Source organism: Lolium rigidum, chromosome 6 (assembly GCF_022539505.1).
Source record: "Lolium rigidum isolate FL_2022 chromosome 6, APGP_CSIRO_Lrig_0.1, whole genome shotgun sequence".
NCBI lineage: Eukaryota > Viridiplantae > Streptophyta > Magnoliopsida > Poales > Poaceae > Lolium > Lolium rigidum.
In genome coordinates, this window is record NC_061513.1 from 140025975 (window position 1) to 140170153 (window position 144179).

The following is a 144179-nucleotide window of genomic DNA, read 5'->3' on the forward strand; positions in this document are numbered from 1 at the left end:
ACAAGTCCTTCAGAAATGAGGGCTGTGCTTTAATCATGTACGAGTGGCAAAGTAAAATCTATTCCCATTTTCAACCGATCAGGATAACATTCAGCATTACTAGATGGTTAGCAGAAGCGGGGAAGGGCCACTCACCAGTGGTGAAATCAAAGTTCATGGAGGTCTTGTCCTGGTGCTCGGCGAGGCGGTCGTTGACGGGGATGGCGGAGCCGAAGGCGAAGAGCACCTGCTGCTGCTTGAGCGGCGAGGGGAAGTTGATCTTGAAGGCGAGGTAGATCTTGGCCTGCTTGACGACGACGGTGTGCTCGCCGTTGTTGGAGATGAGGAACCCCCTGTCGGCGACGACCAGCGAGGGCGTCTTGCCGTTGAGGGCGAACTGCTTGACGTGTGGTTGCCCCGTCTTGCCGACCCAGCCGACCATGGCGCTGGAGCCCACCATGAGGCCGTCCCTGGAGAAGCCCATGCCCACCCAGCCCGAGCTGTACATCGCCGACAGCACCACCCGCAGCACGTTGTTCCCGTCCTGCGCGTACTGGAAGAGAGAGACAGCAGATTCGGCTCGGTGAGAGGAAATTAAGAGCAAGCTCCTGCCCACCAAGATCACCACAGATCTAGACCACTGGCTCGCGGCCGCACTATCGAACTGACGGAGCACTGGCGGCACGTACGTACCCGGAGCACGAAGTTGTTCCAGACGGGGCTGCAGGCCATCCCCGAGTAGTTGCCGGCGAGCTCGGCCGGCAGCTCATCGTCGCAGCTGGCGGTCACAGCCGGCACGAGGAAGACCGACACGGCGGCGAGCACGACGACGAGCAGCACGCGCGCCATTGCAACCAACCCGGCGGCGCGAAAGATCTTCTTCTATGCAGCCTGTGTATTACCCCCGGAGCTAGAAATGGGCAAATGGCAAGCTGAATTTACTAGCTAGGCTCCTGCTGGAGAGCAATCATCAAGCGGAGCGTTGATTCTTTTCTGTCTCCCTCTTTGGATTGGTAGTGGTGGGGGTGGTTGGCAACTGCAACTGGACGTGTGTAGCATGTCGATGTGCTTAAGATATTCTTTGCTTTGCCGGTGAGCTGGGCTTGCAGTTGCAGGCAGCGAGCTTGAGCACTGTCACTCCCTGGATCTGGAGAAACAGCCAAACCACTGAAACCAGCACACGAGGGTCGCGAGGCAAGACGGCCATCCCATGTGTGCGCATGCGCCGCTACTTTGGCTTTTTCTAGGCCTCTGCTTTCCTCGATCTGTTCCCGTGAAAAGCATGACAATGTGTTGGGTTTCTCGTACGAGCTTCGCACAAAATTATCCTGTTGTTTCCCGTTTTGGTCTTGCAGAAACTGGATACCAGCGCAACCTGCAAACTGACTATTCTAGGGTACAAAACGTTCGTATCTAGGCCCAGACATGCAAAGCACATTCTGCCCCCCCAGCCGTCAATGCGCTGAAAGTCGTACCTGAACAAACAACATAATTATCGCAAGAAGAATAAGCAACATACTGAGCATTTTCTAGAGCATTTTGTGGCAGACGATGGCTTCGGACCAAGATCATGTAAGTTAATCCAGATTGGTACTTTGAAAAAATGGAGAATGATGCCTCCCCTGTTTTTTTTTCGCGCAAACTCCACCTATCTATTCATGAGAGGTGGAAATTCTCCCCATTTTTAAAGCCCCCTCACTTTCCCCTCGGGCCGCTCCTCAGGCGGGTCCAGGGGCGACCCTGCGCGCTGCCAGCAATCGGCTGATCCCGGCCCTCCTCGGCGCCACTGCCGCGGGCCTCGGCGATGGTGGTGGCGGGCCCAGTCGCCAAACGGTGATCTGGGGTCGGTGGTCGCCGGGGACGGCTGCACGAGCTGCTGGGCAGCGACGGGAGGCTCGTCCATGGCGAAGCGATCCAGGCGGAGTCCTGGTGTCGGGGTGCCGGTGGTGGTTGCCACCGGCGGCGCGCCGTGCCGGCGACGGAGGTGCAGGGGATGGGCCGGATTGGACAAAACCCTAGATCGGTGTTGTCCTTGTCCTCTCCGCGGTCTTCGTTGTTGACGGTGGAGGGTCGGCTGCTGGACTACAGGGTGCTGCTCAAGCGAGGGCTTCTTCGCCTAGTGTCAACGGCATTGCCTCGGCTGACCCAGGATGGTCGACGTCGTTGGGGTCCGATCTGAATAAAGGCGATGGTCCACAGATTCTTCTCACACCAAGTTTGAAGATCTGTCGGGTGCTTGTTCCCACCAGTCTGGATGGATTGTCGTGTTTCGAAAGGCCCTGCCGGTGAAATTCATTGTGCGAATAATGGCCGAAGATTGTTGGATTGGGTGGTTTCGGTCGTGCGCACCCATATTTTTATCTGACCGTTGGTTTCAGAGGGAGCGCTTCAAAACTCTGATGGCTGATAATATCATGGAGCTCGTTTTCTTTCCATGGTGCTGATACGTCTCAAACGTATCCATAATTTCTGATGTTCCATGCTTGTTTTATGACAATACTTACATGTTTTGCTCACACTTTATATCGTTTTTATGCATTTTCCGGAACTAACCTATTAACAAGATGCCGAAGTGCCGGTTCTCGTTTTCTCGTTGTTTTTGGTTCCGGAAAGGCTGTTCGGGCAATATTCTCGAATTCGACGAAACGAAGACCAAACATCATAATTCACCGAGACGGACCAGGACACCGAAGGGGAGACGGAGAGGAGGCCCAGGGGTCCCAGACCATACGGCCGCGCGGGCAGGCCCCTGGCCGCGCCGGCCTATGGGGAGGGCGCCCTGGTGCCCCTCCTGCGCCGCCTCTTCGCCTATAAGACCCCTTTCGACCTAAAAACACGATACGGATTGACGAAACTCCAGAAAAGCTCCAGGGGCGCCGCCGCCGCCATCGCGAAACTCCAATTCGGGGGACAGAAGTCTCTGTTCCGGCACCCTGCCGGGACGGGGAATTGCCCCCGGAGCCATCTCCATCGACGCCACCGCCATCTTCATCGCCATCGCTGTCTCCCATGATGAGGAGGGAGTAGTTCTCCCTCGAGGCTGAGGGCTGTACCGGTAGCTATGTGGTTAATCTCTCTCTCTGTACTCCAATACAATGATCTCATGAATTGCTTTGCATAATTGAGATCCATATGATGAGCTTTGTATCGCTACTAGTTTATGTGCTACTCATGTGATGTTATTAAAGTAGTCTGTTCCTCCTGCATGGTGTAAAGGTGCCAGTGTGTGCACCGTGCAGTTCTTGTCGTAGGCTATGATCATGATCTCTTGTAGGTTGTGGAGTTAATTATCATTATGATAGTATTGATGTGATCTATTCCTCCTTTCATAGCGTAATGTGGACAGTGTGTATGCTATGTTAGTTCTCGGTTTATTTTGCAATGATCTATTATGCTCTTAGGTTACTTAAATATGAATGCCGAATGTTGTGGCGCTTGTTAACTCCGGCATTGAGGTGCTCTTGTAGCCCTACACAACGACTGGTGTTTGTCATCCAACAAAAGAGTGTATGTAGCACAAATGAGAGAAGTTATTTATTTATCATGCGATCAATGTTGAGAGTGTCCACTAGTGAAAGTATGATCCCTAGGCCTTGTTTCCAATACTGCAAACACCGTTTATTTACTGTTCTGTTGCATGTTTACTCGCTGCCATATTTTATTCAGATTTCTATTACCACTCATATACATCCATACTACTTGTATTTCACTATCTCTTCGCCGAACTAGTGCACCTATACATCGACAAGTGTATTAGGTGTGTTGGGGACATAAGAGACTTCTTGTATCGTGATTGCGGGGTTGCTTGAGAGGGATATCTTTGACCTCTTCCTCCCCGAGTTCGATAAACCTTGGGTGATCCACTTAAGGGAAAACTTGTTCGTTGTTCTACAAACCTCTCGCTCTTGGAGGCCCAACACCGTCTACGGGAAAAGAAGCGTGAGTAGACATCAAGCTATTTTCCGGCGCCGTTGCTTGGGGAGGTAAGGTAAAAGGTATTCACATCCTCCGACTACTAAGTTATGTCTTAGCATTGTTGCCGGTGTGTGAGTGCTCGAAGCTATTTCCTTTAGATCCTGCAATTGCATCTTTTTGTTTCTTGTTTTTATTTTCACTAGTTAGGCATAATGGAAAACAACAAAACATTTAGTGAGCTTTTTAATCTTTTCCTGATTTAGAATTGTTTGATGCAAAAATTAAAAAACCTATGGAACCTTATTTGCATGCTAGTAGCAATGTTATTAGTACGAATGCAATTACTGCTAATGATATGGAAAAGTCTAAGCTTGGGGAAGCTAGTTTTTGTGATCTTTTTAGCTTCCCATCTTTAGGGGAGAAAATTTGCTCTGATAATACTTTATCTCCCATATGCGATAACTCTAATGATGCTTGTGATATCTTAAATCCACCTGCTGAAAGTATTCCGTATAAAATACCCATGAAAATTATTGAACGTGTTGTGGATAACTGCTATGAAGGGGATGGAACTGTCCATCCTGGAGATCGTTTACTCTCTTTGCATGAATTATGTGGGTTATTCAAGTGTGCAGGTATTTCAATGGATGAAGTTAGGAAGAAATTATTTGTTATGTCGCTATCTGGTAAAGCGGCGCATTGGTATAAACTGCTGAAGGACGGGCGTTCTCTTGATTGGAAGGATATTGTGCCTCTATTTTATTCTAGGTTCTATCCTCCAAGTGAAATTCACAAAGACCGAAACCGTATATATAATTTCTGGCCTCATGATGTAGAGAGTATTGCCCAAGCATGGGAGAGATGGAAGTCCTTAATGCTCAAATGCCCCAATCATGAGCTTCCTGGTAATGTTATCATTGATAATTTCTATGCAAGACTTTTTTTTCAGGATAAAACCTTGCTGGATACTGCTTGTTCTGGATCATTCACACGCAACAAAGAAGAGTTTAAATGGGACCTTCTTAATCGGATTCAGGAGAACGCTGAAGATTGGGAGAACGACAAAGGTAGAGAGTCAGGTATAAATTATGATTATGAATGCATTGAAACTTTTATGGATACTGATGAATTTCGAAATATGAGTGCTACTATGGTCTTGACTCTCAAGTTGTTGCAAATTTTTATAAAGCTTTTGCTTCTCACATTGAATTGCCTAGGAAGAATTTTGATAAGTATCATGAACCTTTTAAAGACGCTTGCATGAAGGATAAAACTGTTATTAATGATTGCAATGAACATGTTAAAACTTCTGAAAATGCTATTTCCTATAAGCATGTTAATTTATGTGGAATACATAGACCTTGTGGAATTAATCAAATAGAAGATGAATATTGTATCCATCACAGAAATGAAAAACTAGAAAGTGGTCTAGAGCTCTAGATGATCTTGGAGAAAAAGTGTGTGCCCTCTATCCTTTTATTTGTGAACTTTGCCATAGAGTTGGTCACTTTAATTTTCAATGCTCCTCCAATGATAATTCGAACCCCATGAGTGCTGCAAATTTGTATTGTGATGATGAGATTACTCCTAATCAGCATGATGAACTTACTTTATTTTTGAAGTGTGAAGAGTTATCAAGAAAAATTTCTTTGTTAGATATTAACGATCTTGATATTGATGATGTCCTGCATGGGTGTCTTTCTTATTGCATTAATAATTGCCATACAAATCCTCACATACAAAATATTTTAGAAGATGACACTTTGCCAAAATATGATAGGACCGCTATGTGTTTCAAACTTATTAATGAAAAGAAGGAATCCTCCAAGGTTTCTTCTATTGTTTCTGGAAATAAAGCAGGTTATGTGGAGAAGCCTCTCCCTCCTAAAGAAGGGAACGAGGAGAAGAAGAAGAAGAAGAAGAAGAATGGAACAAAGAAGTAGAAGAAGAAGAAGAAGGGGAATAAAAAGAAAGAGGTAACAACATATCCCCGCGTGTATGAGGTAACAATAGGTAACCATAAGTATGTTGCTCCTAATGATTATTATGATAATGAATTTGAGTACGATGATCTTCCTATGTCCTGTACCCATGCTAGTGATCATGATTTGGAAGAGCACACTACCTTTGATATTGGAAATCTCTTTGGTACTGATTATGAAAGTAATGATGATAGAATTATTCATGTCCCCTCAAACGATGATATTGAAAGCTCTAAGCTTGGGGATGTTGTGCTTGAAGATCCTATATTTGAGACCTCTACTGAAAATGATGATATTACATATTCTGGTTTAGATAATCGCTATAGATATGGATATGACATATGTTACAATTATCATTATGAAACTTGTCATAGTTATGATGGGCTTGCCAAAAACCATTCCCTTAGTATGCAACTTGTTTACCATGTTCAAATTCTTAATAATGATCCTGCTCCAATTACTATTAATGAGAAGAGTTTCTCTTGTGTCAAAAATAATGATACCTTTATGCATATGAACCATGATAAGAATGTTTTAAGTGATGGTTATATTGTGGATTTCATCAATGATGCTGCTGAAAGTTATTATGAGAGAGGGAAACACGGTTGTATGCATCTTAATAATATTCAGTTTCCCCTCTTTATGTTGAGAATCTTGAAGTTACTCGTGTCTTATCTTCTTATGCTTGTCACTTTGTTCTTCATGAATTTATTTGTGTACAAGATTCCTTTTCATAGGAAGTGGGGTAGGTTTAAATGTGCTTTGAATTTGCTTCTTGATGCTCTCTTTTGCTTCAACTCTTATTTCTTGCGAGCATCATTAAAATTACTGAGCCCATCTTAATGGCTATAAAGAAAAAACTTCTTGGGAGATAACCCATGTATTTATTTTACTACAACACTTTTGTTTTATATTTGAGTCTTGGAAGTTGTTTACTACTGTAGCAACCTCTCCTTATCATGTTTTTTGTGCCAAGTAAAGTCTCTATGGTAAGGTTGATACTAGATTTGGATTACTGCGCAGAAACAGATTTGCTGTCTGTCACGAATTTGCGCAGAAGTTTCTGTAGGTAACTCAGAAAAATCTGCAAATTTACGTGCGTGATCCTCAGATATGTACGCAACTTTCATTAGTTTTGAGTTTTTCCATCTGAGCAAGTTAAGTGCCCTGCAAAATTCGTCTTTACGGACTGTTATGTTTTTGACAGATTCTGCCTTTTATTTCGCATTGCCGCTTTTGCTATGTTGAATGAGTTTCTTTGTTCCATTAACTTTCAGAAGCTTTGTGCAATGTCCAGAAGTGTTAAAAATGATTGTGTCACCTCTGAACATGTGAATTTTGATTATGCACTAACCCTCTAATGAGTTTGCTCTAAGTTTCGTGTGAAGGAAGTTTTCAAGGATCAAGAGAGGAGGATGATATATGATCAAGAAGAGTGAAAAGCCTAAGCTTGGAGATGCCCCCGTGGTTCATCCCTGCATATTTCAAGAAGACTCAAGCGTCTAAGCTTGGGGATGCCCAAGGCATCCCCTTCTTCATCAACTTATCAGGTTTCTTCTACTGAAACTATATTTTTATTCGGTCACATCTTATGTACTTTACTTGGAGCGTCTGTGTGCTTTTATTTTCGTTTTGTTATTTGCATTCTTTGAATAAATTCATGCTTGTGTGGGAGAGAGACACGCTCCGATGTTGCATATGAACACATGTGTTCTTAGCTTTACTTTTAATGTTCATGGCGAAGGTTGAAAACTGCTTCGTTCATTGTCATATGGTTGGAAACGGGAAATGCTTCATGTGGTACATGGTATAATGTCTTGAATAATTTGATACTTGGCAATTGTTGTGCTCATATAGACCATGCTTAAGCTCTTGCATCATATATACTTTGCACTTATTAATGAAGAACTACATAGAGCTTGTTAAAATTTGGTTTGCATGATTGGTCTCTCTAAGTCTAGATATTTTCTGGTTAAGGTGTTTGAACAACAAGGAGACGATGTAAAGTCTTATAATGCTTACAATATGTTCATGTGTGAGTCTTGCTGCACCGTTTTATACTTGAGTTTGCTTCAAACAACCTTGCTAGCCTAGCCTTGTATTGAGAGGGATTCTTCTCGTGCATCCAAATCCTTGAGCCAAAAACTATGCCAATTGTGTCCACCATACCTACCTACCACATGGTATTTCTCCGCCATTCCAAAGTAAATTGCTTGAGTGCTATCTTTAAACAATTCAAAAGTTATTACCTCTTATTTATGTCAATGTTTTATAGCTCATGAGGAAGTATGTGGAGTTTATGTTTCAATCTTGTTGGCCAACTTTCACCAATGGACTAGTGGCTTCATCCGCTTATCCAATAATTTTGCAAAAAGAGCTGGCAATGGGGTTCCCGACCCGAATTAATTAACTTTCATAAATTTATAAATAGACACTCCTCCATGGTATGTGATTGTTGGTCGGCACCCGAGAATTCGGTTAGCCGTGGCTTGAGAAAGCAAAGGTGGGGAGGAGTGTCATCTAAATAAAACTAAAATAAAAAGGCACTCCTTCATGGTATGAGATTGTTGGCAGGCACCCGAGGATTCGATTAGCCATGGTTTGTGAAAGCAAGGTTGGAAGGAGTGCCACCCAAAAATAAAATTTCATGGGAGCCTATCACATCCCGAAATTTTCTAAATTTTGGAATGTAATTTTTAAATAAATTGAACGCTTGATTGTTTGAACTTGATTGAAAATTCACAAGAAATTAAAACTTTTTGAATGTTATTTAAAAGAAATTTCCAAAATAGTATTTTCAAAGACTTGTGGTTTCAACACAATTTTAAAACTAAACATATTTTAGCTTTCAAGATTTTCAAATCCTTAATGCATTTTTATTTAAGAAAACAAAACGCTAGAAAACTCTATTTGCAAAATGTTACCAAAGTTGTCAATTAAGCCAAGTGCATATAATTATTATTTTATTTTCACAAATATATTTTAAATAGGTTCCTTGTTGTCCTAAAACACTATTTTTATTTTTACAAATGATTACAAACTTGTTTGGTATGCGTATATTGAAACTATTCACACATAGCCATAATGGCATAATAGTAATAAAATAATATAAAATAATAATTTATAAAATTCAAATTCTTTTATTATCCTATGCTGAGAAAAATAATTTTACAAACTCGTAGGAATTTGTTTCACTCAAACCGAAATTATGAAACTCATTTTATAAAAAAAACAAGTAAAAAGAAAAAAAAGAAAAAAAAACAAAACGGGCCGGCCACCCGGCCGACCGGCCCAGCAGGCCAGGCCAAGCCCAGCCGGACCGACCGGCCAGCCACCGATCGGAGCTCACGTTCCTTCGTGTCTGCCACGAAACGATTTTCGTATTTGCCAAAGGAAAACGCTCTGTTTCGGGCGACCGATCACGCGCAGCGATCGGTCGTTCTGCTTCTCGCGTAAGCTAGCGCTTTCTTTGGTCTTCTGGCTGGCCACTCGCTAAGGCCCACGTAGCTAGCCCAGCACCAATGTGATCGGCAACCCGTATAGCTAGCACGTTTCTCTCACGTATACATGCACCGGGTAACTAGCTAGCTAGAACAAGAAGCATGTATGCATGCGCATGGTACGTGGGCCAAGCAGGTTTGGTACGGTAGTTTTTTTCGTAGTTTTCTTTTCTTAATTAATGTTGTAAATATATTGTTAATTTGTTGTAAATATTTTTTTTTGGAATTGATAACTGTTGTTTTTGTTAAAATTGTCCGCTGGCTATTGTTGTAAACACTTAAATTAGTTGTTATTTTTATTATATATTACTGATTTGTTATAAATATATTTTTAACACAGGAGTTGTTGTTTTCTGTTAAAATTGTTGATGGCTATTGTTGTAAACACCCAAATTAGTTATTGCTATTGTTGTTAATTAATATTGTAAATATATTATTGATTTATTGTAAATATATTTTTAGCATGGGAATTGTTGTTTTCTATTAAAATTGTTGCTGACCATTGTTGTAAACGCCCAAATTAATTATTGTTTTCGTTGTTAATTAATGTTGCAAATATATTATCGATTTGTTGTAAATATATTTTTGGCATAATAACTGTTGTGAACACCCAAATAAAAAATATAGATTTTGTAGTTAATTTATTGTTGTAAATTTTTTAGTGATTTGTTGTAATTTGTTGTCATTTTTTGTTGTAAACCAACCTGTAGCAAAATATTTGTTATTTAACCACATTTTATAACATTACTTTTTAAAATTTTGTTCTGAAGATTTTGTTGTAATTATATTTATATATTGTAAACTGAATAAGAGATTTTTTGTTGCAATATGTATGACTAGAATCTATCATATAGGGGCATTTTTATCGTAAATAGTGAGAAGGTCGGGTCTAAAGAGACATACCTTTTGGATCTAACTAGGGAAGGCAAGGAGTGCGGGTTGAGTTTCGAAAATCTAGGGGGCTAAACATAAAACATGCATTGCGGTTAATTGTGGGCGTTGGATTACGATCGGAGGGCGCGGAAGACAACCGATTTTTGGATCGTTTTTCAGGCGCCCGACGCCTAGCGTTACCCTTTGCCAAATCTATCTCCACTTAAACGTATTTTTCTTGAGCTACACAACTCAGAATTGAGATCCGTTTGTTTCCACGCGTTTGTAACTTCGAGGCCCACCTTTTCCACCGACCTATGGCCTATATAAACTCACCACCACGTCGTGGTTTCCTTTTCCCTTTGCTCCTCTCGAAACCCTAGGTCAACGAATCTTAACTCGTTGTTTTAACCACCCAAACTACCTCAAATCGCTTCGGCCTCTACACGAAAGTTGTAGATCTCATCGAGATCTTTCAATCCCGACCAATCTCATCTCTTTCATCCACCATACACGGAGAATTTTACTTCGCAAGCCGTCAGATCTGACAAAGGAAATCCTCAATAAGTTCGTGCTCGTTTCACGAAATCCAAATTCCTTTGGTGAGTATGTAGATTTGATCATGCTCTACAATTTTCATGTTGGAAGTTTTTCGATTTGAAGTACCAATTTTTCGCTCATCTACAGATCTATTTCGAGTCAATCGGAGCCAAATCGAGTTTCAAAACGATCTCGAATCGTGATGATTTCAACACGGAAGTTGTTCCTCTCGTCAAGATCTTTCAGTTGCCGCAAGTCTCACCCTTTTTCGTTTATCGAGTAGGGAGAAAATCATGTTGGAATATTCATATCTTATAAGGTATATCTCAGATCTTGTCAAACCCATTATTCCGTTGTGAAAAGTAATTTTTGCGTTAGATAGATCTATTAATTATATACAACTTTGATGTAGAAAGTTTTTCCATCTGAGTAAACTTTTCTGTCAATCTTTATGACATCATCATACATCAGCATAGTCAATTCAGTCTAGTCAAAGTCAAACTACAGTCAGCAGTACAGTCAGCGGTACAGTCAGCAGTACGGTCAGCGGTACAGTCAACAGTACAGTCAGCGGTACAGTCAGCATGTCCAGTCAGCGTCTCAGTCAAACTCGGTCAAACCCGTTTTAAATTTAATTTTTAAATGTCAGATTGCATGTCTAACTTGTAAAATCAATATAAAATCATCCACTGGGCCAAATTTTAAAAATTTTATATCTTTGGAAAGCTTATAACCTGTAGAATCCAATTATGCAAGAATACTGTATATGTTATGTATTAGTTTTCGAATCACAATTCAAATGGTTTAATTAATCCTTTATCACTGTAAAAATTATATCAAATGATCTATTGGTCTGAAATTAACAAATTTGTAGTCTTTGGAATCCTTAGAACATGTGGAACATCATGGAATCAGAAAATATCAAAGTTTTTATGTGCACAAACTTGGTGCATTCAAATTCACTCAAATCACTATTCTGATCATAACTTGAGTTCTAAAAATTATTTCGGAGTGAACCCAATTGCATAAGTCTTGTTTTACAGTATTCCATCCACTATCACCACCGTCCAAAATAATTGAATCACTTTGCAAATATTCAAATTCAAATATGAGAATTTGAGTATATATCCATTATTGTTTTCTATAATTCTTTCTCAACATGATTCTTTTGTGAAGGTGAAACTTATGATCGCATCCACACACCAATACCACTAGACACTCTATCTTGAATCAATATCGTGTCTATCCAAATTGTTTTTCATTCAATTCTTTAACTAATTTAAAACTATTCAACTTACAAATGAGTAATTTGAGTAATTTCATATATCATTAGTTCATATCCAAGCCTACGTGTAACTTATACTATCTTAGTAAGTGTTGTCACACTTTACTAAATAATGTTGAGCTGCGTCATTTGAGATTCGTGTGATTTCATCACATGGACCATTCCATTTATCCATTCTTGAATAGCAAACATTCATTGACCATAGGTTCTTATCAATCATTTCCTTTCCAAGTATTTGACTCATTCATTCAATATCTCCAATTCATATCTTGCAAGCCATACCTCATGCCATATCTTCTTTATCCAATGACTAAAACACAATGAATAATTACTTGTTGTTTGCTTGGTTTGATTTTATTGTTGTTGAATGGTGTGTTTATGTTGTGCTATATTCTATGTTATAGTTTGTACGGAGAGGCACGTATTTTGATTAAGAGAAGTGAACGCGCTTCGACTACCAAAAAGGCAAGTGACACTCAATTCCTACCTATTTTATTATGCATTAGTGATTTTCAAATTAGTATGCATGGTAGGATTTTGTTTTCGAAAGTTATGCTATGCTTAGAAAATCCTAGTAGTGTGTAGCTACTCCTGAACCTAATCATAAGAGACCTTGTTTTTGCTCTGCAACATCAAATGCCAAATGTTGTTTCATTATTTTGATTGTGATGGTTTGAAAAGTGAAAATTAACAACCCTTAATGAATCACCTGGGTGGATTGTTTGAGTGGTGGGCGGCTGCTCAGGGCTCCGATCCCTGGGGATGGACCAGTGGACGGGTGGGTGCCTGAGAGCGCGCAGATGAATAGTGGTTGCTCTAGACTGCACCTCTGGTTTTCACCAGGGGATCGTGCGGGGGTTTATTATCTGTAATGGTTTTAAGCCTGTGAGTTTCACTTGTGGTTGGCCACTCAGGATTAGAGAGATTATTATGTCGTCCTTGTTTTTAGATAGCTTTCAGTGCAACCACAATACATTATGGGCTCTGTCTTAGCTAAGTACTTAGTGGGAAACCTCGCCTAGGGTACCGCTAGCGGGTGGAGTTTCAGGGTACGGGCGGATCCGGTAGGTAGAGGGGCTGCTAAAGAAAGGCTTCGTAGTGACCTCGACCTGGCCTTAATGAAGATGAAGAATTTTGGCAAAAGGGCTTGGTTGTTAATTGTGGGTAAAGAGCACAACCTCTCGAGAGTTAAACCTAAGATCTTAGCCGTGTCCCCGGTTATGGACAATTTGAGCATCTAGGCAGGGAATGTACGGAGGAATCTCATCATCTTTTCTGAATGTGTATAAAATGTGAATCAACCTTGTAAAACTCATGGGAGATGTAACCATGTGATTATTCTAAGACCCATGGAGGATTTAGCCATGGTGTGATTTCAAAATGTTTTGTTTTAAATAAAATATAGGATAAAATTGGCTTTATGCAAATTTGCCTAAACTCCACTAGCCAAATATCATGTAGATAGTCATGCCCAAAACTGCCACCATATAAGTGTCATTTGCCAGTACATCATTGTACTGACCTCCATTCGTGGGGCTGCATATTCAAACGTGCGAGTTATTCGAAGATGGGTACTAGTAGGATCTCGAGTCTACATTCCAACATGTCTGCCTGTGGCGCATGAAGATGATGGAGGCTCATTGAAGTTTATTTCCGCTGTGTTTACTTTGAACAATTATTTTTGAGCTAGTCCAGGTGACTATGCAAGTTGTAAGACTTTATTTATTTCCTGTGGATCTACGTTGTAGTAAATTTGATACTATTGCTATGATTACTTCATTTGAAATGTGTGTGCTATCAGTGATCCCGGGAATAGCACTATACAGAGGTATCTTGCCTTTATTTAAAAGGTAGGGTGCTATAGAGCCGCTCTTTGAAAGTCTGTCTGGAAGGGGGTTAGAGTGCCCACTACCATTCGTTGACAACAACAAACACCGCTCAAAACTTTACTTTTTTATGCTCTCTTTATGTTTTCAAAATAAAAGCTCTAGCACAAATATAGCAATCAATGCTTCCCTCTCGCGAAGGGCCATTCTTTTACTTTATTGTTGAGTCGGTTTACCTACTTCTTGCTATCTTAGAAGCAAACACTTGTGTAAACTGTGTGCATTGATTCTTACATGTTTACCTATTGCACTTGTTATATTACTTTGTGTTGACAATTATCCATGAGATATACATGTTGAAGTTGAAAGCTTTTTACTAAGAATTTATTGCTTTATGAGTTAACTCTTATGCAAGTCTTATTGATGCTTGTCTTGAAAGTACTATTCATGAAAAGTCTTTGTTATATGATTCAGTTGTTTACTCATTGTCTTCATCATTGCTTCGAATCACTGCATTCATCTCATATGCTTTACAATAATGTTGATCAAGATTATGTTGGTAGCATGTCACTTCAGAAATTATATGTGTTATCGTTTACCTACTCGAGGGCGAGTAGGAACTAAGCTTGGGGATGATTGATACGTCTCAAACGTATCCATAATTTCTGATGTCCCATGCTTGTTTTATGACAATACTTACATGTTTTGTTCACACTTTATATCGTTTTTATGCATTTTCCGGAACTAACCTATTAACAAGATGCCGAAGTGCCAGTTCCTGTTTTCTGTTGTTTTTGGTTCCAGAAAGGCTCTTCGGGCAATATTCTCGGAATTCGACGAAACGAAGACCAAACATCATAATTTACCGAGACGGACCAGGACACCGAAGGGGAGATGGAGAGGAGGCCCAGGGGCCCCAGACCATACGGCCGCGCGGGCGAGGCCCCGGCCGCGCCGGCCTATGGGGAGGGCGCCCGGTGCCCCTCATGCGCCGCCTCTTCGCCTATAAGACCCCTTTCGACCTAAAAACACGATACGGATTGACGAAACTCCGGAAAAGCTCCGGGCGCCGCCGCCGCCATCGCGAAACTCCAATTCGGGGACGAAGTCTGCGTTCCGGCACCTCGCCGCACGGGGAATTGCCCCCGGAGCCATCTCCATCGACACCACCGCCATCTTCATCGCCATCGCTGTCTCCCATGATGAGGAGGGAGTAGTTCTCCCTCGAGGCTGAGGGTTGTACCGGTAGCTATGTGGTTAATCTCTCTCTGTACTCCAATACAATGATCTCATGAATTGCTTTGCATAATTGAGATCCATACGATGAGCTTTGTATCGCTACTAGTTTATGTGCTACTCATGTGATGTTATTAAAGTAGTCTATTCCTCATGCATGGTGTAAAGGTGCCAGTGTGTGCACCGTGTGGTTCTTGTCGTAGGCTATGATCATGATCTCTTGTAGGTTGTGGAGTTAATTATCATTATGATAGTATTGATGTGATCTATTCCTCCTTTCATAGCGTAATGTGGACAGTGTGTATGCTATGTTAGTTCTTGGTTTATTTTGCAATGATCTATTATGCTCTAAGGTTACTTAAATATGAATGCCGAATGTTGTGGCGCTTGTTAACTCCGGCATTGAGGTGCTCTTGTAGCCCTACACAACGACTGGTGTTTGTCATCCAACAAAAGAGTGTATGTAGCACAAATGAGAGAAGTTATTTATTTATCATGCGATCAATGTTGAGAGTGTCCACTAGTGAAAGTATGATCCCTAGGCCTTGTTTCCAATACTGCAAACACCGTTTATTTATTGTTCTGTTGCATGTTTACTCGCTGCCATATTTTATTCAGATTTCTATTACCACTCATATATATCCATACTACTTGTATTTCACTATCTCTTCGCCGAACTAGTGCACCTATACATCTGACAAGTGTATTAGGTGTGTTGGGGACACAAGAGACTTCTTGTATCGTGATTGCAGGGTTGCTTGAGAGGGATATCTTTGACCTCTTCCTCCCTGAGTTCGATAAACCTTGGGTGATCCACTTAAGGGAAAACTTGTTGCTGTTCTACAAACCTCTGCTCTTGGAGGCCCAACACTGTCTACAGGAAAAGAAGCGTGAGTAGACATCAGGTGCTGGCGGAGAAGGTCATGAAAGCTGAGACCGATGGAATAGCTATGGTGGTCGGATCTTGGTGGTGAGGTGGAATTGGCTTGGCGCTTCGTGACTTGAAACAACGACTTATATTTGGGGACGGCTGCATAGGAGAAGTTCAGAGTTTTATTTTTCAGGGTGAAAATCTAAGGTCTAGCCTTCATTGGTTGTGCCTGGCAATGTTCTTGTTGAAGGCATTGTTTTGAGAGTGAGGACTTTCTTCAGGGTGAAAACCTAAGATCTATGATCGGGCGACGATAGCGTTTGTGCACTATTTCCCTTTTGGGGTGTCGCTTATGGAGAAGCTGATCTTCTGGTGTTGTCTTGATAGTGTCAGTGTTGTTGTTTCAAGAAATGGAACTCTGTAGTGGGACTTTTTTTTAATTCTTCTCTTTTTTTTTGGCTATGTGCACCCTTTATGCCAGTAGGGTATGGCGTTGTTGCAGAGGCAGGGTGTAATTGGTATCTCCGCGATATTAATATATGTTCTTTATCGAAAAATTCTATTCATGAGAAATTCTAAAAATAATAAAAATTACAAACATAGCATTCGACCACTTAGCGACGACTACACGCATTCGAACATGCTGAATGCGCACCACCGTCCTCACCCTTCCTCATTGGAGCCGAACAAAGCTTGTCGTAGTAGAGCTTGTTGTAGTAGAGAGTCGTGATGCTAAGGCCCTAAAGGACCAACACATGAGAGCGACAACCATCGCCGATGAAGAAAATCTTAGATGGAAGGAACACTAATTAAATCAAGCGAGATCCATCATAGACAAACCTCCACAAGCCCCCGGCGATGGCAGAAGCACCGCTGAAGGGGGATTGACAGGGAGGACCTTATTCCATCTTCAGGGAGTCACCACGGCCACGCCTTTCTGAGTTGGACACAAAATCTAAATAGACTTTGAGAAACATCAAAACACGGAGCCCTCCCGCCAACAAGGACCAAGATCCACCCATCCTCTCTGGCCCTAAGGCCACAAGAGGCTAGGAAGATCGGCGGCACCGCTAACGGGAGGATGGAAGCTCTAATCACTTGTCTCGCCGGTCGTGTGAATGAAGGTGTACGTCATATCGTGCACAACACCAACTCGATGTTGCGAGTTGCAACATAATGATGCCCCATTTTATCTGAATCAATACGACGCACACAATCTTTATCTACTACATAATTTTTAAAAGTTTAAGTTCAGAACTCATGGTTCAGTTATGGTTACCACGTGAATCAATGAGCGAAACAAAGAGTACACAAAGTTTATATGCATCTTATAATCTGTAGGGTTGCCGCGAGCTATCCTTGCTGAAGATAGTCCGTACTACCGCCATCTACCGATTGCATCTAATATCCAAATGTTTCCACTGAACTACTTGCTAGTTCTCAACTAGATCCATTCGATTGCATTACGACTTGTGCATATATGAGCCGCAAGTTGAATTAAGCTGTAGGTGGGTTCCAACTGAGATTTTTCCGGTTACACATGGAGAAACTAAGAAAATGATCTGCGACGTTACATTTGCTTTATGATTCGTGCAGTTATAAGTTATTTGAAGTTTGATAACGGTCATCTGACTAATAACTAAATTAACTCCGAGTCGACCAACGGAGAATTAGACACACCCGAGGTACATGGGGTCGCCCCCTCTAGTGATCTTGTGTACGTATAGTATGTGCTGAATATTTTTAGGAGAATTGTGTTTCTCAAAAAAAAAAATTTAGGAGATTTGCACGTGCTAATTGAGCAGATAATTGCGTGTGTTGCTGCATTTTTACTCGGCCCATGGTGCCTATGTACACAACTACACATCGAAGCCGAGCCCAATTAAAACCATGCTGCAACTTCCGTTTTGTTTGGCCGAGCGGTCGTCCACGCCCTAGTCTCAGATCGATCTGCGGTTCTACCATGCCAGCATGCCGCCAGAAGAAACTCCCGAGCACCAGCTACTAGAATGCTCTCTTCGTTTAAAGCATTTTCTTTGTTTCATCCATTTTAGTTTATATCTAGTCTATTTTTACTATATATATTTCCTTACTTTAGTTTATATCTAGTCTACTTTGTAAATACCTAAAACATCTTACATTTGCAAACGAAGAGAGTAGACAACGTCGTGCTACTCTCTCCATTGATGAGATCATGCCAGCCAGTCCCCCTGATGCCGGCTGCTGCCCCCCCCCCACCCCCCACTGAGGACGTCCGTCACCCAATATATCTTATCAAACACTCCGATATAGAGGACGTTGTTGATGGTACACACATGTAACCGTAATTTTTTTCAGCATGTGTATACACAACTATCAAATCTAGTAAAAGTGCTACGAGCATCTCGAGCCTACAAAGCGTTCCCCAAAGGAAATTTGAAAGTTTAATCGCCTCCAGCCGCGCACTCTTAAGCACCTTTTGTCCAGCGTGGTCCAATATAGTGTCCGGCATCCCGAGCCATCCTCACTACACAGAGAATGTTGCGGGGCCGCCAGACGGAACCAAAACCAACGTGGGTTCCTACTTGCCAGCGACTGATACGTCTCCAACGCATCTATAATTTCTTATGTTCCATGCTAGTTTTATGACAATACCTACATGTTTTGTTCACACTTCATGATGTTTTAATGCATTTTCCGGCACTAACCTATTAACAAGATGCCGAAGCGCCGGTTCTCGTTTTCTGCTGTTTTTGGTTTCGAAATCCTACACAGGAAATATTCTCGGAATTGGACGAAACAAAAGCCCACGGTCTTATTTTTCCACGGAGCTTCCAGAAGACCGAAGAGGAGATGGAGAGGGGCCACGAGGCGCCCTAACCATAGGGCGGCGTGGCCATGGAGGGGCCCGCGCCACCCTATGGGGTGGGCCCCTCGAGCCTCCTCCGACTCTGCCCTTCCGCCTACTTAAACTCTCCGTCGCGAAAACCCTAGTACCGAGAGCCACGATACGGAAAAAGTTCCAGAGACGCCGCCACCGCCAATCCCATCTCGGTGGATTCGGGAGATCGCCTCCGGCACCTCGCCGGAGAGGGGAATCATCACCGGAGGGCTCTACATCACCATGCCCGCCTCCGGACTGATGCGTGAGTAGTTCATCCTTGGACTATGGGTCCATAGCAGTAGCTAGATGGTTGTCTTCTCCTCTTGTGCTATCATGTTTAGATCTTGTGAGCTGCCTAACATGATCAAGATCATCTATTTGTAATACTACATATTGTGTTTGGTGGGATCCGATGAATATGGAATACTATGTCAAGATGATATTGATCTATCATATATGTGTTGTTTATGTTCTTGCATGCTCTCCGTTGCTAGTAGAGGCTCTGCCAAGTTGATACTTGTAACTCCAAGAGGGAGTATTTATGCTCGATAGTGGGTTCATGCCTCCATTGAATCTAGGACATTGACGAAAAGTTCTAAGGTTGTGGATGTGTTGTTGCCACTAGGGATAAAACATCGATGCTTTGTCTAAGGATATTTGTGTTGATTACATTACGCACCATACTTAATGCAATTGTCTCGTTGTTTGCAACTTAATACCGGAAGGGGTGCGGATGCTAACCTCGAAGGTGGACTTTTTAGGCATAGATGCATGCTTGGATGGCGGTCTATGTTCTTTGTCGTAATGCCCCGATTAAATCTCATAGTGATCATCATGATATGTATATGAATCTTTATTTGTCAATTGCCCACCTGTAATTTGTTCACCCAACATGCTATTTATCTTATTGGAGAGACACCACTAGTGAACTGTGGACCCCAGTCCATTCTTTTACATCTGAAATACAATCTACTGCAATCTCTGTTCTCTGTTGTTCTTCGCAAACAAACATCATTCTCCACACCATATGTTTAATCCTTTGTTTTCAGCAAGCCGGTGAGATTGACAACCTCACTGTTACGTTGGGGCAAAGTATCTTGATTGTGTTGTGCAGGTTCCACGTTGGCGCCGGAATCCCTGGTGTTGCGCCGCACTACACTCCTTCACCAACAACCTTCACATGGCCTTCATCTCCTACTGTGGTTCGATAAATCTTGGTTTCATACTGAGGGAAACTTGCTTCTATACGCATCACACCTTCCACTTGGGGTTCCCAACGGACGTGTGCTTCACGCGTTATCAAGCTAAATTTCTGGCGCCGTTGCCGGGGAGATTGATACGTCTCCGACGTATCGATAATTTCTTATGTTCCATTCTACATTATTGATGATATCTACATGTTTTATACACATTATATGTCGTATTTACGCATTTTCTGGAACTAACCTATTAACAAGATGCCGAAGAGCCGATTCGTTGTTTTCATGCTGTTTTTGGTTTCGAAATCCTAGTAACGAAATATTCTCGGAATTGGACGAAATCAACGCCCAGGGTCCTATTTTTGCACGAAGCTTCCAGAAGACCGAAGGAGAGTCGAAGTGGGGCCACGAGGTGGGGACACACCAAGGCGGCGCGGCCCAAGCCCTGGCCGCGCCGCCCTAGTGTGTGGGCCCCCGTGACGCCTCTTGACCTACCCCTTCGCCTACTTAAAGCCTCCGTCGCGAAACCCCCGGTACCGAGAGCCACGATACGGAAAACCTTCCGGAGACGCCGCCGCCGCGAATCCCATCTCGGGGGATTCGGGAGATTGCCTCCGGCACCTCGCCGGAGAGGGGAATCATCTCCCGGAGGACTCTTCATCGCCATGATCGCCTCCGGAGTGATGAGTGAGTAGTTCACCCCTGGACTATGGGTCCATAGCGAGTAGCTAGATGGTCGTCTTCTCCTCATGTGCTTCATTGTTGGATCTTGTGAGCTGCCTAATATGATCAAGATCATCTATCCGTAATACTATATGTTGTGTTTGTCGGGATCCGATGGATAGAGAATACTATGTTATGGTGATTATCAATCTATTACCTATGTGTTGTTTATGATCTTGCATGCTCTCCGTTATTAGTAGAGGCCCTGGCCAAGTTTTTGCTCTTAACTACAAGAGGGAGTATTTATGCTCGATAGTGGGTTCATGCCTCCATTGATACCTGGGACAGTGACAGAAAGTTCTAAGGTTGTGGTTGTGCTGTTGCCACTAGGGATAAAACATTGATGCTATGTCTAAGGATGTAGTTGTTGATTACATTACGCACCATACTTAATGCAATTGTCTGTTGCTTGCAACTTAATACTGGAAGGGGTTCGGATGATAACCTCGAAGGTGGACTTTTTAGGCATAGATGCATGCTTGGATGGCGGTCTATGTACTTTGTCGTAATGCCCAATTAAATCTCACTATATTTATCATATCATGTATATGCATTGTTATGCCCTTTTCTATTTGTCAATTGCCCGACTGTAATTTGTTCACCCAACATGCTTTTATCTTATGGGAGAGACACCTCTAGTGAACTGTGGACCCCGGTCCTATTCTTTACATCGCATACAATCTATCGCAATACTTGTTTTACTGTTTTCTTCGCAAACAATCATCTTCCACACAATACGGTTAATCCTTTGTTACAGCAAGCCGGTGAGATTGACAACCTCACTGTTTCGTTGGGGCAAAGTACTTTGGTTGTGTTGTGCAGGTTCCACGTTGGCGCCGGAATCCCTGGTGTTGCGCCGCATCACATTTTGCCACCATCAACCTTCAACGTGCTTCTTGACTCCTACTGGTCCGATTAAACCTTGGTTTCTTATCGAGGAAACTTGCCACTGTGCGCATCATACCTTCCTCTTGGGGTTCCCAACGGACGTGTACATCTACGCGCATCAAGCCAAATTTCTAGCGCCGTTGCCGGGGAGATCAAGACACGCTGCAAGGGGAGTCTCCACTTCCCAATCTCTTTACTTTGTTTTTGTCTTGCTTTATTTTATTTACTACTTTGTTTGCTGCACCTAAACAAAACACAAAAAAATTAGTTGCTAGTTTTACTTTATTTATTGTCTTGCTCTCTATATCAAAAACAAAAAAAAATAGTCACTTGTCTTTGCTTAGTTTACTTTATAACTATTAAAATGAGTAATCCTGAAGTTGAAGTTCGTTCTTTTAAGCAACAAGGTGGAGAAAGTTTTAAAGATGCTTGGTACAGAATTAGTAATGCTCATCATAGGTGCATTAAGAAACACTCCACCACTATCCTTCTTAGGAACTTTTATGTTGGTTTATCTAGTTGGAATAGGTATGTTCTTGATACTCTTTCGGGAGGTAATTTCCTAGGTACTCCCGCTTTAGAAGCTAGTTGCATCATTGAGAGTCTAGTTGGAATACCACCTGTTAATGAAGTTAAAATTGAAATCTCTCGTGAGGATGTTATGAAAAAATTGGAAACCATAGAGAAAAAATTTCCAAGTTTTGAAACTAAATTGGAAATGTTATTGGATAAAACTGATGAACTTGATAAATCCCTAGGAGGAATTGATGAAAGAATTAGTGTCCTAGGAACTTGTGTTGTCCATGATAATCAAACCAATAGGATTGATGAACTTGAAAAAGCTATGGGAACCTTGGGTTCAACCTTTTCTTCTCTCAAGTATAATGAGAAAGCTTATGTGGGTAAAGAGCAAAAATTCATGTATGCCTCTAAAGTGCCTAAACAAAAGAATTATTATAGGCCTAAAATTGCTAAAACCCCTAGCACCACCATAGAAAATTTAGATAATGGAGCACCTAAAGTACCCTCTGCAACAAGTTGTGTTTGCATGAAAAATAATAATGTTAATGCTTCTACTCTTGATGTTACTTTATTTGCACTTTCTGCGCCTAGCTGAAAGGCGTTAAAGAAAAGTGCTTATGGGAGACAACCCATGTTTTTACTACAGTACTTTGTTTTATATTTGAGTCTTGGAAGTTGTTTAATACTGTAGCAACCTCTCCTTATCATGTTTTTGTGCCAAGTAAAGTTTCTATGTTAAAGTTGATGTTATATTTGGGATCGCTGCGCAGAAACAGCATTGCTGTCTGTCACGAATTCTGTCATAAGTCTCCATAAAAAAATCAAAAAAATCTGAAAAATTACGAGCGTGATCCTCAGATATGTACGCAACTTTCATTAGTTATGAGTTTTTCCATTTGAGCAAGTCTAGTGCACCTTTCAGGTTCGTCTTTACGGACTGTTCTGTTTTTGACAGATTCTGCCTTTTATTTCGCATTGCCGTATTTGCTATGTTGGATGAATTTTTTTGATCTATTAATGTCCAGTAGCTTTGTGCAATGTCCAGAAGTGTTAAGAATTATTGTGTCACCTCTGAATATGTGAATTATTAATTGTGCACTAACCCTCTAATGAGTTTGCTTGAAGTTTGGTGTGAAGGAAGTTTTCAAGGGTCAAGAGAGGAGTATGATATACTATGATCAAGAGGAGTGAAAGCTCTAAGCTTGGGGATGCCCCCGTGGTTCATCCCTGCATATTTTAAGAAGACTCAAGCGTCTAAGCTTGGGGATGCCCAAGGCATCCCCTTCTTCATCGACAACATCATCGAGTTCCTCCCCTGAAACTATATTTTTATTCAATCACATCTTGTGTTCTTTACTTGGAGCGTCGGTTTGTTTTTGTTTTTGTTTTTGTTTGAATAAAATGGATCCTAGCATTCACTTTGTGGGAGAGAGACACGCTCCGCTGTTGCATATGGACAAATATGTCCGTAGGCTTTACTCATAATATTCAAGGCGAAGGTTGAAACTTCTTCGTTAAATTGTTATATGGTTGGAATTGGGAAATGCTACATGTAGTAATTCTAAAATGTCTTGGATAATGTGATACTTTGCAATTGTTGTGCTCATGTTTAAGCTCTTGCATCATATACTTTGCACCCATTAATGAAGAAATACATAGAGCTTGCTAAAATTTGGTTTGCATATTTGGTCTCTCTAAGGTCTAGATAATTTCTAGTATTGAGTTTTGAACAACAAGGAAGACGGTGTAGAGTCTTATAATGTTTACAATATGTCTTTTATATGAGTTTTGCTGCACCGGTTCATCCTTGAGTTTGCTTCAAATAACCTTGCTAGCCTAAACCTTGTATCGAGAGGGAATACTTCTCATGCATCCAAAATCCTTGAGCCAACCACTATGCCATTTGTGTCCACCATACCTACCTACTACATGGTATTTCTCCGCCATTCCAAAGTAAATTGCTTGAGTGCTACCTTTAAAAATTCCATCATTCGCCTTTGCAATATATAGCTCATGGGACAAAATAGCCTTAAAAACTATCGTAGTATTGAATATGTACTTATGCACTTTATCTCTTATTAAGTTGCTTGTTGTGCGATAACCATGCTTCTGGGGACGCCATCAACTACTCTTTGTTGAATATCATGTGAGTTGCTATGCATGTCCGTCTTGTCTGAAGTAAGAGAGATCTACCACCTTAATGGTTGGAGCATGCATATTGTTAGAGAAGAACATTGGGCCGCTAACTAAAACCATGAATCATGGTGGAAGTTTCAGTTTGGACATATATCCTCAATCTCATATGAGAATAATAATTGTTGCTACATGCTTATGCATTAAAGAGGAGTCCATTATCTCGTTGTCCATGTTGTCCCGGTATGGATGTCTAAGTTGAGAATAATCAAAAGCGAGAAATCCAAAATGCGAGCTTTCTCCTTAGACCTTTGTACGGGCGGCATGGAGGTACCCCTTTGTGACACTTGGTTGAAACATGTGTATTGCGATGATCCGGTAGTCCAAGCTAAGTAGGACAAGGTGCGGGCACTATTAGTATACTATGCATGAGGCTTGCAACTTGTAAGATATAATTTACATAACTCATATGCTTTATTACTACCGTTGACAAAATTGTTTCATGTTTTCAAAATAAAAGCTCTAGCACAAATATAGCAATCGATGCTTTCCTCTTTGAAGGACCTTTCTTTTACTTTTATTGTTGAGTCAGTTCACCTATCTCTCTCCACCTTAAGAAGCAAACACTTGTGTGAACTGTGCATTGATTCCTACATACTTGCATATTGCACTTGTTATATTACTTTACATTGACACTATCCATGAGATATACATGTTATAAGTTGAAAGCAACCGCTGAAACTTAATCTTCCTTTGTGTTGCTTCAATACCTTTACTTTGATTTATTGCTTTATGAGTTAACTCTTATGCAAGACTTATTGATGCTTGTCTTGAAGTACTATTCATGAAAAGTCTTTGCTTTATGATTCATTTGTTTACTCATGTCATTACCATTGTTTTGATCGCTGCATTCATTACATATGTTTACAATAGTATGATCAAGATTATGATGGCATGTCACTCCAGAAATTATCCTTGTTATCGTTTGCACTGCTCGGGACGAAGCGGAACTAAGCTTGGGGATGCTGATACGTCTCCGACGTATCGATAATTTCTTATGTTCCATGCTACATTATTGATGATATCTACATGTTTTATACACATTATATGTCGTATTTACGCATTTTCTGGAACTAACCTATTAACAAGATGCCGAAGAGCCGATTCTTGTTTTCTGCTGTTTTTGGTTTCAGAAATCCTAGTAACGAAATATTCTCGGAATTGGACGAAATCAACGCCTAGGGTCCTATTTTTGCACGAAGCTTCCAGAAGACCGAAGGAGAGTCGAAGTGGGGCCACGAGGTGGGGACACACCAAGGCGGTGCGGCCCAAGCCCTGGCCGCGCCGCCCTAGTGTGTGGGCCCCCCGTGACGCCCTTTGACCTACCCTTTCGCCTACTTAAAGCCTCCGTCGCGAAACCCCCAGTACCGAGAGCCACGATACGGAAAACCTTCCAGAGACGCCGCCGCCGCGAATCCCATCTCGGGGGATTCAGGAGATTACCTCCGGCACCCTGCCGGAGAGGGGAATCATCTCCCGGAGGACTCTTCATCGCCATGATCGCCTCCGGAGTGATGAGTGAGTAGTTCACCCCTGGACTATGGGTCCATAGCAGTAGCTAGATGGTTGTCTTCTCCTCATGTGCTTCATTGTTGGATCTTGTGAGCTGCCTAACATGATCAAGATCATCTATCCGTAATACTATATGTTGTGTTTGTCGGGATCCGATGGATAGAGAATACTATGTTATGGTGATTATCAATCTATTACCTATGTGTTGTTTATGATCTTGCATGCTCTCCGTTATTAGTAGAGGCTCTGGCCAAGTTTTTGCTCTTAACTCCAAGAGGGAGTATTTATGCTCGATAGTGGGTTCATGCCTCCATTGATACTCAGGACGAGTGATGAGAAAGTTCTAAGGTTGTGGTTGTCGTTGTTGCCACTAGGGATAAAACATTGATGCTATGTCTAAGGATGTAGTTGTTGATTACATTACGCACCATACTTAATGCAATTGTCTCGTTGCTTGCAACTTAATACTGGAAGGGGTTCGGATGATAACTCTGAAGGTGGACTTTTTAGGCATAGATGCATGCTTGGATGGCGGTCTATGTACTTTGTCGTAATGCCCAATTAAATCTCACTATATTTATCATATCATGTATATGCATTGTTATGCCCTTTTCTATTTGTCAATTGCCCGACTGTAATTTGTTCACCCAACATGCTTTTATCTTATGGGAGAGACACCTCTAGTGAACTGTGGACCCCGGTCCTATTCTTTACATCGCATACAATCTACTGCAATACTTGTTTTACTGTTTTCTTCGCAAACAATCATCTTCCACACAATACGGTTAATCCTTTGTTACAGCAAGCCGGTGAGATTGACAACCTCACTGTTTCGTTGGGGCAAAGTACTTTGGTTGTGTTGTGTAGGTTCTACGTTGGCGCCGGAATCCCTGGTGTTGCGCCGCATCACATTTCGCCACCATCAACCTTCAACGTGCTTCTTGACTCCTATTGGTCCGATTAAACATTGGTTTCTTACTGAGGGAAACTTGCCACTGTGCGCATCATACCTTCCTCTTGGGGTTCCCAACGGACGTGTACATCTACGCGCATCAGAGATCAAGACACGCTGCAAGGGGAGTCTCTCACATCCAATCTCTTTACTTTGTTTATTGTCTTGCTTTACTTTATTTTATTTTCTGTCTTGTTTGCTTTATATCAAAAACACAAAAAAATTAGTTGCTTTACTTTACTTAATTTTCTGTCTTGCTTTCTCTATATCAAAAACACACAAAAAATTAGTTACTTGTTTTTTTACTTTATTCTGTTTGCTTAGTTTACTTTTACTACTGTTAAGATGAATACTCCTGAAAATACTAAGTTGTGTGATTTCACTAGCACAAATAGTAATGATTTTATATGTACTCCTATTGCTCCACCTGCTACTACAACAGAATTTTATGAAATTAAACCTGCTTTACTGAATCTTGTTATGAGAGAGCAATTTTCTGGTGTTAGTAATGATGATGCTTCTGCCCATCTTAATAATTTTTTTGAACTTTGTGAAATGCAAAAGTATAAGGATATAGATGGTGATATTATAAAACTGAAATTGTTTCCTTTCACCTTAAGAGGAAGAGCTAAAAATTGGTTGCTGTCTTTGCCTAAAAATAGTATTGATTCATGGACTAAATGTAAAGATGCTTTTATTAGTAAATATTATCCTCCTGCTAAGAATATATCTTTGAGAAGTAGCATTATGAATTTTAAGCAATTAGATAAAGAACATGTTGCTCAAGCATGGGAGAGAATGAAATCTTTGGTAAAGAATTGTCCTACCCATGGACTAACTATTTGGATGATCATCCAAACCTTTTATGCAGGGTTGAATTTTTCTTCGCGGAACCTATTGGATTCAGCTGCTGGAGGTACTTTTATGTCCATCACTTTGGGTGCTGCAACAAAGCTTCTTGATGATATGATGATCAATTACTCTGAGTGGCATACTCAAAGAACTCCTCAAGGTAAGAAGGTAAATTCTGTTGAAGAAACCTCTTCTTTGAGTGATAAGATTGATGTTATTATGTCTATGCTTGTTAATGGTAGATCTCATGTTGATCCTAATAATGTTCCTTTAGCTTCATTGGTTGCTCAAGAAGAGCATGTTGATGTGAATTTCATTAAGAATAATAATTTCAACAACAATGTTTATAGGAATAATTATGGTAACAACAACTATAGGCCATATCCTTCTAATAATGGTAGTGGTTATGGTAATTCCTATGGTAATTCTTACAATAATAATAAGAGTGTACCCTCTGGTCTTGAAGTCATGCTTAAATAATTTATTAGTACACAAACTGCTTTTAATAAATCTGTTGAGGAAAAGCTTGGTAAAATTGATGTTCTTGCTTCTAAAGTTGATAGTCTTGCTCTTGATGTTGATCTTTTAAAACTAAAAGTTACGCCTGATGAAGTTAAAGATACTAAGTTTGCTAAAACAAATGCTATTCAAGTTCGAATTAATGACAATATTAGAATGCTGGCTGAATTGCATGCTAGGTGGGATAGAGAAGAAAAATAAAAATTTGCTAAAGACAATAATGTAGCTAAAGTTTGGACTATTACCACCACTAGTAATGTTGATTCTTCACATGTTGCTAAACCTCCTACTATCAATGGTAAAATAATTGGTGTTGCCAATGTTTCTACTCCTAGTACAAAGCGTGCAAAATTGCCTGAAACTACTGAAACTGTTTGTGATAATAGTGCTGAAATTTTCCAGAATGCTGTAGATCATAATGGTATAGATTTTGATGATTGTCATATCTCTGAAGTTATTAAGTTCTTACAAAAACTTGCTAGAAGTCCTAATGCTAGTGCTATAAATTTAGCCTTTACAAAACATATTACAAATGCTCTCATTAAAGCTAGGGAAGAGAAATTAAAACTTGAAGCTTCTATTCCTAGGAAGTTGGAAGATGGTTGGGAGCCCATCATTAAGATGAAATTCAATGATTTTGATTGTAATGCTTTATGTGATCTTGGTGCAAGTATTTCTGTTATGCCTAAGAAAATTTATGATATGCTTGACTTGCCACCATTGAAAAATTGTTATTTGGATGTTAATCTTGCTGATAATTCTATAAAGAAACCTTTGGGGAGGATTGATAATGTTCGCATTACGTTTAACAATAACCTTGTCCCCGTTGATTTTGTTGTCTTGGATATTGAATGCAATGCATCTTGTCCTATTGTTTTGGGAAGACCCTTTCTTCGAACTGTTGGTGCTATTATCGATATGAAAGAAGGAAATATTAAGTATCAATTCCCTCTCAAGAAAGGTATGGAACACTTTCCTAGAAAGAGAATGAAGTTGCCTTTTGATTCTATTATTAGAACAAATTATGATGTTGATGCTTCTTCTCTTGATGTTACTTGATTTGCACTTTCTGCGCCTAGTTGGAAGGCGTTAAAGAAAATCACTTCTTGGGAGATAACCCATGGTTTTATTTTACTACTGTTTTATTGAGTCTTGGAAGTTGTTACTATTGTAGCAACCTCTCCTTATCATGTTTTTGTGCCAAGAAAAGTCTCTGATAGAAGGTTGATACTAGATTTGGATTACTGCGCAGAAACAGATTTGCTGTCTGTCACGAATTCGCGTCCTTCTCTCTGTAGAAGAATCAAAAAAATCTGCCAATTTACGTGCGTGATCCTCAGATATGTACGCAACTTTCATTAGTTTTGAGTTTTTCCATCTGAGCAAGTTAAGTGCCTCATAAAAATTCGTCTTTACGGACTATTCTGTTTTGACAGATTCTGCCTTTTTATTTCGCATTGTCTCTTTTGCTATGTTGAATGGATTTCTTTGTTCCATTAACTTTCAATAGCCTTGGGTAATGTTCAGAAGTGTTAAGAATGATTATGTCACCTCTGAACATGTGAATTTTTGATTATGCACTAACCCTCTAATGAGTTTGCTTAAAGTTTGGTGTGGAGGAAGTTTTCAAGGGTCAAGAGAAGAGGATGATACAATATGATCAAGAAGAGTGAAAAGTCTAAGCTTGGGGATGCCCCCGTGGTTCATCCCTGCATATTTCAAGAAGACTCAAGCATCTAAGCTTGGGTATGCCCAAGGCATCCCTTCTTCATCGACAACTTATCAGGTCACTTCTAGTGAAACTATATTTTTATTCGGTCACATCTTATGTTCTTTACTTGGAGCGTATTTTTGTTTTTCTTTTTGTTTGTGTTTGAATAAAGTCGGCTCCCAGCAATCCTTGTATTGGAGATATACACGCTTCGCTTTTTCATTTGAACACTTGTGTTCTTAGTTATGCTTTAATGTTCATGGCCAAGGCTAAAAACTGCTTCGTTAATTGCTATTTGGTTGGAATCAGAAAATGCTTCATATGGTCTTGAATAATTTGATACTTGGCAATTGTTTTGAGCTCTCATAGATCATGTTTAAGCTCTTGCATCATGTAGTTTAAATCTATTAGTGGAGAACTACCGTAGAGCTTGTTGAAATTTGGTTTGCATGATTGGTCTCTCTAAGATCAAGATATTTTCTGGTAAAAGTGTTTGAACAACAAGAAAGACAGTGTAGAGTCTTATAATGCTTGCAATATGTTCTTGTGTAAGTTTTGCTGTACCTGTTCATACTTGTGTTTGCTTCAAACAACCTTGCTAGCCAAAGCCTTGTACTGAGAGGAAATGCTTCTCGTGCATCCAACCACCTTGAGCCAAAACCCATGCCATTTGTGTCCACCATAACTACCTACTATGTGGTATTTTTTCTGCCATTCCAAAGTAAATTACTTGAGTGCTACGTATAAAATTTCATTTCTTTGTCTTTGCAATATATAGCTCATGGGAAAATAGCCTAAAAACTATTGTGGTGATGAATATGTAGCTATGTATCTTAGTTCTTATAAGTTGCTTGTTGAGCGGTAACCATGTTTCTGGGGACGCCATCAACTTTTTACACCTTTGTTGAATATCATGTGAGTTGCTATGCATGTTCGTCTTGTCTGAAGTAAGGGTGATTTATCATGATTAAATGGTTTGAGTATGCATATTGTTAGAGAAGAACATTGGGCCGCTAACCAAAGCCATGTATCATGGTGAAAGTTTTCAGTTTGGACATTAATCCTCAATCTCTTATGAGAATATTATCTGTTGTTGAATGCTTATGCAGTAAAGAGGAGTCCATTATCTGTTTTCTATGTTGTCCCGGTATGGATTTTCTTAGTTGAGATCTATCAAAAACGAGAAATCAAATGCTATTTATCTCCTTGGACCTTTGTACAGGCGGCATAGAGGTACCCCTTTGTGACACTTGGTTGAAACATATGTTATGCAATGATAATCCATGTAAATCCAAGTTAATTAGGACAAGGTGCGGGCACTATTGGTATTCGATGCATGAGGCTTGCAACTTGTAGGAAGTTTTATGCATAACACATATGAATTATTACTACCGTTGAAAAAATTGTTTCCATGTTTTCAAAATAAAAGCTCTAGCACAAAAATAGTAATCCATGCTTCCCTCTGCGAAGGGCCTTTCTTTTACTTTATGTTGAGTCAGTTTACCTACTTCTTTCTATCTTAGAAGCAAACACTTGTGTCAACTGTGTGCATTGATTCTTACATGTTTACTTATTGCACTTGTTATATTACTTTATGCTGATAATTATCCATGAGATATACATGTTACAAGTTGAAAGCAATTGCTGAAACTTAATCATCCTTTGTGTTGCTTCGAAACCTTCTACTTTGAATCTGTTGCTTTATGAGTTAGCTCTTATGCAAGTTTTTTTATACTTGTTTTGAAAGTACTATTTATGAAAAATTTGCTATATGATTCAGTTGTTTAGTCATTATCTCTTTGTTAGCAATCTATTGCTTCGAATCACTTTATTCACCTCATATGCTTTACAATAATGTTGATCAAGATTATGATGGTAGCATGTCACTTAAGAAATTATTATTTTAATCGTTTACCTACTCGAGGGCGAGTAGGAACTAAGCTTGGGGATGCTTGATACGTCTCCATCGCATCTATAATTTCTTATGTTCCATGCTAGTTTTATGACAATACCTACATGTTTTGTTCACACTTTATGATGTTTTAATGCATTTTCCGGCACTAACCTATTAACAAGATGCCGAAGCGCCAGTTCCTGTTTTCTGCTGTTTTTGGTTTCAGAAATCCTACACAGGAAATATTCTCGGAATTGGACGAAACAAAAGCCCACGGTCTTATTTTTCCACGGAGCTTCCAGAAGACCGAAGAGGAGACGGAGAGGGGCCACGAGGCGCCCTAACCATAGGGCGGCGCGGCCAAGGAGGGGCCCGCGCCACCCTATGGGTGGGCCCCTCGAGCCTCCTCCGACTCTGCCCTTCCGCCTACTTAAACTTTCCGTCGCGAAAACCCTAGTACCGAGAGCCACGATACGGAAAAAGTTCCAGAGACGCCGCCACCGCCAATCCCATCTCCGGGGATTCAGGAGGCCTCCGGCACCCTGCCGGAGAGGGGAATCATCACCGGAGGGCTCTACATCACCATGCCCGCCTCCGGACTGATGCGTGAGTAGTTAATCCTTGGACTATGGGTCCATAGCAGTAGCTAGATGGTTGTCTTGTCCTCTTGTGCTATCATGTTTAGATCTTGTGAGTTGCCTAACATGATCAAGATCATCTATTTGTAATACTACATGTTGTGTTTGGTGGGATCCGATGAATATGGAATACTATGTCAAGTTGATTATTGATCTATCATATATGTGTTGTTTATGTTCTTGCATGTTCTCCGTTGCTAGTAGAGGCTCTGGCCAAGTTGATACTTGTAACTCCAAGAGGGAGTATTTATGCTCGATAGTGGGTTCATGCCTCCATTGAATCTGGGACAATGACAGAAAGTTCTAAGGTTGTGGATGTGTTGTTGCCACTAGGGATAAAACATCGATGCTTTGTCTAAGGATATTAGTGTTGATTACATTACGCACCATACTTAATGCAATTGTTCGTTGTTTGCAACTTAATACTGGAAGGGGTGCGGATGCTAACTCCGAAGGTGGACTTTTTAGGCATAGATGCATGCTGGATGGCGGTCTATGTTCTTTGTCGTAATGCCCTGATTAAATCTCTTAGTGATCATCATGATATGTATATGAATCTTTATTTGTCAATTGCCCACCTGTAATTTGTTCACCCAGCATGCTATTTATCTTATTGGAGAGACACCACTAGTGAACTGTGGACCCCGGTCCATTCATTTACATCTGAAATACAATCTACTGCAATCTCTGTTCTCTGTTATTCTTCGCAAACAAGCATCATTCTCCACACCATACGTTTAATCCTTTGTTTTCAGCAAGCCGGTGAGATTGACAACCTCACTGTTACGTTGGGGCAAAGTATCTTGATTGTGTTGTGCAGGTTCCACGTTGGCGCCGTAATCTCTGGTGTTGCGCCGCACTACACTCCTTCACCAACAACCTTCACGTGGCCTTCATCTCCTACTGGTTCGATAAATCTTGGTTTCGTACTGAGAGAAACTTGCTGCTATACGCATCACAGCTTCCACTTGGGGTTCCCAACGGACGTGTGCTTCACGCGTTATCAGCGACCATAGCTGATATACCGTTGCTTCGTGCCGCGCCTCCTCTCCTTTACCTCTAACCCTTCCATCGTCGTTTAAATCGCCAGCTACCGCCGAAGCAATATTTTGAGTGTGTTGGACTCCGCTGCGACGACTAACTCCCTCGCCGCCCTTTTCGCCGAGAGTGGTTCGCCCTTCAGTATCTCCTTTCATGTTACTATCTCCATCATACCCTTGTCCATAAATTTTACTAAGAGGACCTTTATTTGACATACAATCGTCTTGAAAGTGAGTCTTGCTTAGTCCCGCTTGAGGGTTTTAGTATAAAGTAGGCACAGGCTGGCCGTCGGTGTAGCATCCTGTGTCGACGGCCATCGGCATAGAACCACGGTCGTTTGGCAATTCTGGCTCGAATTTTTCAAAATAAAAATTCAATTTTTTTCAATTTGTTTAATGTCTCACATGAACCATTTTAACTCTAACTATACTTAATATTACGTCACATTGCACTCGTGGTCAAACTTCCTGGTCAGTCACCCATCCTCACACTGCTCCAGCACTAGAAATATCACATTGTTGATAGTACTAACATATCAATCCTATTAAACCTATTTGTTGATGTCGCACATCTTTATTTTTTTGAATTCCAAATAATTACTTATGTAAACTACAAAATAAGTAATATTAATCTTGAATTCAAATGACAACAAAATAATTTTATTTTTTGTCCTTTTCTATATAACGTGGAATACTTAATATCTTTAATCTCTGAATCATAATTTGACAAATAATATGTCTAAATCGATCAGAAGATATCTTATTTTGAACCTAAAAATGAATTTTTCAAAAAATCATGAGCATTAGATCATGTGTCTGTAGTTCAATCTGACCGACTTCCTGCTGATTTGGCAGGAATTTGTCTTTTTCATGAGGGGTGGATGAAAATGTTTAAGATACCCCGGTTGGGAAATTATGCATTTAAGGTGGTCTAGTATTTTTTTTTAAATGGAGTGGTACCATTGTGAAAGTTTCATTTGGTGGTCAATTCACAAAACACCCCATTTTTGGGACTTGAAAAATGAAAAATAGCTTTTTGGTGCAATGAAAATGAAAGCTTCCTCCTACAACATTGTTCGCCATCCCAAGATGCACATGTGTGCACAATATGGCACATTATCACAAAATATGCGAAGATTATAGCCATAGCATTGGTCTTTCGGCGTGAAAGCCATGAAACATCACATATGATAGCTCATTTTTGAAAAGTTTTTTTGAGATATTTGTAATATTCCAAGTTCGATATTTTTCCAAGATAGATCTTTCTGAATTTTTTATATATTATTTGTATTTTTCTGAATTATCATGATTTAGTTATTATTTCTCTAAGATTAATGTGGTTAAATGGAAAATAGCAGTCGTCAGCATAGGCCTAACGTTGTTACCTCACCGTCACGGCGGAGAGGCTGTGCCGACGGCCGAAACTATGCCGACGATTGCCGTCGGCACAGACCTTCCTGTGCCGACGGTTTTTCTGTGTCGACGGCTTGCGTGCTGGCCTGGCCGGAACGGGCCTTCTGCCGACGGCCCCGATATTTAGCCGTTGGCACAGAGCATGGCCGTTGGCACCTTGTGTGTTTCCTGTTGTGCTACACATGTGCCAGACCAGTATGGCATGTGAGGAAAAATGTTCGGGTGTTGTGAATCCAGGTGTTAGAATGAATCATCATTGTCTGCCGCGAGAGACATCCTTTGCATTGGCTAGGATTTTCCTCTATGCTGCCCTAGAGGACTAATGTGGGCTTCAAGCAACGACAACAATAAGCATTCTTAAAATACATGGTTTGTACACATATATGGAGAAAGTTGTACGTCAACTTCTTCTTCTGCCTTGTAATGTCGATCACCAATGGTTGATCCATGCAGTTGCGGCAATACATCAAGAATGATTGGAAATTCCACGGCCGATCCCTGCCGTTCTAGTCGTACATACAAAAATCTTTTGAATTTTGTGTACGCACTCATCTCCCCCTTCTTACATTCTACTACTACTGTGAAACATATTTTCATGTGTCCTTTTGTTTTTCTGAAGCTGCCTCCCTAATGATCCTGAGAGACTGGTCGAAGTCATCCAGAAGTTCATGAGCATCTGGAAACTGTGTTTCGTCAACTGCTAGGACTAGCTTGATAATGTTAGCATAACTTTGATAATGCATTGTCAGGGCCTGTAGTACACATCGAAACAGACTGATTAATAGCGTATATGAAGAAGTTATGACACTCCAAGAGAAAACGGCCGATAGTTCCTATGAAACAACTGGAGACATTACATAATCTGAACCAGCAAATCGAAAGAAACGAGCTTGATCGGAACTTACATGTGGATGCCCATAGACGCTGGGGGCAATGTAGACGATGGGGTGTCCGTAGAAGACCACCTGCTCGGTTGGCCCAGCGACGTTGGAGAAGGACAGGGTGGTGTTCCTCATCATGCCGCAGCATAGAGAAGCTGCGGCCTGTGGAAAGTATACGATCGATCAACACTTTCAGCCAGGTCACAACGTTAACAATCAAGATGCAAAATATCAAAACGATGGAGCACCTTAATGCCGAAGAATTTCAATATGACCGACCCGCTCCAGAAGGTGAAGACCGATTCCATGGAGCTCTTCTTCCTGCGCGCAACCTGGGTCGCCTTCCGGACGTACATGAGAGGGTCGCTGTGCTTGGCTATGTGAAAGGGGAGTATCATGTAGCCGAGCCGATTCCCCCACTGCGCACCGTTGTCTTTGCCCGACTCCATCATAGTAGCCAGCGTCTGCAGATAACACAGATTAATTGGCAGCATGAAACGACATGTGTGGTGTTGTTTTTTCTGAACTAACATATTGTGATCAGAGAGAACAGTTGGGAAGGTTCTTTACATGAAGGCCAGGAGTCTTTCTTAGGTTGACAAGAAGAGTGGACCGCACCTTGATGGTCTCGCTGCCGCTTTCTCCTAAACATGGATAAGTTGAGGCTGATTACAAACAATCTAAAAAAGCCAGCTCAAATTACTCGAGCTCACCTGTTTTCCGAAAATAATACCGAGACAATGCGGCAGAAGTGACTCCAAGCAGCACATCGTTTATAGTCTGCAGAAGTACACGTGGGGAGAAGAATTGCATTTCAGAGGTCAATTATCTTTGACATATGGGACATAAATAAAGATATGAGGATTCACATACGCAGTTTACGGCGTTCTTGATGTACTTGACATCGTCAAGTCTGAGCGTCCGGTTCATGAACCGCTTGGGCCGGAACTCCACGCCCTCCGCGCCCTTGAACAGCGTCGGCGGGTCGCTCGAGATCGATGTCGCCGTCGCTGCGAAGCACGCCACGTCGACCACCGTGTGCCACAGGAGCACGAGAAACGACACAACCCACGCGGCGAATGCGGCCAGGGCGTCCCAGGAAGGGGAGAGCCGCGGCCGGGACGACAGGGCGTACACTGGGCCAGCGCGGCGGCGGCCGGCGCTGGCGCTCGGCAGGGCCGGCAGCGATGATTGGTCGGAGGCACGTCGGGTGCACGCGATGAAGAGCGACAGCAGGGAGACGCCGTCGCCGACGGAGTGGTGCACGCGGAGCACGACGGCGGCGGTGGCTTCAGAGGTGGGGAAGTCGAGGACGTGAAGCTCCCAGAGCGGGCGGGAGTGGTCCATTGGAAGCGTGGACAGGGACGACACGTAGTCCTCTAGAGCCCTGTCAGGGTCAGCCGACGTGGCGGTGGGGTCCAGGCTCGGCACGATGACGTGGTCGTCGATGTTCACCGTAGTCCGAACCCACTTCGGTCTAGGGTCCTCCTCCTGCTCATCCAGCACCTGCACATGTGATTCGATGCTATATTTCTAGTTTCTCACTGGCCGCGGTATTTGGTTTCGGCTGGCGCCATGTTTCTAGAAATAAGTGATTTGGATTTATGCAGACTTTACATGTATATCTAGAGGAATTTAGATAAATCTGAGTCACTTTATTTTTCAGACTGGGGGAAGTATTTTCCTCAGAGCTGATATTGGTTTGCTGATGGGCACGTACTGTGATTGAACTAGGCACGAAAAAAAAAGCCAGCCAAACACGAAATTGATTTGATCAATTTGTCTACATCAGTCGATCACATAAGCTACATAGTCACATTAAGGGGCTACATTCCGAAAAGTCTCTTTGGCACATGAGCTCCAGTGATCCCAGTATTTGAAAAACATATTTCAGTAATTCCGAAAAATCTGAAATTAAATGGGTACATATTTATAAACATTTTGAAGGTATTCTGTAAATTTCGGATGAAAATATGTTGTATTTTGAGCCATACGAAAAAGATAAATTTCTGACAAAAATCTAAAGTTTCTATCCCTACAAATTTGTTATTTTTCTTGAGCTCAAAATACAAGGCAATTTCTACCAAAAATTTACACGAGTATTCAGAACATGTGTATGTATTTGTGGAATAAAATTTATAATTTTTTAAAACACATAATTTTAATTTTTAAATATTACAAAAATCAGGAGCACTGGCACGTGGGTGTACCAAATCTGCTCTCGCTACATTCGAGATTGACAACGCAGACTGCAGACAGTTAAGTTTCTACAGTGTAACACGGAACACATGATGCCGCGGACTGCAAACCCAATTACTTCACTGAACTATCACAGCGTTTATTACCAAGAGGACTAGCTCTCTGGGCAAATCGTATCGGCCACACGTACTGCTAGCTCAATAAGGCCCTTGAGTATTGAAAATTCAAGTTAGTATCTTTAAAATTTAAGCCTAAAAATAAAGATATCCCATCGCTTAAGAGTGGAAGAACCTAGCGTCGCTGACTTATTAATTCGGTTTTGCTAGAGATCGGTTGACTGTCTAACCATTAGATTGTATCACAATCCATGCTTTATCTGAGTTGTAAGTGGGTTAAAAATATTTTTTCCAACTACAAGTAGTTGCAATTGAGAAAGGTGTTTCTGGCCGTTTGATTTGTCCCGTGATTCGTGCTGATTGGGAGAGTTGCAACCGATACAAAATTAAGCTAATTCTTGGCTGTTGAAACTAGTTGATTCCTTGTTAATTTTAGGTGTGCAGGGGCAACTCATATTTCCTTTCCTTCTTTAAAGGAAAGGCGACTCCAATAATCTCCTTCACTTTTTTCTTCACAAAGTATTGATACCCATGAATCCGTGGAGCAGTTTTTTTATCTGTACAACCATTAGTACTAGAAAGTGGGAAGAGGAACAGTACATTGTGTGAGCAGTTTGTGCTTTGTATATCCATTAGTATTCGATCCCGGGAAGAGGAACAATATTTTCCAAAAAGAGGTTAAAATCACCTGCCTCTGCATCGAAGAGATGTATACGACATCTATTTAGATAAGAGAAATAGTATAATCTTTAAGTATTCCCTATCTTCTGAGAATGAGCTGGTATTTTACGAATTTAATGTGAGATAGTAGCACATTTTCCCCCTTTGGTGTGTTATCTCCTAATCGTCTGAGTGGTATTATTTTGTAAATGTTCTCTTGCTTGAATAAAGAAATATTTGCATCCCTCGAAAATAATATTAGAACTTAAGAAAGAGAAACAATACATAGACTGTACTTTGCACTATAATCTCCATGTCGACGGTAGTGCAATACTCTGCTATGAAGATGTAGCCCCGGCCGCAAACATGTAATCGGTGACGACACCCACCACCACCGAATCCTTCCTTTCTCCAACGTGGATCGATGAAGAAATCGTTGAGATAAGATCCAAAATGGAAAGCACAAGGAGACGATTCAAATATGGAACAGGTTCGTCTCACCGCAATACAACTCCCCCAAAATTGAAACCGACACATTTGCCGACGTGCACCCGTAGGTACTCTTTGCGCTGGGCCCAAATAGGTAGCTACAACACCGATCAATGTGGGCCGTTGGATGCTGATCGTTTGGCCAACCTGTGATGTTCAGTTGATAATAGAAATTGCGTACTCGGTTTGGCCGTGGAGCAATGTTTCGACTTCAAATGGATGTGCTCTCTTTATTTGAAATGCATTTTAATGTATTTTAAATATAGAAAAATAAGACAAAAAACCTCCTGTATGCCCACACATCGTATCTGTGCAATAAGTTATTTCACGAAAAAGTGACTCGTTGTGTGATAAACATAAATATGATTAAATTTGATGCTAAAATAAGTCTTTTTACAAGATATTGTTTTTGTCCTTTCTATATAAACCAAAAATATATAGGTTTTTTTTTGTTTTTTTGCCTAACCTCACGTGCACACGTTAAATGCGACGATGGTCACATACAAAAATTTTCAAAGTTTTTTGACAATTTCATGTTTGTTTTTATGGTAAAAGGAGCATATGCATCGGGAAGCCAAATTGAATTTCCAAATCAGTTCCCGATAGTTAGTTTTCTTCTTTTCACTTTTCTATCGGGGAGGAGTTAGCGATCTGTACAGCCAACAATAGGAGTAGATCTTTCCGAGAAAAGAAAACTTCCTCCGCTCCGTCCCACCAGCAGTGTATTAACTTTATCAAAAATTAATTGTATCTACCTACTAGATAGTGTCTAGATATATTTAAATTTTAATAAACTTGAGATATTTTTGTGGTACGGAGGGAGTAGGAAGTACTGTAAAACTTGGGAAAGAGGAACAGGACAAATCCGACGGTATTCTTTTGTATTCTGGTCTCCAGGCCAATGGCAGAGCATTGGTTAGAGGAATCTTTTTTCAGCTTGTAGAATGGCTTCTCCTTGCCAGTTAAGCGAGTCACCGTTGAAAAAACGACGTGAACCTTTTACGCACGGCGCATGAACACCAGTGGCAAGTTAACAAAGAACATACCTGGAGGCTGCAGAAGCGCGGGTGGCGCGCGAGGGAGGCCTCGAGCCCGGCCCGCACGGCGGGGAGGTCGACCGCGCCGCCGAGGCCGAAGACGGAGACGATGTGGCAGCTGAAGTGCGGCTCCCGGAACAGCCGCCCCGTCGGACTCACCGGCTCCTCCTCTTCCTCCTCCTTGCCAGCCTTGATCTCCGCCGCCGCCGCCGTGCGCGTCGCGTCGATCTCCAGCGCCGGCTTCCGCATCGCGGCGCCGCGGCGGCGATCCATTCTTCCTTCCGCTACCGCGTGACCGCGCGCGCAGTGCGTGCTTGTGTACTTGTGGACTTCTGCTCGTCTTTGTAGAAGAAGCACGGAACGGTGTACAGTGACGGTCGTGGCGGGGCAGCGCGCCGGTGCACGTGCGTGGACACCGCTGGCGCGCGCGTCGCTGCCGTGCGTCGGTTTTTCTTTCTTTCGGGAAACCTTTGCGCGCGTGGCCTTTTCGTGTGAGTTTTGAGGAAAAACCTCGGTGCGAGTTCGGCTGCCGGAAGGTGCAGGACTATGGCCGGAGGTGCGCTTTCGGTGCTGGTCGACTTGTATTGTTCGTAGCAGCCGCAAGTTGTGACGACCGGCCAGCGAAAGTGTGGGCGGAGGAAGGAAAACGCCATTAGGGAGGCCACCGCTGAAAATCCAACTCTTTTTAGGTGGAAGAATTGGAATCGTTAGGGCATTTTCAACGGGCGACCCATTTCGGACGCTTAAAATGTCCGCGCACTTGCACTTTCGTTTGGGTCGGCTCAAATAGTTGAAATCGACCGCGCGTCTGTTTGCGTTGGGGGTGCCCAGCGGCAGGACGATTTTTTTTTGGGTTTTGCCTTTTTAAAACATAAACATAATTTACATAGTGAAAAAAGGAAAATATAAAATTGAAAAACTAACGCCTGCGCCTACTCGTCGTCGTCGTCAAACACGACGAAATCCGGTACCGGCCACGACCAGTTGGCAACCGGCGGAACATACGCCGATGCCGCCGGCGGTGGAGGTGGAGCAGCCCACACCGGTGGTGGAGGTGGAGCAGCTCACGCCGGTGGTAGAGGTGGAGGTGGAGCAGCCTACACTAGTAGAAAACGGACCTTCCGTCCTGGCCTTTTGTTCCGGCCCAGTTGGAGCCGGGACAAATGATCAGGTCACGTCGCCCTGAAACCAGGGAGAGGCTACGGGGCCTTTTGTCCCGGTTCTTTAAAGACCTTTTGTCCCGGTTGGAGCCTCAAACCGGGTGATGTGGGCATTACCCTTCGGGTAACCAATATTACGCTACCTCTTACGGCCCAATTAGGGGCCCATGAAGATCATCCACCGACCAAGGTGGGCCGTTATGTCGGTTCCGAATGAAGTTTCTTGACGAACAAGGTAAGAAGACGAAAAATAAGGAAAGTTTAGATATAGAGCTCTTTGTAACCTGGTCGAACCCGGATAGAACTCTCGAGACCTGGATTGCAATATAAGGGTCAGGAGAGGGTCTGCCGAGGGACACACAATCACCACAGCCAAAACCACCGCAAGTCTAGAGCTAGGTCATTAGAAATATTAGCCTCTCGATGAGATCATAGTCTTAGCCTTTGGCTACCCCATTGTAACCCGATAATTTCGATAATCAAGATCAGACAAACAGGAAGTAAGGGTTTTACCTCATCGAAGGCCCCAAACCTGGGTAATCTCTCTCCCCGTTTGTTTGGTATCCGATGTCTCGTGTCAGCCTGCATGATTGCGTCAACCCTGAGCCCCGAAAGGTGGGCATTGCCGAGGAGCACCCTCGTCAATTGACGCCGTCTGTAGGAAACCTGTTGGCGCAAGGCCCGACATCGGCTGCTTCAGTCATATCATCCGCAACTTCATCAGCATCGCCGGCGTCGTAGTCGGCTCCTTCATCGCCAAGCTCGGGGAACTCGATTCGATTCGGGTCCTTTGAGTTTACTCCACACAATGACTCGTCTCGTCCGATCTTTTCGGATCTACAAGGCGGGTTGGACATGACGTTCGGGAGCGTCCACTGCTGCATCAACGCCGAGGGCATCCTTCGACTACCCGATCCACTCGTCCCCAGCTCAGCAAGGACTCCATCTTCGTCGACAGCAGGATCAACCGCGTTGACTCCGGTCCCGGTCGATCTATCGACTGAGTTATTTACATCAACAACCTCTTCACCGCCATCGATTCCCCGTCGATCGATGTCATCTATGTCCGTCGGATCCGATGATTCTATGTCATCCGATCTGACTTCATATTACTGTTTAAACTGCGATATCAGGCATGGATTGGGCTGCCGTTCGTCTGCAGCGCCAATTATTCTTTGGATGAGGAAAGTATCGATAGCGCCGCTAGGACAACCACTTGGAAGGTGGCGCATCATCAAATCTACGCTATCCTCAACTCAGGTGACGGAGGAGAAGAAGGAGAGCGCACACCACGTGCCAGTAGGCGTCGCAATGCCGAGAACAACGCCAACAACGATAACAGTGACTACACTATTACTGAGGAAGAATGGGAAGCAGCTCGAGCTGCCATAACCAACAATACACGGCTCCCTTTTGGAACTTCGGCAGGGACTCTCAACGCATATCATTCTATCTTGGAGAGGAATCGAGTGCGACTGTCGAACGAGCAAGCAGGTCTCAATCGACGTCGGCTCGCGACTGATCAATCCAGTGAGCGCCATAGAGCCTCACATGCTAGTTTGTCTCGGAGCAACTAAGGTTCGGGAAGACATCAACCAAGGATGCCTCGACTTTCGGAAGATGATGCAAGGGAGATAACTTCAAACTTGTCCAAATCCTTTATGACCATGGACACCGCAGGCATGCTGAGACCAAAAAACGTTGAGGGAGCAACTGTCAACATCGCGGCCTATCTGATCAACCATCAGCCAACACCCGAAGTGACCATGGCGCAAGCTCATCGGGGTGCTCTGGAAAGTCTTGCGATTCTTAGAGATAAACTCGTTCCTCGAAAGGAGAAGGATACACACCAGGGCAGTGGTCCAGTCATCGTTCGGAAGACGCTCGAGATGACATCACGCAAAGTAGGATTGATAAAGCTCGACGACGACGGGCCGCAAGGGAAGAATACGACAACGATGACTCCAAAGAAACTCGGGATTACGACGGTGAGCTGCGAGGAGCCGATTGTTTGAGCTACAAGATTCGGGAGACGATGCCACCTGAAAGGTTTAAGCCTACTCCCACTGACGCTGCTAAATACGACAGGCAGCAGGAGCCGAGGTCCTAGATAGATGATTACTTACAAACGATGATCTTGCACAAAGGAAATCAAATAGCAGCAATGCAGTGTTTGCAGCTTTACCTGAAGGATTCGGCACGAGCATAGTTGAGAGGCTTGCCAAAGGGTTCTATCAGATCCTGGGAAGATCTGGTCGACGCTTTCGTCAAAAACTTCCAAGCAACATACAAGAGGCCGGTCGGAATCGAGGGACTACGTTGTCATTGCCAGCAGAAACCAAAAGAGTCGATGCGCACGTATATCGGACGTTTTACCAAACTATTGAACCCTGCCGAAGATGTTTTCGTCGATAGAGCAATCGATGCTTTCAGTGATGGCATCCGACGAGAATCATATATGAAAGAACTTGGTCGAAAGAAGCCAAATACTATCACCAAGTTGATGGAGATTGCCAATAGTTGGCTTGATGGAGAAGATCATGTAAGACAACCTCGTCCACGCAGTGACGACGAAGATGACGACCAGCCGAGGCATGATTCGGGTAATCGACGGGATCGCCGGAAGAAGAGGAAAGATCGCGGATACGATGATACCAACATTGTAGCTGTTGGATATTCCGATTGACGAGATGATCGGTATGATGATAGATGTGATGATCGTCAGGACAACAATAGTAAGAATTCAGGAGGAAATCGTGGCAATTACAAAGGGCGACCTTCAAGGGTCCTGGAATTGTCTTTTGCTGAACAGCTAAATGCTCCCTGTTATATACACGCATACATCGACCCCAAGGATGACACTAAGAAGTCGAGTCATCTGCTCAGAGACTGTCGACAGTTTATTGAGATGCAGAAGTTCTACGAAACGGGCAGGAGGCAGTAGCAGCAGTCGAACCTTCCGCCACCACCACCTCAGCACCAAGTTCAGCAAGTGCAAACTCGTAACCCTAATGATTCCTTCCCCCCACCGCGGGAATAGATGAGCATGATTCACAAAACTGGTGTTTTGAGAAGAGAGATGAAGAAGCTCACACAAGAAATCAACCTTGCAGAAAGTACCATGACAAATATTCCAGAGTATGTCGACTGGTCGTCGCTAAGCATCCTGTTTAGCAGGGCGGACCATCCGATGACCATCCCAAAGCCAGGTCATGTTGCCTTGGTAGTTGAAGCACAAATAGGAGGATTCAGTATGAGCAAAGTGTTCATAGATTGCGGAACCGGATTAAATCTGATATTCGTTAGCACAGTCAGAAACATGGGCATCACAACCAAAATGCTAGAAGAATCTGATACATGTTTTCATGGCATCGTTCCTCCTTTGCTAGCATATTCCCTTGGCAAGATTTCCTTGAATGTCTTCTTCGGGAAATCCGACAATTTCAGGAAAGAAAGGATCAAATTTGTGGTAGTGAATTGGGAATCACAGTACCATGCTATACTCGGGAGACCGGCTTATGTCAAGTTCATGGTTGTGCCACATTATGCGTATCTCAAGCTCAAGATGCATGCAACAATTGGACCAATATCATAGTCTATGGAAGTTTTTCTCGCTCGGATAACTGTGATCGCAATTTTCAGAGGATCGCTGCTAAGTTTGAAATAAAGCAGGAAGCTATCGACTTCCCCTCTAAAAAACTGACCTCTCGAGATAAAGATTTCAAACTCAAGGAGGATGACAACGTTAAGAAGTCGAAAAAGAAACCAGATGACCCCGCATTGGGAGTTTCAGTGGTTGCGCCTTCGGCAGTTGATAATAAGGCCTCAGCCGAAGACATTAACACTCTGGCGCTTGTCGCAAATACTCCTGAGGAAATCATCAGCACCTCCAGAGCCACCGGCTCTCTAGACAAGACCCAAGACAAGAAGGACCCTCCTCTTGCATAAAGAAGACGAGTGGCATTATGCATCTTTAAATTTTTCTTAGAAATTTTCTTTCAATAAGGCTTTTCTAACCACAACATTCTCAGTTTATCTTATTAATAAAGACTCAAGTTTCGTTTATCCGAGTACTGAACTGATTCGGGACACCCGAACAAGTTCTTCAAGATTTTTTCGCACAATACCGTGAATATTGATTTTGACACATGAACTCAATAAAAAAGATTGAGGGTCGTTTTCAATGGCTATACCTGAAATTACCACCTAAAGCCTCGAAAAAATACGAGTGCTGCAATAGAAGGTAAAACAAACAGGACTTATAACAATACACAATTATCCTCTCCTGAAGCCTCAAGAATAAGTGAGTGCTGCACGACAAGGATAAAAATTACTTACAAAAAGACCCATGCTGGTACTTCAAACAAAGGAGGTACTAAAGAGCGACGAAGTCAACGGCAGGCATAGTTCCCTCGATTCGCTCGGGGGTTGTCGCCAAAACATACATCGTCGGTCGAATCAAAGTTGTGATTACTACGGGTTTCCTCGAACCTGCAACATGAGTTGATCACTCAAAGAATTTGCTCCCGATAACTTTCGTACAATAGCATCACAATATCGATGCCAAAAATACTAAAGAGCATCAAAATTTGCTTAACAAATAATTGCCATCGGCTTCTAAAGATAAATCAGGAGAAAGTAATATTTAGCCAAAAGTGGCAAATATAACATCTCCAAACAAGTTTAAGATTATGGAAAGTTACATCATACACATGAATAAACTTGCACCCAATGCACCCGAATATTCGGCTGCAAGAAATATCGGATGCATAAATCTATCATTACAACAAGAGTACAAATGTCATCAGGGCTGTTCTTCTGGAATTTCTACTTCGACATCTACTTTTGAGTTATCCTCCAGCCTCTCAATTACAATGGAAGCGGGAACTTTCACCACAGGATAAAATCGGCCTACATCACCATCAGCATTTGCAATTGCCATTAAATTCGCGGAAGGATGTTTCCATAGCACAAGGGTAAAAGCAGTTTCGGCTCCTGCAAGAAGTTGTGCACGAATTAAACTTCAGACTTTATTTGTGTTGCTAAACTTAGACATCAAAGTCAACAAAGTTGGAGGAGTTTCATTCGGGGGAAACATCGTTTTCCATATCATCTTCAAGCCAGTATAACATTTGTCAAAGAATCGGTGCACTTGTTGCACCCGATCTTGAAACTTTGCGACAGTATCAACCTTTGATTGATTCTTCCAGAAGACTTCATCAAAATGTGCCAGACTGGTCAAAGCATTTACACGTTCATGAACACGCTTGTTCTCTTCCGACAAATTCAGAGCTATGACTATCAAAAGCAATGACAGAGATGGCATCAGAAAGAAATTCTTGGTGGTATCAAAGAAGCTAAGGAAGAGGCAAATACTTACAGTTCAAACTTTCTGTTGCTTTTTGCAATTCACTGAGTGCGTATTGTTCTGCATCTATGGCTAGCTCGCCTTTCTTCTTTATAATGGCAGCCATGGCATGAATACCACACATATCTTTCTCCATCTAGAGAATACAGATCTTCATACACTGAAGCCGATCGTTTTCAGAATCATTAGCCGAAAAACCTTCGGCAAAGGAAGGTACAGGAGCCACCTGCAAGATACATCATTAAGTGTGTCAATGTATATATAATTTCAATCGGTCTTACTCCCATCGGGAGCATACATTCAAAGACCAGGAACGTTGCGATCAAAATAAGGAGATACTGACAACATTGCCTGTACGGAGTTCATTACAATCAAAAGGCCTTTTGAAAAGGCATTGTTTGAATCAAATGGAGAAGATTACAAATTGACAAAAAGAAAATCAAGGATCCTGGGTTTGGGTCGATAAACTTGGGCCGGCTTTCCCAGCAGATGACTTGTTAGCCGAAACTAATCCGAGAAGCTGCAGTACGCATTTGCGTGCTGATCCTTTGAAAAGGCTGAGGTCAATAGCTTGCCCGTCTTGATCCTTCGGCAGCTCCTTCGTCAACCGTTCCATATCGGCTTTAAAGTCATATCCCATCATAAGATGGAAAGCAAGGAGAGCGCCGTAGGTACGCGAGGTATGCTTGAATACCTCGATAATAACATCGGTGTCGGCGGTGAAAGCGTTCGTTAGCTGCTCCAGCAACTTCTCTTGATTGGCCTTTGGAAAGATCATGGCATGCAGCCTCGACATAACTCACTTGTTCTTCTGAAGAAGAGCTCAGATAAGTTCACCATACTCGATTGCCATGGACAGAGCATCGGCGGGAGAATCATTCGGGAGCTTGTCCAAGGGACCAGCAGGAATATCGGCAACTTCTGCAGAAGATAAGTAATAGAATTTGAGATACAATGAGAATAAGAAAAGGAAGTTCAAGGATAAGACACCGAAGATTACTAAGCAAAGCCAAAGTGGATTGGCGAAGAAGGCCTTCCTTCTTGTTCCTTTGGGCTTCGGCTTCAACCCTCAGCTTTTCCTCATCCTTCAGCTTTTTATTCAGCTGATCAAGCTCCTTCTTTAAGAAATCTGCGTTCACTGCATTATCAAGCTTTGAAGAAGTAGATTTAACCTCCTCTTGCAGTCGAATTTTATCGGCTTCAAGCGAAGAGAACTGGGAGGCAAAGCCCTTCAAAGCAGTGATGATTGTTTGAATGTCCTATAAAAAGAAAAAGAGGATAAAATTAACACATGCTAAATAGTATATCTTTTTGAGGTCCACATTCAATTACGAGCGGTCGAAAATAGACTCGGGGGCTGTTAGAAGCAGAACCATCATCAAGGAAAACGAAAAACTTACATGCTTTTCAGTATGAGGAGGAGGAACTGCAGCAGCAGTTGTCGAAGGAATCTCCTTCCCTTTAGAAAGGGAAGAAGCCGTTGAAAGTTGAGCAGCCGTAGCTGCCGCTCAAGCAGAAGCTTCGGAAGCTGCAGGAGCTTCGCTTTCTTGGGCCGCCCTGGCTGCTTTCGCGCGCGTGGGTCGTGTCGTTGCTCCTGCTCCTGTGGCACACGGTGGTGAACGTGGCATGCTTCGCGGCGACGGCGACGTCGGTCCTGGGTGACCCGCCGACGCTGTTCAAGGGCGCGGAGGGCGTTGAGTTCCGGCCCAAGCGATTTGTGAACTGCACTCTCAGCCTCGACGATGTCAAGTACGTCAAGAACGCCGTAAACTGTGTATGTGAATCCTCATATCTTGGCTAGCTATCCGATATTAGTTAACCTCTTCGGGGTAATTCCCCATTTCGAAGAAACATAATTAACTTCTGAAATGTACTTCTTCTCCCCATATGTACTTCTGCAGACTATAAACGATGTGCTGCTTGGAGTGACTTCTGCCGCATTGTATCGGTATTATTTACGGAAAACAGGTGAGCTCGCATAATTTGAGCTGTGGTTGTCTTTTTTTTTAGATGCCCATTGTCTTGTTACTTCCATGATGAGACTGTTGTAACCAGCCTTAATTATGTTATTATGTTATAGGAGAAAGTAGCAGCAAGACCATCAAGGTGCGGTCCACTCTTCTTGTCAACCTAAGAAAAACGCCTGGCCTTCATGTAAAGAACCTCCCCAAATACACTGCTCTCTGATCATGTTTCATTATGCCAAATAATTAATCTGTGTTATATGCAGACGCTGGCTACTATGATGGAATCTGCAAAGACAACGGTGCGCAGTGGGGGAATAGGCTCGGCTACATGATACTCCCGTTCCACATAGCCGAGCACAACGACCCTCTAGGGTGTGTTCGGTTTGAGAATTTGCTGGAACGGGATGGAACGGTTCCGCGCGTGAGAAGGATTCTCGTGTTCGGTTCCGGCAGGGAATGGAACCAACTCATTCCATAGAAACGAATATTCGCCAAAGATGCGGAATCCACCCGTCCGGCCGATTCGGCCGGACGAGGTGGAACGGCTGCTAACCACGCGCTGATACTCGCTAACCACCGGCCCTGTCTCCATCGAGGTCGCCGCCGGTACAAGGTTCTCCGCCCGTCCGAGGTCGTTGCCGCCCCTGCCGCTGGTCGCCGACGCGGGCGCGAGGTCGCCGAGGCGGGCGGGGGCCGGAGGTCGCTGGGCGCGAGGTCGCCGACGCGGGCGCGAGGTCGCCGACGCGGGCGGGGCCGGAGGTCGCTGGGCGCGAGATCGCCGACGCGGGCCAGAGGTCGCCGGACGCGAGGCGCAGGGGCAGCGTGCGCGAGCTCGCCGGACGCGGGCCGGAGGTCACCGCTTTCCTCCTGTCCCGGACGGCGGGCGAGAGCAGGGGCGCGGCGGCCAGGACGACGGGCGGGAGCTGGGGGCGCGGCGGCCATGCGAGGCGGCCAGGACGGCGGCCAGGGCGGCGGCCGGCGGGGGCTGGGGGCGCGGCGGCCAGGACGGCCGGCGGGGCTGGGGGCGCGGCGGCCATGGCGGAGAAGAAGTCATGCCAGACACAAATTAGTTGTGAATCTCTTTAAATTAGGCTAATTAATTGCATGTTTAGATTAGTTACATTCGGTTCCATTCCAAGTTTCTCTTTCCAACCGAACACAAAAATGGAATGGGATGGAATGTGATGGAATGGAATGGAATGGAACCATTCCATTCCATTCCACCCGGTCTGAAAAACGAACACACCCCTAGAGTACGTCCGGAAGGCGACCCAGGTTTCGCGCAGGAAGAAGAGCTCCATGGAATCGATCTTCACGTTCTGGAGCGGGTCGGTCATATTGAAAATCTTCGGCATTAAGGTGCTCCATCGTGTTCATAGTTTTCATCTTGATTATTGATAGCTTTGTAACCTGGCTGAATGTGTTGATCAATCATATACATTCTGCAGGCGGCAGCTTCTCTATGCTACGGCATGATGAGGAACACCACTCTATCCTTCTCCAACGTGGCCGGGCCAACCGAGCAGGTGGTCTTGATAAGGGGTGGCCCGATCTTCTCAGTAAGCAACGGTGGTGATGATCACGGGGTGATAGCAGCGGAGAAACACGACGATGTAGTGGATGATAACTTGTATGACGCAACGAGATCTCTCGATTGGTCTCTGTCGCCAATGCAACAGCTCTCAACCCTGCAAAATATTCGTAACTCCACACACTTGCGCACGTAGCCGCCGACCACGAAGCGGTAAGTTGCAACCGTCTAATTCCCAATGAAACAACATATCACACAAGACTTTAACAGGATCTACACAATATCAAGCAATATGGTGTAGGGAATTCAATAGTTTTGCAGAGCAAACAACTAAGAACTAGATTTATCTTAAACGTGGTCTCTAAAGCAACTTGTGGGGCGCCCCAGGGACTTATATAGGCGTCTGGGACGACCTCAGGTCCAAAAAGTACAAAAATAATCGACCCAGAATAGATCTGGTCGAGACAGACTCGGACACGTCCGATCTGGAATCCGGTCAACCGGGCCAGGGACCGGGCCGTCCGGCGTGGCGTCCGGTCAACTGGGTGCTGTAACCGGAAAGCTCGCAAAACAGCGTCCGGTTGGACCCCTGTACGAGGCATCAGCAACCGGGCCAGAGACCGGGCTGGCCGGTCAGGCATCCGGTCGACCGGGTGCTGTAACCGGGCGAGCCGGCGTGGCGGCCGGTCTGACCGGGTGCTGGACCGGCCTGGACTTCTTCTTCGCCTCTCGCGCATGCCTCCCGCTCCTCCCTCGCGCGTCCATGAGATATCTTCATGTCCAGCTCCATGTCCAGCTTGACGTCCATCTTGACGTTCGTCGTCATGTCCAGCTGCTCCTCTCCTCCTCGTGCGATGCTTGTCTCCTCTTCATACCTGATGATACATAAGTAATAGGACTTAGGTAGTATAAAGTTCTCATCAATCAAGGTATCGTTTAGGAACAAGTTCACCTGTTGCTTAAGTAGCTTCGCACGAGCTCGTGTCATTGGTCCAATCCTGACTTCATTGGACTTGAGCTTCACAGCAGGTTCATCTTCAGTTGGTAATGATGGAGGTAGTAGTGAGGTAGGGATGTCCTCATCATCTCCCCCCCCCTTCAAAAGGCGTCGACCTCGACGCTCCAAGGTATTCTCCGTCATATGGTGTCAAATCAGCAACATTGAAAGAATTACTGACACCAAACTCATCCTCTGGAAGATCTATCGAGTATGCATTATCATTGATCTTGGCAAGCACTTTGTAAGGACCAGCACCACGAGGCTTCAACTTAGACTTCCGCAGCTTCGGGAACCTATCCTTGCGAAAATGTACCCAGACCATATCACCAGGCTTGAACAACATCTCCTTGCGCTTCTTATTCATCCTTGCAGCATTGCTCTTGCCTTTCTTCTCGATCAACTCTTTTAGTCTTCACATGAATCTTCTTCACAAAATCGGCCCTCTTGGATGCCTCCATATTAACTCTCTCATGTATGGGCAAAGGCAACAAGTCAAGCGGAGTAATTGGTTTGAAACCATACACCACCTCAAAAGGACATAGCTCCGTGGTAGAATGTACCGCCCTGTTGTAAGCAAACTCCACATGCGGCAAACATTCTTCCCACTCCTTCAGGTTCTTCTTGATCATGGATCTCAACAGTTGTGACAATGTTCTATTCACCACTTCAGTTTGACCATCAGTTTGGGGATGACAAGTAGTGCTGAAAAGCAGCTTTGTCCCCAGCTTTCTCCAAAGCGTCTTCCAGAAGTAGCTCATAAACTTCACGTCACGATCAGAAACAACAGTCTTCGGGACTCCATGTAGACGTACAATCTCCATGAAAAACAGGTTAGCAATATGCGACGCATCGTCGCTCTTGTGGCGGGCAATAAAATGTGACATCTTAGAGAATCTATCCACTACCACAAATATTGAATCATGGCCTCTTTTAGTACGCAGCAAACCCAACACAAAAGCCATACTTATATCCTCCCATGGTGTAGTAGGTGCCGGTAAAGGAGTATACAAACCGTGAGGCTTCAGCTTGGACTTGGACTTGTTGCAAGTAATGCATCTCTTCACATATCTATCCACGTCCCGCCTCATCTTTCGCCAATAAAAGTGGTCAGCTAGCATGAGTAGCGTCTTCTCACGCCCAAAGTGACCCATCAAACCTCCAGCATGTCATTCCTGCAATAAGAGCAAACGCACGTACGATTACGGAACACATAGTTTGTTAGCTCTAAACAAGAACCCATCATGTATGTGATATTTTTCCCATGCTTTACCAAGAGCACATAAGCGATATGGTTCAGCAAAATCATGATCAGTAGCATACAAATCACATAGTATCTCTAAACCAGGAATTTTAACACCAAGTTGAGTTAATAGCATATTCTTCCTAGATAGAGCATCAACAACAATATTATCTTTTCCCTTCTTATGTTTAATAATGTATGGAAAAGACTCAATGAACTCAACCCACTTAGCTAGACGCCTATGCAAAGTAGATTGGGCTTTCAGGTATTTCAAAGCTTCATGATCAGAATGTATGATAAGTTCTTTTGGCCACAAGTAATGTTGCCAAACCTCAAGAACTCTAATTAAAGCATACAATTCTTTACCATAGATTGGATAGTTCAACTTAGCACCAGAAAGTTTCTCGGAAAAATATGCAATTGGGCGACCCTCTTGCATCAACGCACCACCAATTCCAATACCACTAGCATCACATTCAATCTCAAATTGCTTATTGAAATCAGGAAGTGCAAGCAACGGTGCAGAAGTTAACAATCGCTTCAGTTCATCAAATGCATGATCTTGGGTTGCGCCCCACTCAAAGACAACACCCTTTTTAGTTAAATCATTCAAAGGTGCAGCAATAGTACTAAAGTTGGGCACAAATCTGCGATAAAACCCAGCTAAACCATGAAAACTTCGTACTTGACTCACATTCATGGGAGTAGGCCAATTTTGAATAGCTTCAATTTTAGACACATCTACTTCTACTCCATGCTTAGAGACAACATAACCAAGAAATATGACCTTATCTTTGCAAAATGTGCACTTCTCAAGATTACCATAGAGTTGATTATCACGCAACACTTGCAAAACATGTCGAATATGTATAGTATGATCAGATTCATTGCGGCTGTAGATTAATATATCATCAAAGTACACAACCACAAATTTGCCAATAAAATCACGCAAAACATGGTTCATCAATCTCATGAAAGTACTAGGTGCATTAGTTAAACCAAAAGGCATTACTAACCACTCATATAAACCAAAATTCGTTTTAAAGGCTGTTTTCCACTCATCCCCATCTTTCATCCTAATTTGATGATAATCACTATGCAAATCAATTTTAGAGAACACAACAGCACCACTCAATTCATCTAGCATATCCTCTAAACGGGGAATATGATGACGATATCAATAGTAATGTTGTTTATAGCTCTACAATCTACGCACATACGCCAAGTACCATCTTTCTTAGGAACTAAAATAACAGGAACAGCACAAGGACTAAGGCTTATGCGGATATAACCTTTGTCGAGTAGCGCTTGTACTTGTTTCTGTATCTCCTTCGTCTCGTCGGGATTAGTGCGATATGGCGCCCTATTGGGCAGCGAAGCTCCGGGAATCAAGTCAATTTGATGCTCAATACCTCGCAATGGTGGTAGTCCTGCGGGTACCTCTTCCGGAAACACGTCGCCAAATTCCTGCAAAACATTAGAAACACCAAGAGGAAGAGGGGTCATGTCGTTAGAAACCAAAACCGTACCCACTGTACAAAAGCACAAGAGGCATGGCCGTAGGATCCTCACTAAATTCTCTCATGTCTTCTTTGGTGGCTAATGAAACTAAGGAATTCACTCTCTCACTTTGCGTTATATCACTCACGACATTACAATTCTCTCGCCTATCTAGAGGTGCATCCTCCAAGTTTACTTCAATCTTCTGACGAGACTCATTGACAATTTGTTGTGGTGACATAGGCTGTAAGTTAATTTTCTTGCCCTTGTAATCCAAGTGATATGTATTGGCACGGCCATTGTGTTGCACAGAACGGTCATAGAGCCAAGGCCGACCCAATAGTAGGTGACACACCGTCATAGGAACCACATCAAAATCAATGCAATCCTTATACGGTCCAATCTCAAACTCAACACGCACCATGTGGTTTACCTTCATCTCACCATTGTCGCTCAACCACTGAATATAGTATGGATGCGGGTGCGGTAGATACTTCAACTTCAGCTTGGTACATAACTCCTTGCTTGCTAAATTGCGGCAACTCCCACCATCAATAATGACCTTGCAAGCCTTGTCAGGACCAACTAAAGCTTTGGTTTAGAACAAATTGCAGCGTTGAGTAGATGCACTAGGCAACACATTAAGAGCACGCTGTGATACAACAATGGTGCGAGCATCAGACGGATATGCATCTTCACCATCAGTATCATAGTCATCATCTTCTGGAGCATTAGGATCCACATCATCTCCAGTCTCATACTCATTGATAATCATGACTTTGCGGTTAGGACAATCTCTCTTGAAGTGACCCTTGCCACCACATGTATGGCAAAGCATATCGCGGTTGCGCGCTGTAGACATGCTAGAACCACTCGTACTTGCAGCAGATTCAGACTTCTTTGCATTAGATACATTGGAGACCGGTTTGCTAGGCGGAGTAGAGTAAGGAGCGGAGCGCGTCGAAGGCGCCGGCGCCGTAGATGAGGGCGCGCGGGGTGTAAAACGCCCAGCTCACGTAGCACGTCCCTTAACCTTTGCTTCTTCAGCCAACTGTGATTCAGCTTCTCTTGCATGATGTAACAATTGATTCATATTGGTGTAGCTGTAATGACGAACAATGCCTTTAACATCATACTTCAATCCATTGAGAAAACATTGCATTGTCATCTCTAGAGACTCACGGACACGGCCACGCTGCATAAGCATCTCCATCTCCATGTAGTACGCATCCACAGTCTTCACACCTTGCCTCAATAGTGTTAGCTTATCAAATATATTCCGCAAGTAATTTGTAGGCACAAAACGAGAAGTCATTGCTTCCTTCATAGCACGCCATGTACGTATAGGTTGCTCACCATCTTCGTCGCGGTTGCGAACAAAAGCATCCCACCAACGCAATGCATAACCATCAAATTCGGAAGAAGCAAGCTTGATCTTCCTATCTTCAGTGTAATGTGGATGCAAATTCCATAGCTTCTCAATCTTGAGCTCCCAAGTGAGGTATTCTTCAACATCAGCTCCTCCTTCAAACTTGGGTATAGAGAACTTGGGCTTACCCAATCCATCTTCGTCATCTTGTCCACGACCATTGCGGCCAAGTGGAGCCCAACCACGAGGACGATTACCACAGGGCGCACCACGAGCATTGTGTGCGTCATTGATGACCCACAAGTATAGGGGATCGCAACAGTCTTCGAGGGAAGTATTACCCAATTTATTGATTCGACACAAGGGGAGACAAAGAATACTTGTAAGCCTTAACAGCGGAGTTGTCAATTCAGCTGCACTCGGAAACGGACTTGCTCGCAAGAGTTTATCGGTAGTAACGGTTTTATGGCGGTAGGAATAGTGAAATAACGACAGCGGTGAAATAAAGACAGCAGTAGTGATTATAGTAAACAGCAGGATTAAAATACGTAGGCACAGGGACGGATTTAACGGGCGTTGCATGGATGAGAGAAACTCATGTAACAATCAAAGCAGGGGCATTTGCAGATAATAATAAGACGGTATCCAAGTACTAATCAATCAATAGGCATGTGTTCCATATATAGTCGTACGTGCTCGCAATGAGAAACTTGCACAACATCTTTTGTCCTACCAGCCGGTGGCAGCCGGGCCTCTAGGGAAACTATCGGATATTAAGGTACTCCTTTTAATAGAGTACCGGAGCAAAGCATTAACACTCCGTGAACACATGTGATCCTCACATCGCTACCATTCCCTCCGGTTGTCCCGATTTCTGTCACTTCGGGGCCATTGGTTCCGGACGGCGACATGTGTATACAACTTGCAGGTAAGATCATAAACAACGAATATCTTCATGAATCAATAACATGTTCAGATCTGAGATCATGGCACTCGGGCCCTAGTGACAAGCATTAAGCATAACAAGTTGCAACAATATCATAAAAGTGACATCTACGGATACTAGGCACTATGCCCTAACAATCTTATGACTATTACATGACCAATCTCATCCAATCCCTACCATCCCCTTCAGCCTACGGCGGGGGAATTACTCACACATGGATGGGGGAAACATGGTTGGTCGATGGAGAGGCGTTGGCGGTGATGGCGGTGAAGATCTCCTCCAATTCCCCGTCCCGGCGGAGTGCCAGAACGGAGACTTCTGGCTCCCGCGACGGAGTTTCGCGATGTGGCGGCTCTCTGGAGGGTTTCTGGCGATTTTGACTTCTCCTCGTGCGTTTTTAGGTCGAACCCGATAAGTAGTCCGAAGGGGGGCGTCGGAGGCCAGCCGAGGGGGCCACACCATAGGGCCGCGCGGCCCCCCTAGGCCGCGCCGCCTTATGGTGTGGGGCCCTCGGGCCTCCACCTCGCTTGTCCTTACGGCTCCGTCGGTATTCGGGAAAATAGGGCCTTCTCGCATAAATTCCGAGGATTTTCCCGAAAGTTGGATTTCTGCACAAAAACGAGACACCGGAGCGGTTCTGCGAAAACAGCGTTAGTCCGTGTTAGTTGTATCCAAAATACACAAATTAGAGGCAAAACAATAGCAAAAGTGTTCGGGAAAGTAGATACGTTTTGGACGTATCAACTCCCCCAAGCTTAGCTTATTGCTTGTCCTCAAGCAATTCGAGTTAACAAGCGAGCGATAAAAGAACTTTCACGAACACATTTGCTCATATTATGTATATATCCTCATGCTATGGCTAATACTTAAGCAGTTCATAATAAGATACATGCAAATAAGATCATCCAACATCTATGTCAATCATGAAGAGGTACCAACAATTAATAATAAGCATCATGAATCATGTATATAAGCAGGATTGCAATGTTCATAAGAGAATATGATGAAGTGGTATCTTACTTGCCCGTATTTGATTGGCAAAACATAAATGCCGAGGCACCTCTGGAGTTCATAGAAAGACTAGAAGTAGTGATTGTCAAAGATAAAAGCATCAAAGTTATACCACAATCAATCATATTTTGAGACAAGCATATTATACTAAGAATGACAGTTGTGCTCTCAAGATAGTGCTCGAAGAAAGAATGGAGACACAACATAAAAGTAAAAGATTGACCCTTCGCGAGAGGGAAGCGAGGGGATTAACATGCGCTAGAGCTTTTCATTTGTAAAGCAGGAGTAAAATTATTTTGAGAGGTGTTTGTTGTTGTCAACGAATGGTAATGGGTACACTAACTACCTCATCAACCGGACTCACAAGAGCGGCTCCCATTTTATTTGCATGTTTATGTGGCACTCCTTCCAACCTTTCTTACACAAACCATGGCTAACCGAATCCTCGGGTGCCTGCCAACAATCACATACCATGAAGGAGTGCCTTTTTATTTAAGTTTTATTATGATGATGACACTCCCCCAAACCTTTGCTTACACAAGCCATGGCTAACCGAATCCTTCGGGTGCCGTCCAACAATCACAAACCATGGATGAGTGTCTATTTAAGTTAATTAATTCGGGACTAGGAATCCCATTGCCAGCTCTTTTTGCAAAATTATTGGATAAGCGGATGTGCCACTAGTCCATATGAGAGTCCGCCAAAAGTAAATGACAAGGTTGAAAGCTAAACACCACATACTTCCTCATGAGCTATGAAACATTAACACAAATTGAGAAGCATTTTGAAAGTTTTAAAGGTAGCTGATACGTCCAAAACGTATCTACTTTCCCGAACACTTTTGCTATTGTTTTGCCTCTAATTTGTGTATTTTGGATACAACTAACACGGACTAACGCTGTTTTCAGCAGAACTGCTCTGGTGTCTCGTTTTTGTGCAGAAATCCAACTTTCGGGAAAATCCTCGGAATTTCTTCAGATGGCCCTATTTTACCAAAATATTGACGGAGCCAGAAGGGCGAAGGAGGTGGAGGCCCGAGGGCCCCACACCACATGGCGGCGCGGCCCGGGGGGGCCCGCGCGGCCATGTGGTGTGGCCCCTCGGCCGGCCTCCGACGCCCCTTTGGACTACTTATCGGGTTCGACCTAAAAACGCACGGGGAGAAGTCGACATCGCCGAAACCCTCCGCAGAGCCGCCACATCGCGAAACTCCGTCGCGGGAGCCGGAAGTCTCCGTTCGGCACTCCGCCGGGACGGGAATTGGAGGAGATCTTCACCGCCATCACCGCCAACGCCTCTCCATCGACCAGCCATGTTTCCCCCATCCATGTGTGAGTAATTCCCCCGCTGTAGGCTGAAGGGGATGGTAGGGATTGGATGAGATTGGTCATGTAATAGTCATAAGATTGTTAGGGCATAGTGCCTAGTATCCGTAGATGTCACTTTTATGATATTGTTGCAACTTGTTATGCTTAATGCTTGTCACTAGGGCCCGAGTGCCATGATCTCAGATCTGAACATGTTATTGATTCATGAAGATATTCGTTGTTTATGATCTTACCTGCAAGTTGTATACACATGTCGCTGTCCGGAACCAATGGCCCCGAAGTGACAAGAATCGGGACAACCGGAGGGGATGGTAGTGATGTGAGGATCACATGTGTTCACGGAGTGTTAATGCTTTGCTCCGGTACTCTATTAAAAGGAGTACCTTAATATCCAGTAGTTTCCCTAGAGGCCCGGCTGCCACCGGCCGGTAGGACGGAAGATGTTGTGCAAGTTTCTCATTGCGAGCACGTACGACTATATATGGAACACATGCCTATTGATTGATTAGTACTTGGATACCGTTTTATTATTATCCGCAAATGCCCATGCTTTGATTGTTACATGAGTTTCTCTCATCCATGCAACGCCCGTTAAATCCGTCCCCGTGCCTACGGTATTTTAATCCCGCTCGTTTACTATAATCACTACTGCTGTCTTTATTTCACCGCTGCTTGTTATTTCGCTATTTCCACCGCCATAAAACTGTTACTATCGATAAACTCTTGCGAGCAAGTCTCGTTTCCAGTGCAGCTGAATTGACAACTCCGCCGTTAAGGCTTACAAGTATTCTTTGTCTCCCCTTGTGTCGAATCAATAAATTGGGTAATACTTCCCTCGAAGACTGTTGCGATCCCCTATACTTGTGGGTCATCAAGACTATTTTCTGGCGCCGTTGCCGGGGAGCATAGCTTTATTTGGAAGTTCACTTGGATTGATATTGTTCGCTGCAAATTCTCCATTATGGGTAAACCTCGCGATACTAAGATCGCCATATTACCATCCACTACAAGAAAAGGTACAACTCTGAGTACCTCTGCTCGCTCTTGATTCACCATCTCGTGATTGATAAACTTGTTTCACCGCCGCATGCTTCGCGTGCTTGGTACTTCTCGCTGAATCTGAAAATTCTCATAATATTGATAATGTTTCTGCTGTGCTTGATGATAGTGGTTCATTAGGATCTTTTCTAGATGCTACAATTGCTAAGTCTAGACAAATTGAAAATACTGAAACTCCTAATGCTGCTACACTCGTTAATTCACCTGAGTCTGTTGATTATTCTAGTGATGATCTTGATGAGGATTATGTAGAGCTTGATGATGCTTTTATTGAAAAATGCAATGCTACTACTGATGCAAGAAAAATTAAAAAGTTGCTTGCAGAACATGCTGTTAGATATAAACTATCACCTGATCCTAAATTTGCCACATCTCCTATAAACATTAGGGATAAAGATTATGATTTTTCTCTTGATCTATCTCATATAGCTATTGTTGAGAAAACACCCTTTTGTGGTACTGAAAAAGAAAGTGCTGTTGAACACATGACTGAGTTATCTACTCTTAGTGGCTTGTTTTCTGATGATATTAAGATGCGTACTTATTTTGTCGCTAAAATTTTTCCTTTCTCATTAAAGGATAATGCTAAAACTTGGTATAATAATTTGCCTCCTGGTTCTATTAAAAGTCCAAAAGAATTGCTTGATGTTTTCTTCCGCAAATACTTTCCTGCTAGTGCTCAACATGCTGCTTTGCAGAGAATTTATAATTTTGACCGAGGAAGATGGAGAGAAATTGCCCGAGGCTTGGGCTAGATTTTGTTCTCTTATTAGAGCTCAGCCGACCATGATTTGGAAAAGCATGATTTACTTGATATATTTTATAGTGGACTAACTATTGAGTCTAGGGCATACCTGGATAGTTGTGCTTGGTTGTGTTTTCGGGAAAAGAACTCCGAGACGACGCTCGAGGAATTATTGGCTAAAATAGGCCGGAATCATGATGATTGGTCTACACACGAACCAACCCCGACACCGATAGTGAAGAAGAGGGGTATGATTAAATTAAATGATGAAGATATGAGGGAAGCCAAGAAGTCTCTTAAAGAGAAGGGTATTAAACCTGAAGATGTGAAGAATTTACCTCCTATTGAAGATATATGTGAGACAATTCCCCCTTCATCCATGATTGAGGTACACTCGCTTCAACACTTTACTAGGGAAGATATTCCGTATTCAAAATCTCTCGCTCAATGCTTAGATGAATTCGATAATTATATTGTTAAGCAAGAAAACTTTAATATGAGATTAGAGAATCATTTAATGGAAAATTCCCGAGCTATTAGTGAATTGCATGGTATTGTGGAGAGAACCTCCAATGATGTTAAGATACTTGTTAAACATTTTCAAATGGTTCAAACTCAAATTGATCAACTCACTAAAGTGCAAAACGACTTGTTGGGAAATAATTCTAAAGAAAAACATGCTTATGAAGTAACAACTAGAGGTGGTGCTTCTACCCAGGATCCTCTATATCCTGAAGGGCATCCCAAAAGAGTTGAACAAGATTCTCAACTAATTAAAACTAGTGCTCCATCTAAGAAAAAGAAAAAGAAACATAAGAATGTTGTAGAATCCTCCGAACTCGTTAATGATCCTAATAGTATTTCTATTTCGATGCTTGAAACCGAAAGTGGTAATGAACATGAGGAAGATAATGATAAGAATGATACTCCCGATAAAGAAGAAATTGAAAAAGAACCTGAAAAGCATGCTAAAAATAAAAAGTACACTAAAGAAGACTTTATTACTGAGAAGCATGGTAATGAAAGAGAACCTTGGGTTCAAAAGCAAATGCCTTTTCCTGCTAAGAAACTAAAATCAAAGGAAGAGGAACATTATAATAAATTTTGTGATTGGATGAAACCTTTATTTTTGCAAATTCCTTTGATCGATGCTATTAAATTGCCTCCTTATTCAAAGTATATGAAAGATATTGTTACTAACAAAAGGAAAATCCCCAATGAGGAAATTTCAACTATGCTTGCTAATTACTCCTTCAATGGTAAGATTCCAAAGAAGTTGGGCGACCTAGGTATACCGACTATTCCTTGTTCCATCAAGAATAATTATGTTAGAACTGCTCTATGTGATTTGGGAGCAGGTGTGAGTGTGATGCCTTTTTCTCTTTATAAGAGACTTGATTTAGATAAATTGATACCTACCGATATATCTTTGCAAATGGCTGATAAATCTACTGCTATTCCTGTTGGTTTATGTGAAAATGTTCCTGTTCAAGTTACTCAGCATTGCTTGATATTAACTGATTTTGTTGTGTTGGAAATGCCTGAAGATGATAATATGTCCATTATTCTTGGAAGACCCTTTCTTAATACTGCAGGGGCTGTTATTGATTGCAATAAAGGCATGGTTACTTTCAATGTTGATGATAAGGAACACACTGTTTATTTTCCCAAGAGGATTGATAAAGTATATGGAGTCAATACAATTTTTAATGTGAAAACTATCAAAGTGGGATCCATTGATTGTCCTATATATGAGTCTAAAGAAGAATATCAAACTCTTGTGATTGGATCCATATCAATTCAATATAAGGTAACATGATTGATTTGAGGTTTATTTCTTCTTATGCCATATAAAATTTATTTGATAGCAAGACTTGATCAACCTTGTTAACAAGTATATTTTATTGCATAAAAGAGCTAAACAACATTTCTTTCTTTCTTTCTCCCTTCACTTATTTTACTTGCTGTAGCACTTTTGTTTTGCAATATGCTTTAGTCATTTAAGATTTTAGAAATCATTTTCCTGCGCGAGTAATCATTAATTTAATACCCAGAAATGTGCATTTTTCAAAGTTCTCTAAAAATTACAAAAATTATACCGTTGGTCCTATTTTTCGACGAGGCATCTGGGAGCACCAGAGGATGACCTGTGGGGCACCAGGGGGTGCCACACCATAGGGCGGCGCGGCCAGCAAGGGGGCCGCGCCACCTTGTGGTGTGGGCCACCCCTTGCCCCACTACACCATCTCTTTCTCCCAGCACCTTCTCTCTCCCGAAAAAACTCGTACCAAGTTTCTCTCACTCGTGTTTCTGCTCAAGAACTCGCGATTTTTCGATCTCCTTGCTCAGCCCAGATTTCTGTCTGAAATTTGGCACATTTACTCCTTGGTATGTGACTCCTTTGATTGTCCAATTAGAATTTCATTTGGTTGAGTATATCTTGAATATTTTGCTGCTGTAGATAACATGTTTAGTGAGCTTGCATGCTTGTTCTAAGTGGTAGAAACTAGTTTTGATGCATGTTTAGTACTCTAGCAAGTTCCTATAGTAGTTCCCTTCAATTACACACCTTGAAATCAAATTTTATAATGATTGTTGAAAATTTCAGAAAATGGAAGGAGGTGTGCCCCAATTGAACCAAGAAGAATTGGAAGTCCAGCAAGTTACGAGAGTCAATCGTGAGGAGGGAGTATACCCCTCTTACTACCCATGCGTGGACTTTATGAGAAGTGCGGGGATTTTACAAGACGTTCAAACTCTAATCTCTCGTGCAGGGCTGAGTGGTTTTGTTGAAGGAGAGCCAAGACAATATGCAAAATTAACTATGTCTTTTGTGCAGGACTTCAAGTTCAATTGGTCGCGATCTGACCCCACGGTCCAGTATAAAATTTACAATAAAGTCTGTCAACTTGCCATTTAGTGTTTTTTGTGCAGACAATTGGAGTACCGCAATGGGGATCCTGCGAGAAGATCAGGGGAACACCGCGGGAGCTCTCAGATCTTTATACAAGGATTTGTAATGGGAGGAGCCTCTCCAATGATGGTGGTAAGATTAGTAGCATTCAACATCCAGCCATCCGCTACTTTGCCTATTTCATTACAAAGTGCGTTCTTGCAAGAAGGACTGGAGGTAAATTATCTGTCCCAGACTTGGCTTTCTTAGCTGCTGCTTTGCAACAGGATAGGACTTATAATTTGGGTGCTTTAATAGCTTGTAGACTTGCTACTAACCGTGAGAAAGGAGGAATTTGTGGAGGTCTTATCGCCTCTCGCTTATTAGCTATGCATGGTGTAGAACCTCACCATTTAGATATTCCACTTTCTATAGAGAAGCTTGATGTGGTTTCCATGATTAGACATGAGTTTATTTCAGATGCATCTAGTTTGAACAACCTGCATTATAGGATAACTTTGTATAAGAAAAGTTGGAGTATAACTAAGAAAATTGAAAAACTAGTACGATTGCTCGCACCTGCTTTGTTTAACCTTGATGCCAGGAACGGGTGGTCGATCACAGAAAATGAGCTAAATGCATACATAGAAAGAGAAAGCCGTCGTGCGAGGGAAAATGTGGAGGAGACCGAGGAGCATCCCGACTCTTCATCCGATGCAGCAAGCTCCTCATATCAACATCATGGTCACGTGGAGCCTCCACGATATTCTTCTGCACGAGGGCCCTATTACCACTCCATGTATGATCCACCGGCGTGGAACTCCGACCCTCGTTGGGAATGAACTCCACTTAGGCCAAAAGCCTAAGCTTGGGGGGAGGTATACCGGCATCACTCATTCCTTGCATATTATAGTTGCTGGATACTTGTACATACTTGCTTAGTCTCTTAGAGTGGTTTTCTAATGAGAGGGAGATGATATTTGGGAAAGTGCTGTCCAAAAACAGATTCTGTGCTGTTACCAAAAAAATTCGTACGCACAGCCAGAACGTTATTTTGAGTTGCCAATTTTTGAGCATGTTCCCCAGGTTGTTATCTAACTTTCATTAGTTGAACACTTTTTGGTCTGAGCAATGGAAGATTTTTGTTAAATTCGATTTCTGTACTGCTGTCAGGATTTGGCAGATTTCTGTCATCCTGCTTTTCTGTGTTTCTGTTAGTTTGCATTCTTTTGTTTTCACTTTGTTTCTTTCCTAAAACACAAAAAGACCAAAAATATTTCTGTAGTTTCTCTGCACCATTTGTTTATTTGGTACCTTGCTCTTAGTATGCTTTATTTGCTATCGTTAGTTTGCTATAAGAAAACCCAAAAAGATTTTGCTTTGTTTGCTTGTTTTCTTTCGTTCTTGTTTCTAATTCGAAAACACCAAAAATATTTGCTGCTCTTCTTTGGTTTGCAAAGTTCATCATGAGTTCAATGGTCTTCGGTGGCTGGAGCGTGGTTTTCATTTCATATTATCCAAGCTACACAAGTGAAAAGGCAATAATGACGATCTACGACAATCTGATTGTGGTAAGAGGCTGGTATGAACTCTACTTGCTTTCATTTTTGTACATATACTCATCCATATGATCATGCTTAGTTGGTTCATGTGAGGTATATGTTATTTGAGAAAGTCTAGTAGCTCATGATCTCTCATGTTTAGTTTCAATTTATTAATATGAGTAGCATGTCATGGATGTTTGCTTGCATTGTTTTATTCATAAGTAAGTATGGCATTGTGGTATCCTCCTCTGAATAATTCATTTATATCGACTTGGCACATGCTCACGCATGCATATGACTGAACAAAAAAGTCAATTAAGCCTCGATGATTTATATCGCTTCAAGTTCTTGTATCACTTTTATGCCTCCGTTAATTTATTTTGCCGCAAGCATAATTATGACGAGTCATCGCTCTCTTGATTTGTCGCTCCCTAGTCTTTTGCTAGCCTTCACTTGTACTGAGCGGTGACGCCGCTCGTGCTTCCAAACACCTGAAAACCAAGTTGTTCCATAAGTGTCCACCATAAATACCTATGCATGGCATTTTAAACCATTCCAAGTAAATTCTCATGCGCTACCTTTAAAACCTTCAAAATGCTTCTCAATTTGTGTTAATGTTTCATAGCTCATGAGGAAGTATGTGGTGTTTAGCTTTCAACCTTGTCATTTACTTTTGACGGACTCTCATATGGACTAGTGGCACATCCGCTTATCCAATAATTTTGCAAAAAGAGCTGGCAATGGGATTCCCGAGTCCCAAATTAATTAACTTAAATAGACACTCCTCCATGGTTTGTGATTGTTGGACGGCACCCGAAGGATTCGGTTAGCCATGGCTTGTGTAAGCAAAGGTTGGGGGAGTGTCATCATCATAATAAAACTTAAATAAAAAGGCACTCCTTCATGGTATGTGATTGTTGGTAGGCACCGAGGATTCGGTTAGCCATGGTTTGTGAAAGAAAGGTTGGAAGGAGTGCCAACCAAAAATAAATAAAATGGGAGCCGCTCTTGTGAGTCCGGTTGATGAGGTAGTTAGTGTACCCATTACCATTCGTTGACAACAACAAACACCTCTCAAAATAATTTTACTCCTGCTTTACAAATGAAAAGCTCTAGCGCATGTTAATCCCTGCTTCCCTCTGCGAAGGGTCAATCTTTTACTTTTATGTTGTGTCTCCATTCTTTCTTTGAGCACTATCTTGAGAGCACAACTTGTCATTCTTAGTATAATATGCTTGTCTCAAAATATGATTGATTGTGGTATAACTTTGATGCTTTTATCTTTGACAATCACTATTTCTAGTCTTTCTATGAACTCAAGAGGTGCCTCGGCATTTATGTTTTGCCGATCAAATACGAGCAAGCGAGATACCACTTTATCATATTCTCTTATGAACATTGCAATCCTGCTTATATACATGCTTCATGGTGCTTATTATTAATTGTTGGTACCTCTCCATGATTGACATAGCTGTTGGATGATCTTATTTGCATGTATCTCATTATGAACTGCTTAAGTATTAGCCATAGCATGAGAATATATACATCATATGAGCAAATGTGTTCGTGAAAGTTCTTTTATCGCTCGGTTGTTAATCGAATTGCTTGAGGACAAGCAATAAGCTAAGCTTGGGGGAGTTGATACGTCCAAAACGTATCTACTTTCCCGAACACTTTTGCTATTGTTTTGCCTCTAATTTGTGTATTTTGGATACAACTAACACGGACTAACGCTGTTTTCAGCAGAACCGCTCCGGTGTCTCGTTTTTGTGCAGAAATCCAACTTTCGGGAAAATCCTCGGAATTTCTTCAGATGGCCCTATTTTACCAAAATATTGACGGAGCCAGAAGGGCGAAGGAGGTGGAGGCCCGAGGGCCCCACACCACATGGCGGCGCGGCCCAGGGGGGCCCGCGCGGCCATGTGGTCTGGCCCCCTCGGCCGGCCTCCGACGCCCCCCTTTGGACTACTTATCGGGTTCGACCTAAAAACGCACGGAGAGAAGTCGACATCGCCAGAAACCCTCCGAGAGCCGCCACATCGCAAAACTCCGTCGCGGGAGCCAGAAGTCTCCGTTCTGGCACTCCGCCGGGACGAGGAATTGGAGGAGATCTTCACCGCCATCACCGCCAACGCCTCTCCATCGACCAGCCATGTTTCCCCCATCCATGTGTGAGTAATTCCCCCGCTGTAGGCTGAAGGGGATGGTAGGGATTGGATGAGATTGGTCATGTAATAGTCATAAGATTGTTAGGGCATAGTGCCTAGTATCCGTAGATGTCACTTTTATGATATTGTTGCAACTTGTTATGCTTAATGCTTGTCACTAGGGCCCGAGTGCCATGATCTCAGATCTGAACATGTTATTGATTCATGAAGATATTCGTTGTTTATGATCTTACCCGCAAGTTGTATACACATGTCGCTGTCCGGAACCAATGGCCCCGAAGTGACAAGAATCGGGACAACCGGAGGGGATGGTAGTGATGTGAGGATCACATGTGTTCACGGAGTGTTAATGCTTTGCTCCGGTACTCTATTAAAAGGAGTACCTTAATATCCAGATAGTTTCCCTAGAGGCCCGGCTGCCACCGGCTGGTAGGACAGAAGATGTTGTGCAAGTTTCTCATTGCGAGCACGTACGACTATATATGGAACACATGCCTATTGATTGATTAGTACTTGGATACCGTTTTATTATTATCTCGCAAATGCCCATGCTTTGATTGTTACATGAGTTTCTCTCATCCATGCAACGCCCGTTAAATCCGTCCCCGTGCCTACGGTATTTTAATCCTCGCTGTTTACTATAATCACTACTGCTGTCTTTATTTCACCGCTCGCTGTTATTTCGCTATTTCCACTGCCATAAAGCTGTTACTATCGATAAACTCTTGCGAGCAAGTCTGTTTCCGATAGCGCATGAGAATTTACTTGGAATGGTTTGAAATGCCATGCATAGGTATTTATGGTGGACACTTTGGAACAACTTGGTTTTCAGGTGTTTGGAAGCACGAGCGGCGTTCCCGCTCAGTACAAGTGAAGGCTAGCAAAAGACTAGGGAACGACAAATCAAGAGAGCAGTAACTGTCATAATCATGCTTGCGGCAAAATAAATTAACGGAGGCATAAAAGTGATACAATAACTCTGAAGCAATATAAATCATCGAGGCTTAATTGACTTTTTGTTCAGTCATATGCATGCGTGAGCATGTGCCAAGTCGATATAAATGAATTATTCAGAGGAAGATACCACAATGCCATACTTACTTATGAATAAAACAATGCAAGCGAACATCCATGACATGCTACTCATATTAATAAATTGGAGCTAAACATGAGAGATCATGAACTACTAGACTTTCTCAAATAACATATACCTCATATGAACCAACTAAGCATGCTTACATGGATGAGTATATGTACAAAAATGAAAACAAATAGAGTTCATACCAGCCTCTCACCACAATCAGATTGTCGTAAATCATCATTATTGCCTTTTCACTTGTGTAGCTTGGATAATATGAAATGAAAACCACGCTCCAGCCACCGAAGACCATTGAACTCATGATGAACTTTACAAACCAAAGAAGAACAGCAAATATTTTTGGTGTTTTCGAATTAGAAACAAGAACAAAAGAAAACAAGCAAACAAAGCAAAATCTTTTTGGGTTTTCTCATAACAAACCAACGATAGCAAATAAATTAAACTAAGAGCAAAAAACCAAATAAACAAATGGTGAAGAGAAACAACAGAAATATTTTTGGTCTTTTTGTGTTTTAGGAAAGAAACAAAGCGAAAACAAAAGAATGCAAACTAACAGAAACACAGAAAAGCAGGATGACAGAAATCTGCCAAATCCTGACAGCAGTACAGAAATCGAAATTAACAAAAATCTTCCATTGCTCAGACAAAAAAGTGTTAAACTAATGAAAGTTATATAACAACCTGGGGAACATGCTCAAAAATTGGCAGCTCAAAATAACGTTCTGGCTGTGCGTACGAATTTTTTTGGTAACAGCCCAGAATCTGTTTTTGGACAGCACTTCCCCAAATATCATCTCCCTCTCATTAGAAAACCACTCTAGAGACTAAACAAGTATGTACAAGTATCCAGCAACCATAATATGCAAAGAATGAGTGATGCCGGTATACCTCCCCCCAAGCTTAGGCTTTTGGCCCAAGTGGAGTTCATTCCCAACGAGGGTCGGAGTTCCACGCCGGTGGGTCATACATGGAGTGATAATAAGGCCCCTGCGCAGAAGAATATCGTGGAGGCTCCACATGACCATGATGTTGACATGAGGAGCTCGCTGCATCGGATGAAGAGTCGGGGTGCTCCTCGGCCTCCTCCACATCTTCCCTTGCACGACGGCTTTCCCTTTCTATGTATGCGTTTAGCTCATTTTCTGTGATCGACCACCCGTTCCTGGCATCAAGGTTAAACAAAGCAGGTGCAGGCAATCGTACTAGTTTTTCAATTTTCTTAGTTATACTCCAATTTTTCTTATACAAAGTTATCCTATAATGCAGGTTGTTCAAATTAGATGCATCTGAAATAAATTCATGTTTAATCATGGAAACAACATCAAGCTTCTCTATAGAAAGCGGAATATCTAAATGGTGAGGTTCTACACCATGCATAGCTAATAAGCGAGAGGCGATAAGACCTCCACAAATTCCTCCTTTCTCACGGTTAGTAGCAAGTCTACAAGCTATTAAAGCACCCAAATTATAAGTCCTATCCTGTTGCAAAGCAGCGGCTAAGAAAGCCAAATCTTGGACAGATAATTTACCTCCGCATTCTTCTCGCAAGAACGCACTTTGTAACGAAATAAGCAAAGTAGCGGATAGCTGGTTGTTGAATGCTACTAATCTTACCACCATCATTGGAGAAGCTCCTCCCATTACAAATCATTGTATAAAGATTTGAGAGCTCCCACGGCGTTCCCCTGATCTTCTCGCAGGATCCCCACCGCGGCACTCTAATTGCCGTACAAAAATCACTGAAAGGCAAGTTGATAGTTTTGTTGTAAATCTTGTACCGGACCATGGGGTTAGTTTGAGACCGGTGAAATTCGAAATCCTGCACAACCGACACCGTTAGTTTAGCATATTGGTGAGGTTCACCAACAGTAAAACCTTCCAATCCTGCATTGGAAATCAGTGTTTGAACATCTTGCAGGATTCCTGCATTCCGCATAAAATCCGTGCATGGGTAATAAGAGGGGTATACTCCCTCTTCACGATGAACTCTCATGACTTGCTGTACCTCCAACTCTTGTTGGTTAAGTTGATGCACACTCCCCTCCATTTTCTGAAATTTTCAACAATCATTATAAAATTTGATTTCAAGGTATATAATTGAAGGGGACTACTATAGGAACTTGCTAGAGTACTAAACATGCATTAAAACTAGTTTCTTTCACTTAGAACAAGCATGCAAGCTCACCAAACATGTTATCTACAGCAGGAAAATATTCAAGATATACTCAACCAAACAAAATTCTAATCGGACAATCAAAGGAGTCACATACCAAGGAGTAAATGTGCCAAATTTCAAACAGAAATCTGGGCTGAGCAAGGAGATCGAAAAATCGCGAGTTCTTGAGCAGAAACACGAGTGAGAGGAACTTGGTACGAGTTTTTTCGGGAGAGAGAAGATGCTGGGAGGAAGAGATGAAGTAGTGGGGCAAGGAGGGGCCCACACCACAGGGTGGCGCGCCCACCTCCTTGGCCGCGCCGGCCGTGGTGTGGCACCCTCGGTGCCCCACTAGTCATCCTCCGGTACTCCCGGGTGCCTCGTCGAAAAATAGGACCAACGGTATAATTTTTGTAAATTTTTTGAAAACTTTGAAAAATGCATATTTCTGGGTATTAAATTAATTATTACTGCGCAGGAAAATGATTTCCAAAATCTTAACAACTAAGGCATATTGCAAAACAAAAGGTGCTACAGCAAGTAAAATAAATGGAGGGAGAAAGAAAGAAAGAAATGTTGTTTAGCTCTCTTATGCATTAAAATATACTTGTTAACAAGGTTGATCAAGTCTTGCTACCAAATAAATTTTATATGACATAAGAAGAAATAAACCTCAAATCAATCATGTTACCTTATATTGAATTGATATGGATCCAATCACAAGAGTTTGATATTCTTCTTTAGGCTCATATATAGGACAATCAATGGATCCCACTTTGATAGTTTTCACATTAAAAATTGTATTGACTCCACATACTTTATCAATCCTCTTGGGAAAATAGACGAGTATGTTCCTTATCATCAACATTGAAAGTAACCATGCCTTTATTGCAATCAATAACAGCCCCTGCAGTATTAAGAAAGGGTCTTCCAAGAATAATGGACATATTATCATCTTCAAGCATTTCCAACACAACAAAATCAGTTAATATCAAGCAATGCTGAGTAACTTGAACAGGAACATTTTCACATAAACCAACAGGAATAGCAGTAGATTTATCAGCCATTTGCAAAGATATATCAGTTGGTATTAACTTATCTAAATCAAGTCTCTTATAAAGAGAAAAAGGCATTACACTCACACCTGCTCCCAAATCACATAGAGCAGTTCTAACATAATTATTCTTGATGGAACAAGGAATAGTCGGTATACCTGGGTCTCCAAGCTTCTTTGGAATCTTACCATTGAAGGAGTAATTAGCGAGCATAGTGGAAATTTCCTCATTGGGAATTTTCCTTTTGTTAGTAACAATATCTTTCATATACTTTGAATAAGAGGCAATTTAATAGCATCAGTCAAAGGGATTTGCAAAAATAAAGGTTTCATCCAATCACAAAATTTATTATAATGTTCCTCCTCCTTTGATTTTAGTTTCTTAGCAGGAAAAGGCATTTGCTTTTGAACCCAAGGTTCTCTTTCATTACCATGTTTCTCAGCAATAAAATCTTCTTTAGTGTATTTTTTATTTTTAGCATGCTTTTCAGGTTCTTTTTCAATTTCTTCTTTATCAGGAGTATCATTCTTATCATTATCTTTATCATGTTCATTACCACTTTCAGTTTCAGCATCAGAAATAGAAATACTATTAGGATCATTAACAGGTTCAGAGGATTCTACAATATTCTTATGTTTCTTTTTCTTTTTCTTAGATGGAGCACTAGTTTTAGTTAGTTGAGAATCTTGTTCAACTCTCTTGGGATGCCCTTCAGGATATAGAGGATCCTAGGTAGAAACACCACCTCTAGTTGTTACTTCATAAGCATGTTTTTCTTTAGAATTATTTCCCAACAAGTCATTTTGCACTTTAGTAAGTTGATCAATTTGAGTTTGAACCATTTGAAAATGTTTAACAAGTATCTTAACATCATTGGAGGTTCTCTCCACAATACCATGCAATTCACTAATAGCTCGAGAATTTTCCATTAAACGATTCTCTACTCTCATATTAAAGTTTTCTTGCTTAACAATATAATTATCAAACTCATCTAAGCATTGAGCAGGAGGTTTTGAATACGGAATATCTTCCCTAGTAAAGCGTTGAAGAGAGTGTACCTCAATCATGGATGAAGGGGGAGTTATCTCACATAAATCTTCTATAGGAGGTAAATTCTTCACATCTTCAGGTTTAATACCCTTCTCTTTAAGAGACTTCTTGGCTTCCCTCATATCTTCATCATTTAATTTAATCATTCCCCTCTTCTTCACTATCGGTGTCGGGGTTGGTTCAGGTGTAGACCAATCATCATGATTCCGGCCTATTTTAGCCAATAATTCTTCAGCATCGTCTGGAGTTCTTTTCCTGAAAACACAACCAGCACAACTATCCAGGTATGCCCTAGACTCAATAGTTAGTCCACTATAAAATATATCAAGTAAATCATGCTTTTCCAAATCATGGTCAGGCTGAGCTCTAATAAGAGAGCAAAATCTAGCCCAAGCCTCAGGCAATTTCTCTCCATCTTCCTGGTCAAAATTATAAATTCTCTGCAAAGCAGCATGTTGAGCACTAGCAGGAAAGTATTTCCGGAAGAAAACATCAAGCAATTCTTTTGGACTTTTAATAGAACCAGGAGGCAAATTATTATACCAAGTTTTAGCATCATCCTTTAATGAGAAAGGAAAAATTTTAGCGACAAAATAAGTACGCATCTTAATATCACCGGAAAACAAGCCACTAAGAGTAGATAACTCAGTCATGTGTTCAACAACACTTTCTTTTTCAGTACCACAAAAGGGTGTTTTCTCAACAATAGCTATATGAGATAAATCAAGAGAAAAATCATAATCTTTATCCCTAATGTTTATAGGAGATGTGGCAAATTTAGGATCAGGGGATAGTTTATATCTAACAGCATGTTCTACAAGCAACTTTTTAATTTTTCTTGCATCAGTAGTAGCATTGCATTTTTCAATAAAATCATCATCAAGCTCTACATAATCTTTATCAAGATCATCACTAGAATATTCAACAGACTCAGGTGAATTAACAGGTGTAGCAGCATTTTCATTAGGAGTTTCAGTATTTTCAATTTGTCTAGACTTAGCAATTGTAGCATCTAGAAAAGATCCTAACGAACCATCATTATCAAGCACAAGCAGAAGCATCATCACAATTATGAGAGAAATTTTCAGATTCAGCAGAAGTACCAGCATTTAAAGTTTGTGGTGGTGAAACAAGTTTACTTATCACAGATGGTGAATCAAGAGCAGCAGAGGTACTAAGAGTTGTACCTTTTCTTGTAGTGGATGGTAATATGGCGATCTTAGTATCGCGAGGTTTACCCATGATGCGAGAATTTGCAGCGAACAATATCAATCCAAGTGAACTTCCAAATAAAGCTATGCTCCCCGGCAACGGCGCCGTGAAAATAGTCTTGATGACCCACAAGTATAGGGGATCGCAACAGTCTTCGAGGGAAGTATTACCCAATTTATTGATTCGACACAAGGGGAGACAAAGAATACTTGTAAGCCTTAACAACGGAGTTTTCAATTCAGCTGCACTCGGAAACAGACTTGCTCGCAAGAGTTTATCGAGTAGTAACAGCTTTATGGCAGTAGGAATAGTGAAATAACAAGCAGCGGTGAAATAAAGACAAGCAGTAGTGATTATAGTAAACGAGCAGGATTAAAATACCGTAGGCACAGGGACGGATTTAACGGGCGTTGCATGGATGAGAGAAACTCATGTAACAATCAAAGCAGTGGGCATTTGCGGATAATAATAAGACGGTATCCAAGTACTAATCAATCAATAGGCATGTGTTCCATATATAGTCGTACGTGCTCGCAATGAGAAACTTGCACAACATCTTTTGTCCTACCAGCCGGTGGCAGCCGGGCCTCTAGGGAAACTACTGGAAATTAAGGTACTCCTTTTAATAGAGTACCGGAGCAAAGCATTAACACTCCGTGAACACATGTGATCCTCACATCGCTACCATTCCCTCCGGTTGTCCCGATTTCTGTCACTTCGGGGCCATTGGTTCCGGACAGCGACATGTGTATACAACTTGCAGGTAAGATCATAAACAACGAATATCTTCATGAATCAATAACATGTTCAGATCTGAGATCATGGCACTCGGGCCCTAGTGACAAGCATTAAGCATAACAAGTTGCAACAATATCATAAAAGTGACATCTACGGATACTAGGCACTATGCCCTAACAATCTTATGACTATTACATGACCAATCTCATCCAATCCCTACCATCCCCTTCAGCCTACAGCGGGGGAATTACTCACACATGGATGGGGGAAACATGGCTGGTCGATGGAGAGGCGTTGGCGGTGATGGCGGTGAAGATCTCCTCCAATTCCCGTCCCGGCGGAGTGCCGTAACGGAGACTTCTGGCTCCCGCGACAGAGTTTCGCGATGTGGCGGCTCTCTGGAGGGTTTCTGGCGATTTCGACTTCTCCTCGTGCGTTTTTAGGTCGAACCCGATAAGTAGTCCGAAGGGGGGCGTCGGAGGCCAGCCGAGGGGGCCACACCATAGGGCCGCGCAGGCCCCCCCTAGGCCGCGCCGCCTTATGGTGTGGGGCCCTCGGGCCTCCACCTCGCTTGTCCTTCTGGCTCCGTCAGTATTCTGGGAAAATAGGGCCTTCTGCATAAATTCCGAGGATTTTCCCGAAAGTTGGATTTCTGCACAAAAACGAGACACCAGAGCAGTTCTGCTGAAAACAGCGTTAGTCCGTGTTAGTTGTATCCAAAATACACAAATTAGAGGCAAAACAATAGCAAAAGTGTTCGGGAAAGTAGATACGTTTTGGACGTATCAGTCATCTTGAAGCTCAGGATCTTCGTCATCGTCTTGTTGTTGTTGTGCAGTCAAATTCTCAATAGCGAGGCGCATATCTGCAAGACTGCGCTGTATATCCGTCACTTGATCAGCCATTGTGGTGACGGTTTCATTAGTAGTATCCAGCGTTTGTTTGATCTCTTCAACCTTTCCATTAAGCACATCGTCCTGTGCGCGGAATTCACGCCGCATCTCATTACGAAGAGCCTCAAACTCCCTCCATGTAATAATATCTGCAGAATCCTTGTTCTCCTGGTTAACAAGCTTATGATCACTAGCAGACATGATTAGTAAGTTAGTGCACTAAATCAAAATATATGGTGGTACTCTCACAACTCACTCAAAAATGATAAGAAAAGGAAATCTTACCGTTCCAAAGTAAATTAGTGTTGTTTACCACTTGTAGTAACAACTAGTGCACGGATGTAGCGAAGCGAATATCAAGGGTATAAGAACAATCACACGGCAAAGCAGGGTATATGTGGGGCTGTAGGTAGGCTACCTATTTGCACCAATAACAAGCTCTAGCGCTGACCGTAGACAACCAAAGATACTCACACAAGGCGATAAATGTGGCAATGCAACTATTTGGATGAGAAGTTGCAATGCACTCGAGAGACGCTAGCAAAGCTCAACGAAACAGGCACAAGATTGCTCAACTACCGGTGTAGTAAAGAAAACTTAGGCCTTTCACTTGATTCAACTAGCACTTCACTTTTCTTTTTGTATTTTTCTTTTTGTAACGCAGCTACGTAGCTCTTTTTGCTTCTTTTCAATTTTTTTTTTTGATTTTATGACTCAACTCCTTGAGAACACGGCCAACAAGATATGCAAAGCACCAAAACCCTAATGAGCAGCCTGTCGAGCGGTAAAACTAGTCTCTTCTGGGGAAGTTCCTAGTCACGTATATCGAAAGGCTGTAGCTATGGTTTGGACAAACACACTGTATGCTATGTGGACTCGGAGTAAACAAAAACTGACTCTAGATGATGAACTAGAGGAAAATAAAACACAAACCCTAACAACTCTACTAGAAGAAAGATAAAGGTACGCAAAAACAACTACGAAAAGCAACTAAAACTCGAAATTAGTGCAATCTATGGCTATGGCAAACCCTAACCCTAATATTTTTTGGCTTTTTCTGGATAGAAAAACACTCACAACTCAACTATGGGGTGGATTGTGGATGGCTTACCGAGGAAACACTGAAATCTGATACCAAGATGATAAGGGGTGGCCCGATCTTCTCAGTAAGCAACGATGGTGATGATGATCACGGGGTGATAGCAGCGGAGAAACACGACGATGTAGTGGATGATAACTTGTATGCCGCAACGAGATCTCTCGATTGGTCCCTGTCGCCAATGCAACAGCTCTCAACCCTGCAAGATATTCGCAACTCCACACACTTGCGCACGTAGCCGCCGACCACGAAGCGGTAAGTTGCAACCGTCTAATTCCCAATGGAACAGCAGATCACACAAGACTTTAACAGGATCTACACAATATCAAGCAATATGGTGTAGGGAATTCAATAGTTTTGCAGAGCAAACAACTAAGAAATAGGGTTTATCTTAAACGTGGTCTCTAAAGCAACTTGTGGGGCGTCCCAGGGACTTATATAGGCGTCTGGGACGACCTCAGGTCCAAAAAGTACAAAAATAACCGACCCAGAATAGATCTGCTCGAGACAGACTCGGACACGTCCGGTCTGGAATCCGGTCAACCGGGCCAGGGACCGGGCCGTCCGGTGTGGCGTTCGGTCAACCGGGTGCTGTAACCGGAAAGCTCGCAAAACAGCGTCCGATTGGACCCCGATACGAGGCATCAGCAACCGGGCCAGGGACTGGGCTGGCCGGTCAGGCATCCGGTCGACCGGGTGCTGTAACCGGGCGAGCCGGCGTGGCGGCCGGTCTGACCGGGTGCTGGATGATACGTCCATTTTGCATCACTATTTTATATCATAATTTGCTGTTATTCATTGATATATTTCATATTTAGATATGATACTTATGTTATTTCATCTATTTTTCATGTTTCATGATCATTGGAGAATTATTCACCGGAGTCAGGATTCTGCTGGAAAAAGCACCGTCAGGACACCATATTTCGGAAGATCAACAATTGACGGAAATTATACGGAAAATCCTATTTTTCCAGATGATGAAGGGAGCCAAAAGGAGGAGCTGAGAGGGGCCACCATGGGCCCCCCATAGGCCGGCGTGGGCCCAGGCCTAGCCGCGCCGCCTTGGGGGGAGGGGGCCCACAGCCCCCTCTGGCCGCCTCTCCTTCGCGTACTTCTTCGTCCCGAAAACCTAAGCCCCAGGGAGTTACGGAGAATTGACGAGCCGCCTCGCGGGGCGGAAAAACACCCAGAGAGAAAAGAGCTCTCCGGCGGGCAGGAATCCGCCGGGGAAATTCCCTCCCGGAGGGGGAAATCGACGCCATCGCCACCGTCATCGAGCTGGACATCATCTCCATCATCATCACCATCATCTCCATCATCTACACCGCCATCTCCACCGCTGCATCTCGTCACCGCTGTAACGATTTGGGTTGGATCTTGATTGTTTGATAGGGGAAACTCTCCCGGTGTTGATTACTACTTGTTATTGATGCTATTGAGTGAAACCATTGAGCCAAGGTTTATGTTCAGATTGTTATTCATCATCATATCACCTCTGATCATGTTCCATATGATGTCTCGTGAGTAGTTCGTTTAGTTCTTGAGGACATGGGTGAAGTCTAAATGTTAGTAGTGAATTATTGTTGAGTAGTATTCAATGTTATGATATTTAAGTTGTGGTGTTACTCTTCTAGTGGTGTCATGTGAACGTCGACTACATGATACTTCACCTTTATGGGCCTAGGGGAGTGCATCTTGTATTCGTTTGCTAATTGTGGGGTTGCCGGAGTGACAAGCAACCTAAACCCCGTTAGTATATCGGTGCGGAGGGATAGCAGGATCTCGAGTTTAAGGTCGTGGTTAGATTTATCTTAATTACTTTCTTGTATTTGCGGATGCTTGCAAGGGGTATAATCACAAGTATGTATTAGTCCTAGGAAGGGCGGTGCATTAGCATAGGTTCACCCACACAACACTTATCAAAACAATGAAGATTAATCAGCCGTATGAAGCGAAAGCACTAGACTAAAATCCCCGTGTGTCCTCAAGAACGTTTGGTCATTATAAGTAAACAAACCGGCTTGTCCTTTGTGCTAAAAAGGATTGGGCCACTTGCTGCAATTATTTCTCTCACATTTTATTTACTTGTACTTTATTTATCTGCTATATCAAAACCCCCTGAATACTTGTCTGTGAGCATTTACAGTGAATCCTTCATCGAAACTGCTTGTCAACACCTTCTGCTCCTCGTTGGGTTCGACACTCTTATTTATCGAAAGTACTACGATACACCCCCTATACTTGTGGGTCATCAAGACTATTTTCTGGCGCCGTTGCCGAGGAGTGAAGTGATGCGCGTAAATGTACACGTCCATTGGGAACCCCAAGAGGAAGGTATGATGCGCACAGTGGCAAGTTTTCCCTCAAAAAGAAACCAAGGTTTAATCGGACCAGTAGGAGCCAAGAAGCACGTTGAAGGTTGATGGTGGCGAAATGTGATGCGGCGCAACAACAGGGAGTCCAGCGCCAACGTGGAACCTGCACAACACAACCCAAGTACTTTGCCCCAACGAAACAGTGAGGTTGTCAATCTCACCGGCTTGCTGTAACAAAGGATTAACCGTATTGTGTGGAAGATGATTGTTTGCAAGAAAACAGTAAAACAAGTATTGCAGTAGATTGTATGCTATGTAAAGAATAGGACCGGGTCCACAGTTCACTAGAGGTGTCTCTCCCATAAGATAAAAGCATGTTGGGTGAACAAATTACAGTCGGGCAATTGACAAATAGAAAAGGGCATAACAATGCATATACATGATATGATAAATATAGTGAGATTTAATCCGGGCATTACGACAAAGTACATAGACCGCCATCCAACTGCATCTATGCCTAAAAAGTCCACCTTCAGGTTATCATCCGAACCCCATTCAGTATTAAGTTGCAAAGCAACAGACAATTGCATTAAGTATGGTGCGTAATGTAATCAACAACTACATCCTTAGACATAGCATCAATGTTTTATCCCTAGTGGCAACAAGCACAACACAACCTTAGAACCTACTTGTCACGATCCCAGGTGTCAATGAAGGCATGAACCCACTATCGAGCATAAATACCCCCTCTTGGAGTTAAGAGCAAAAACTTGGCCAGAGCCTCTACTAATAACGGAGAGCATGCAAGATCATAAACAACACATAAACAATAGATTGATAATCACCATAACATAGTATTCTCTATCCATCGGATCCCGACAAACACAACATATAGTATTACGGATAGATGATCTTGATCATGTTAGGCAGCTCACAAGATCCAACAATGAAGCACAATTAGGAGAAGACGACCATCTAGCTACTGCTATGGACCCATAGTCCAGGGGTGAACTACTCACTCATCACTCCGGAGGCGATCATGGCGATGAAGAGTCCTCCGGGAGATGAATCCCCTCTCCGGCAGGGTGCCGGAGGCGATCTCCTGAATCCCCCGAGATGGGATTCGCGGCGGCGGCGTCTCTGGAAGGTTTTCCGTCTCGTGGCTCTCGGTGCTCGGGGGTTTCGCGACGGAGGCTATAAGTAGGCGAAAGGGCAGGTCAAGAGGCGGCACGAGGGGCCCGGGGGCAGGGCCGCGCGGCCGGGGCCCGGGCCGCGCCGCCCTGTCACCTGGCCACCTCGTGGCCCCACTTCGACTCCCCTTCGATCTTCTGGAAGCTCCGTGCAAAAATAGGACCCTGGGCGGTGATTTCGTCCAATTCCGAGAATATTTCCTTACTAGGATTTCTGAAACCAAAAACAGCGAGAAAACAACGAATCGGCTCTTCGGTATCTTGTTAATAGGTTAGTTCCGGAAAATGCGTAAATACGACATATAATGTGCATAAAACATGTAGGTATCATCAATAAAGTAGCATGGAACATAAGAAATTATCGATACGTTGGAGACGTATCAGCATCCCTAAGCTTAGTTCTGCTCGTCCCGAGCGGAGTAAAACGATAACAAAGATAATTTCTGAAGTGACATGCCATCATAATCTTGATCATACTATTTGTAAACATATGTAATGAATGCAGCGATCAAAACAATGGTAATGACATGAGTAAACAACTCGAATCATAAAGCAAAGACTTTTCATGAATAGTACTTCAAGACAAGCATCAATAAGTCTTGCATAAGAGTTAACTCATAAAGCAATAAATCAAAGTAAAGGTGTTGAAACAACACAAAGGAAGATTAAGTTTCAGCGGTTGCTTTCAACTTATAACATGTATATCTCATGGATATTGTCAACATAAAGTAATATAACAAGTGCAATATGCAAGTATGTAGGAATCAATGCACAGTTCACACAAGTGTTTGCTTCTTAAGGTGGAGGGAGATAGGTAAACCGACTCAACAATAAAAGTAAAAGAAAGGTCCTTCAAAGAGGAAAGCATCGATTGCTTGTATTTGTGCTAGAGCTTTTATTTTGAAAACATGAAACAATTTTGTCAACGGTAGTAATAAAGCATATGAGTTATGTAAATTATATCTTACAAGTTGCAAGCCTCATGCATAGTATACTAATAGTGCCCGCACCTTGTCCTACTTATCTTGGACTACCGGATCTTTGCAATGCCATGTTTCAACCAAGTGTCACAAAGGGGTACCTCCATGCCGCCTGTACAAAGGTCTAAGGAGAAAGCTCGCATTTTGGATTTCTCGCTTTTGATTATTCTCAACTTAGACATCCATACCGGGACAACATGGACAACGGATAATGGACTCCTCTTAAATGCATAAGCATGTAGCAACAATTATTATTCTCATATGAGATTGAGGATATATGTCCAAAATTGAAACTTCAACCATGATTCATGGCTTTAGTTAGCGGCCCAATGTTCTTCTCTAACAATTTGCATGCTCCAATCATTAAGGTGATAGATCCTTCAGACAAGACGGACATGCATAGCAACTCACATGATATTCAACAATAGTTGATGGCGTTCCCCGAAGCATGGTTATCGCACAACAAGCAACTTAATAAAAGATAAAGTGCATAAGTACATATTCGATACTACGATAGTTTTTAAGGCTATTTTGTCCCATGAGCTATATATTGCAAAGGTGAATGATGGAATTTTAAAGGTAGCACTCAAGCAATTTACTTTGGAATGGCGGAGAAATACCATGTAGTAGGTAGGTATGGTGGACACAAATGGCATAGTGGTTGGCTCAAGGATTTTGGATGCATGAGAAGTATTCCCTCTCGATACAAGGTTTAGGCTAGCAAGGTTATTTGAAGCAAACTCAAGGATGAACCGGTGCAGCAAAACTCACATAAAAGACATATTGTAAACATTATAAGACTCTACACCGTCTTCCTTGTTGTTCAAAACTCAATACTAGATATTATCTAGACCTTAGAGAGACCAAATATGCAAATCAAATTTTAGCAAGCTCTATGTATTTCTTCATTAATGGGTGCAAAGCATATGATGCAAGAGCTTAAACATGAGCACAACAATTGCCAAGTATCACATTATCCAAGACATTTTAGAATTACTACATGTAGCATTTTCTAATTCCAACCATATAACAATTTAACGAAGAAGAAACTTCGCCTTGAACATTATGAGTAAAGCCTAAGGACATATTTGTCCATATGCAACAGCGGAGCGTGTCTCTCTCACAAAGTGAATGCTAGGATCCATTTTATTCAAACAAAAACAAAAACAAAAACAAACCGACGCTCCAAGTAAAGAACACAAGATGTGATTGAATAAAAATATAGTTTCAGGGGAGGAACCTGATGATGTTATCGATGAAGAAGGGGATGCCTTGGGCATCCCCAAGCTTAGACGCTTGAGTCTTCTTAAAATATGCAGGGATGAACCACGGGGGCATCCCCAAGCTTAGAGCTTTCACTCCTCTTGATCATAGTATATCATACTCCTCTCTTGACCCTTGAAAACTTCCTTCACACCAAACTTCAAGCAAACTCATTAGAGGGTTAGTGCACAATTAATAATTCACACATTCAGAGGTGACACAAACATTCTTTACACTTCTGGACATTGCATAAAGCTACTGGACATTAATGGATCAAAGAAATTCATCCAACATAGCAAAAGGGGCAATGCGAAATAAAAGGCAGAATCTGTCAAAAACAGAACAGTCCGTAAAGACGAATTTTAAAATGGCACCAGACTTGATCAAATGGAAAAACTCAAAACTAATGAAAGTTGCGTACATATCTGAGGATCACGCTCGTAAATTGGCAGATTTTTTCGAATTTGCTACAGAGACTTGTGCCCAGATTCGTGACAGACAGCAATGCTGTTTCTGCGCAGCAATCCCAAATATAACATCAACTATAACATAGAAACTTTACTTGGCACAAAAACATGATAAGGAGAGGTTGCTACAGTAGTAAACAACTTCCAAGACTCAAATATAAAACAAAGTACTGTAGTAAAAACATGGGTTGTCTCCCATAAGCGCTTTTCTTTAACGCCTTTCAGCTAGGCGCAGAAAGTGCAAATCAAGTAACATCGAGAGTAGAAGCATCAACATCATAACTTGTTCTAATAATAGAATCAAAAGGAAACTTCATTCTCTTTCTAGGGAAGTGTTCCATACCTTTCTTGAGAGGAAATTGATATTTAATATTACCTTCCCTCATATCAATAACAACACCAACGGTTCGAAGAAAAGGTCTTCCCAACACAATAGGACGAGATGCATTGCATTCGATATCCAAAACAACAAAATCAACGGGGACAAGGTTATTGTTAACCGTAATGTGCACATTATCAATCCTCCCCAAAGGTTTCTTTTTAACATTATCGGCAAGATTAACATCCAAATAACAATTCTTCAATGGTGGCAAGTCAAGCATATCATAAATCGTTTTAGGCATAACAGAAATACTTGCACCAAGATCACATAAAGCATTACATTCAAAGTCATTGAATTTCATTTTAATGATGGGCTCCCAACCATCTTCTAACTTTCTACGAATAGAAGTTTCAAGTTTTAGTTTCTCTTCTCTAGCTTTTATGAGAGCATTTGTAATGTGTTTTGTAAAGGCTAAATTTATAGCACTAGCATTAGGACTTTTAGCAAGTTTTTGTTAGAACTTTATAACTTCAGAGATGTGGCAATCATCAAAGTCTAAATCATTATGAGCTACAGCAATGGGATCATTGTTCCCAAGGTTGGAAAAAATTTCAGCAGTTTTATCACAAGCAGTTTCAGCAGTTTTAGCAATTTCAGGCAGTTTTGTTCGCTTTGCACTAGGAGTAGAAACATTGCCAACACCAATTATTTTACCATTGATAGTAGGAGGTGCAGCAACATGTGAATCATTATCATTACTAATGGTGGTAATAGTCCAAACTTTAGCTACATTATTCTCTTTAGCTAGTTTTTCATTTTCTTCTCTATCCCACCTAGCACGCAATTCAGCCATTAATCTTATATTCTCATTAATTCTAACTTGGATGGCATTTGCTGTAGTAGTAATCTTATTATCAATATCATTATTAGGCATAACTTTCAATTTTAAAATATTAACATCAGAGGCAAGCCTATCAACTCTAGAAGCAATAATATCAATTTTATCAAGCTTTTCCTCAACAGATTTGTTAAAAGCAGTTTGTGTACTAATAAATTCTTTAAGCATAGCTTCAAGACCAGAGGGTACACTCCTATTATTATTGTAAGAATTCCCATAAGAATTACCATAACCATTACCATTAGCAGAAGGATATGGCCTATAGTTATTACCGTAGTTGTTCTTATAAGCATTGTTGTTGAAATTATTATTTTTAATGAAATTCACATCAACATTTTCTTCTTGAGCAACCAATGAAGCTAAAGGAACATTATTTGGATCAACATTAGATCTACCATTCACAAGCATAGACATAATCACATCAATCTTATCACTCAAGGAAGAGGTTTCTTCAACGAATTTACCTTCTTACCTTGTGGAGCTCTTTCCGTGTGCCATTCAGAGTAATTTATCATCATATCATCAAGAAGTTTTGTAGCCGCCCCCAAATTGATGGACATAAAGGTACCTCCAGCAGCTGAATCCAATAAATTCCGCGAAGAAAAATTTAGTCCTGCATAGAAGGTTTGGATAATCATCCAAGTAGTCGATCCATGGGTTGGGCAATTCTTTACCAAAGTTTTCATTCTCTCCCATGCTTGAGCAACATGTTCAGTATCTAATTGCTTAAAATTCATTATGCTACTTCCCAAAGATATATTTTTAGCGGGAGGATAATATCTACCAATAAAAGCATCCTTACATTTAGTCCATGAATCAATACTACTCTTAGGCAAAGATAGCAACCAATCTTTAGCTCTTCCTCTTAATGAGAAAGGAAACACTTTCAATTTAATAATATCACCATCTACATCCTTATACTTTTGCATTTCACAAAGTTCAACAAAATTATTGAGATGGGCAGCAGCATCATCAGAACTAACACCAGAAAATTGATCTCTCATAACCAGGTTCAGTAAAGCAGGTTTAATTTCAAAGAATTCTGCTGTAGTAGCAGGTGGAGCAATAGGTGTGCATAGGAAATCATTATTATTTGCATTTGTGAAGTCACACAACTTAGTATTTTCAGGGGTATTCATTTTAGCAACAGTAAATAAAGCAAACTAGATAAAGTAAATGCAAGTAACTAATTTTTTTGTGTTTTTGATATAGAGAGCAAGACGATAAATAAAGTAAAACTAGCAACTAATTTTTTTGTGTTTTGTTTAGGTGCAGCAAACAAAGTAGTAAATAAAATAAAGCAAGACAAAAACAAAGTAAAGAGATTGAGAAGTGGAGACTCCCCTTGCAGCGTGTCTTGATCTCCCCGGCAACGGCGCCAGAAAACAAGCTTGATGCGCGTAAATGTACACGTCCGTTGGGAACCCCAAGAGGAAGGTATGATGCGCACAGTGGCAAGTTTTCCCTCAGAAAGAAACCAAGGTTTAATCGGACCAGTAGGAGCCAAGAAGCACGTTGAAGGTTGATGGTGGCGAAATGTGATGCGGCGCAACAACAGGGATTCCGGCGCCAACGTGGAACCTGCACAACACAACCCAAGTAGTTTGCCCCAACGAAACAGTGAGGTTGTCAATCTCACCGGCTTGCTGTAACAAAGGATTAACCGTATTGTGTGGAAGATGATTGTTTGCAAGAAAACAGTAAAACAAGTATTGCAATAGATTGTATGCTATGTAAAGAATAGGACCGGGGTCCACAGTTCACTAGAGGTGTCTCTCCCATAAGATAAAAGCATGTTGGGTGAACAAATTACAGTCGGGCAATTGACAAATAGAAAAGGGCATAACAATGCATATACATGATATGATAAATATAGTGAGATTTAATCCGGGCATTACGACAAAGTACATAGACCGCCATCCAACTGCATCTATGCCTAAAAAGTCCACCTTCGGGTTATCATCCGAACCCCATTCGGTATTAAGTTGCAAAGCAACAGACAATTGCATTAAGTATGGTGCGTAATGTAATCAACAACTACATCCTTAGACATAGCATCAATGTTTTATCCCTAGTGGCAACAGACACAACACAACCTTAGAACCTACTGTCACGATCCCAGGTGTCAATGAAGGCATGAACCCACTATCGAGCATAAATACCCCCTCTTGGAGTTAAGAGCAAAAACTTGGCCAGAGCCTCTACTAATAACGGAGAGCATGCAAGATCATAAACAACACATAAACAATAGATTGATAATCACCATAACATAGTATTCTCTATCCATCGGATCCCGACAAACACAACATATAGTATTACGGATAGATGATCTTGATCATGTTAGGCAGCTCACAAGATCCAACAATGAAGCACAATTAGGAGAAGACGACCATCTAGCTACTGCTATGGACCCATAGTCCAGGGGTGAACTACTCACTCATCACTCCGGAGGCGATCATGGCGATGAAGAGTCCTCCGGGAGATGAATCCCCTCTCCGGCGAGGGTGCCGGAGGCGATCTCCCGAATCCCCCGAGATGGGATTCGCGGCGGCGTCTCCGGAAGGTTTTCCGTCTCGTGGCTCTCGGTACCGGGGGTTTCGCGACGGAGGCTATAAGTAGGCGAAAGGGCAGGTCAAGAGGCGGCACGAGGGGCCCGGGGGCAGGGCCGCGCGGCCGGGGCCCGGGCCGCGCCGCCTCGTCACCCGGCCACCTCGTGGCCCCACTTCGACTCCCCTTCGGTCTTCTGGAAGCTCCGTGCAAAAATAGGACCCTGGGCGGTGATTTCGGCCAATTCCGAGAATATTTCCTTACTAGGATTTCGAAACCAAAAACAGCAGAAACAAGCAATCGGCTCTTCGGCATCTTGTTAATAGGTTAGTTCCAGAAAATGCGTAAATACGACATATAATGTGCATAAAACATGTAGGTATCATCAATAAAGTAGCATGGAACATAAGAAATTATCGATACGTTGGAGACGTATCATGAAGCGCTATTGGTAAGTGGAATTGGTAAGGAAACTTTTACTGTACGTGCTGATTTTGTTTCTGCTTGCTGCTATAAGTCATTATGGAGAGATCCTCCCTTGAATTTCTATTTGGGAAATCTACTACTACTGCAACGGTAGTGGATGAGGCGTCAGGTGAGGAAGTAATACCATATAAGATACCTATGAAAATTATTGAACGTGTTGTGGATAACCGCTATGAAGGGGATGGAACTGTTCATCCTGGAGATCATTTACTGTTTTTACATGAATTATGCGGGTTATTCAAATGTGCAGGTATTTCAATGGATGAAGTTAGGAAGAAATTATTTTTTATGTCGCTATCTGTTAAAGCGGCGCATTGGTATAAACTGATGAAGGATGGGCGTTCTCTTGATTGGAAGGATATTGTGCCTGTATTTTACTCTAAATTCTATCCTCCAAGTGAAATTCACAAAGACCGCAACCGTATATATAATTTCTGGCCTCATGATGGAGAAAGTATTGCCCAAGCGTGGGGGAGATTGAAGTCTTTAATGCTCAAATGCCCCATGAGCTTCCTGGTAATATTATTATTGATAATTTCTATGCAAGACTGTCTTCTCAAGATAAAACCTTGCTGGATACTTCTTGTTCTGGATCATTCACGCGCAATAAAGAAGAGTTTAAATGGGATCTTCTTGATCGAATCCAAGAAAATACTGAAGGATGGGAGAACGACAAAGGTAGAGTGTCAGGTATAAATTATAATTATGAATGCATTGAAGCTTTTATGGATACTGATGAATATCGTAATATGAGTGCTACATATGGTCTTGACTCTCAAGTTGTTGCAAATATTTATAAAGCCTTTGCCTCTCATTTTGAATTGCCTAGGAAGAATTTTGATAAGTATCATGAACCATATAAAGATAAAGTTGATTCGCCTAAAGGTAAATGTATTGAAATTAAAACTGTTGACCATGTTCTTCCTGAAGCTTATATTGAAAAAACTCCTTTCCCCGCTAAAATGAAGGAGTACTCTGTTATAACTAGTGTTGTTAATAAAAGTGCAAAGAAACCCATAGAACCTGAAGAACAAATAAAAGTTGAACCTGCTGTTGCAATAGTTAAAGATCTTGTGACTGAAAATGTGGAAGATGGTCATATTATTTTTTGTGAAGATGCTTCTAATATTGTTTCGCATCCTAATAAGTCTATGAAAGCCAGTGTTCCTGTGCTCTCTGTTCGAATTGGTGATCATTGCTATTATGGTTTATGCGACATTGGTGCGAGTATTAGTGCCATTCCTTATGAGCTCTACACGGAAATTATGCATGAAATTGGTTCTTGTGAACTTGAAGATATTGATGAGGTTATTCGGCTAGCTAATAGAGAAACTATCTCTCCCATTGGTATTGTTCGAGATGTTGAAGTTCTATGTGGTAAGATTAAATATCCTGCTGACTTTTTGGGCCACTTTGTGCTTTGTGCTAAAAAGGATTGGGCCACTTGCTGCAATTATTTCTCTCGCATTTTATTTACTTGTACTTTATTTATCTGCTATATCAAAACCCCCTGAATACTTGTCTGTGAGCATTTACAATGAATCCTTCATCGAAACTGCTTGTCAACACCTTCTGCTCCTCGTTGGGTTCGACACTCTTATTTATCGAAAGTACTACGATACACCCCCTATACTTGTGGGTCATCACCGGACCGGCCTGGACTTCTTCTTCTCCTCTCGCGCATGCCTCCCGCTCCTCCCTCGCGCGTCCATGAGATATCTTCATGTCCAGCTCCATGTCCAGCTTCACGTCCATCTTGACGTCCGTCTTCATGTCCAGCTGATCCTCTCCTCCTCGTGCGATGCTTGTCTCCTCTTCATACCTGATGATACATAAGTAATAGGACTTAGGTAGTATAAAGTTCTCATCAATCAAGGTATCGTTTAGGAACAAGTTCACCTGTTGCTTAAGTAGCTTCGCACGAGCTCGTGTCATTGGTCCAATCCCGACTTCATTGGACTTGAGCTTCACAGCAGGTTCATCTTCAGTTGGTAATGAAGGAGGTAGTATTGAGGTAGGGATGTCCTCATCAGGTCTTCTACGGCCACCCCATCGTCTACATTGCCCCCGGCTCTTACGGGCATCCACATGTAAGTTACAATCACCAGCTTTCCGATCATGCTCATTACCTTTCGGTCTTGCTGCCTCAAATTATGTACTGTATAATGTCTTCAGTTGTTTCATTGGATACCACCGGTCATTTTCTCTTGGAAAATGTGATATGTCACTACGGGAAAATCAGGCGCTGCCGTGCAGCCTATCATTGCCGTGAGGCACCGCACGGCAAAGACTTCTTTGTCGTGCGCTGCAAGTGGCACGCACAGCAAAGACTATGTGCACGGCAAAGTTACAGGGTGGCGCACGGCAAAGAAGTAGAGCACGGCAAACTCACCTGTGCCGCACGGCAACGTCCCCTCACACGGCATAGTCCCTCAAACGCGCATGGCAAAGAAACCAGGACGGCAAAGCCAACGAACGCCGCACGGCAAAGAAACTGTGCTCGGCAACAGACTAGGACGTTGCCGTGGGCCTCTGATGTCTACGGGTGCTTCTATTCTTGTAGACAGTGTTGGGCCTCCAAGAGCAGAGGTTTGTAGAACAGCAGCAAGTTTCCCTTAAGTGGATTACCCAAGGTTTATCGAACTCGGGGAGGAAGAGGTCAAAGATATCCCTCTCAAGCAACCCCGCAATCACGATACAAGAAGTCTCTTGTGTCCCCAACACACCTAATACACTTGTCGGATGTATAGGTGCACTAGTTCGGCGAAGAGATAGTGAAATACAAGTAGTATGGATGTATATGAGTGGTAATAGTAATCTGAATAAAATATGGCAGCGAGTAAACATGCAACGAATCGATAAATAAACGGTGTTTGCAGTATTGGAAACAAGGCCTAGGGATCATACTTTCACTAGTGGATACTCTCAACATTGATCGCATAATAAATAATAACTTTCTCTCATTTGTGCTACATACACTCTTGTTTGATAATGAACACCATTCGTTGTGTAGGATTACACGAACCCTCAATGCCGGAGTTAACAAGCTCCACAACATTCGATATTCATGTTTAAGTAACCTTAGAGCATAATAGATCATTGCAAAATAAACCAAGAACTAACATAGCGCACACACTCGTCCACATTACACTATGAAGGAGGAATAGATCACATCAATACTATCATAATGACAATTAACTCCACAATCTACAAGAGATCATGATCGTAGCCTACGACAAGAACCACACGGTGCACACACTAGTCACCTTTACACCATGCAGGAGGAATAGACTACTTTAATAACATCACATGAGTAGCACATAACTAGTAGCGATACAAAGCTCATCATATGGATCTCAATCATGTAAAGCAGCTCATGAGATCATCGTATTGGAGTACAGAGAGAGAGATTAACCACATAGCTACGGTAGAGCCCTCAGCCCCAGGGGAGAATTACTCCCTCCTCATCATGGGAACAGCGATGGCGGTGAAGATGGCGGTGGAGATGGCTTCCGGGGGTAATTCCCCGTCCCGGCGGCGTGCCGGAACAGAGACTTCTGTCCCCCGAATCTTGATTTCGCGATGGCGGCGGCTCTGGAAGGTTTTCTCGGGTTTCGTCCAACGTATCGGTGTTTTTAGGTCAGGAAGACATTTATAGGCGAAGAGACGGAGTCGGAGGGGCCACGGGGCTCCCTCCTCATAGGGTGGCGCGCCCACCCCCTTGGCCGCGCCGCCCTGTGGGGTGGGGCCCTCCTGGCTCCCCTCTGGCCCTTCTTCGGTGCTCTGGAAGCGTCCGGAAAAAATAGGATGTTGGGTCTTTATTTCGTCCGATTCCGAGAATATTTCCTTTCTAGGATTTCTGAAACCAAAAACAGCGAGAAAACAACGAACCGGCCCTTCGGCATCTCGTCAATAGGTTAGTTCCGGAAAACGCATAATAATGACATATAATTTGTATAAAACATGTAGGTATCATCAATAAAGTAGCATGAAACATAAGAAATTATAGATACGTTTGAGACGTATCAGCCTCCCTTTGCCGTGAGGCCAGACAAAGTGCACGGCAAAGTCCCTCAAACGCGCACGGCAAAGAAACTCACGCACGGCAGAGAAGTGTTGCACGGCAGAGAAACTCACGCACGGCAACGAAACGCCGCACGGCAGAGAAACTCACGCACGGCAACGAACAGCGCGCACGGCAAAGGTCTTTGCCGTGCAGTTTGTGCATGCGCACGGCAAAGAAGTTTTTGCCGTCGAACACTTTGCCGGGCACTCGTTGCCGTGAGTACACGCACGGCAAAGCCGTTGCCGTGCATATAGACGTCTTTGCCGTGCAAAGTGTTGCATGGCAACACCCTGCTTTCCCGTAGCGTGTCCTTTATATACGGCTGTTAATCACTTGGTTTATATGTGTACTACAGGCCCTGACTATGCATTATCAAAGTTACGCGAACATTATCAAGCTAGTCCTATCAGTTGACGAAGCCCAGTTCCCAGATGCTCATGATCTTCTGGATGACTTCGACCAGTCTCTCAGGCTCATTAAGGAGGCAGCTTCAGAAAAACAAAAGGACATATGGACACATGTTTCACAGTAAAAAATATTTTTCTGAACTCAAAAGATTCTTGATGTATGACTGGAATGGTAGGGACATACCATATGTGGTGGACAATACTGGGGAGAAACAGAGGTTCAAAGCTTTCTCTATATATATGTGCACAAAAAAAACTATGTATGTAGTGCATGATTACTTATCGACATGCTCCCCCTCTTCGATGTGGAGAAACGCTAACCGTTGTTGCTTTCGTCCCCTACCTCCTCCTCAACTCCCTCGCTTCCAGTGTCGACGTTGCCTCTCATAGTAGATGATGATGATGAAGGATGTGCTTGCATGGTGAGATCGGCTACGGTGCTCTTGTGGCCTCCATACGGTGGGAGGGTGTCCTTACCGATGAATGACAGCATGCGGTTGACATCTGGAATCTAGGGCCGTCCTCTAGAATCTAAGGTCACTGGAGATAGGTGATTACCATGAAGTGTGGTGGATAGTTTTAGCACCTACTGATGTGAAAGTAAAGAGTATCAGGACTAAGAAGGTCGATGCAGCATCATGATGCTTTTTGTATGAGTCTTTATTTTGTTTTTGAACACTAGATTGTTGGACGGTTGTGTGCATTTTAGCTATGCAGAGACTGGATGCAATGCTTAAATCTTCTTGAATAATAAAGCGATGTTTATCGAAAAAAGAAGGTTATGTTATTTATTCTCACAACCTAGAGTGGCACAATTCAAGTTTTCCTTGCACTAGACAAGTTAAAGGGAACAAGATGGTTGTTTTTATAACGGTGGCATGGCAGAGATATTGTTGTTGTGGGGGCATAGTGTTTTACCTTTTCACTTCCCGTTAATATAAACACAAAAGGAAGTGATAGAAAATTGAAGCAAGTATGAAGAAAGAAAAGTCCTGAATTCATGGATTCACTTTGTCTCTCTCTCATAAATGTGGTGGCACATAAAGCATAGATATGCATCCCTGGCAACCCAGGCCATGGCTCTGGGTATAGGACTTACTTTTTACCTTTTTACCTACATATTGGTAGAAACAATTGATTTCCTTAAGGATTTAGCCTAACTATACAACACTTGATATGAAGTTGGCCCGTAGTTTGTTTGGATCTCGGTTCCGCCCCTACTTAGAGTTGTCTCCACATTTGATCCAGAACATTATCAGAGGGATCAAAAACCCTTGACGGGTTGGGGGCTTGCTGTCTACTTGGCGATCCTTCACTGCCCCTTTCTGGAACTTCCCTTTTTTTGTCCGTCCACGAGGCAGCCTCAATGTCATTAGTTCACCTAAGATCAGCAAGACAAAACTAACAGGTTTGTGCCATAAAAGTGTCTTGCGTGACGGGGAAAGAGTGGAAAAAGAAAGAAGTGCAAGACAAAGCAACCATTAAGATAAATTACATAGAATTAGAAGTTCTCATGAAAACATAGTGACGAAGGGTTAACCTTATCAATACCCATGATGATGGACTTGAGTTTCTAGGAAGGAGGACACTGGCGAATCTACAAACCGGTCAGCCAAACTAGGCAGCTGACGAGTATTATGATCAAGGGCGAATCGCCTAGATTGTATTATGTCGAACTAGGGTTACAAGGTGTCTCGTTTGATTGAATCTCCCCCTCTCGGTGGCTCCTCCCAGCCCTTATATAGCGGGCTAGGTCTCATAGTCCATCTCGAGGTCGAGTTACATTACAAGTCGGTTCACCCGATATGGGCTTAACTTTTCTAACGTGATATCTTCGACTTCATCTGGATTTCTTCATGTGCTTTCTTCTATTCTTTCCTGGGCTTTGTACCAGGGATGACAATGTTCAGGACCCAATATGGCATACCCATGTCAGTAGCTCCCGAGACTCTACTCGGGTCGCAGACTCGGGTCGAGTCTCAAAACCTTCGACTTCTTCTTTCTTTGATTATGAAAAGGCAATATTTCATTGTTTCCTTTGTAGACGAATATTTTGATCATAGGGATATTGGTAAACCGTCCTGATGTATCTGAACGGATCGGGAATCAGTTAATTGCCTGAGCAAATGCAGGGAACCTACTTCAAACTTGCATCCCCGGACACGAATCTGGAAAACTGGCGTAACTCAGCTCGGGCCGTGGAGTACTTATCGAGTACTAAGTTCTAGGAAATGAAAGTTTTACCTGACGCGTCTGTCAGGATTTTTCATCACATCGATGACGATGCGGATATTTCTAGCAGAGTGTAGTCCGTGATGGTGCTAGGCCTCACATGACGGATCTCGATGGGCTTACCTTCATTATCTAGCATGGCATATGGAGGCTCACGACGACGTGGCCCAGGCTTTTTATTTATTTATCGGATGCCAAGTTTGGATGTTGCATTACCCAAAATTATCGGGTTGAATTCTTTCGAATGCATGCACTCCCGATGAAAGTAAAGGACGAAGTAATGTTTGTTAAGAGTTTACCACTTGAACATGTATCCGAAGCTTTACGCCATCTTATGCTTGATAGGAATAAAGGACGAAGTAATGTTCGTTAAGTGTTTACCACTTGAATATGTATTCGATGCTTTACGCCATCTTCTGCTTGATAGTAAAGGACGAAGTAATGTTCGTTAAGTGTTTACCACTTGAACATGTATTCAAAGATTTACGCCATCTTCTACTTGATCCTTGCACTTCTTCAGATCCTCATTTCCTATCGGGTGCGCGTAAAGCGCTCCCGATGGGAGTAGCCCCTGAGGCTATACTCGAGTGCTGGGAGTCGATTACAGGCTTGAAGTATGTCTATCCACTTCATGTAGTTGTAACATTTTAATCGGGCGCGCGACCAGCTAGCGCTCCCAATGAGAGTAGCCCCCGAGGCTATGGTCGAGTATGAGTACTCGAGCATAGGCTCAAACAGTCCTACACACAAAGATAGTTACAATATAAATGAAAAACTTACTTGTTCTCCTGGATGCTGATAATTCTATCGGGTGCGTGTTCAACGTTTCCGATGGGAGTAGCCCCTGAGGCTATGGTCGAGTACGAGTACTCAAGCATAGGCTCAAAGAAGCTTCTTTGAAAAAATTATTTTCACCAAGCTCGCGCTTAGGGTTGTCAATGATGATGATGCAAAAAGCTTCTGCACAATGACTTTGTATTATGACTTTGTAAATAATACAGTTCCGCGATTGTGTAGTTGTAGTATAATGTAATTTTATGAACAAAATTTGTTGTATAAAACTTTTCCTCGATGCGTGAGGCATTTCGTCTTTTCTATCGATGTCTTATTGCTTAAATCGATGTTTACTACCCGGGCCAAGACGTTCTTAAAAAGTATTTCCAGCACGCGAGTCGTTCGGGTGTGATTATAAAGAAGCATTGAATTGAAGCCCCCAAGTATCGGGTGTAAATCAATAGAAAAAACAAAAACAAGATGAGAGAACTTATCTTTATTAACGCCGAAATACGGAGGTACAATACTATTGGTTGGATGCAACCGAAGGTCCATAGGGCGACTGACTCGATAGTATGGCTAAAAAGCCTTATTTATAAGTAGTATAAACTGCTCGGCTAAGAAGCGTGGCCATGGGCCTTATTCTTGAATATGAAAGCTAAATACTTAAGCGTAGAAGCGACGTAGATGTTGGATGTTCCATGGGATTGGCTCCGTTTGACCCGTTTTCTTGTCCATAATCCGGTATGCTCCTCCAGTAATAACTTCTGTGACGATGTAGGGCCCGAGCCAGGGAGACTCGAGCTTTCGATGCTTTTCTTGCTTTAATCGAAGGACTAAGTCACCGACCTTAAAAGATCATGCGTAAACGAATAGGATCGGATCGGATTTTGCTCGCACCATATCATTTACCATATATTTTTCTCGGTTTCGGATCGGAGCGGACATTGACCGGTTTCGGATTCGCATGCGGATATACCGGAGTGCGGATTCGAATAGGAAATTGAGCGGACTCGGACCGCAAACAAAAAATAGTCAGACATATGCTTTCATCAGTAGATACTAGATAGTTATAGTTCTTGCACATATTCGAGATTTAAACTTTCAATCTTGTATAATTAATAGAAAGGAGATACAATACGCTAAAACTCAAGCATTGATAGAAATTTGGAGCTAAATATACTAGCCAAATGAATTCAGTGAGTCAATAACTACTAATTGTGTGAGATTGGCCTTGGCTTTTGACTCAAAAATCGGATTATCCGGTTTAAAACCTTCTAATTATCCTAATTAAATTTTGGATAATTCATATCCGCATATGCTATTTGCTATACCATATCATATACCGTATTCAGGACACCACTTCAGAATCAGATATCATTATCCACCGTATTTTTAAAATCGGATATGGATGCCTTAAAACGGATTCGGCGCCGGTTTCGGCGCAGAAATTATCCTTTATTTTCACGGATTTGTTAGAAATCAGGCGCCTGATCTATAATATCTATAAAGTTGATCCCCACTAAGTTCATTTAATGTTTGCAAGCTGCACATGCAAGATATCCACGTCATATACTACTCGGTAATCTCCTACCTGCTTGCTCGAGGCTTTTTTTTTTTTTTGAGCGACGCTTGCTCGACGCTTGGCCGACTCGATTTCCTTCGTTGTGAATATTGATACCAACTGGATAGAAACTATGACTAGCCCAGCCCAAAAGAGCATGATTATCTCTGCAGGCTAGCCCACCACCGCTTCATTCCTTTTCTGCCACTGCAACGAGAATAAAAAAAACCCAGTCGTTCCGGCCGGGAAGCGAAGCCGCCGCATCAATCACAGCCAGCTCTACCGTCGCAGATGCTTCGTCTTCCACCGCCGGAAACTGCCTCCATGTTTGCTACCACTTTTAATCCTCTGCCGAATACTATTACCGTCCCCTGGCTTGAATCCCGTCGCGGCAAGACGAAGAGTCGTCGCGATGATTTTTAATTGCTTCTTCGGCTCGCTCCTGTTGTGGATCCTATATTTAAGCCCCTCGGTTGCCCACCCCCACCCCATCATTTGAGTCTTCTTCTAACCTGCTCGATGTGGCCGTTGTATGGTACCCTGGTGTTGCCCGATGTGACAGCAATTCATCACCAAATCGGTTTGTGCTGCCGTATGTACCACGTCTTCATAGCTCTTGATCTCATCTGTCAACAGTCATGGCCAGCAGTCTGTCCGAGTTCTTCAGAGGTCTTCATCTCATCTGTCCTAGCCCTGCTCTATTTTAATTTATCATATATGCTATATTTTTTTTGCAGCTTGATTTGACCTGTTTCATGTCTTTCTTCCTTGGAGCTATTCCGTGGGAGAATAAGAAGGTTTCTACAAAGGTTAATCTGTTCGGTCAATGAAACATGTTCCTGAATGTATCTACTTGTCTTCTGATTATCTGTCATGTATACGCAATGTAATTGGTAGCTTTGTGTCATGTTTCAAGGGAAAATAGTGTCAGGATTCAGTCATTACATCCCCGATGGAATCATGGATGTAGCATTGAGATGCATAGCCTGAAAAAACCATGGTTGTTCCTGAATTTTTGCCATATTTGAGTTCGCCATAATTTGAATTGAGCGCAATATTTGCATGTGTATCTGTAATCACAAAGCATGTAGATTAGGATATGTCACTTTTAGTTCAGCCATATTCGAGGGTGATGTTTTGGCACCCGGGAGCATATGCTCCTGGTTTTCAAACTTCATTTTAAATACACTTTCAAAATGTTGAAAAATTTGAACACAAAATTTAGTGGGTACATCTCAAAATTATACACGTTCACAAAGTGGTTCCACATATAACCGACATTTTGAGTGTCATCTGCAAAAAAGACAAATTTTGCTGTAGAAAAAGGTTGTGCATGAGACGTTTTGTTTGTCTTTTTCACACAAGTCACAAAAAATCTCGTTTTTTCGCAAAACTTGATGTGCACACGTAAAATGTCGATACGTAAGCGAGAAAATTTTTGTTCAAATTTTTTGACATTTCAAAATGTTTTTTCCGGTGGCAGGAGCATATGCTCCTATGTGCCGAATTGAATTTCTCGCCATATTCCTTCTTTACTACTCCGATTGTAATACATTTCAAATACTAACGGGCTACTTTGTATAGCTATCATGATAGTATATGCAAATAAGCATTACTTTCATAGACTGTCTATATTATTTTATGCGTACAAAGAAGTCATCTACAATCCCCGCGGCAACGCGCGGGGTATCAACTAGTTTTTATTATGTCTCAGTCATGTTTGAGATTCGTGCTGCCAAGTTAACATGAACGATGAGTTGATGACATTGTCGCTAGATTGTGGGGTCTGTTGTTCTGTCGGGCTGATCTGTTTTTCGTTTGACCCATTAATTCGTTTGTCCCATTAATTCGAGTAGTACAGTTGCGCCTTCACCCGATCGGGCCTTTTTCTCATCACGGAAAATACCTTCCTATGTTTTTCCTTCTGTATAAAAGGATTAGAAACACCGTAGTATGTCACGTGACTATGTGAGGCTTTCCCTTCTTTGTATGTTGCCAGCTTGGTGTACGCCTATCTCATGCCATTTGTTGTGTTTGACTAATTTTTGTGGTTTTGTTAATTCTTGATTGATTGATAATTAAGTTAGAGCTTGGACGACTCCTCGATCACTACTCACTAGATCACAACGTCATTCTTGTTAGCGTGATACTTACAAGTGGGTTGCAAATAGAATTTTGTAGTTGTAAGTGGGATGTAATTGAGTTTGTTTGCAATTATAAGTTGGTTGCAATTGAGAGAAAATGTTCATTTGTGTTGGTTGTGAGTTGTAAGTGGGCTGTACCTAAGAGAAAATGTTTCTAACTACTCCCTCCGTTCCATCAAAAGTGTCTCAACTTAGTCAAAATTTGGATGTATCTAGACACTATATAGTAGGTAGATACATCTAAATTTTAACAAAGTTGAGATATTTTTGGTGTGACGGAGAGAGCATATTGGATTTGCGGTGTGGTTCATGTTGGATGGAATGTTGCAACACAACAAGTGGTATATTTCAGTTGCAAGTGGAGTGCAATTACATTTTCAAGTTACAAATGGGTTGCAACTAAGAAAAATGTTAATTTTTACCTTATGGTTGGTGCTGGCCGTGAGTTGCAACAAGAGCGTAAGTATGATTTTTTCAGTTGCAAGTGGGTTGCAACTGAGTTTTTCCCGTTACTTGTGAACTGCAACTCAGAAAATATTAATATATGTGTTGTGATTCATGCTAGCCGTGAGTTGCAACTAGGTTGTAACTAAGACTTGTTCAATTGCAAGTGCGTGCAACTGACCTTTTCTAGATCTGGGTGAACTGCAACTGAAAAAATATAAAATATTTTTCCATTGTGATTGGTGCTGGCCGATGAGTTGCAACTAGGCTGCAACTATAAAAAAAATATCTGTTTTAAATGGGTTGGTGTACCGAGCTTTCTCTCTTGGAGTGAGAAAGAATATTCTGACTGTGTCATATATCAGTAGCTAATCCAGCTAATTGTCCTTACTCACTTTCCGGAAAATGATCAGCCAAAATAAACCAACGAGGATGATTCGCAAAGCTGCCAAGCTAGTAGATCGGTGGGAATGGATCCTCCAACTTGAAGAAGCAAAGTAAGGTAAGCTACATTCCCTTAAATTTCCTTCTTTCAAACTATATAGTTTAAGCCAAAATAACTAGAATACAATTACATAATATAAATTTATCTTATGTATTTAGAGTAATTACATAGAAGCAAAATTATGGTGTAACAAAAATTAGTTTAATTTCTTAATATCTACAGTAATTACCTACAGTAATTAATTGAAGTACAATTCCCTGACTTTGCTTCTTTCTTTTCTCTGACTTGCCTCTTCAACGTTAGAAGATCCGGCTCCGTAGATCGGTAGCCCCAGAACTTGGGCCTTAAACAGTACAAGGACATGTTCGACTAACTTACACACTGAAGTAAAAGAAACTCAACGATCACACGCAGACAGAGAAACTAGTATGTGGCTCGGTGATTACAACGCTCGCTGACACTACAGGAATGGGGCTATATGCCGAGGGCCGGGAACCCTCGGCGTAGCATGCTTTGGCCCTCGGCGTAGGCTATGCCGAGGGCCGCCCTCGGCATAGCTCCTCGGCGTGTAAGTCCCTCGGCAAAGGCACTATCGCCGTCGGCGTAGCCCGACCCTCGGCGTAGCACGCTACGCCGACGGCAAAACCCTCGGCATAGACTTTTAAAAAATTCAAATTTCCCGTTTCCAAAAAAATTCAAAAAAAAAATTTTCAAAAAAAAATATTTTTTTCTATATGCCGACGGCAAAACCCTAGGCATAGACTTTTAAATTTTTTAAAATTTTAATTTCTTTTACACAATTTTTTTCTTTTTTTTTCTTTTTTTTACTTGTTTATCTTTCACCCAATACACTTTTAACTCTAACTACACTTAATCTTATGTCAAATTACAATCATGGTTAAACTTCCCAATCGGTCACCCATCCTCACACTACTCCAGCCTCAGCACGCTTAACTTCTTGGTTCCATTCGGATGAGCTTCCATTATAGAATTGACACCTCTTGCTGATAATAATAGCATATCAACCCTATTAACCCTTGAACAGTGATGCACACTTCTTTATTTATGAATCCCAAACAATTACTTAAGTAGAAAACAATGAATATATATAAGTAATAATAATATTGAATTCAAATAAAAATAAAATGATTTTATTTTTTGGTCTTTTTTCTATTTAATATTGAATAATTAATATCTTTAAATCGGAAAATCAAAATTCCACAAATAATATGTCTAAATCGATCAGAAAAATGAGAGGAATCTAAATATAACATACATATCATCATTTGAATCTAAAAATTAGAGGAATCCAAATATGACGCCCAATTTGCCATGTGGCCAAAACAGGCCCCTCGCGAGATGCGAAATGGCCATATCGGGCGGGCTGGTGCACCGTTCGCCAACACGCTAAACGGACAAAAATTAGCACATAAAGTGATGTGTTATAGACATAAAAACATTTTTTGCGGAATTTATTGAGCGACGAAAAGTGTACCCCTAGTTCAAATCCGGTCAGTTTCCAGCGGATTCGGCGGGACACCGCAGGAAGCCGCATGGATTCCCAGATAGCTAGCGCGTACATATGGCATGTGATATGTGGTGCGAAGGCGGTGTCCTACCACTACGCGGAGGTCTCGCGCAATACTAAAATGCGCCCCATGTAGCTGCTTCACAAAATAAACCCGTTTTGGCACCCCGAAAATGAAAAAACCATCGCCCATCGGTCGGATTGGAAATCCGCTCCCGGGGCCTTGCTTCCCATCCCAGGGACCACACACATGCCAAATATGGCCTCCTTCCGACAAACTATGCGGTGTCACGGGCCGTTTCCTACTCATTTGCCCTAAAAGCCATAGAACTCCGGACGTGATAGCCCTGTTTGTGAAGGGTTCTCCAAAATAATTGTCGTATCCTAATTCCGACTTTTGGAGTGGTTACTAGGACACATAAAATGACGCCATGCGGCTCCACGGGATTTTCTGACTTTGTTTAAATTGTCATTTGGCCAAAACGCCCCCCCCCCCCGGAGATGCGGTATGTCCATACCGGGCGCGCTGGTGCACCCGTTTACCATCGCGCTAAACGGACAAAAATTGGCACATAAACTGATATGTCATAGACCTAAAAACATTTTTTGCGGAATTTATTGAGCGACGGAAAGTGTAGCCCTAGTTCAAATCCGGTCACTTTCCAGCGGATTCGGCGGAACACCGCAGGAAGCCGCATGGATTCCCAGATAGCTAGCGCGCACATATGGCATGTGATATGTGGTGCGAAGGCGGTGTCCTACCACTACGCAGAGGTCTCGCGCAATACTAAAATGCGCCCCATGTAGTTCCTTCACAAAAAAACCTGTTTTGGCACCCCGAAAATGAAAAAACCATCGCCCATGGGTCGGATTGGAAATGCGCTCCCGGGGCCTTGCTTCCCATCCCAGGGACCATGCACGTGCCAAATATGGTCTCGTTCCGACAAACTATGCGGTGTCACGGGCCGTTTCCTACTCATTGCCCTAAAAGCCATAGAAATCCGGACTTGATAGCCATGTTCGTGAAGGGTTTTCCAAAATAATTGTCGTATCCCAATTCCATCTTTTGGAGTGGTTACTAGGACACATAAAATGATGCCATGCGGCTCCACGAGATTTTCTGACTTCGTTTAAATTGTCATCTGGCTAAAACGGGAACCTGAGAACATATAAGAAAGTGATTGAATTGTTTCTATGTTAACATGTTATTCTACATGATTCAAATATGCATGATTTTGACATAAACGGATAGAGGATGTTTTTCTGAACATTTTGATACCTCATACGCATTTTTCGACATCATATGAATTAGTTATGATTTTTACAATATTAGACAAATTTGAAAAATAGCCTACGCCGAGGGTGGCCGTCGGCGTAGCCCTGTCTACGCCTAGGGCCAAAGATATGCCGAGGGCTGCCCTCGGCGTAGAGGTCGCTACGCCGACGGCCACGTTTCGCCGAGTGTTGGAAGGGCAGGCTGGCCTGGCCGGGCCATACGCCGACGGCCCCGACTTTTGGCCGTCGGCGTATAGCCTGGCCCTCGGCATAGCCTCCCATTCCTGTAGTGTGAGTAAGACGACTGAGATTTAATTAAATATCAGTCGCCTGAGCTCCAGCCGTCCCCTTATTTTCAATACCCAACTGTAAAATCAGATAGAGCTCTTTTTTACTGGAGATGTTGAGACTGTCAACACTTGCTAGATTTATTTAGTATAGTGAGGATTGGATCCCCATGTTAGAGATGGGTCTGGCTACTCGTCTCGGCCAACGATAGGATATCTTCTTTTAAGTAGCATCACATGAGTTTGACATCCTTATTATTACCCAAAAGTGGAAGCTGAAGCAAGGATCCAAGCTATAAAATCCTATATGGATGCCTTAAAACGGATGCGGCGCCGGTTTCGGCGTGGAAATTATCCTTTATTTTCAATATCCGACTGTAAAATCCGATAGAGCTCTTTTTTACGGGAGATGCTGAGACTGTCAACACTTGCTAGATTTATTTAGGATATAGTGAGGATTGGATCCCCATGTTAGAGATGGGTCTGGCTACTCGTCCTATCCCTCCCGTCTATGTTCCTAAGCTTCCTCAGTGCTATTGACTTATTCGTAAGGCAAGGTTTACATACATAATTCGTGAGTGAATAGTTTTAGCATCAGCAAGTAGCCATATTAAGAAAGTAAACCTCGGTGCCAGGAGGCCACCAGAATAAGCTCCCGCCTACGGTACTGTGCAGACCAGGCCGCCGGGGTTGTCAGCGCAGAGCAGTTCTTCAAGGATCGCCTCTCCCGCGCGGTCTGTCTCCCAGGCCGCTTCAACGGCGTCCAGAAGGTCGAGGCACTTCCAGACGTCATGAGCTCGTCCGCAGCCAAACAACATGTGCCGTAAGTCCTCTGCTTCCACATGACATACAGGGCATACCACCGGAGTCTTGGAAAAAACATGTCTGTTCGCCAGAGTGCAGAGGCAGGGAACGCTGCCGTGGAGTGCTCTCCAGGTGAATATTTGCACCTTACGTGGCACCGTCAGCTACCAGATCATCTTCCACGCCGGGTGGGCTGCCGATCCGCTGGTTCTGTCTCGTCGCTGTGCTCGCCGACGGTATTCTGCCTGCCATTCTGCATGGTAGGCCGACTTAACGGAAAAACAACCTGTCTTTGTGAATTGCCAAGCGATGTCCGGGCCAACGATAGGATATTTTCTTTTAAGTAGCATCACATGAGTTTGGCATCCTTATTATTACCTAAAAGTGGCTATATAACGAGTTAGGTCTCAGAGTCCACCTCGAGATCGAGTTACATTACAAGTCGGTTCACTTGGGGTCCGTTTGGTTGGAAGCATTGAAAGGGATGGGATGGATGGTCCAGGTTTTGGAGGATGGGATCGTCCTTAGTTCGCGTTTTGTGTTTTGTTTGGTTTCAAGACTGTAAACAGGTATATTTTGATCAGGTAGATTGGCTACTCGGATACCTCGAGTGCCCTCAATCTCATATATTTATAATAGGTACAATGTCGGTGGGTTTACACGTATTGGACTAGGACTTCCTATTTGACTCATATACAAACTCTATCTCTAACACCCTCCCTTAATCACAACTTCGACAAGTTGAGATTATGTTTGAAGACTTCAAAAGCTTGAATAGGAAGAGGCTTTGTAAACCCATCTGCAACTTGATCTTTGGAAGAGATAAAACGAATCTCCAATTGTCTTCTCAAAACTCGTTCTCTGACAAAATGAAAATCAATTTCAATATGCTTTGCTCTAGCATGAAAAACTGGATTTGCTGACAGATACGTTGCTCCCATATTATCACACCATAAGCATGGTGTTTGTGTCAGTCGAACTCCTAGTTCAGCAAGTAATGACTGCACCCATATTACTTCAGCAGTAGCATTTGCAACAGACTTATACTCTGCTTCAGTGCTTGACCTAGAGACTGTAGCCTGTTTCTTAGCACTCCAAGAAATTAAGTTCGGTCCAAAAAACACAGCAAATCCCCCCGTGGACCGACGGTCATCAACACATCCAGCCCAGTCTGCATCGGAGAAAGCACTGACAAGCGTAGAAGAGGACTTGAGAAAAGTAAGCCCAACGGTCATGGTATGCTTAATATACCGCAGAATACGTTTAGCTGCAGTCCAATGAACAGTAGTGGGAGCATGCAAGTACTGACATACTTTGTTAACTGCATAGGAGATATCTGGACGTGTAAGAGTAAGATACTGCAGAGCACCTACCATGCTTCTGTAGTTAGTGCTATCTTCAGGACCCAACAAGTCTCTCTGATGAGCATATATCTTTTCTGAAGAGGAGAGTGGTGTAGAGACACCAGTACAATGAGCCATACCAACACGGGTCAATATATCTTGAGCATATTTTGCCTGACTGGGAACTAAGCCATTAGCAACCTTCTGTACTTCATTGCCCAAGAAGAAATTGAGATCACCAAGATCCTTTAATGCAAACTCTTGACTAAGATCCTTCAACAGGGCATCAGTTGCAGCTTGAGAGGAACTAGCAACAATTATATCATCAACATATATGAGCATGTAGATAGTGACGCGATACTTATGATAGATGAATAATGAAGTATCAGATTTAGAAGCAACAAAACCAATGGCCATTAATTTCGTGCTGAGTCGAGAATACCATGCCCGAGGTGCCTGTTTCAAACCATAGAGCGCCTTGTCAAGCTTACAGATGTAATTTGGTTGAGAAGCATCTTCATACCCAGGTGGTTGTCGCATATAAACCTCCTCTTCCAGAACGCCATGAAGAAACGCGTTCTTAACATCCAACTGTCGCAAGCTCCATCCGCGAGAAACAGCAATAGACAAGACAAGACGAACAGTGGCAATCTTAACAACAGGACTGAAGGTATCCTCATAGTCAATACCGTACCTTTGCTCGAATCCTTTGGCTACCAGGCGAGCCTTATATCTATCAATAGAGCCATCTGACTTGCGCTTGACTTTATATATCCAATGACAGTCAATAATATTTTTACCCGACTGAGGTGGAACCAATCTCCACGTCTTGTTTTTCATGAGAGCAACAAACTCTTCATCCATAGCACCCTTCCAATTTGGATCAGCCAACGCAGAGGACAGATTTGTCGGTTCGTCAGTACTGCAGGACAACAGCCAGCGAACAGTGCCATCCGTGTAAGTACGGGGCTTAACAATACCACGTGATGCTCGTGTTGTAGGACGAACAGAAGGTGCCGCAGGAGGGAGCACAACACTCGAAGGAGCAGAGGATCCAGCGTTGGTGTCGGAGGGCGCAGCAGCTGATTGGGCAGGGTGGGACAGCGGATCCGGCGGGGAAGCTGTGGTCTCCGGTGTGCCGGATTGCGTGGCGCTGGAGACGTGGCCGGGTGACCCACCGCAGAAGATCCAGCGGGGGACCGCGCCACGGACGGATTCCCGCGCGCCCGCACGCGCGCTTCTGGCGCTGTCGGAGCAGAGTGCTCCCGATCCGAGGCGGGAGGCGATCCCGAGGAGGATCCGCTCAGGAAATCATCCTGGAAGTCCGTGCTTCCGTTGTTTTCTCCTGAAAACTCAAATGAGTCATATGAGTGGCTGGGAGCAGCGTTTTGGCTCAGATTTTCACCCCCTGCACTGTTTTGGCGCCCTGCATCATGTGGAACCTGAGGAACAACACTAGTAGAAGGGTTAATAGTATGAGTATTTTGCATATGTAAATCACTACCAAAATCGTCCCCCTCCTCAAAATTGTGAAGTGACGGATCAAGAAGAAGAATTTGTTTACGGAGAAGAGCCCCAGCATTAGGATGCAATGTTTTGAAGGGAAAAACAGCCTCATCAAAGACAACGTCACGAGAGATGTAGACACGACCGGTGGAAACTTCAAGACACTTGACACCTTTGTGGCGAGGGCTATAGCCGAGAAAAACACATTGTTTGGATCGAAAGGCAAGTTTTCGTTTATTATATGGACGAAGATTAGGCCAACAAGCACAACCAAAGACACGAAGAGATGAATAGTTAGGGGAAGTACCTAGAAGGCGATGCACCGGTGTATCATTATTAATAACTTTGCTAGGAAGCATGTTGATGAGGTATGTGGCTGTAAGGAAGGCTTCATCCCAAAATTTAAGAGGCATACCAGCATGAGCTAAAAGAGCAAGACCAACCTCAACAATGTGGCGATGTTTGCGCTCAGCAGGACCATTCTGTTGATGAGCATGGGGACAGGAGACAAGGTGAGATATGCCTTGTTGCTGAAAGAAGGAGTTTAATTTGACATATTCCCCTCCCCAATCGGATTGAACTGCAAGGATCTTCCTGTCGAATTTGCGTTCAACAAGTTTTTGGAAATTGACAAACGCAGCTAGAGTATCAGATTTTTTCTTAAGCAAGTAAATCCATGTAAATTTACTATAGTCATCAATAAAGCTTACATAATAATCATGACGACAAACAGAGGTAGGCGCAGGAACCCATACATCAGAAAATCTAATTGTAGAGGTACTGAAGAAACACTAGTGGATATAGGATAAGGGAGTTGTTGACTCTTAGCTTGTTGACAGGGATCACAAACTGAAGAATTACTACTATCTCTAATACAAGGGAGTTTATTTTTTCTTATAATTTGCCTAACAATAACGAGAGAGGGATGACCTAGACGACTATGCCACTGGGACTGGGGCGGCTTGGCGGCGCCAAAGGCATGCTTCGAGGATTGTGAAGAGACCAAGGATGAAATCAAGGGGTAGAGTACGCCAACACACCGTCATCTATGGATGATTCTCCGGGTGACCTGATCCTTGATTAAAAAGAAGAAGGGGTGAAATTCGATGAACACATGATTACCATATGTGAAGTGATGAACAAATAGCAAATTTTTGGACGCATTAGGGACATGTAGGATATTATGAAGTTGGAAATTTTTAGAAGGGTTATGAATTATGGAGTGACCAACATGTGAAATACTCATACCTTGCCCATTGGCGGTGTTGACCCTGTCATGTCCTTTGTAGGCATCCCGGATTGCCAAATTATTGAGTTCGCCTGTGATATGGTGAGTAGCACCCGAGTCTTTGTACCAATTTGTATCGACGCCATATGCGGCATGAACTTCCTTGTCGCCATAGTCATCATTATTGGCGTATCGAGACCAGAAGTCCTTGGCGTAGTGCCCCTCCTTGTTGCAAATCTGGCATGTGACATCGACCCAAGGGGTGGTGCGACGACGTCCACGCCCGCGGCCACAGCCATCGCCAGAAGGACCACGGCCACCGCCTCGGTTTTGCTGGAACGGACGATCATCTCGGCGTCCATCGTGACGGTCATCACGTCGCTTGGCACGGCGGTCACCACGGTTCCGGCCGTTGTAGTTGCCATCATTGGCAGAGCGGGGGCGCCACTACCGGGAGGCTGCATTGGCGGAGGATTCAAACACCGGGGCAGCAGGGGCTTGGAGCAGAAGCTGGCGCTGATCATAGGTGTATATGTGCGAGTAGAGCTGGCTGAGGGAGATAGGCGTGGTGACCACGCTGAGTGCGGCGACGAGCGCGTTTTAGTCGACGCCGAGGCCAGCAAGGATGTAGGACACAAGCTGTCGATCATGAAGAGGATGGCCAGCCGCAATGAGTTCGTCAGCGAACCCTTGCATCTTGAAGAGAAACTCCGACGTCGTCATCTGCAATTTCTTGGTGTTGGCGAGAGCAACAAGCAGGTTCATCACTTTGGCCTCGCTCTGGGCGGCAAACATCTCGTCAAGGGCATGCCAGACGCCGGCCGCGGATTCAATCCGGTGAACATGCGGAAGAACCTGTCGAGAGAGAGATTGAAGCATGTAGGAGAGGACAGTCCGATCTCGCGACAACCACGTCGCATATTCAGGATTCGCCTTCAGTTTCACCGCAGTGCATGTGGTCTTATCTGCCGGAACGTCGATGATCTCTGGGGGAGGAGCAGCGTCCGTGCTGTTGAGGATCCCGGTGAGCTGGGCGCCGCGGATTGCAGGAAAGACTCAGAAACGCCAGAGAGGGTAGTTGTCTCGTGTGAGCTGTTCACGCGGTGGTAGGCCGAGATTGATCGGCAGGGTGGTGGAGGACGACGCCATGGCCGACGAGAGGTCAGCAACAATGATGGAGCATGCGATCTAGGGTTTAACGGTGAAAGAGCCGACCTGATACCATGTAAAAGACGATATTTGATCAGGTAGATTTGGCTATTCGGATACCTTGAGTGCCCTCAATCTCATATATTTATAATAGGTACAATGTCGGTGGGTTTACACGTATTGGACTAGGACTTCCTATTTGACTCATATACAAACTCTATCTCTAACAAAGACATGAAGTGGATGGATGGTATCCGTTTAGCTTACAATGCTTAGTACCAACGGGTTAACAGGCTTTTAATTACAATTAGCTTAACAGAAAGTGGGAAACAATGTGAGGAGCGCACGGATTCAACAACCATCTACTGGGAAGAACGCGCGCAGGGAGCAGGGAGCGGCGGCCAGCGACGCCGGTCTGGATGGCTACCGGTCTTGGACGGCGGCCGCGAGGTTGAGGCGACGACGTGGCGAGCGGCGGCCGGCGACGCCGGTTCATGTGGCTACCGATCTTGGACGGCGGTCGCGAGGTTGAGGTGGGCGAGGTTGAGGCGGCGGCCCGAGGAGCGGCGGCCGGCGATGTTGGTCTAGGTGGCTGTCGATCTTAGACGGCGGTCGCGAGCGCAGGTTGAGGCGGGCGAGCTTGAGGCGGCGGCCCGAGGAGCGGCGGCCCGGCGAGCAGAGGCCTGGCCCGATGAGTGGCAGCCGAACTTGGACGAGGTGGTCGCACGACGACGAAATCGAGCGAGGAATGACAGAGAGGAGAAGAGGAATTAGGAGTTGGTCCAAGGATTAGAAAAACATGGATGGAGAGGTCCGACCAATTCTAAGGGATCACTTGGTTCAGCATATTTAGGGTATATTCTCTTGAGTGGATGGTACCATCCCTCACAGTTCATAACCAAACACATATAAAAAGGGAACCATCCCATCCCATCCCTCATTTGGTTTGGAACCAAACGCACGCTTGATATGGATTTAACTTTCCTAACGTGATACAACTTCATCTGGATTTCTTCGTGGGTTTTCTTTTATTTCTTCTTAGACTTTATACCAGGAATGACAATGTTTCGGACCCGATATGCCAAACCATGTCACATAGACAATTCGTTTTACACTAAGCAGTCTACATAGACAATTCGTTTTACACTAGTAAAGTGGAATGCGAAAGGTAAAAATCAGTCACCACACTAGAGCATACAACTACAGGGGAGCTCTGGTGTTTTTAAACGCAGAGGCACGTGCCTAATCGTCACGCTTGCACTTATACGATACTTAAAGAGTAAAATACGGTGCCTGGGGATCTGACGGAGAGCCGTATGGCAACTGGCGACATGCCGTAGCATGGCGATATGCCGATTTCTCTTTCCTCTGATCCGTTCTACCAATTAATCTACAGATCTGAAGCCTTTTGATTCTTCTCTCTCTGCACCACCTCTGTATCCACGATCTACTCTTTTGCCCCACTAATCAATCCCCGTAGCTTCCTTTCTTTCTTTCTCTAGTCTAGTCTAGTCTAAAATTCCCAAATCCCGCTACCTCTTGGAAGGAGCTGATCTCCAATCTCTCCTCTCTCGATTCTGGAAGTTCCCGCCTCGAATCAACCTCTCCAGCCCTGCTGCTCCACATCTGGAAATCAAGAATCTTGTTGGACAGTGGTGTTGGTGTCATAGACGCCATGAAAGCCTTTGGATGGAATTGCCAAGGTATGGGCAAGAACCTTGGTAGTGAGAAGATGACCCATCTTGCGAGGATGATCTACTCGGCGAAACCTCAGGTCGTTTTTGTGTCTGAAATTAAATCTTCCAAGGTAAAATCTTCTGATCTAGTTACTAGATTTAATATGGCTGATGCTGTTGTTGTTCCCTCCCGTCGTCGCTCGGGTGGGTTATGGCTAATGTGGAATGATGATCTGCAGCTTCTTGTTCATAGTGCTAGTTTCCATGTAATCTTAGCGATAGTTGTTAATACTACTACTAATCAAAAGTTTGGTCTTGTTTGTATCTATGGTGACCCTTACCATCGCCAAAATAATATAATTTGGGATCAAGTGGCAGCTTTTGTGTATGACAACAACAATCTGCCCATGCTATGTATCGGGGATATGAATGAAATTCTGTATGATATGGACAAAAATTCCCCTAATATAAACCGTGCTCGTATGAATGCTTTTCGATCTCTTGTGAAACATTGTGGTTTTTTTGATTTGGGTTTTAGTGGACCGGCTTATACTTGGACTAACAAGCGTTTTTCCTCTAAACCCATTTACGAGAGATTAGATAGATGCTTGGTTAATTCTGAATGGTGTGTGTCTCATCCTGTTTCAAATGTTTATAACATGCCAATTATACATAAGCTAAGTGATCATGCTGCAATTTTATTATCAACGGATGGTCCTATTCGCCGTACTAAGCGGTCTTTTAAATTTGAGAACTGGTGGCTAAAGGAGCAAGATTTCCAAACTAATGCTCAAGCGGCTTGGATCTCTACGGCAAATAAATCTTTTTCGGCCAGAACTAATCATCTTGCAGGTGCCCTCAAAATTTGGTGTAAAAAGAAGAAACCATTGCAAGTGGAGCTCAACAACTTAGAGGAGCAGATAAAGCAAATTCAAATGCAGCCAGTGGAAAATCAGAACCACTCGCTAGAAGCTTCACTAGTTACAAGGTATGAACAAACATTGACAAAACTCACCGATTCTTATGTCCAGAGAGCAAAAAAGCAGTGGGTTAAGGATGGGGACAGGAATACTACCTTTTTTCATCATGCCATTGTCAAACGAAGGAGAAGAAATACTATTGCTTCCATTAAAGATGAAAATGATGTTTTGCAATTCACGCCAGATCGGATTAGCAATACATTTGTCAATTATTTCAGATCCATATTTGCTTCTCCAAATGCTAACAATGGTAGGCCCTTTATGCACACACAAATCCCCCAAGGAAACCAGGATTACACATATTCAATACCAGATGAACAGGAAATTTGGGAAACGCTCAAAGAAATGAAGAGGAATGCATCACCGGGGCCAGATGGATTCAATGTAGAGTTCTACATTGCAACATGGGGATGGATACGACAAGATGTTGTGCAATTGGTAAGAAACTTCTTTCAAACAGGTATTATGCCAGCCCATATTAATGACACTCACATTGCTTTAATCCCCAAAAAACTTGTTCCTCTAGTTCCCGCAGATTATAGACCCATTAGTTTGTGCAACGTCATTTATAAGCTCATTGCTAAATGCCTAGCAAATAGAATTAAACCTCACTTGCCAGACTATATTCATCCTTCTCAGCAAGCTTTTATTGAGGGTAGACTCATCAGCAACAACATAATTATTGCTCAGGAAGTTACTCATTCATTTGCCCTCAAATCCTGGAAGAATCAAGCTTTCATGCTTAAGATAGATCTTGCAAAAGCTTTCGATCGACTTGAATGGAATTTCATAGTTGCTGCCCTTAGACGTAAAGGAATGCATGCTCATTTCATAAATTTGGTCCACTCATGTGTTTCTTCGCCTACCTTTTCCGTTATCATTAACGGCCAGCCGTTTGCAAAATTCAGAGGCAACCGGGGTATCAGACAGGGATGTCCTCTGTCTCCTTATTTATTTGTTCTTGCAATAAATGAATTGTCACTTGCACTTCAAGAAGCTATGTCAGCTAACTCTCTTGCAGGAATAACTTTGGGGCCAAATTGCCCTCCAATCCATTCCCTTCTTTTTGCAGATGATCTTCTCGTATGTGGGCAGGCAACACTACAGGAAGCAACTCGCATAAAGGCCATTCTACAAAATTTCTGCGTGAGATCAGGACAAACTCCCAATTGGTCAAAATCAGGAATCATTTTCAGCAAACAAACAACTCCAGCCAATATCCTTTTGATCCAGCAGATTTTCCCGATACCAAGTATTGATTCCAACTTTATCCATCTAGGACACCCTCTCATCTTGCCTGGAAAAGATAGAACCTCAGCCTACAACTTTGTTTTTGACAAATTCAGAACCAAACTCAGTACCTACAAAGCAGATAAGCTCTCCCATGCTGCGAGACTCGAACTTATTAAATCTGTTTTTGCCTCGATTCCGGTCTATTACATGTCGAATATCCTTTTCACCAAAAAATTCGTAGCTAAGCTCACTGCCATAATCAGGAACTTCTGGTGGACTGGAGTGCGAGAAGAAACAAATTCAAAAGCCCTTTGTTTAAGAGCTTGGAAAGACATTTGTGTGCCGAAAAATGAAGGAGGGCTAGGTATTCGGAACATCCAAGCCATGAATCAAGCTCTTATCCTTATGGCAGCTTGGAGAATAGCCGACCAACCAAACGAACTCCTACATGCTGTTTTAAAATCCAAGTATTTTCCAGACTCATCCATTTGGCGCCCAAATCCCAATGTCCCCAAATCAGCTTTCTGGGCTTCCATCATCAAAATCCTTCCTATACTTAAAGCCAACTCCTTCTATCAGATCACCCAAGGCCAAATATCCATCTGGAGTACCCCTTGGTGTCAAGATTGGTTCCACATATATGAATCTCTTATCATTCAGCCGAATGAATATACCTATCCAGCCCAAGTGAGGGACCTTTGGCTCTCGGATCACCAAGCTTGGAACAGCCAACTGATTGATACACTCTTCCAACAGCCAATGGCAACTAACATCAAAAACACAACTATCATCCACTCACAGGACAAGGACATTCTTTGCTGGAAACTGACTCCATCAGGTAAATGTAATACAAAAAGTGCATATCGTGCTTGTCTTCAAAGATTACAGGAACTAGGCGAGCCAGCGCCAAGACTAGTGCACCCAACCACTGTACAACTACTCAACCAGATTTGGAAAAACAAGGAAATAACTCCGAGGGTTCGTACTTTTGGATGGAGATTTCTACGAAAAGCGATGCCAACAGGAGCACGTGCAGGTAAGTATTCTGTTCATATCAGCAAACTTTGTTCTAGGTGTGGTTTGGAAGAAGATGAAATCCACTTGTTCTTTACCTGTCACTTTTCTAGAGTTTCTTGGTTCAGCGCCCCATGGTTCATTCGTTCCGAAAATCTTGTAGCTGATTGCAACTCCCTCACACAAATTGTTCTGAATCTTTTAAACATGAATCATCCTCATGCCTCATTGTCAAATATATTAACTTTTATGTGGTGTATTTGGAAATCAAGGAACGATAATTTGTTTGGCAGGAAACCAGGAGCACCGCATCAAATTCAACAGATGGCTAAGGCCATTAAACAAAATTTAGAGATGGTCGATGCCCTTGATTTTTCCTACATGCAGGTCAAGGAAAATCTCCAGGCAGTGCAATCCTTTGTCCCTTCTTTGCAGGTTCAACATGCTACTATTGGTACCTCTCATCAGCCCGGAAGCACAATCAGAACAGACCAAGCAATTAAGGGGCCTAAGATCTACTCTGATGCGGCATGGAAACCAGGGAAATCACCTGGAGCTACCGGAAGTGCAAGAACAGGAATAGGGATTTCATGCGACTTCCAGGAAGGCCAACATACTACTAAAATCTTAGTTCAAGCTTCTACAACGTTGGCTCCATCTTCCCTGCAGGCAGAGGCTTGGGCATTACTCCTAGCGGCAAATATTGCTGTTGCACTGAAGCTTCACCAACCAACGTTTCTTACTGACAACCTCGCTCTAGCTAAAGCTGCAGCAGCAAACTCAACAGTTGATCCGCAGGTGCTATGGGAGATTCGTGGCCTTGTGGCAGACTTCAAACAAGTTTCTCAGATGCTACAGCCGATGATCTACCATATTAGCAGAAATTTAAATAAGGTAGCTCATAACTGCTCACAACAGGCTATCAGAAACACCCATTCTGGGCCTATATTCAGATGCATTTCTTCAGCTCATGTAAACAGTTTGTGCCCTATAGCTCTAGCTCTTCAAAATTCAAACTTACAGGGCATTGTATTACACGTTGTAACCTGCTTATGAGCTGAAATGAAATTGGCGCCTCCGGCGCCTCACCTTGTTCAAAAAAAAAAAAAAAAAAAAAAAAGAGTAAAATACACGGCGGGTCATCGGACTTCTCGGCTGGGTTCAATTTGGTCACCGTACTTCGAAAATACCAATTTACGGTAATCAAATACGTGTTGCCTGCTCATAGACGGTCACTGGTCGGCAGTACAGCGTTGTATTTTAGGACGTGGCAATTTGTGGACCTTATTTGTCAGACTAAGTAGGGTTACAGCTTCCAAATCGTTCTGCAAAAATCCCCCCGATTTTTTCACATCCACCTCCATCTCAATCTCAGCTAACCACCACCCCAATCTCCTCGTCGTGGTCTGTGCGTGTTACCGGCGGATGAGCCAGGAGCGCCTCCATATGTGGGTCGCTGGCCACCGCTACGTAGAGCGGCATGGCCCCGTCCATGCCCGAGTTGCGTGGTGGCCGCCTCATCTCTGAGCCGGCGGATCTCCAGGACGCGTCTGGCCAAGGCACGGCCGACCCGCCTCCACTGCGTGATCCCGCCGCCGGCGTCCCCATAGCCAGGCGCTTGGTTTGCCTCCGCCGATATGTGCCCGCGCGCCACTGGTTTCCCCATCATCGACTGGTTCCCGCGCGCTGCTTGGTCAAGGCGGTCCAAAGGGTCGCGACAGGCAAAGGAGCATGAGATTGAGCTTGTCTTGGAGCGGTTTCCAGCAAGGATAGGAGGGTGGCGCGGATGGGAATGCATGCGCTCCTCGCATCGCATGCGCCGCGGAAGCATATGGCGCTCGTGCGCTGCAGTCTCTCCACGCCGCCGTCGACTTAGCACGTCGGCGTGCGCCCCTGCTTCCCCACGCCGCCGCCTCCCTGCCTCCCCACCCCGCGTCCCATTCCCGTCCGACCCTGCCTCTCTCGGCGACCCTCAGCACGCGGCGAAGGAACCCTCCGCCCATGCGCTCATGTGGGCGGCGAGCAGAGGGAGGCATGCTGTGCTTTTCTTTCTCCAGGAGCTTATAGAGGGGAAGGATGAAATAAATGTGAGAGACAAGGAAGAAGACACAGAGGAATATATTTCCGGAGGTTTTCTGCAAAATATAATACAATTGGAGACTGACATGTAGACCCCATTAGTGTCAGGCTGACAAATACACCGCGTCTCGAGCGCCGGTGATCGTAGACAAACCTTCGCACATGTTCAGTGACCGTAAATTAGTATTTTTGATGTACAATGACCAAACTGAAACCCGCCGAGAAGTCCGATGACCCACCATGTATTTTACTCATACTTAAAAACCGTCAAGAGTAACCATGTTGGGAAAAGTGAACCTGTAACTCTTTTTTGCGTGCCTCATAGTATCCCCATGCAATCTTGTACGCGGCACTACGACTATCTATAAACACAAAATCTCAAAATCTTAGAACATAATATGAATTATAATGAAACACTAAAAAAAACCTACATACTATCTAGAACTGTTTCGCTGATATAACTTCTGAAAAACGCACCATTAGTAAAATTTGTAGCTAGACTGCATTTAATAAACTGAAGTTTACTTTATAAAATCAATTGATAGGTACGAAGCTCTCTCGGCTGGCGTAGACGTAGGCAGACCCAAGCTTGTAGCAATAAGAATGTACTCCGGCCATGTGTACATGTGATCTGGATTTAAAACTATACGGTACTATTTTGCTGTCATTCCAATTTATCTGAATTGCACAGCTGATACATAATAATGGACCTCATGCGGTGCATATAAATTGTTGACTTGCAAACAACAAGGTGGCTAGCTATGCCTGATTTTTATGTACATCAAATGTGCATTGTTACTTTCATTGGTCAACATGCGGCTACAGTCAGCGATTCAGCCTCTAAGGTCAGTGCCTCTGTCTGTGTCTAACATCACTTTGGAGATTGCGCCAAGTACAGAGATGCAGATGGTGCCGCGAAACTTGTATTGCCAATAAACCAGTACAGGACCCACTTCAGGTTGCACAGCATATATTTTAATGCCTTTGTCCAGTTCTCAAGCTTATTAAAGCTTAAGAAGATTGTGTAGGTCCCTACTTTGTCACCATCAATCCTGTAAAATGAATAGATCTAAATTAAACAAGAAAGCCAAACAAAAATCCAGAGGGTGTTGTTATATACATTCGCAGCACATATGATCTCATCCTTGTAGTTACACTAATTGTTATTTGAACCAAAGGAAAAAAGAACCACAATGACAGACAAATCAGTCCACCCCATCAAATAGCATGTTTATATGGTTGCCAATCAACTTAGACCATCAAAATAAATTTCACCTCATGTGAGAACCTTTACTGAAGCGTCCTGAAATTCACAAATATTGCCAGAACCAGAAAGTTACAAGAAATCTTACTTGTAGGGTAGCTTCAATGACTTGTCAAATGGAACATTGTTCTCTTTATCCAAATTTATGGCAAACTCAGCAAACTCTTGTAGGCAAGTCAGAAACCATGTCATTGCTTTATCAAATCTGGTGCTCCAGAATAAATTCACAGGACCAAACCTGAACACCAATGATGCATTATTTACTTCCAAAGCATAATGAGATTGCACTGCTCAACATGAGGAGAAAAAAGTTGAAAAATAAACACCCAACGCACACAGCCAGCACCTAGAAAGCAGTTTCGTACTGATTAACAAGTCTGTCAACGTGCAAACGATTTTCAATTCATATATTTTACTACCATATAATGTGAGCATGCTTGATAAAATAAGCAGCATTAATCTAATTTATTTATGAGGGTCACTCTATATATCATCCTAGGCAGAAAAGGAGTAAATTTCCAGGATAAAGCTTACAGTTCATATGTATTATTGTTAATGTCTGTTACTCTTGGATAGCTTCCCATGGGGTGAATCTTGATCCGGTACCTAGATAGAAGTTCAGGAATTCAATTGCAAAATCATCTCTTCTCACAGAAATTTTAGTGTACTTGAGTGCTAGCATAGCAATAAAAAAAATGCACTTATCACTTATAACAAATTAAATAAAAAAGGTCATGTGTGTCAAGGATACTTAAATTTTGGGAAGTACTGAGCCATGGTATGCAACAGAAGAGCAGCCTGGCCCCAAGCAGCATTTATTTCATCCCACTCAACCTAAGGTCAGAGCAACAGAGATTTGTGGAGTTAGTACACATGATAATTGTGTGTACTCCAAGCACAGATCAAATATAGCACAAGTGAAGCACAGATGACAGTGAATGAATCAATGTTGTATCTGTCATTTGCATAGTTACCTGTACATTAGGGAGACGACCGAGACGGAAGTTGTTTATTGTTCCGATCACTCCATCATGTGAAATGTAGAATGCATCATTGAGAACGTTTGTGCGCTTTAACAGTTCCAGGTGAACCTGTGAAACTTCTATCTTTGCCAAAACTGCATCTCTCTCTTCCTGAAAAGTGGAATAGGCAATATGTTTTAGGCAATGACTAAAAGCATCAGGTGAAAATGTTGGTAAACAGTTCAGATATAAGAAAAGAATGGACATACAGAAGGAAAACAAAGTTATGATGTTCTTTTTTGTTAAGTATGAAACATAAAAAATGCAGATTCGGAATATTACTTCATCATGGAGTAAGCAAGTGTTTTTGTGTTCTGTTTCCGTACTGGACTTGCTTAGTTGTTTTGTGCAACTTCTCGCTGTTGAACTTTCTACTGTCTAATGAATATAGCAGAACTCCTGCTTTTTGCATAAAGAAACAGTGTAAACCATATGGGCTTTTCAAGAGAGAACCAACTGTTGCTCGGTGGCTAGAGGTGCATGTGCACGGCCCAGCTTGCCTAGGTGCTAGTACTTGTTGGTCGAGTACTTTTAATACTGGCTTTTTAAAAAAAATGACAATTAAATAAGAAGTACAAAGTAAACCATACAGCTGGTTCACTGATCTGATGCATGTCTAATTGTACAATAAGTTGGAATTTTCTAGTATTAAGTTTCATGTCAGCGATAATGTAGGAAACCTCAAAATATCACCAAGAGAACATGATCACTGTTATTCTGACAAGCAGAGGTTCTTGTGGGCTGTAATAGGAATACCTGGTGAGATGTCAGCTGAAACTGGAAACTGTTGAATTCATGCCAATACCTGAACAAAAATATGATACATTAGATTTGTTTAGAAACTAGCTGGAGCTTAAAAGCAAACCAAACAGTTCATATTTGCCTAAAATCACTGTGCAGAAAAAGCCTTCTTCCTCTAGAAAAATTGCAAAACTAGCAACATGAAGCCTGAATCGAAAGTGGCATAGTGAAGAAAAGACAAACCGCTCTTCTAGTTCTTCAAATTCTTTAGACTTCATTTCCAGTTTCTTCATCTCAGAAGTAACTTCTGAATACTGCTTTTCAGCCTCTTCAATAGCAGCTTTTAGTTTCTTCTCTTCTTCCTCTATCTGAGATGGCAAACACACAGGCTTACACTAGAGTATCGTAAATGAACTGATTATAATGAATGTACTGCATGGCCCTACATGTCTGATTTATTAATAAAAACTATTCCTAGAATATTCATGTATGTTTTGCTATGTACTCCCTCCGTTCCAGATGTTCTAGGTTTGTCGTAAGTCAAATTTGTCGAAGTTTGACCAAAGTTATAGGAAAATGTGTCAATATCCACAACGTAAAATCTATATGTTTGGAATTTTTTTGTATGATTGACGTGATAAAACTAAATTGGTGTTTTAAATGTTGGCATATTCTATAAAGTTTGTCAAACTTAAATTAGTTTGACCTAGGACAAAACTAGAACATTGATTATTTTGGAACAGAGTGAGTAGCTGCTTAAATATTATATCAAATATGAATCACAAGACTAATCGTTTTATTTTTATTTTTCAGGAGATAAATATACGTTTTCCTCAATCGCTATTTGATATGATAGCTCCAAGTCAAAGCATAAAACTGGAGCTCACCATGTTTCCTAGTATTCGGAAACTCTCTAAATGTATGATTATGGCATACATATAGGATAACAACAAAAAAATAAAACCTGAATCTTGTGACCTCATTAATTACCATCCAACATGTATATGTTGTTATGTGACAGAGATCGATACCTTTTGTTTCTCCTTGTTGAAATCAGTTTCGCTAAGTATGTTGTAGGATTCTTGCTCCAAACGTTGAAGACACACATCATAAGCTTTAATGTCAGTATTTACATCCTCAATCTCCTTATCCATCTTATCAGAAAGCACCCTCATACATTCCAGACAGAGTGGCTGCTCAACCTGCAAATATATTTCATATGTACACCTGTGTTACCAATGCATTTCATGAAACGGTAACAGGTGCATATACACACACAAATTCAATGTGTCTTAAGCAAATTACTTTACCTGAGTTTGTGAACTAGCAATCTCAAATGCCCGCTTTAATACAGTCACACTAGAGTGAAATCCAGAATTGTTTCCTGGCGAAGGGCTAGTGGAGTTAGGACTTGGAGGTGGCAGATGTGCACCACCTCCTTCAGAGGCAGATGTCTTGTATATGGAAGCAGCAGCAGGTGGAAGCATTATATATGACCCCTCTATTGCTCTTGTTGATTGGTTAGGTTCGACATGCCGGGCTGCTGCTGCAGTTGGTGGGCGTGGGGGAATTCCAGGGCTTTGAGATTTGTTCTGCTTGGATAGCACGACGTAAGAACTGTCCATCCTGCTCGCCCCCATGATACTGCCCTGGACAGAGGATGCATGCATACCTGTATTCATTAATGGCATAATACATAAGTTAAGAACCACTACCACCACAAAATAGAATCATAATGTTAACAAGGAAATGGAAAATTAAACTGCTTTTGCTTTGAATACAAATCTGTGATGCTGATGCATCAGTTTACAGAAGGCAAGCAAACCAAATGCCAACCGTTATCGGCTAAGCAATGAAATAGCTTAATACTGAACTGACTAGCAACTGGAACCAATTCCAGCAGGTAGCATAATCAGGAACGGTTAGCACCATGATCAATGCAACAACATTAAATCATCTTAAAGCACCACTATATGTATTCCTATGTACGTATGCGAGCATTTACTGGTTTCACTTTTACTGAATATGATTGTGTGGGTTCAACTATGTACCAATACATGTAGTTCACCACATGTTAAGATTGTCATGACAGCTTATGTTGTGTAAACTAAATGTTCCGTCAATATGGAGAATATGCTAGTTTCGAGTCAAATAATAAAGGAAATAAATGTAAATGATAGCAACTTACGGTCCCTACCATGATATCTGAAAGCACTATATAGGTCCCACTACCATATCAAACAAAAATGGCTCCAGAAACTAAACCCAACCATTCACAGACTTAGATTTCTCGTCTAAAATCGGCTCCATAGAAGTAAAAAACCATACTTCTCTAGAAACAGTTGCCTGTCATGTAGTTGGATATAACGCCGAACCCCTGGACCTCTGCCGCGCAACTCCAGCCATGGAGGGGTTATCGCGCAACAAAGGCAGGGGAGAATAACATAAGAGAGGGGGATAATAGATCTGATTATTTATTGATTTTCCATAAGGGTCTAGGGGCAGGCATAAATAGCCCTCGTACATTACTTTAGGCCTAAAACCAGAATCCTAACAAACTTGGAAAGGACTAAATAACTTGGAAACTAACTACAGAGATACAATCCTCTTAAATTAGAAGGATACAGATTGATTTCCTACGATTTTCTCCAACAACTAAAGCCTTCACGTGGCATGCAAGTAATGCATTCCATTAGAACCTACATGACACAAGACTCCATTTTTACAAAAGAAAACTCCACTTCTAACACACAATTCAAAATGTGCCGAATTTTCCAGCTCACTTAGAGCCAACACTTAGATTACTACGGGCTCATGAAAGGGAGGGGTGACAAATCCACGCATGAATGTGTCAGGGGGGAGGGGTTACCTGAGTTGGTGTGAGCGGGCAGCCTATCAGGGAAGGACTCCACACCGACGACCACGAGCGCCCGGTGGCACTCCTGGCACTTGAACCGCGGCAGCGATGGGTCCACGGTGCGGCCCTTCTCGCCACCGCCAGCTGCGGCAACCTTGGGCTTCATGTTGCAGCAGACTCTCGGACTTAGCTCTGGACGTTGTCGCACCTGCATCACAGATAGAATATCACAAATCATGATAAATATTAACAAGAGTAGCAATTAAAAAACAGAGATCACAGTTGTTGCTGCAATAATCATCAAGAAATGGCTCAATTCTAGTTTTGTTACATTAAAAAACAGGCAAAAATTATTTGGAAAAGATGAGGTGTACACATTGTTCAGGAATTCGTTAACTGGTAACGGCTCGCTCGGCCACTGAATAGCGATTAATCGGCCAATTCGCCAGTTAATTGGCCGATTAATCTGGTAATCAGCATTTATCGGCTATTCAGTGACCCACTGAGTAGCGATTAACTGGCCATTTAATCGGTGATTCGGCCGAATTCTTGAACAATGGGTGTACATGTCCATAACATTCTATTGTGTGAAGGACGCAGAGCCATAGGAGAGAGATGCAGAGGGAGAGACAAGAAATCATGCATACATACATGTACATGCATACATCAAACTTGTTAGGAATTAAGAATCCTCAACTTTATCGAACCAGGTTTTCCTTCTTTGATAGTACAATCTCATTAATATTATAAGCTACCTTATATATTTAACAAACATCATATATTTCCCTAAATTTTCATCTAAATCAAGAGCCCAGACCAGATGCAGATACCAAAGGCATAACAATAACAAAGATATACATTCGAAACTTAATGAGAGGGAAAATATTGGTGTAGAAAACAGATTATCAGTGCATGAGCACACCTCTTATGTGTACTATTAACTGCAAAAACTACTACCCTAACACCATAAGAGTAGAAACGGTTATTAACTGCAGGCTGGATGCTTCAGCTTGTATCATTTGCTTACTGAACTTTCCTTTTACAAAATCGAGAAAGTCTGAAGCACTAGCAGAGGACTACCACTAGGTAGCACCAATATCCTCGAATTTCTTTGTACATGAACATCATCATCACTAGGTAGATAGGTTAATGTAAAGCATCTAATTTACGAATTAAAACAAGAGCTGCTTTGTAACTTTGTCCAGTGTGCCGTCGCAACCCAATATTGCTGAATTAGTCGTAGGGGGAGACCAACCTGACGGTCTCGTCGCCTGCTGCTAACTCTCCCCCGGCGTGAGGCGTCGGGGAAGACTGGACGTCGCCGAGGCTAGGGTTTCGGCCGGGCACCGGGGCGGCTGTCTGCGTTGAGGCAGGGTGGCGATGCTGGGTGAGCGCCCGTCTCCTCCGGCTTGATGCGCTGCCGCCGTCCCCGTCGCCTACGATCCGACAAGCTGCAATTCCTGACGAATTCGGGCGTGAGGGGATAATCCAACTCGGGGGAGAGACAGGGAGACCAGACTACGGCCTTGTTTACTCCTAGGGTATTTCCACCCCCTAGGGGTTTGGGGATGAGAGGGGATTGGGTGAAACCCCCCTTTTACCCAATCCCCATTTCCCCCCTAATTTCCCCTCATTTCCCCACACCCTCCCCCACAGCCTCTAGTTACTTTCTTTTTGGGATGAGAGGGGATATGAGAGGATTGAGATCAGATAATAAAAACTCAATCTTTGCATTCCAGAAAGTGATAATGGACAATCAGTAAATTTAAAACTGCAAACCGAAGCTAAAGCCAGGATGCCCTCTTCTACTCCTTTTCTGATAGTGCAATAGTGGTAAAAGTAAGAACATGAACTCGACGTCGTCTTCCTCTCTCCTCTTCCTAATAAGCTCTAGCCTTTGTGTATTCATTGCAGCACTAAAACAATAGCAATTAAAGGAGGACAACAAGAATACAAGAGCTACATTGCATGGTTTCACATTAAGTACAGGCAGTAAATAAGATTCATACCGAAAACTGGAGTTCTCACAAGTTCCCAAGATGGCGGTGTTTGATCCAATCCAACAATAGGCCAAGGGGCAGGTATCTATTAAAAAAACGATGACATGACATACTCTGTCTGTTCTACGCACTGGTAAACTATCTTACAAATAAAGTGCAAGCGGCTAAATAAAATAAACCACAACTAGCAACAACAAGGCAGAATAAATACATACTGTGAGTATCACTTTATCTTGAAAAGGGAAAAATAAATAAATGCTGCAACTTAAGTAGCACTTGTACATCAGGAGAGAAAGAAAGTTCCGATGTTTGTGCTGCAGCCACCCCCATTGTCCCAGGAGGTGCACAAACACCCCACACCCTGAGGCCTTCTGTTACAGATGCCATTCAGATTACTACCATGAAGAAAGCACCATTTAGTTTGAACTGCTACCAGAAAGCACACCTAGACTGGCATTACATGAGATTGATTGGTATTTTAAATGTGAGGGACAAAACTAATTATCCTAGACCACTATTGTTTTAGTACAAAGTAAAATTAACAGCTTCACTATGTATGCATCAGCATATCAAAAGGTGAATCATAGTATGATCGAAAACAGAAAGGATTAAGAAAATATGGCTATGGATAAAGTTGAACACACACACACACTGGTCACAGGACATAGATAAAGGAAGTCGAGATTTGTTCGAGTCAAGTAGAAAGATCCAAAACAATAACTGAACAATGCACTGACAAGAGATTCATTTGAAATTCCAGCAGACTCGGAACACCCACAAATTCATCATAGTGACAACAGCCATCACCCTGAATATTTGAGCAGCGAATTTATTCAGAATTTTGAGTGCAGGAGGGTATCCCCTGGTAGGCATGTTCATGAGCAAACAACTCTGCACAATCAGCAAAAAAAGTGTGCCCGCCACTGACAGAGAATACGTCTAGTCTAAACACGCTTGTAGGTAGTTGTCTTACAAATATTGACACAAACTAGGCATACGATGAACAAGTCCTTTATATTAGCAAGTTTATTTTTCAAATGATCTATTGAAAAGGGAACAACACATATCCCCATGGCTCCGTCGCGGACGGCGGCGACAGCAAGAAACCCTAGGGAGGAGGGGAAAAGGGGAGGAGGCGCGAGGACTCACCGGGGACCAGTCGCCGGATGAGGATCTCGTCGGCGCCGTTCTGATTTGCTCGTCCTTTCCCTGTCGCCGTCTCCTGACGCCGCCGTCGGCTCCGTCTCTCCCCTTTGCCCGAACAAAACACGAGGGTAGCGTCGTGTGTGAGGATTTGCTCCTCTGCTGCTTCTGGTCGGTAGCCTTCTGACGCACGTCAGTGACAATCGATCGAACCAAACCGGATCAGACAATTCGCAAAAAAAAAAAAAAAACCGGATCAGACACCGACGGCAATTTCATCTAAAAGAGACCGACAGGTGGGCCCAGACATACGCGCTCCATAGCCAAAGTTGACCCCTCTTCACCCTTTTCCGTCTCTTCTCTCCTCTCCTCTTCGACTACGTCGGGGCTAGGGTTCCGTCCACCACCACCGCCACCACCACCACCACCACCGCCGCGCGCCATGGCGGAGCCAACCCAGTACCAGATCGAGGTGCGCCTGCTGGACGGCCACACCCGCTGCCTCCAATTCCCCACGCCCACCCTCACAGGCTCCACCCTCCTCTCCACCATCTCCGCCCTCACCCACATCCCCGCCGCCGCCCTCCTTCTCGTCACCGGCCGCCGCACCATCACCCCGACCACCACCCTCCACGCCCCCGCCCCCTCCACCCACTTCCCCACCGCCACCGCCCTCCTCCGCCTCCGCGGCGGCAAGGGCGGGTTCGGGTCCCTCCTCCGCGGGGCCGCCTCCAAGGCGGGCCAGAAGAAGACGAGCAACTTCGACGCCTGCCGCGACATCAACGGCCGCAGGCTCCGCCACGTCAACGCCGAGCGCCGCCTCGAGGAGTGGCGCGCCGAGGCCGGCGACCGCCGCCTCGAGAGGCTCGCCGAGGACTTCCTGAAGAAGAAGGCCAAGGAGGCGGGCCGCGGCGGCGGTGTTCGGGCTGCTGAGGTCGACAAGTACCTTGAGAAGTACCGTAAGGATGCCGAGAGCTGCGTTAGTGCTGTGGAGGAGTCCGTGCGTGCGTCGCTTGGGAAGAGGAAGGCCAACGAGTCCAAGCCGCGTGATGCGAAGAAGCTTAAGATCTGGTGAGTGCTAGTAGAAGAACCACTTTTCTGTTGTTCTCTTGTGCTGTATACCCAAATATTGTGATAGTTCATTGTCATAGTTTGGGTAGTTTGGCTTAACTTATCTGTTGTTTCAACTCTACTTCATTGGAATAATTTAGTACCTCGTCTTATAAACATGTTAGCTTTACTCAGGTATGTTGGTGTTTGATTTGGTTTAGAAGTTTAACAGGTGAACATACATTAGTTTCTCCTGCTACGATTGAATCTCAATGCAGAGGATAAAGCTAACTGATGCTTATCTGTTAAATTCTGATAAATTCGCTAAACTGATGCATGTTGTTTCAACCGTAGTTCATCTGAATAATTTAGTACTTCCTCTGGCGCTAAATGTTTCATCGCAAATTTACGCTAAAATGTGTCTAGATTCATTGAATCTGTGACAAGTGTTTAGAGCCGGAGGGAGTAGCTCTTTTCATAAATATATTATTGGATCTGGATGCAGAGTAAAAATGTCGATACGCTATTTTTTTGCATTCTTGGGATCCTGACTAGCAGTTATTTTACCTTCAAATTCAAACTAAATACGGTGGAGGTTCTATGTTTTATTTCATATAGCGAGCATGATATATTGTAGGCGTTTTATACTGTTCATTTATGTAGAAATTTACATAGTTCTTGTAAGTGGCTTATTTAAGCCAGTTGAAGGATGAGACGTGAAAAAAAAAGGGTTTCTCTGTTTGCGAATCTGCCTATTAGCTACTAAAATGTAATTGAGCATGTTATGCTGAAGAGTGGTGTGGACTGTTATTTTGTGGTGCTGACTATCTGATTTGATCGAATTATTTTAGGATGGGCAAGAAGAAGGTAGCAGACGATGAGAGCGATAGTGACAGTGACAGTGATTTGGAAGATTATGAGGTTGTACATGCAATACCTCTAGCTCTTGATGATGCGCTTTGCTCATATGAATCCAACAAAAGTGAGGATGAGAAGGTTGATCTGGCTTCAGTTTCTGGGTCACATTCAGAAGGAGAGTCCTCAGGTGAAAAGTCCCAGAGCAGTGATTCGGAGAAAAATGGAAATGTTCTTCAGGAATCCATGGAGTTAACAATTAGATCAGGATGTGATTCTGAGTCGCCCACTTTAGAGTCTGAGGGGGGAATGACGGATCAGCCTGCTCCTGAGAACACTTCTGAAAATGGAACTTCTGAGAATGGTATTAGTGCTCTTTCAGAAGAAGTTCTCAAATCTGATGACAAAGCAGATGTGGAGAACACTGGTTCGGCTACATCACTTCTTAATGACCCTGAGGTGCCTCCAGTAGAAGAATCTGCTGATGTAAATACTAAGTCTCTTCTGCCAGAGGAGCCTGTGGACCTGACAGCATTCAGTTTAGCTGCAGAATTGGAGGTATGTTGTGTTCTTTGGTGCTCCTGGTACATATTTATCACCATAGTTACATAATAACTGTTTGCCGGCATGTACGTAGTAGCGTAGTGATGTTGTCATAATTAAAAGGTCATTTGCTCTAGACAGTTGGATTCTCGTGAAAATTCAGCAACTTGCCGAATGCCAGTTGTTAGGATCAATTAGTATTTAGTAGTAGTAATAATATAGCATAATCAGTCATCTATCACAATGACGGCACAATTTCACTTAAGCAGGAGTTCAGATCAAATGAATTTCAAACCACCGAAATAGCATATGTTGTTCATGTTTTACATTACCCTTAGAATCACTAGGTCAGCTATCACAATGATGGCCCAATTTCACTTAAGCAGGAGTTAAAGATCAAATGACTTTCAGACCATCCAAATAGCATTTGTTGTTCTGACCACAATAGTTTGTTGTCTAATAGACTCAACATGTTTCACATTACCCTTAGAATCACAAGCTCAGCCTATTGTGTGCCCAACTTGTCTTACAAAAAGTGCTAAACAGGAATCGTGTCAAATGGATGCATAAGCAGCTGCCAACTGGCGTAGAAGCTCATATATAATTAGTACTCCACTTGCATAATGAGCTCGTGTAGTAGCAATGAAGATAAATCATTTGAACTGGCATATTTTCATCGGATGGACTGCAGTTACAGCAGCACGAATTGCCTTCTCCATCTTGTATGTGCTATCCATTAGTTTGATTACAAAATTATCTTTAAGATTTGAACTTAGAAATTCTAACTTATGACCAGGATAGTGTTTGTTTTATTTAGATTGGATTTTAGAGTTTGAAGTCTTTGATCACAAGCTGAGTCAGCTCTATAGTAAGAAAATTGCTTCTTTATGCTGTACTGACCCTCAGTTTGCTGAATTGCCATCGAATAAACTCTTTTCTGATTTTCCATCATGTAAACACAACTTCTTGTCTATATACCATTGCCGTTATTTTTCCATGTGTGAACTTCCCCTAACCATCATATACATGTGACATGTCAGTATTTTGTCTAAATCCCCAGACTACCCTCGCTCCACCTCCTAAAAAAAGGAGAAAAGAACATTATGTTCTGTACTGCCATGCTTTTTGCTGCTATGTCTTACTTTTGAGATAGAAGAAGCATCTGACAGATGGGATTCAAAGGGGGAAAAAAAGAATAGAATAGTGATTGGCTGAATATTTAAGACATCTGATTAACTAGGAAAGAATAGAAAAGAAATGAAGGTCATGTGTGGAGCATGGGCCCACAAAAATCTAAGATATAGTTTGGATTTTCGGAATTGTAATCTGGAGGAAAATAAAGTGGCTAAAGTAAATATTGAATCAATTCCAAACACTTAAAACAATCCAATATGATTTTGTAGTGAGTCATATTTACAAGAAATCAAATAGGTCTTTATCTTATTGCAGGGATCAAATAGTTCTTTATTAAAGGAATTAAATCTTCAAAATGCAAATAGTTCTAGAAAATTGTTTTGAACTTAGAAAAAAGTAGTACCTAATCAAGATAGTTATTGGTTAGTCGTATTATTGCACCTTTATTTTTTGCAGCGATCAAATAGTTTTTCACTAAAGGAATTACATCTTTAAAATGCAAATAGTTCTAGAAAATTGTTTTGAACTTAGAAAAATGTACTCCCTCCGATCCATTATAAGTGTCGAAAACTTAGTACAGAAGCTGTACTAACTTAGTATTAAATCTCCGACACTTGTTATGTATCGGAGGGAGTAGTTTCTAATCAAAATAGTTATTCGGTTAGTCGTATTGGTACACCTTTTTTTTCTTATTTTCTAGCTAGAAGTTGTGTTTGTGTGCTGACAAATAAGCAAATTGTGTTTGTTCGATGCAATTTGAGCAAACTGAGCGCTTCTAAGGGGAAAATAAGCAGTTTTCTCATTCATAATAGTTTGTGCATCACATAATTAGCTAGATCAAGCGATTAGAATTACTCCCTCCATCCCAAAATATAAGGCATGCCATTTTCGTATGTTCTTTGATGCACAACTTTGACCACTAATATATGCAACATTATATGGTTTCAGAATGTATAAATGGTGTCGTTGCATTCGTCTTGCAAATCTTTTTAATTATATATATATTTATTACAATTTTTTGGATATATTAGAAGTACAAATTATAGTTTAAGTTATAAGTTAATGAACAATGGAATTTAATACTGTCTCATATTTTTGGACGGAGGGAGTAAGAAATAATTGAATCATCAGTCTTTCTGTCATCCAAGTTCTCTCTCATATATATTCTGCTATCTCATATCCTTCAAGATTTGTGCCATACTGCCATCTACTGTAATTTTATTTGACCAGTTGTGAGCTGAGGTTCATGACAGACATCAACCAGCTCCTTGCTACTTCTACTTGGTCTCAGTTCTTCATTCTAATGTCCTCCTTATGTTCATTAGGTTAAATCTGTTTACCATCTTCAGATGTTTTGCTTATTTTGTCTAAATCCTGGATTGTTTATACACACTTCACGGGAGTCCAGAAGATTGTATGCTTTTTATGGTCTGAAATAATTCTCTATATCATGTGGCTCATCAACTCTGTTGTCATCTAGGTGCTTGGCATGGAGAAGCTTAAGCTGGAGCTCCAGACTCGTGGACTAAAATGTGGCGGAACCTTACAAGAGCGTGCAGCCCGACTTTTCCTTCTGAAAACAACCACACTGGATAAACTTCCGAAGAAGCTGCTTGCGAAGCCCAACTCTGGAGGGAAGTGAGTTGTCGTAATAAATAACTACTACTATTACTAAGAAAGCAAAATACAATGTCTGAGCTCCTCTGTATGACTGTATTTGTTGTAATGTGATCAGAAATATTTTGCCTTGGCACTGGAAATTAATGTGATCTCTGTATGTATTATGTTTGTTACTCCCTGATTTTTTTGCTGTGTTATCACTTGGAGCTGGTTCCGCCTCAAGCACTTCTACATTCATGTATCCTGGAGCTGACTTTTGGTTGTAATCCCTGACTCCTTTATCAAATCGTTATCGTGATAGAATTTGATTTGTGCAAATACAATAGTACAGTCAACTAAGTGGTATGCTGCCACTTCCGCAGGGTTTCACCTGGCTATTGCCGTGATTTTGTTTTCTTCTAAACGCTGACTGGCGACTGATCCCACTTTACTTGTAATATATTGTTTTAAGGATAGAGATTGGCGCTCAAGACTTGAATCCGTCGTGGGTTGCTTTGGCAGTCGCTTTGCAAAATTTCTCCGAGACCAATCAAGTGAACTTGGGCGTCAGCGAATGTCTCCATTGCGCATTTGCTTTCTCTCTTTACCTTGTTCGAAACGGTCTCGGATAAGTCTCGCGTAGCCTTCTCTACAATCGCACGATAACTCCTTTGAGCCGGTCTCTGCAATCGCGACAGTCTGATAGCGGCTTGAGGTCTCCGAGGTAAAGAATCTCGTCCTCCCTGGCTGAGGTGACCGTATTTTCCAAGATTCTTACCTTTGATTCGGACCCTGGTACTCACGGCGTTGGATCACTCCAAAGTCCAAGTCGATCAATCTATGCTATCAGATTCATGGGTGTGGGTGTAGTGTAACTTTTGAGGTAAAAGTCGTTTGCATGGACGATCCGTGGGTCAAGCTTGAAGATCAGGAGAGATGGGGCATGATGGTTAGGGATTAGGGGTGATGCACTGCACCAGACGATGCCGTTACCATGTCTGGGTATGCACGGACGTGCCGTGACTGGCACGAAGACCGCCGCAAAATTGGCCGCATTCGGGTGGTCGCCGTGTTGCTTTCCTCTTGAATGGGCGAGTGGCAGTGTTATGGAAACGGCCAAGAAAGCGGAAAGTCTCTTTGGCGAATACCAGTGCTCCTAGTATTTGAAAAACGTATTTCTGTAATTTTAAAAATCTGAAATTAAATGCGCATACATATATAAACATTTTGAAGATACAGTGCAAATTTCGGATGAAAATATGTTGTATTTTGAGCTATACGAAAAAGACAAATTTCCGACAAAAATCTAAAGTTTCCATCCCCATAAATTTGTTACTTTTCCTTAGCTCAAAATACAACGCAATTTCTACCAAAACTTTACACGAGTATTCAGAACATGTGCATGTATTCATGGAATAAAATTTATAATTTTTTGAAACATGTAAATGTAATCTATACTTCTTATAAAGCAAAACCCCACTAACTGCAATTAATGTTAGTCTATCTCTACATGCAAGCCGTCCACATCATGTATTCCATTAGCCAATCAAATATCCATGTCATGGCCACTAACATTCATTATTGATGTATCCTTGCATGCAAGCTATATATGTCGCCAACTAACTGCAATTAATGTTAGTCTATCTCTACATGCAAACCGTCCACATCATCTATTCCATTAGCCAATCAAATGTCCATGTCATCGCCACTAGCATTCATTATTGATGTATCCTTGCATGCAAGCTATCTATGTCGCCATTTTTTGATTAAAATGTCAACATAGCTAATTTATAGCCATCAAATATAAAAAATAATGTGAATTAAATTTAGCATCTCAACTATTTTGACCAATTAAATATTGCATACTTCTATACACAATTCATATTACATATGTATTATACCATTTCATTTAGACAATATAATTTCTTAGAAGATTCCCGCTGCAACGCGCGGGGTATCCTTCTAGTTTTTCAATATTACAAAAGCCAGGAGCACTAGCACCTGGGTGCGCCAAAATCTGCTCTCGAAAGCGGAAAGTACATACACAAGCTTTGGGCAAAGCTAACGGGGCTTGATCATTTTCATGGGTTTGGATTTTTTTCCAAATTCAAAGATTCATTTATCAGGATTACAATAACTAGTAAGAGTGTTAGAAAGAAAAACTTGATTTATAGTTAATCCACATGCATCTTCTTCTATCTAGCCTAGCTTATTTAGCGCAAAAGTGACGTGCTCAATTAGCATCACGCCCAATAAAGAAAACTCTAAAACTAGGAAAAACTCTCATAATCTTCCTTATTTTCTAACAAATAGATCTGACAGACTGTGGCCATCGTTTATGCATGTTCCGTGTTTTTTTCCAGCCAAATACTAAGATAGTACGTAGTTACGTACAACACAAACTTTTGGTAATACTAACGAGGAAATTTAGTGGATAAATGGAGACCAAGGTACATAGAGCTCTTTAAAAGTTTAGAAAAATTCTAAAGAAATCTTGAATTTAGCAAATGATGCATCATAAGTGTGCAAAAATCTTAGTGTAAAAATCTGTATATTCAAGGCTATTTAAAAATGGCAAATTCTAGCAAACTTTATAGTTTTGAAATATACACTATTCACGATAATCAGATTTATGTATAGCTTGGCTTTCATTTGTCGAGGAAATTCAGGTATGCAGAACGATACTGAATAAGAACATATATTGTAGTGTCTTGATCTAACTGGTTGCCACCTCTTTCCACGGACCACTACATATGAACCAAACTGAAACAAAGCGCATGTGTGGGTGACTGACACAAGGTTACGAACTGAAGCTAGAACTAGTAAATTACAGAGGCGCCGGTCTGCCGGCCGGTGACTAACCACCGTGAGCCAGGCCATGAGCCCGTGACTAGGCGCGTACACACGTATCCACAACGACCTAGACCTCCTGTATCGCCGCGAGCCTCGGCGGCGCCCGTGCTCCCCCGCACGCCGCCGCCGGGCTCCCGCCACAGACGCCGCTTCCGTCCCCGCCAGCCCTGAGCCGGCGCGTGATGTCGGCGATCCTGGCCTTGCGCTCCTGGGCGTTATGCTCCTCCAGCCGCGCGATCAGCCTCTCCGCCTCCTTCCTCGTCACCACCACCTTCACCGTCATCGCCACGGTGCTGCCGCCTCCCGGCTTCCGCTCGTCCTCAGCGACCCCGCGATGTCGGCGCACGGGGGCGTCACGCGCCGCCTTGCCGCCATGTCTCCGTCCAGATGGCACGGGCGCCGTCTCCCCGGAGCGCGGAGCCGTGGCTTCGTGGCGGTGGCGCGGCACGGCGTTGCCCATGTATGTATGATGCTCTGTGCAGGTATATGGTGGTTACGCAGCTGAGGTCCGGGGCAGTGACCAGTAGTGATGGTGGTGGTGGTGGTGGTGGTGGTTCCACTGGTTCGTTCGACTTCGAGCGAGAATCGATGGGATGCGAAGTGCCTGGTGCGCGCGGTGATTTATAGCGTGCGTGCGTGGTGAGATATACGGGCCGGAGCCGGACTGGTTCAAAAGGGGGGTAAAAGTGAGGTGCGCACGGGGCTGACTGAGCTGAGCCGAGCCGAGCGTGTTAGACCAGGGCAGAGGGCTCACTGAGTGGACTCGAGCACTCGACGCACGCGCACGAGCGGGCTTGGTCTGGACCTCGCTCTCGAGCTGGACCTGTGTGCCTGTGTGGTTTGGGCGTGAGATGGGTGGCAATGGAATCTACGTACGTCGTTGATCCAACACGGCGAACGCTGGACCGTCAAGGCGTCAACGACGTGATCCCAGATTACCAGGGTCTCGTTTCTACTCGATCGATTTGACACTACCCAGGTGGGCCGTTCCGTCAGTCGGTCGTCTCTAACGCGGCGGCAAAACCACTCGCGAGTCGCGATGCCCCCTCCCGTCGCGCGGCGCCGCGGGTGTGCTCCTCAAAAGAGAGAGCCTCCTCCGGCGAGAGTCCTTCTCCTCTTTCGGATCCCTCTCCGGCGGCGCGTCGACGAAAGATGGTTCCCGGCCGGCTCCACCGGGAGAGCTAGCCGCCATCATCATCCATCGCAACCTCACCTGATTTTATCATGACAGTGCATACCGTGAGAGGGGAGGAACGTAGATGCGGCAAAATTATTTTCGCGATCAGAAACAAATACACTGTAGATCCAATCCCACAAATCTGGCTGCCATGCTCCTTACAGTGCATCGGCCGGCGTGTTAGGGTTAAGGGAGGGCAGGAGTACGTCGGGTTAAGCTGAAACTCCAAAAAGGAGCCCTATATTTTCGAAAATTCAAAATCATATTTCAATGTTTCGCAAATAAAAAGAACTGGAAACAAAAAGTCTTGGTGTGAAATACTACTTTGTATTGTAGGCTACACAAAAAGTATAAAGGCGTGAATCTGGATAGTGCGCGTTTCAAAACTATATTTCTTTTCTCCAAGATTTGTCATTGCTGTGTAGCCTATAATACGAAGAATTTCGTGTTGAGCTTTTGGAGGCTTGGAGGATACTCCCTCCGTCCTCAAATAAGTGGACATCTAGCCTCTAAGCTTTGTCCACAAAAGAGTGTACTCCTATCTTCCCAAGGCAATTTAATTGCTTCTCTCTCATCGCACGGAAATCAAACCCAATAATATTGAGCATATATTTTTCTTGTTTTCTACAAGTACTTAGCTCATTGGAGGTGAAGAATTAAAGAGGAGAGATGCATGTTCCCAATGTACTTTTCATTTCACCTCATAATTTATCTTGAAAATCCCGCAGGTACACTTATTTGTGGACGGAGGGAGTACATCGTAGACTACATCCAATCTTTATGGCCATTCCCAACCAACCATTAGTATCCAAACTACGCTGTTGTGAACGCCCATAGAACACCTTTGTAAAAAGGGGAGGCATTCAGATCATTACAAGCGAACAAATCTTGATGTTGTGTTCTATATTTGAATTGGATAATCTCTTTCCATATTTTATCATCTAAATTAAACCTTTTCACCCAAGATGATAACAAGGAAATATTGAGATCCCTAATATTCGCGATCCCCAGCTGATGTGGGCAACCCTTCGAGTACCCAACATTGCTATTCCCGGTACGGATTATGAAGATGGATCAACGCAAGGACTCGATAAGCTAGACCCACAAGGAATATTAATTTGGACTACAAGAAAGAAGACTTCAATATGAATTCTACTAGGACTCTTGTAAACCCTAGCCTGACTGATACATAAAACCAGGTAGGGGCACCCCTTAGGGGACAGAGATTCAGAAACAGAAAAACATAGAGGCGATACGTCTAAGACATCGCAACCCGCAGATTAGAACTAGACTAGATACACAACTCCGCCTATGGCGGTCTCCTGTGCACATATATTCATATAGTGAATTGCTAGCAGGACTTAGCGATCCTCCACCGCGGGGACGTGAACCTGGGTACGTCGTGTCTTCTCTCGCTTCCGGAACCTCCATCGTCGCCTTTCTCTAAACCCAAGCCTCTCATGATGGGCATTGCCGAGGAACCTTCTTGTTGTTGCCTATTCGACGGTACCTCGGAGGAGGGATCCTCACGAGGGGGAGAAGAAGTAGGGGTCATAGGGCGGAGTGCACTCGGGACGGTGGTACGCGATTTACCCAGCTTCGGAACACCTGCACGATGGCAAGGCCTACTGCTGCTTGTCTGGAATTATCTGGGCGCTTTCGCGTTGTTACAATGAGTTGTGGTTGTGCCTCTAGGGCTCCCATGATCCGGCTTATAAAGACGCACGAATCTAGGGTTTACATGGAGAGTCCTAGCCGGATTACAGGTTGCCTAACTACGGTACAATGTCTTGTCGTGTACGTCAAGGATCCGCCTTCCATCTACGTCGTACTGGATCCGGGTTCCTCATGGGCCTTCACGGATCCGGCTTCCTCCGAAGGTCGGTTAGGATCCGGCTTCCTTATCCTGGGCTGGACTTCATCCTTCATGATCAACAGCAACTGGGCCTCCCGATGGGCCACATGCCACATCACCGTCTGTGGGCCACCCGGGCTTGCCGGATCTAGGCACTGTCGATGGTACACCCATGAAGTATACCCACAACAGTAGCCCCCAGAGTTCTCCGAGATTCACCTCTTGTTTCCGCCTTGCTGAAGCTTCACGTCTTCCGACAATCTCGGCAACATGGAGAAACTTGAAGAACTCCAACTTCATATTTTCTTCTTTTCCAACTCTTGGTCGGAAAATACCCTTATCCCGCGGGACTTCATCCATCGACATCATTATTACAACACGTCTCCGGATTACTTCCCTGCTGAGATAACGGTCAGCAACTAAATTCTTACCCGGAACCTCGAAGGGTTCAAACGGTTCCGCCAATTTTGGCGCCATTTTCGGGCGATTTGAGCGGTAACTTATCCTTAGCCATTTTTACCTCTTAGGGTTTTTGACACGTGGCAACCATCCAACGGCGCGACGCTTGCGTTCCGACCACAGGATGCGGAGCACAAATCTCTTCTCTTCAGCCTATAAATATCCGCCGTTCAACCCTAAATCACCCCATTCGCCCCCTTTTCACCTCTCAGCACAGCGCCGCCTCCGAGCTCCTCCTCCGCCGCACCGGAGTCCACCGGAAGATCACCGGAGCACCATCGCCGCCGCGTGCTGTTCTTCGTATTCTTAAGTCCGGCGAGCCACCGCAGCGAAACCTCGCCGCCGGCGACCTCGACCACCGCGGAAGCCATTCCGGTAAGCCTTCAAGCTTTGCCTTCTCACCGTAGTTGGTAGGGATGACTAGGGTATTTAACATGGGATCCGACTAAGTTTAACCAACTCGCATTTTCTTTGTAGATGTCTTCTTCTACTCCGCCTCCCTCGTCCAAGCCGATCATGGCGACTCCAATCTCCTCCGCCCCTCCTCCCCTCGTCCCAGTTCATCTGGAGCCTCGAAAAGACTCCGGCAAGAACATTGAAGGATCATCAGCTAACCCGGAGGAAACTGCGGGTGCTGAACAAATGGAAAAGAAGGTGGAGGAGGCAGCCACCAAGAAATCAAAGGCTCGCACGCGAGATAGCGAGGCCAAAGGAAAATGGTGGCCCTGCTTCACCACGGAGACCGAACTCCGCAACCTTGAGGCGGAGGGTTTTCTGAAACCCGGATCTTGGCGTACGATCCCAGGCGCCCTGTGTCCTGCTCCCGAAGCCGGAAAGTGGGTGGTGACCAAGGCGCTCGTTGAGCGTGGCTTTTCTTTTCCGCCCAGCGATTTCTTCTCGGAAATCCTGAAGGCCTACGAGCTTCAACCTCACGACAGTGCTCCGAACAGCATCTTGGCCATCAGCAACCATGCAACGATGTGTGAAGGCCACCTCCGGATAACCCCAGAACTTCCCCTCTTCCAGTACTACTTCTCCGTCAAAAAGGAGAAAGTTTCACAGACTTCCACGCTGGCCACCTGCGGTGGCGTTACCTTCAAGCTCCGCCCCGAGCGCGTGTACCCGCACACAGATCGCCATGAGTCTGTACGGTACTGGTCCGGCAACTTCTTCTACTTGAAGGACGTGACTGATCCGGCTTCCCCAAAGGTGCTGCCAGATTTCAAGGTGTTATCACCAAGATTTGACCGAGTCAGAGGTGGGCCGCAGTCAAGATGGGCTTAAGGAAATATACGTGGAGAATTATATGAATCGGCCTGTTGGGCTTAATTGCCCGTGTATCTGTAACATATTAGATCTATTTTAGTTTAGAGATAGAATCTTAGTCGTGCACGGTTTAGTGCATGCCCACATTAGAAAGTCCGCTGGACTATAAATATGTATCTAGGGTTTATGGAATAAACAACAACTCACGTTCAACCCCAAAAACAAACCAATCTCGGCGCATCGCCAACTCCTTCGTCTCGAGGGTTTCTATCAGGTAAGCGACATGCCGCCTAGATCGCATCTTGCGATCTAGGCAGCACAAGCCCCACGTTGTTCATGCGTTGCTCGTATCGAAGCGTTTTTGATGGCGAGCAACGTAGTTATCATTAGATGTGTTAGGGTTAGCATTGTTCTTCGTTTAAGCATGCTTACGTAGTGCAACCCTTGCATATCTAGCCGCCCTCACGCCTATCTCAGGTGTGGGGGCGGCACCCCGCTTGATCGTTATTTAGTAGATCTGATCCGTTACGATTGCTCCTTGTTCTACAAGGATTAGTTTAATATCTGCAATAGTTAGGCCTTACAAAGGGGGAGGATCCGAGTGGCACGTAGGGTGGCGTTCGCAAGTCCTAAACGGGATGTTCCTAGGATCAACTTCATGTTGGTTTTTTGGCCTTGTTTAGGATCGGCTTACGAGCACCGTGCGTGGCCGCAAGGCCCAACCTCGGAGTAGGATGATCCGATTATGCGGTGAAAACCCTAAATCGTCGTAGATCTCATTAGCTTCATCTTGATCAAGCAGGACCACCAAGTATTCGTGCACCCCGTACGGATCATGGGTGGATCGGCTCTTTGAGCCGATTCACAGGATTACCTGAGAGCCGATCGAGGCTCGTATTTAACGTTTACATGTATGCCCCGCAGGAAACTAAGCGAGGCATCCTCATCACCTTCCTCGACCGTGTATAGGTCAGGTGGCACGCCCTTGCACTTCGCAACGCCGCGTGTGACCATAAGAGCATTGCGGGCCGTCGCTCGGAGGGGTCTCAGCCAGCCGCAGCTCTAGGCTCTTCCCGGCTCTACGGTGTTGACAAGGCCGCTGCCCGCCGGTGGGTTTTGGCAGTCAACACATTCTCGGCACGCCCGGTGGGACAATCGTCTACATCAACCACATCGCCATCTACATCCGAGATGGCGGACGGCACGCCGATCACCTACGGGGATCCGCCCGACGACCTCAAGAAACAATACAACGAGATCAAGGCTACCCTCGAAGCCGACCTCATCGGCTCTTTTCGCAGAACCCGTTCCGGTGGCATCGGATGGAAGGGGTTCTCACCGTAAGGTGCACTCGATGGGATAGACCTCTCTACCCCGTCGGAGGAACGCACCGTGGGTCCGCGGCAGGAGATCAACTACCCGGTGGCTCACTCGCTACACCGCCACTCGAGAACTTGGTCAACGTGCCGGAGCGTGTCGCTCCGCGCGTGATCCAGAGATCATGAGCCACCGGCACTCGCCGTCGGACAAGCTCTCGGGACTCATCAAGGAGAGTTGCCATTCCGAGTCCCGTCCACCGCCGCCGTTTGCGTTGGCAGCACCGGCTGAAGTGCCGACTACACCGGCATTCCTCGTCTACGGCACTGGTGGCGACCCCGAGTGACTACCGAGCTCTTAATGGAGGCGCCTAAGGAGATCCCTCATGGATACGCGTGCATGTATGTGCCGGATTGTGGTGACCGGGCACTCACAAACCAGGCCACAACATCGGGGACTCCGGCGAAGACAGGGGAACGTCGGCGACAGAGCGGACGTGGCTAACTAAATACGCCACACCGACGAAACTCCCGAGCCCAGCTCCCGCAGCCGGCTCGTAGCTGGAAAAGCAAACATGGCAGGCCAAGTACGCCACCCCGGCGAATCTTCGAGTGCAACTCCTACGGCCAAGCACAATGGATCGATCGCACCATACCGAGAGACCAGTTCGGCATGATGCCGAAAAGAAGGGCGAGTCGGCTATTCCAAGCCGTACCTCGACGATTACGAGATGATCCCGCCGCCACCTAAATATCGGCTCCCCGACTTCTCCAAATTCAGTGGATCAGATGGCTCCAGCTCCATCGAGCACGTCGCCCGATATTTGGCTCAACTAGGACCGGCTTCGGTGTCGGATCAGCTACGCGTGAGGCTCTTTTCACAGTCCCTCACGGGATCGGCTTTTGGATGGTACACCTCTTTGCCAGCAAACTCCATCCAGCTCCTGGAAGCAATTGGAAGAACAGCTCCATATGCAATACCATTCGAAGCTTCCGAGTCCGGCATTGCCGATCTAGCACAACTACGTCGAAGCGCGGGAAACGGTGACAGAATACATCCAGCGCTTCAGGAATCTTAGGAACCGATGTTATTCGGTTCGTATAACCGAAAAGGAAGCGATCGAGTTGGCAGTAGCAGGCCTTGCAACACAGCTCAAGGACATGGCCTCCCAAGCAGATTATCCTCGCCGGCGCACATGGTTCGAAACTATCAGCATATGAACAGCGCCACCCCGACCTGTACCAAGACAAGTTCAAGCGTGCAGTAGTTATGGTCGATACGGAGGAGGATGAAGTGCTCGCGGGAGGCCAAGAGATAGCAAGTGGCCGAGTGGACTCGGGGGGAACCCCGTGGCCCGCAAATGGGTAAAGCCACCAGTGGCCGCCCAGGGGATTTGATTTTGACATAACCAAGACCGAACAAATCTTCGACCTCCCGCTCAAGGAGAAACAGCTTGACGATTCCCGAAGGTCTCAAGTTCCCCACGAGCGAAAGAGCTAAACGGAAAGCCGTACCGCAAATTCCACAACTCGCTTTCCCATGCCACCAACGACCGCCGGGTGTGGCGTCAGCACATCCAAGCGGCGATAGAGAAGGGGCGGCTAATTTTCAACCAAGCACGCCATGAAGGTCGACACCCAACCCTTCCCCGCCGTTAACATGGTAGAAATCATCTACCCCGAAGGTTGCCAGCCAGGTCCCTCGTTCAAGCATCAACATGGTAGGACCCGGAAACCACTCGGCAAAGATGGAGATGAGGGCAGCTGCTCTCATAGCAAGGACACAGAGGAGGCCGCTCCACGCGATCGGCTCCATCATGATGGCAAGCGCTATGTCACGGAGGGAGAGGTGAAGAATATAAGATATCGGCCGACCCTCTCTCGATCACCTCCTCAACAAATATGTTAGTCAAGTATGACCAACGCCGGCGACCCAATTACGATGATAGAGAAGATCGTTTGGCTAGAGAAGCCAGAAGACATCATCGGCAGAATCGCGATGAGGAGGAGCACGAGCGCTATGCCAAGGAAGCATCAAGGGAGCATGACGACAACGCCAGGCATTGGGACTGCCCCTTCTTCAGACACTGCTGGGATTCAGGAATGAGCCGATTGCCCACAATCGGCAATTGCCCAGAATGCAATCAGAAAAAGAAGGAGGCAGCCAACGTGTCCGTGTTCGAGCGCCTAGGGCCTCTCCCGCCACAAAGCAAACGCGCCGAGTCACCTCGTTGGGCAGATCTTGAAGATTCAGAAGACGAGGGAGAAGTGGAAGAAGACAGTACCACCGGCCAAGGTGGTGCCCCGACGGACTCAGCCGTTCCCAAAAGCGCAGGGTTCAGCGATTGCGCGGCCCGGAGGAAGCCGAAAGGTTGTACCCGCATACGCTAAGGAAGGCACGGCCTGATCTGGCCGCAAAGGTTCAGCGAACCTCGGATGAAGAGGGTCGTCCACGGAAAATGGAGTGGCGCCCCAAACAGAGGAAAGCCGATGATGAGACATCGGCTGGCACAAACATGGTACTCGTCTTGCCGACAGAGCTTAGCGCTCCACGACTCTACGGAGCACTCAAGGTGGACGACAGCAAGCGCATCAAGTCAGAGGTTGGGTTGGTTTCATCCAGCCTGACCAAGTAGCAAGATCAAACCAATGAGCAAACCAGGAGAGGCTGATCCTTGTGATCGGCCCCAAAAAAAATTTACGAAGGGAACTTACAAAACCTTCAACGAGCAAGCAACGTGGAGGCCGATTCCAGCAATCGGCCAAAATTATCCTCACCCACCATTCTGCCTGGGTTCAACATGTTATCCAACAGAGCCGATACCATCAATTCTCTTGACAGAATCGGCTCGGGGGGCACCCAGGTAGATAAGAAGCATCTCATCTTCTGGTGATGGGTATTGGAATATGGGGGCCGATGCACAGGTTGGCCGTAATAAAAAGTGAAAATTCGAAAATTTTCGAGCACAGCCGATGCAGCAGGCATCGACTTAAGGATATGAAAGCCGATGCATGGCCATCGACTCAAGGGGAGTAACTGTTACGATCAGAGGGTCAATGGAGCACAAAGGGAGATTTTGTATGAAGGAACTCCTCAATGGAGCAGCTTTGGAAGCTCGGATCCTCTCTTCAAGAACAATATCAGAAGCAGCATGGGCGGGCGGATCAGGTCAAGGATGGATGACATTAGGTTCACCAAAGGAAAGGAGCCGATCTAGCCAGCAAGAACTAAAGAAGCTCGGGGGGCAGCCCACCTTAAGGCTTTCCGCTCGGAGAAGCCGATTTGTGTTCAAATCGGCTGACGCCGCATAAGGAGCTTCCCCACGCACGATCAAGCCCGGGTCTATGTAGCTCATTTGTGTATCCTCGTCTCTGTTTTGCCTGGGCTGAGACTCGGGGGGCAACAGGCCTGGTAGGTGCTCCATTGAAAAGGCCGATTGAAGTACCATCGGCTGATCCTCGTTGCAACCTTCTTCACAAAGCGATGAACGTTCGCTAAGGAGTTGAAGAATGGAAGGATGAATGTCGAAGGACCGATGCGTTGTTATCGGCTCATTACACATTGGCAAAGAGGACAAATCGGCAAGGTCGAGTAGGAGAGGCAAATCGGCTCAATCAAACTCAGAAGAAATCGGCAAACTCGAATTGGGGAACAATTCTTCATTGATAGGCGAGATTTCTTACATAAAGAGCTAATTGCCCTCAAAAGGAAATACTAGGGGATACATTGCCCCATCTGCTACTACTGACCCTATGCTAGGGGACCTATCTACGGGCCGTCACTGCCCTCGTCGTCATCCTCGCAGCTCTCATCGGCACCGCTCGCCGATGGGCTCCTCGTCGCTGCTCCCGTAGCCCTCCACGGGGGCTTCGTCCCCGTCTTCATCATCGCTGCTGTCGTCGTCCCACCACATGCGAAGGCGCTTTGCTGGTGGGTAGCCCTCGAGGGAGTCGTCGTCATCGTCCTCCTCCTCCTCTTCTTCCTCCACCACCTCCTCGGAGGAGGTGAAGTCATCCCAGGAGAAGCGATCGTCGTCGCTCTCCTCCTCCGATTCCCCGCCGGAGAGGAAACGGAGGTCGCTCTCCCCGTCCGTCGAGGACTGGTCGTCCTCGGACCAGATGGAGAAGTCATGGTCTGACTCCTCCCCGGCCTCAATGGCGCGGAAGATGTTGGCCGCATGGGCCTCTTGTGGGCTCGGTGCTGGCATCGGTTCGGGGGAAGAGGATTCAAAGGAAAGTCCCGACGAGGCGAGAGGAGGAAGAAGACATGGTGCGCGAAGGGTTTTTGGGGTGCCGATGGTTGGAACAGAGGAAGGAGATGAAGAAAGCTAATCAATCGGCACAGTTAAATAACGAGAAGCCTGGTGAGGATTTAATGTATAAGTTCCCGAGGAGATGACGCCAGGGCTATCGAATTTTGCAGAGAAGCTGAGAAGACAGGGCATAATGATGACGGATATTGCAACAGCTCTGCTCTGCCACGACATGACCCTTCGAAGGAAAAGCATAATGATTTTGGAAATGTTATTTCCAAAACCAGGGGGGCATGTGTTATCACCAAGATTTGACCGAGTCAGAGGTGGGCCGCAGTCAAGATGGGCTTAAGGAAATATACGTGGAGAATTATATGAATCGGCCTGTTGGGCTTAATTGCCCGTGTATCTGTAACATATTAGATCTATTTTAGTTTAGAGATAGAATCTTAGTCGTGCACGGTTTAGTGCATGCCCACATTAGAAAGTCCGCTGGACTATAAATATGTATCTAGGGTTTATGGAATAAACAACAACTCACGTTCAACCCCAAAAACAAACCAATCTCGGCGCATCGCCAACTCCTTCGTCTCGAGGGTTTCTATCGGTAAGCGACATGCTGCCTAGATCGCATCTTGCGATCTAGGCAGCACAAGCCCCACGTTGTTCATGCGTTGCTCGTATCGAAGCGTTTTTGATGGCGAGCAACGTAGTTATCATTAGATGTGTTAGGGTTAGCATTGTTCTTCGTTTAAGCATGCTTACGTAGTGCAACCCTTGCATATCTAGCCGCCCTCACGCCTATCTCAGTGTGGGGGCGGCACCCGCTTGATCGTTATTTAGTAGATCTCGATCCGTTACGATTGCTCCTTGTTCTACAAGGATTAGTTTAATATCTCGCAATAGTTAGGCCTTACAAAGGGGGAGGATCCAAGTGGCACGTAGGGTGGCGTTCGCAAGTCCTAAACGGGATGTTCCTAGGATCAACTTCATGTTGGTTTTTTGGCCTTGTTTAGGATCGGCTTACGAGCACCGTGCGTGGCCGCAAGGCCCAACTCCGGAGTAGGATGATCCGATTATGCGGTGAAAACCCTAAATCGTCGTAGATCTCATTAGCTTCATCTTGATCAAGCAGGACCACCAAGTATTCGTGCACCCCGTACGGATCATGGGTGGATCGGCTCTTTGAGCCGATTCACAGGATTACCTGAGAGCCGATCGAGGCTCGTATTTAACGTTTACATGTATGCCCCGCAGAAACTAAGCGAGGCATCCTCATCACCTTCCCCGACCGGGTATAGGTCAGGTGGCACGCCCTTGCACTTCGCAACGCCGCGTGTGACCAGAAGAGCATTGCGGGCCGTCGCTCGGAGGGGTCTCAGCCAGCCGCAGCTCTAGGCTCTTCCCGGCTCTACGGTGTTGACAAGGCCGCTGCCCGCCGGTGGGTTTTGGCAGTCAACACAAGGACGGCCCCCCCCCCCCAGCGAGACCCCAGCCTGGACTCAATGTCCCCATCTATCCGAGTCACCTCAATTGACTCGGGCAATTAGGCGGATCTGCAAGCTAACGAACGAGGGCTTGTCGGGGAAAGACCTCACTATGTCCTGGTTCACTAAGCGGATCTAGCCCCTACAACATCGGGACCGCCTGCTGTTCCAGTACACGGGGCGCGACGATACCATGCGCGCCTCTAAAGACAACCTCT

General features: G+C 43.5%; 4 protein-coding genes and 1 pseudogene across 4 annotated transcripts in view; 2 read left to right on the forward strand and 3 right to left on the reverse strand.

Annotated features, from left to right (window-relative positions):
• The window catches only part of LOC124667132 (cytochrome b561 and DOMON domain-containing protein At3g61750-like), a 2532-nt gene extending 1704 nt beyond the window's left edge, over window positions 1–828 (reverse strand). Inside the window, exons 1-2 of the mRNA XM_047204461.1 lie at window positions 673–828; window positions 136–532 (exon numbers count right to left, since the gene is read on the reverse strand). Of these exons, the coding sequence (XP_047060417.1) occupies window positions 136–532; window positions 673–828 (553 nt within the window). The remainder of the gene's footprint in view (window positions 1–135; window positions 533–672) is intronic.
• Window positions 829–35238: 34410 nt separating this feature from the next.
• LOC124661540 (wax ester synthase/diacylglycerol acyltransferase 11-like) lies at window positions 35239–40581 on the reverse strand. The gene is made up of 8 exons (XM_047199402.1): window positions 40318–40581; window positions 36681–37313; window positions 36521–36587; window positions 36378–36451; window positions 36056–36271; window positions 35832–35969; window positions 35507–35678; window positions 35239–35434 (listed from the first exon to the last, which is right to left on the reverse strand). The coding sequence occupies exons 1-7, from the start codon at window positions 40579–40581 to the stop codon at window positions 35520–35522; spliced, it is 1551 nt and encodes a 516-aa protein (XP_047055358.1). The 3' UTR covers window positions 35239–35434; window positions 35507–35519.
• Window positions 40582–43135: 2554 nt separating this feature from the next.
• On the forward strand, window positions 43136–91507 carry LOC124663341 (annotated as a pseudogene).
• A 25585-nt stretch (window positions 91508–117092) lies between these two features.
• On the reverse strand, window positions 117093–122325 carry LOC124661133 (beclin-1-like protein). Its single transcript, XM_047198989.1, has 8 exons — window positions 122227–122325; window positions 120984–121179; window positions 119425–119786; window positions 119146–119316; window positions 118358–118482; window positions 118130–118178; window positions 117326–117484; window positions 117093–117185 (listed from the first exon to the last, which is right to left on the reverse strand). Exons 2-8 carry the CDS (start codon window positions 121135–121137, stop codon window positions 117093–117095), a joined length of 1113 nt encoding a protein of 370 aa, XP_047054945.1. The 5' UTR covers window positions 121138–121179; window positions 122227–122325.
• Window positions 122326–124546: 2221 nt separating this feature from the next.
• Window positions 124547–129489, forward strand: LOC124667031 (replication stress response regulator SDE2-like). The gene is made up of 3 exons (XM_047204365.1): window positions 124547–125185; window positions 126016–126577; window positions 129177–129489. The coding sequence occupies exons 1-3, from the start codon at window positions 124557–124559 to the stop codon at window positions 129336–129338; spliced, it is 1353 nt and encodes a 450-aa protein (XP_047060321.1). The 5' UTR covers window positions 124547–124556; the 3' UTR covers window positions 129339–129489.
• The last annotated feature ends 14690 nt before the right edge of the window (window positions 129490–144179 follow it).

Excerpts from the sequence above, each read along its gene's own strand:
- LOC124661133 (XM_047198989.1), bottom strand. The coding sequence starts at position 121,137 with ATGAAGCCCAAGGTTGCCGCAGCTGGCGGTGGCGAGAAGGGCCGCACC. Across the intron at positions 118,483-119,145 it reads TCAACAAGGAGAAACAAAAG|ATAGAGGAAGAAGAGAAGAA; the intron begins GTATCGATCTCT and ends TTGCCATCTCAG. Across the intron at positions 117,485-118,129 it reads TTCAGCTGACATCTCACCAG|GAAGAGAGAGATGCAGTTTT; the intron begins GTATTCCTATTA and ends TCCACTTTTCAG.
- LOC124661540 (XM_047199402.1), bottom strand. The coding sequence starts at position 40,581 with ATGGATCGCCGCCGCGGCGCCGCGATGCGGAAGCCGGCGCTGGAGATC. Across the intron at positions 36,452-36,520 it reads GTATTATTTTCGGAAAACAG|GAGAAAGCGGCAGCGAGACC; the intron begins GTGAGCTCGAGT and ends ATCCATGTTTAG. Across the intron at positions 36,272-36,377 it reads GAAAGACTCCTGGCCTTCAT|ACGCTGGCTACTATGATGGA; the intron begins GTAAAGAACCTT and ends TGTTATCTGCAG.
- LOC124667031 (XM_047204365.1), top strand. The coding sequence starts at position 124,557 with ATGGCGGAGCCAACCCAGTACCAGATCGAGGTGCGCCTGCTGGACGGC. Across the intron at positions 125,186-126,015 it reads GCGAAGAAGCTTAAGATCTG|GATGGGCAAGAAGAAGGTAG; the intron begins GTGAGTGCTAGT and ends GAATTATTTTAG. Across the intron at positions 126,578-129,176 it reads GTTTAGCTGCAGAATTGGAG|GTGCTTGGCATGGAGAAGCT; the intron begins GTATGTTGTGTT and ends GTTGTCATCTAG.